This window comes from Lissotriton vulgaris, chromosome 1_1, assembly GCF_964263255.1.
Source record: "Lissotriton vulgaris chromosome 1_1, aLisVul1.2, whole genome shotgun sequence".
Classification (NCBI taxonomy): Eukaryota; Metazoa; Chordata; class Amphibia; order Caudata; family Salamandridae; genus Lissotriton; species Lissotriton vulgaris.
The window spans coordinates 119,151,887-119,296,065 of NC_141685.1; the positions used below are offsets into that span (position 1 = coordinate 119,151,887).

Consider the following 144,179-nt stretch of genomic DNA (forward strand, 5'->3'; position numbering starts at 1 on the left):
ATCTCTGTAGAGTTCCAATTTTTGGACAGAGAGATTACTTATAGGTACCATTACAATGTTTTATATTGTACATTTCACAGGTATATGGTACACAATGGGTCGACGACGTTTCGGACCCCCTTGTTAAATAATGGGGTCCATCATCAGGACAAAGCAATGGTTGCCTTTTTAGTTATTAGCCTCTTTAGCCAGGAAAGCAATAAACAAGCTCAGTTAGGAGCAAGCAGGCAGTGGGTTGAAACAGGAACAGTAGAATACTCTATTCCGTGTTTTTAGAGTTTTTAGATTGATTCGGGAATTCAGTAGGAATTATGGAGGTCCAGGGGCGGGAAAAGATTAGTATCTTGGGTCCGCTTGTCCAGTAATTCAGTCAAGGATTCTCAAGGGTCCAAGACAGGAAAGAATAATTATCTTGAGTCCGTTTGTACCAGAAGATCAGTGAGAAGTTCTCGAGGGTCCAGTGGCGGCAGACGAGCAGTGTCTCTTGTCCGCTTGTACCTTCGGAGCCGAATATTGTCGGTAGCGCCGAGTCGCGCTGGGGTCCTGAAACCAGGGGGCCGGGTCAGTCGGCAGGGATTGAGTTCCTGGTAGTGCGGCGGGCCCCCACAGCAACATTAAAAAAATTAATTTGGGCCCCCGGGGCCCGCCGGGTGCCCCGTGTGCGGCGATCCCCCACAGCAACATAAAAAAATGTATTTGGGCCCCCGGGGCTTGCCGCGTGCCCCGTTTGCGGTGTGCCCCCACAGCAACTTTAAAAAAATGTATTTGGGCCCCCGGGGCATGCTGCGTGCCCCGTGTGTGGCGGCCCCCACAGCAACATTAATTTGGGCCCCAAGGGCCTGCCGCGTGCCCCGTGTGCGGCGGGCCCCCACCGCAACATTAAAAAAATTAATTTGGGCCCCCGGGGCCCGCCGCGTGCCCCGTGTGCGGCAGGCCCACACAGCAACATTAATTTGGGCCCCCGGAGCCCGCCGCGAGCCCCTTGTGAGGCGGGCCCCCACAGCAACTTTAAAAAAAATTATTTGGGCCCCCGGGGCCCGGCGTGTGCCCCGTGTGCGGCGGGCTCCCACAGCAACATTAAAAAGTTATTTTGGGCCCCCGGGGCCCGCTGCGTGCGCCGTGTGCGGCGGGCCCCCACAGCAACATTAAAAAAATTAATTTGGGCCCCCACAGTAGCTGCGTGAGGTACCTGATCGGGTCTCGTCGTCCTTCCCGGTCGTTGGTTCACGTCTCCCTGCCTGCCGCTGCTTCCTCCTGGTTCCTTCTGACTCCTCTGTGTCTGCCGCGAAATCCTGGAATCCTCGACTGGAGCTGGAGTGGTGAGAGTGAGAGAGTGATTGGAGTAAGGAAGTGAGGAGGGCAAAATAGAAAATAGTCGGAAGAAGCCTCCGTGTAAGCCAATACAAAACGGCGGATTTCGCGGGCGGTTTGGCAAAAATCTCGGGATTTTAGCAAAGCTGCCGATTTCGCGATTTTTTTGCAAATCGCGATATCCTGCAGGGTCTGACTATACCTCACTTTGGTGCAGTATAAGGAGCCAGTTTCTTACAATACCTCACTGTATGTCTCTCTCAATTTAAATGTGATGTTGTTGCCCAGTGGAAGGAGCAAGCTGCTCTGGTAACTTCTTCAACACTGGAGTTACACACCCGGATGAGGGAAATATAACTCTGCTGGGGTCTGTACTTCAGCATAGCATCTTGAAAGGTTAGAGTGTTCACCAATTTTTTTTAACAGGGGATTTTAACACTCATGTGTATGGACATCATGCATGGAGGAGTGGAAGCTATGGGCTATGCACGACAAGCAGGCTTACACATGGAACATATTCCCAAGGGTGTTGAGCTTAACTCCATCTTGCTTGAATTTGATCTAACATCTGTAATAAATAAGCTGCCTCATGGGAAAACAGACATTACTCCCACCTTTATTGGGAGAGGGTGAGACCGTTATTGATTTCACCTTTGTATATACACCCTTTTACTCTCTGGTTACCGATTTTTCTGTGCAGGCGAGTGAATGTAGTGTCCACAACCCCATTTGTGTCTCAACTGGCTGGACCCTAACACTCGAACACACCAAGGTGGGCGGGGGGCTGGTGTCCCCCTTAAAGAGGTGGAAGCAGGAAGGAGCATAAAGTGGGGGTGTATTGTCCCAGAGCTACTCCACGAGTCCCTTTTAACTCGGTGTCGTAGCGGGTTTGCCACCTGTCTCGACGATGAGGCAAGTGCTCTGGACATCATGAGTGCATTTGGATCCATGTCTACTGTCATAAGGAACTTTCTACGGGGTCTGTTAGCAACCAGGTCCATGATGGTCTTACTTGGCGTGCTACCTGGCTTCCAGGAACCTGAGACAGGCCTTGGGTGGTAAGCCCCGAGACCGGGTGGCGGTCAACGGACTACGAAGAGCATATAAGGTTGCTCTAGCAACTCGCGAGTCTGTCCTGAGAGAGGATGCCTGGATCAATTTACTGGAGGCTAGTACACTGCGTAATAGCTCAAAGTTCTGGGGCTTTATTAACAGCCCATTTCTATCTGGAAATAATGCTAATTTACTGGATGCCCAATTCACAGAGGACTATTGGGTACATAATTTCGAGGGTATCTTCCAGTCGGATACCCCTCCAATTGAGGGGCAGGAAAGGGTGGAAGGCAAGTCGGAACTTATTTTCACCACGGAGTGCCGGTATTCTGGGTCTATCTAAAAACAAGTACCCGCACCAGATGCGATCCCACCAGATCTCTACATTGCCCACTTAAAAACCTGGGTGCCTGTCCTCACGGCTGTCATCAATACTGCAGTCCAGATTGGCCGCACAAATTCTTGGGCTTTATCGATTATAGTCCCGGCATTTAAAAAGGGATAACGGGACAGTACCTATTGTTATAGGCCCATTTCTCTGCTGGACTCTGTGGTGAAGGTGGTGGGCCGCATGGTACTTGACACACTTGTATCATGGGTTGAGGAAAACAACTTTTTATCCGATATCCAAAACGGCTTTCGACCAGGGAACTGTGGAACAGTGTTTAAACCTGTACATGGTTCTGAACAAATACACTATGGCTCGTTCCAGCCCCATATACCTCGCCTTCATGGACCTGTCCTCAGCATTCAACTGTGTCAATAGGTCCAAGCTGTGGCAGTTGATGTCCTCCATTGGCATTGACAGTAACATAATTTTATTCACTCTGTACAAAGTAGGATGATTATGTCCTGGATAGCTGTGGCGCTTCACGTTATTCAGGTGGTAGTTCTGCCGTAATATATTGGTATTGGGTGCCTAGAGTAGGGTTAATCATCCAAATTACCCCAGATATGATCATGGATCATTAGCAATTTCTACAAATCTATATCACACCAATATAAAATATTGATATACAGTTTGCATGTACAGTTATATCGTAATAATAACAAAATAGATGGTTCCAAAGGTCTTTAATGTGTGGTATCTTGGAATACTTCACGCCAACACTTGTTTCGTCGTACTGGGAATACCCATGACTTCTTCAGGGCTTCCAAATATCGAAGTTTGTCAATAAGCCTTCTGACTGGTTATAATTCCGTCCCAGCCTTATGGTGGCTGGGTATAAGATGTAGTGTATTCGTCAGTACTGAATATCAAACGGAATCCTCCTTATCTGTGTATGTCACTGCTTGTTGACAATAGGTTAAGAGCAGGAAGCATCAGTAAATGCCATCCCAGATCGACAATTATGTCCGAATGAACGATGCTTATGATTTTCGCACTGTAAGAGGTCCACTTGCCATATCCGCCTTTTATTTCATTTTATTCACCGTAATTAAACTGCGGTTGTCTGCTATTCAAAGGACCTGAAAGTGACCAGTCAGCTTGACATCAAGAGAGGGGTGCATCAGGGGTGTATTTTAGCACCCTTTCTTTTTAACCTATCTATTAATTGCTTAGAGAAAGCCCTTTTGGCCACAAATGCGGATTGTCCCCAGGTAGACAAGCATAGCCTGCCAGTCCTCCTATACGCGGACGACGGAATCCTCTTGGCGAGGACAGCTAGGGGCCTACAACTTCTTCTGAATTCTTTTGCCCTTTTTATGGAGGACTTGGATCTGTTGTTTCATCATGCCAAGTCGTTCATTATGCAGGTGGGACCTCGTAAAGCTAAGCAGTTCACTATTAAACTCTGACTTTCATCAATACCGAAGACCAATGTTTTCTCCTATTTGGGAGTTGTGTTTGACGATTCCTTGAGTTGGTGCCCTTTGCTTACTTGGAAGAAAGGGGATCTAGTGAAAGCTTTTGCAGCTGTTTTTAACTTTACCAGCAGAGGGGGAGGGAAGCCAATAGGGGCTCTTTTGAAGACATATGAAGACAAATATATGTCAAAGGTTAGTTATGGGAGTGAGATTTTGGGCCACATTGGGGTAGGAGCAGTGCAAAGTACTGGAAACTTTCCTCCAAATGGCCCTTTCTGTCCCACAAAGCACTTTGTTTTATGTCGTGCACAAAGAGTTGAGAATGCCTTTCCTCTAAAATGTACTGGCTTTCCGTCCCCTGGCTTTGTGGCTTAATATTTGGGCTAAGCAAGAAAATACACTTAGCAAAGACATCCTACGGGAATGCCTTTCACTTGACCGTGTCTCACGCATCCGATGGCTCCAGTATATAAGAGTTGGCCTCTCCAGGTTGGTAGGAACTATTCGCTAACCCTGAGCGCAGATGTAAGAGTGACTTTTCTCTGGTCAAAGAGTGTTTTTTAGGAATAAGCCACTGTGATAGAGAGAGAAATGAGCGGTGTAAGCCTAGTGTGCATATATACATTGTGTTAAAAACCGTACCAACCAGCGAACTTTATCTTCTAGGGCTTAAAAGCATCCATAATCATTTTCAATGACCCGGTTTTGGCTCAACCTCTTCCATTACCACATGGCACACCCTCGCGTCCTCCACAGAGGCCAGTGCCTCATGCCCTGTAGCTGGAACAGTGAGTCTCGTCAGGACATGATGCACTTTATAATGTTTTGTAGTTTTTATGCTGTCCCTATAAAGTTATTTATTATTCCCATTCTCAAAAAAACTGGTTTTAGGAGGGTAAGACCAGCTCTTATCTTTTTACAACTGCTCTCTAATGACACTGTTTTGCATACGCTTTACTTTTTACGGTTCGCTGTTAGACTTAGGTCAAACTGCGAATAACTTCTGTACTGTACTTCATGAATTTTTATCTTGTGTTTTGATTAACTTGTACATATTATATTTGTCAATCTGTAACTTGGAAAATGTTTTATCATTTTATGTATGACTTTTATGGTTTTCTTTCATAAAACCGAATAAAGTTTGTTGATAATAATCACTAGGGGATTCATTTACAGGGTAGCATGGTATCCCTCACAATAACTCAAGGAGTCACAGTCCACACAATGTACATGCGTTGTTCCCCCTACTCCAACCTTACATATACCCCCAATCACCTGCCCAAAACTCTGCCTGCTGATGCCAATGTGGTACTCCGTCAACCCGCAGACAATATTTTTTGGCCCCTTTGAAAGTGCCCATACAATAAAAATGCTGCAGTTGTAAACACATATCAACTACCATTTGTTGTGTTTGAAACATTTTATTGAATAATAAAACCTAATAAACATAAGCTGATTATTAAAGCAAAACAGAACATCAGTTGCCATACACATAAGAGACGAACGTTGTACATAAAAATCAACAAACTGTAACTTAGCAAAGTTAGGAACAGCACAATTCTAAATTTCGGGCAGTCTTTAAAGTTCAACAATAGAAACGTTCATAAAGAACAGGAAAGGAAAGAAAGAAGGTGGGATACAGTGGTTTCATTAATGTAATGCTTGCTACATATAGAAAAACAAATACTAATTATTTTCCTTAAGCAATAAAGTCCTCACATTAAAATACTAAGAGAAATATATTGAACAATGAACATTTCATGTGTAATTAGCATTCAATTTGAATATTTTAACATTCTCAGCATTATTTGACTCATGATTACAACCTGAATGCTTTCTAGAAAGGAACCACCTCATGGGGTTCAAAATTACATCTTTTCTAACAATAGGATTAAAATGATAAACTTGAATTTCAATTCGATTTTTTGATTCAAGCCTTTTTAGAGATCAACAATTTTAAATATATACAAAATCCATACACTTTTGTAAAATTGTCACCTAAACTTGAATTCAATCCACCTTTTGATTAAACACTTCCCATTCCAGCAAGCATCACCGGACCACTTGTTGTTATCTTCCCAAATAGTGATCATGTTTCAGATGGCAACAACAATAAATATGTTTAGAATTTTACCTCCGAAATAAAAAACATGCTATTTCTGAATCATGGTGCACAATGAAATGTAGGAACAGAAGGGCATCTTTAGGTATAGCATTCATTAAGGTTTGACCAGGCTTGAAACTAGAATTCTTTTGAACATTTAAATGTCATATTTTAAAAGAATTCACACAGACACAGCATGAGCTCCGTGAAAAATTGAAGATGAGTGAATTGTACTTAGACAACATGTGCTGATTAGTAATCTATTGATGTAAAATACAGTGGTCAGGCAATGCTTGTGGATCTAATCTATTCAGATTTTAATTCCATAGTTTGTTCAATAAATTGACTTTGAAGGTCCATCTCTCATATCAGTTCTATTACAGTTTTAATTGCGATATCACTAAAAGAGATCAATGATAAATAGGTTTTAAAAGCCATGGGTGGAATAGATCCTTGGTCTAAATCTAGATTATTGTCTGCAATAGAAACCAGTACAAACAGATCAAATAGAAAAGCATTGAAAATGTTTATTATAGTGGTTTAGAGTAAACACAGATAACACACATTGTTCCTGGAACTCAAAAAATGTATCGAAAGATTATTATTACAACCTATTTTATGTCCAGAGACGGGTTTAGATGCTTTCCTGTTTAAGTGACAACATTTGCAAATATATTTAAGAAAACATTAAAGCTGGATGTCACAAATTCTGTCTTTAAGTATTGTGTAAGAGTTGTGTGTGATGGTTTTTATTTGATCTGAAGCAACACCATCACAAAATAGCTATGTGCACAGGTTATCATTCAACTAACATAATTAGCAAACTTAATTTGGAGGGAATTGAGAAAAATTGCCTCATGTACCAAGGGTTTTATTGTTCAAAAATCCACTAGTTCGGTAATTCACAGAGTTTGCAAATGCTAAAACCCCTTTTTGAAATGTACTAAGCCCATTTAACAATTCAGAATTTGGAAGGGGAATCTTAATAGTGTCCCTTCCGACTTTGTAATACATCCTTAAGGTATGTATTAAGCTTTGAAACCGTACGTGGGCTCAAAAACAGTAACAGGAGGTAGTAACCCATGGGGAGATTTGTGAATCTGAAAGTAAAATGGGGTTCATTAAAAAATGCCTTTATTTAAAAGCAATCACAGACACAGTAGTGTGCTGACTCCACAAGCAACCACTTTTACCAAATGGATTATTAATACATGAACCTCAGTATTTCCTATATTGCTGAAATTTAGTCTCTAATGTTTTTGTCATGTGGTGTAAATATTTGTTTCTGTTATTTTATTTCCCATTTCAATATTGTCATGAAATGTACCTATTCTTTTTGTCAAACATATTGAAATATCTTTATCACAATTTTTGGGGCATTCTAAAAAGTGTTTTCACTCTTTAACTTAAAGCTTCCTAAGAACAATACTGACGCCAGTTCCTGGTTTCTCCTAGATCATTTAGCTTTCTCACTAAAACAAGCACAATATTGATTTGAGAGAGGTGGGTATGGAGTCATATGCACTGGGGTTCGTTTTAAAAAGACAAATATTGACCTTCCTTTATCTTTAGAAATAATACTTGCAAACATTTATATTAAATAATTTCAGATAATTTACTGATAAAGATATCAGATAAAGATCCCCTAATTTCTTATACCTTGTGGTATTAAAAATCTGCTTGAAATAACAGACTTCTCTTCTAGATAAATCCAGGTATGAGAAGGTGTTAAATGCAATTATCAACTTTCCGTTATTTTAACACATTTTCTCAGTGCACAGAGTATTTTTCCTACATTGATCACAACATTTCAAGCAATGGTCTGTGCTTAAACGTACAATGAAGGGGTAAACATGTATTTCTACCACAATCAAGAAACCCTTGGGTTTATGAGGATTACTGTTGCAAATTAAGACCCAGCTAAGATGAAATATCCCTTTAAAAAGAGGATTTTCCTCACCATGTTCTCTCTCTAAATGTATGCCAATGCACTTTAGGTGCATTACCAATTGGAACATGGATCACCTTGTAAGCCCCTGTACAGTGTACCCTAGGTACCCAGGGCATAGGTGCATCCAAGGCCTACCAGGGGCTGCAGCACGTATTGTGCCACCCCTGGCCTGGCCTTACTATTTGACACAACTGGCTGATCACTCAGCTGTGGCAAGGTGGTGTAATCACTCTTTGCTTTAGGTATAGTATCTCTATATCTAACATACAAAGGACACACAGTAACCTATAAGTCACTCCTATGGCAGGCCTTAGCAATCCTGGAGGCAGAGTGCTTAGTTATGTGTGAGATGGTGCTCTAGCATGAGCTGAGCCTGTCTGCAGCTTTTGGAAGAATGTCCTTTAGCTGTTTCCTGATAGCGTCATACCATATACTCTTAAGTGCATTATGAACCTTGAGGTTAAATGCTAACTCTGGTTTGACATTATCAAAACATGTCGAGTAAGGTGTCATACGAATTGGAATACTACCCCCTCGCCAATTATGGCGACGGGGGTAGCATTACACCCTTCTAGAGGGACACAACATGTACAGAACCTGAACCCCGGTTAAAGTTAAACAGAGCCTCAGCATCACAAAATGGATGCTGCCACCACAGACACAAGTCTGACCTCCTGCTGCTGGGAGTCCTTCCAGCGAGGGAGGCTTGGACAAAGGGTTTCCTGCCTTGGGAGGTGCTAGCACCACCCCAGACAGGATTTTGTGTAGTGGGTTAGGGAGGGCTGAATAGAATCAGACATGCCCGGGGCACACAAGGTGTCACCGTGCATATGCCAGTTCAAACCGGTGCTGGGGCACTCCAGCCCCAGCTCTGGCGCGAAACTGGACAATGGAAAGGGGGTGTAACCACCCCCCTTCCTGGTCCCACCCATAGGAGGGACCTAGTAGGTAATCCAGCCCCTTGATTTGGTTTAAAGGTAGGAGCTGTGTCCCCAGACTTTAGATTATCCTGAACTACGCTTGAAGAAGAAGAAACTCTGGACCTTCGACATTCTGCTGCTCAGAAGACTGAAGAATCTCCCTTGTGGCCAAGGAGTGACCACCCTGTGAACATAGGCACCATCCAGCGATCAATGACTTGCTTTGCCGCTGCCTCGAGCAAGAGCCCGACAAGAACCAGACTCCCAGACATCTACCAGCCCGATCCACAGTCCCTGCAAAGCTGAGACGAGTGGAGGCGACCTGAGACGTGGGACCGGACCTCTTGGAAAGTCCACGAGAAACTGACTGCGCAGCACTGGAGGCACCCTCACCGCTGTGCTTGGGGTCTTCAGAAGCCCCACCACCGAGCTACATTTGCACCAAGGACCAGCCCCCCAGCTCTAACGAGATCTGCGTGGGGCCCTTTTGCTTTGTTCCACTCGACGCGCCTTCCCGGTTGCTAGCCCGCTGGCTAGTGGCCATTTTGGCAACCAAACGACAACTTTCCACCGCTGGTCTGGTTGCTCCAGACTGGCCCTTGCTGCTCCTAAAAGCAGCAACCCCTCTGACCTTGCTGGTCCGAGAGAGAAGCCTTCTTTGTTTCCTGTGTTGCTTGCATTAGCCAAGGCCTGTTTGCTCCGATCAAGAAGCCGACACCGCCATCAACTAGAGCCTTCGTCGGACAGCTCGTGAGTGACTCCTGGTCGTCGTCATCGTCACCTGGTCCACGTGGCTGAAGAGAAAAGCTTCACAACATCACCTGTTTGCACCCGACAACGCCTGGTTCCTTCCTGGTTCCACGCCGGTCACTGGCTAGTGACTGTGAACATTGTCCCCTCTGCTTTCAGGTCTTCACCTCTTCAGATCCACCCTTGGATCCACCGGAACTCTTCACATTAGGTCGCCTGCAGCATCAACACTCCAAGGCTCCATCTGAACTCCTGCAGAATCCCGACACACTTTGGCACCACTGCACCCGCTTCCTGCGGGTGAGGTAACGCAAGCACTCCGGTGCTCCCGAGTAGTTCCACTCTCCTAGTGTCCAGATTCCAAAGGGTTAAGTTCTAGACTGACCGGAAGACTTCCTACCTTTAACTTTAAAACGTTTACACATCCATTGATTTCAATGTGAACTGCTTTTAACTTTGCGCACTGCAAACCAGATCCTGTGGGCCTCCTAGTTCCTAACCTTAGTTAGATCCTCGTAGCCCCAGCGATTCCCAAGGCCCTAGGCCTTACTTCCTTTCGACTTGTGGTACTTATACCACTTCTTTAGTATAGGTTTTAGGGGCCACCCGGGCCTATCCATATTTTGTGCAACTTTGTATACTTATCAATTGAATTGTTTTAACGTGATTGCTTCTGTGCTCATAAAGAGTTCAGGGGACTATTTGTAGTAAATAAATACATATATATGTTCTATATATATCCTGTGTGGCGTCCTTTCACTTGTTGTTCAAGGGGTTACATATGGTAATACCGCCGGCTTCACATGCCAAAAGAGTTTAGCCTAAGACTGCTTTGTCCATGCTACCAATAGGATAGCTGGTCTATATGGTTGACTTACAACCAATCACCATAAGGGTTGTTTGGACTGATACAAGGTGGTCACTAGAACTAGAGAACATCATATATAGGGCTCCCGGTTTTCCGTTTTTACGGATTTTTACATATAAATACAGACGGAAAACAAGTTTTCCTTTATCTGTATTTATATATAAAAACTGGAAAATACTAGTGGGCTAAGAGGTGTCAGCCCAGGCTGAGACAGCTTCCGGGCACACACAGAGCTGCCAGCCGCACCCGAGTACTTCACAGGTCTATAAAAGACCGTTTACTTGTTGATGAGTCCTTGTTGTTCTTTCACCCCTTCTAAGAGGCCCAGCCAGAGTCAGATTAGGAGCCTCTATTTACACCATTGTTGCGAGACTGAAGAAACGCAGCTCGCTCCAGGGAGTCTCTTGGAGGGAGTGCGTTATACCCTGGGACACCATGAACACCCGCGTGGAAAGCCTGAGACCACTGCGGTGGAGGATAAAGACTGCGTGACATCATGGATTGTAATAATCTGCTAAAAAATATTTTCTATTTACTTACCATTTTCTTACACTCTCCCTGTGTCCCATTAGAGTTTTTTCTGATCTCTCTCCTCTGGGGCTGCACAACGAAGTCTGTTAAAATGCTCTAGTCTGCACTTCACTCCCATGGCTGGCAGCAGAGGTGTGATTAAACGGGAGGGCAGCAGAGGTGTGATTAAACGGGAGGGCAGCAGAGGTGTGATTATTAGCATCCTTCTCTGATCTTAGCAAGTCGAGGGACCACATAGAGAGGGGGCAGGGGGAGAGTGGGGCGGAGGAGGGGGGGGCTCTCTCTGGAATTACCTCACCACGAGGAGTCAGAGACAACACGCTGACACCTGGCACGTGACCTGCTTAGCAACCTGTGGCAGTCTGGAAACATGATCACACCTGGCGTGCCCAATTTAATGCAGTTACGATTGGCAGAAGGCAGGACGATTGCAACGGGGCAAGCCCCCTTCAAGCTGGCCACACATTTTATCCGGGGAACAAGGTAAACCCTGTTGATGTAACCTCCAACCAGGCTACACATGGCAGTCAGACAACACGATCACACATGGCATGTGCCATACTACGCAGCACCTGGTCCTCACGCAATAAGACCAACTTCCAGCTGGGGCAGCAGAAAGCATAACATACAGGCATCTGCACTGTAATAAATGCTTTGTTGTCAAATTCAATGGCTTGAATCGACCTCACTCAGATGAAAGGCTGAGTGGACCAGCCAGGATAGGAACCCGTAATAGCAGTGTGAACATAGATTTCAGCAGCTGGCGCTTAACCGTATGAGCTATTTCAGCAGCAAGGACGTGAGGGAATCAGAGGGTATTTTAATAATGTATTATCCTTGGCTGCAAATATCTGCATGGCAGCCGAAGAATGCAGCCATTTTTCACCACGACGTTCTCAATCCCCAGAACGGGCTGGGCAGGATAAAAAGTGAACAAGATCACACCTGGCTAGGTCCTACTGACTGCATCTGTCATCCACAGTTCAAAACCACACCTGGCCAGACTACGATTATGTCACTTCACTTGCAGTCCAGCTATTTACTGCAACATATAACGTTGAAGGAAAACAAGCACTGGCAAAGTCAATAGGTCTAACTCTGGCAAACTGGTGCAACAGATTTTTTAAATTTTTTAATACAAATATATATGCCACAAAAACTAAAAAAAACTAAAAACTTGCTAACACTGAAGGATGATCATATGCTTGTTACTATATTGGTGTTACTCAATGCTCTCCCTGTGTAGTTAGAGTGCAGTGTCACTTTAAATAAAAGTGGAAAAATACTAGCTGTACCGTTGTATTTTGCTTGTGGCAAAAATAAATGTGGATAAATACAGAAATAATGTCCCAAAAATAAATATGGATAAATACATACGGAAATGGCAAAAAAATAAATACCATAAAACCGGGAGCCCTTATCATATATCAGGCCAACTTCTCAAAGTCTCTGCTTCACCTCTGCAAAATAAAATTTCTCCCCAGACCTGGGAAGATCATTTCTACAATCTTTATTCAGTAACTCCATTTAATGAGCCGAACACTGTGCTGAGGACTGTGTAAACAGACTACTTTATAGCTGTACCTGGCCCTTTCCTTGACCTGGCTGACATCCGCAGCTCTGGATGCAATAACCAGAGGTAGAGCTCCAGGATTAGACAGCATTGCAGCATATATCCTTTGTCTAGAAAGAGATTAATTGTCTTAGTATAACCTTTTCTTAACTAATGCCATTATCAGTGGTGCCCCAGTACCAGACTTTTGGAAGGGAGCGGACGTCGTCCCGTTATATAAGAAGGGGGATAGATTCCATCCAGCCAATTACAGGCTGATCAGCTTGATCAACTGTGCAAAGAAAATTTCTGCCCAATTGGTCTTGAGCAAGATTGAGGAATGGACTGCTGCTATGGCCAACGTATCTTCCTTTCAGACAGGCTTCAGGTAGAAGATATCCACGATTATGCCCAGGTTCGCTGGAGAACCCAGGGCAGGTGACTGAACGATTTCCTATCAATTAAGGTGTTTGCCAAGGCTGTGCCCTGGCACCCACCCAGTTTTCTTTATATCTTAATGTTGTTCATTATCTGCCCTCAATTGATGCACCATACCTGGCAGGCATAAAACAAACAAGTTACTTAACTTCGGTAACGATACATCTGTAAGAGACATATATTAGTTATAGATTCCTTATCTTACAATTACCCCCAGGCGTCAGACTGGATCCGAAGAAATTTTTTCTTAGCAGTACCCCTGCGTGTCGGTAGGTGGCATCGGTCGACTTCGCATCCGTCATCGGCGTTGTGGTTGCCGGGATGACGCCGCGGTGTCTACTTAGACACCGGTCCTGAGTGCTAACCACAGTTTTGACACAACGTTCAATGCCAGAAGCGCAGACCCATGCCAGACACTAGCCATTGGTGCAGAAAACTAGGGACCTGCAAGGGAATCCCTATCCCTATAAGTCAGTGTGCAGAATGGGGAGGGTGGGTGGGGCGGTAAGGCATCTATAACTAATATATGTCTCTTACAGATACATCATTACCGAAGGTAAGTAACTAGTTAATCTGAAAGAGACTATTAGTTATAGATAACTTACCCTAGAATAGATACCCCAGCAATTCCAACCCCGTAGGAGGGTCTGCAAACTAAGATCACACCAAGAAGTCCTGGAGAACAGAATGGCCGAAAAAGCCATCTCTCCGGACTTGGCTGTCCAGGCAGTAATGCACAGTAAATTTGTGCAGGGACGCCCACGTGGCTGTGTGACAGATGTCAACCAGCGGAACTCCACGTCCCAAAGCAGTAGTGGCTGCCGTTGGTCTGGTAGAGTGGGTGCGCAGTCCTACTGGAGGTTCCATTTTAGCCAAAGAATAACAGATCTTAATGCATAGGACGACCCATCGAGAGATGGTATCTTTGTGCACTGCCGACCTTTCTTGGTGCCCACATAATCCGTAAAGAGTTGATCGTCCACCCGGAAGTCATTAGTGCGGTCAAGGTAGATAGACAGCGCACGTTTTGGGTCGAGACAGTGGAATCTTCCCTCCTCTTTGGACGGGTGCAGAGGCGGGAAGAAGGTAGGCAAAGCGATGGTGAGACCTATGTGGAAAGAGGCAATCACTTTGGGCAGAAAAGAGGGCTTATATGGAGGACTACTTTGTCCGGATGGACAGCAAGAAAGGGAGGTCTGGAAGATGAGCCTGAAGATCACTCACCCTGCGAGCAGAGGTGATGGCAAGCAAAAAAGCAGTCTTCCAATGAGGCAAAGTGGACGATTATGTAGGGGCTCAAAGGGAGCACACATAAGATAAGTGAGGAAAAGATTCAAGTCCCACTGGGGAATTACGAAAGGAGAAGGAGGAAAGAGAGGAGTAAGGCACTTCAGAAATCTGATAACAATAGGATCGATGGCCATGCTCAAGAGCTCGGGGTACCAGACTCTTCGTGACCAGTCAGGAGCCACAAGAATGACTTGGGACCTGTTGCGTTTGATCTTCTTCAGCAATCTTGGCAGAAGTGGTACAGGCACAACTCCACTCGCGACGGAAAGGGTAGCCTTGGAAACTCTAACACACAGAACTGCTGACATTGCGTGCTCTCTTCAGTGGCGAATAGATCTAACCAAGGCTCTCCCCACTGCTGAAAGAGACCTTGCACCACCTTCGAGTGAAGATGCCATTTGTGATCCATGAGGCACTGAGTTTGTCCATCCTGGCATTCAGTGAGCCTGCTAGTTGTTGAACCACCAGAGATATGGCCTGATGTTCCAGCCATGTCCAAAGACGAAGAGCCTCTTGACATAGGGTCCACAACCCCACCCTGTCCTGTTTGTTGCAGTACCACATGGCGGTGGTGTTGTACGTGAACACCTGCACAACTCTTCCTTTAACAGAAGGAAGGAATGCCTTCAGTGCAAGATGAATCGCCCAGACCTCCAGAAGGTTGATGTGGTGCCTGGACTCCGCCGGAGACCAGAGGTCTCTGATCTCCGCCTCTCCCATATGGCCGCACCATCCCAGGAGTGAAGCATACGTCACTACTGTGAACTCAGGTTGAGGAAGGGAGAGGGATCTGCGTTGACCCAATCCTGGTTCGTGAGCCATCACTGCAACTGACTTGCAGTCCCCTCCGAAATCTGAACGTCATCGGAAAGATTCCCCTGGTGCTGCGCCCACTGGAACTTCAGGTCCCACTGCAGAGCCCGTATATGCCATCTGGCATGATCCACCAGCAGGCTCCAGGAGGCCATGAGGTCCAGCAGCCTCAGGGTCATTCTCACAGAAAACCGGGATGGATGCTGAAACTTTGGTATCATAGTCTGAATATCCTGGACTCGCTGCTCCGGAGGATAGACCCAAAACTGCGCTGTGCCAGAACCGCTCTGATTCAAAGGACTTATGGGAGGGAATCAGGTGCGACTTCCGCACGTTAACTGTGAACCCCAGCAAATGCAGGAAGTCCGCTGTAGTCTGGAGGTGGGAGACGACAGCCTGGACGAGCCTGCCTTCAACAGCCAGTCATCGAGATAGGGGAAGACTGGAACCCCTGATCTGCGCACATGAGCTGCAACCACCGCCATCACTTTCGTGAACACCCTAGGGGCGCTGGTAAGGCCAAAGGGGAGCGTGGTAAACTGAAAAAGCTTGTGGCCTACCATGAACCGTAGGTAGCCCCAGTGGGCAGGCAAGACACGGATGTGAAAGTAAGCGTCCTGCAAGTCCAACGCTACCATCAAATCTCCAGGGTCGAGGGCAGACAAGACCTGAGCCAAGGTTAACATCTTGAACTTCTCCTTCCGGAGAAACCGGTTGATGTCCCTGAGGTCTAAGATAATACGCAGGCCTTTGTCCTTCTTGGGTACCAAGAAGTAGTGGGAATAGCAACCACGACCTACTTCTGGCACAGTGACGCATGTATCTCTTCTGGAATGGGATGGGAAGGCCCTATGGGAGACAGAGATTAGGGAACCCTCGTCAGCGGCAGATACCCAACTCCAAATCAAGCTGTTGGAGTTGCGAGCATTTCACTTGGCGGTGAAGGTCTTCCGGCCCACCATCACAGGAGGGCTGGAGCAGCTTCTCACAGACAAGACAGTCAATGGCGATGGTCTCATCAGGAGTCACATTAGAACTTGTTTGACAGCGAGCCCAGGATTCATTGGCTGCAGTTGTTTGGTACGACGAACAGGCGCTGGAACTGCTTGGTGGAATTTGACTTTCGTGAGCAGTACCCCTGCGTGTCGGTAGGTGTCATCTGCGGCTCCGCGTCCGTCATCGAGATCACTGAAATGACATCACTGGAGTACTTAGACGCCACCCTCGCTGACGTCAGTTCTGTACATAGCTTTCCGCGCCAGGAACGCAGAGCCATGCAAGAAACAGACACTGGTACCATGAAACTAGGGCCCTGACAGGAAAATTCCTGAACCCTAGATATCGGTTCGCAGAAACGGGGAGGATGGGTGGGGTGGTAAGGAATCTAACACTAACTAATGTTTCTTACAGATATAACGTTACCGATGGTAAGTAAATTGTGCATCTGAAAGAAACACGTTAGTGTTAGATTCCTTACCTTAGAATAGATACCCCAGCAATACCAACCCCGGTGGTGGGTCTGCGAACCAAAATCACACCAGGAAGTCCTGGAGAACAGAACGGCCAAAGAAGAAGTCTCTCCGGCCTTGGCTCTCCAGGCAGTAATGCTTTGCAAACGTGTGCAGCGAGGCCCACGTAGCTGCCTGACAAATGTCCTGCAAGGGACTCCCCGTCTCAAAGCAGTAGTAGCCGCTGTAGCCTGAGTGGAATGGACGTGCAGCCCCACAAGAGGTTCCTTTTTAGCCAAGGAATAACAGATCTTGATGCACAAAACGACCCACGAGAGATGGTCCGCTTGTGCACTGCCTGTCCCTTCTTAGCTCCCACCTAGCCAACAAAGACTTGGTCGTCCACCTGGAACTGTTGTGCGCGGTTCAGGTAAAAGGAGAGTGCACGTTTTAGGTCCAGACAGTGGAGCCTCTCTTCCTCTTTCGAGGGATGTGGAGGCGGAAAGATGGTGGGCATGGTAATGGTCTGTCCGATGTGAAAGGCAGTAACCTTACTAACTACAGGAAGGGAACCGGTCTGTTTGGTGTGATAGAAAGACCACAGATGTGAGAGCAGCTACAGTTCACCAATGATACATAACTCGCACAATCTCAGGCTTGAGCAAAGGCAGTAACCACCTTGGGTAGAAATGAAGGACGAGTCCTCAGAACAACTTTGTGCGGATGGACAGAGAGGAAAGCAGGCTAAGAGCCTGGAGCTCACTTACTCTTCTGGCCGAGGTGATGGCAACCAGGAAAGCAGTTTTTAGGGTCAGAAGACGGAGAGGGCAATTATGAAGTGGCTCAAAGGGAGCGCACATCAAAAGGGTAATAACCAGATTCAAGTCCCACTGAGGCATCACGAAAGGAACAGGAGGAAACATGTGCGTGATGCCTTTCAAGAATCTATTTACAACAAGGAATCTGAAAATAGAAGGCTGACCAGGAAGCCACTAGGAGGCTGAAATGGCAGAAAGATAGCCCTTGATAGTGCCCAGGACAGAGCCCTGCTGGGCGACAGAAAGAAGAAAGAGGAAAACCTCTGAAAGAGGGGCAGAGAGATTATCCACAGCCTTTGCTGTGCATCATGCCACAAATGTGTTCCACCTGCAGGCATATACCGTTTTTGTGGGGGGAAGCCTGTCTGGCAGAACAGCATCACAGACTTCAGGAGGCAAGTCAAATGGCCTCAACTGTCGCTGCTCAATCTCCACGCATGAAGGTGGAGGCTGGACAGGTTCGGGTGGTGGACATTCCCTGCTGCTGCGACAGAAGGTCCTCCTGAAGAGGCAGTCGAATCTGGGAATCGATTCACATTCTGAGTAGCTCGAGATACCAGTATCTTTGTGCCCAATCCGGAGCCACAAGGATGACTTGGGCCCGGTCGCGCCTGATCTTCTTCAGCACTCTGGGCAGAAGTGGGATAGGTAGAAAGGCGTACAACAGACCGAACTCCACTCGCGACGAAAAGCGTCGCCGAGCGAGTGCCACCTTGCAAATTCCTTCGCGCAGAACTGAAGACATTGCGCATTCTCTTCGGTGGCGAATAGATCTAACCAAGGCTCTCTCCACTGCTGAAAGAGACCTTGCGCCACATCCGAGTACAGACGCCATTCGTGATCTATCATGCACCGGCGGCTGAGTTCGTCCGCCCTGGTGTTCGGCGAACCTGCCAGGTGTTGAACCACCAGGGTGATGCCCTGATATTCCAGCCATGTACAGAGGCGCAGAGCCTCCTGACATAGGGTCCACAACCCCACCCCGCCTTGTTTGTTGCAGTACCACATGGCGGTGGTGTTGTCCATGAACACCTGCACTACACTTCTCCGGACAGAGGGAAGGAATGCCTTCAGTGCAAGTCGGATCGCCCGCAGCTCCAAAAGGTTGATATGGAGCCGGAGACCAGAGGCCTCGGATCTCCGCCTGTCCCATGTGGCCACCCCATCCCAGGAGGGATGCACCCGTCACCACTGTGTGCTCCGGTTGGGGAAGGGAGAGGGATCTGCCACTGGCCCAATCGCGGTCCATGAGCCACCACTGCAGCTGTCTCGCAGTGCCCTTCAAGATCAGAACATGGTTAGTCAGGTTGCCCTGATGCTGTGCCCACTGGAACTTCAGGTCCCACTGGAGAGCCCGCATCCGCCACCTGGCGTGATGTACCAGCAGGATGCAGGAGGCCATCAGCCCCAGGAGCCGCAGGGTCATTCTGACCGAAACTCTGGATAAAGGCTGAAAGATTGGAAACAGAGCCTGAATATCCCAAACCCGCTGCTCGGGGGGATACACCCAAAACTGCGCCGAGTGTAGAACCGCTCCGATGAAGAGGATCTTCTGAGAGGGACTCAGGTGTGGCTTCGGCACGTTGATGGAGAACCCCAGCGAGTGCAGGAGGCCGGCCGTACTCTGGAGGTGGAAGATGACTGTCTGGGGCGAGCCCGCCTTCAACAACCAGTGGTCAAGATAGGGGAAGACTGGAACCCCTAATCTGCGCAGATGAGCTGCAACCACTGCCATCACTTTAGTGAATACCCGGGGGGCCCTGGTAAGGCCGAAGGGGAGCACGGTAAACTGAAAGTGCTCGTGGCCTACCATGAACCGCGTGTATCGCCGGTGGGCCAGCAGGACATGAATATGGAAATAGGTGTCCTGCAAGTCCAACGCTACCATCCAGTCTCCAGGGTCTACGGCAGCCAGAACCTGAGCTAAAGTCAGCATCTTGAACTTCTCCTTCAGGAGGGAGCCGTTGACGCTCCTGAGGTCCAAGATAGAGCACAGGCCCCCTTTGCCCTTCTTTGGAACCAGAAAGTAGTGGGAATAACAACCACGTCCTACTTCTGGACCAGGAACGCGCTTGATGGCCCCCTTGGCCATAAGGGCCGTAACTTCCTCTCGCAGAAGTTGCAAGTGATCCCCCGACATGGTACTGTGGTGGCATGGCTGGAGGGGTCGCCTCAAAGGGGAGGGAGTAGCCCCTTCGGATGATTTGCAGCACCCACCTGTCTGAAGTGATGGAACGCCAGTGGAGTACGTGATGGCAAACCCTGCCTCCGACTGGCGTGGAATGAGCCTGAAAGCTCAGACTAGGAAGGCTTTAAGGCAGAAGCTGCGGGAGCTGATGTGGACTGACTGGCTCTCTGACCCCCTGCTCCACCACGGCGGGCAGCACGTCCGCGACCGCGTTGAGGCTGTACAAATGTGTGGGGGTGCCCCTTCCGTGGCCACGAAAGAGACGAAAAGCAGAAGTTTGCTGGCGCTGGCCCGACAGGCCCAAGGACTTGGCCATAGCCCTGAAGTCCTTAAAGCGCTCAAGCTCGCTATCTGCTTTGTCGCCAAAGAGGAGACGGCCATCAAAGGGCATGTCCATGAGTGTGTTCTGGACATCCCCTGAAAAACTGGCGAACCTCAGCCAGGCGTGACGAGTAATCGCCACAGTCGTTGAATTTGCTCTGCCCAGCGAGTCCGTGGTGTCAAGTCCACATCGGATGGAATACAGTGCTGTGTCTCGGCCGTCAGCGACAGCCTGAGCGAGCTGTGTCTGGGCCTCCGCCGGACACTGGGGTAGCACGTCCGCCACCGTATCCCACAGAGAGAGCGTGTAACAGCCCAAAAGGCATGAAGTGTTAATGGACCGCAATCCTAGGCTGACCGAGAAGAACAGTTTCTTGCCAAACTGATCTAGCCTTTTGGATTCCTGATATGGCAGAGCGGTCGGGAATGCGGTCTGGGAAGTGGAGGCCTGGATAACCAGACTCTCGGGGGTGGAGTGGGTGGACAGAAAGCAGGGGTCGCCCGGAGCCGGGCGTTGGCGTCGGTCCACGTACTGATCCACAGGGAGAACTGTGGAGGGCTTGGACCAGGTGCCCATCAGAAGGTCAGTGAGGGCCTCAATAAACGGCAGCAGAGGCTTCGTAGAGCTGACTGGCTCAGAGAAGTGTGGCTCAATGGTTAGAGCGGCAGACCCTGATGCAGAGGTCTAGTCCGGGACCAGGGTTCAATTCCCCGCCTCGGCGGGTCTTGTGCTCAAAAATTCCACGGACCTGATAATTCTCGTCTCGGTGCCTATTCCAATCATGGAGTCCAACTCTGCAACTCTGGGCAATAGCTTGCTTAATCTCCACAACGGCCCCCACAACGCTAAGGATGCCTGGCCTCCACCTTGGGGGTGCCCAGGAGTGGACACCTCACAGGGAAAGCCAGGATGGGTTCCACAGCGGTATTCGTACAAGCGCCTTGAGACCCTTGCGGGTGAGTAGTGCGCTATACAAGTATCAATTTACATTTACATTTACTGGGGGTTGAGTACTGAGAAAAAGGGGTCCCAGTGTGGAAGCAACGATGATTTTACCATTTCAAACAAAAACAACAAATGAATCCACATTGTTTTAATTCACAATGAGGATGGGTATAACGAATATACAAAGTATCGTAGGTTGTACAGTGCCCAAGGGGGGAAGGAGGAAGTGATTGAGTGAGGATGGTGTGGTACTGGAGTTGTGACAGTAAAATCAACCTGAGTAACAAAATTACATTTGTATGTTAATTCAAATACAAAAATAGGACCAATGGTTCAATGCAGCAGTATATACATGTAATACTCAAGAAGTGCAAATAATGTCAAATTAGGTATGGAGTTGACAAATATCGGGACAGTGGTCGACGTTTCGACCCTCAATGTAACGCAGGGATTAGTGCAGCCCTTGCAGCAGGGTCTTCATCAGGACATGGAACTGGGCGGGCAACCTAATGAATATATATAAGTTCTATTAATAGTTCAAAATAATCGTGGGACACAACTTAATTGTGAGTTGTAACAAAAAGCACACATCAACATAGAGCATACCGTTATGATTATTGCTCTTCCTGTGAGGGGCTTTCATCGCCGTGGGTCATATTCATTACTAAGGGTGGGAGACAAATTAAATTAGAATTGTGGGAACCGAAGGTTCTGAGAGCAGCAGAATAAACATACTGTTATTCTTTTCAGAGGCTCAAAATGGATTACCGGTCATCATATACACAAGCGTTGTGTACTCACTTTGTGAAATTGAGAGAGCGGTGGAGGTCGAGACCGGCCCGCGGGCGGTGGATTTGGCCGTATCTGGAACAAGACATTGAGTTAGACTTTACAGAGCAACGTCCTGTTGGAGTGACTCGGCACCAGAGACGAGTGGAGAAACATGCGCTTACCTACATAATGCGGTAGCTCGGCAAAAAGTCCAGAGGTGGTCTTAAGGGGATCACTCCGTAGTATCTGTGAAGCAATAAGTTAAAAAATGATCGTGAATAGAGGATCTCATCGGGGATCACGATCTCAAAGACTGCAGTGGCAGGGCGGATGAGGCTCACCGAGCACCGTCCCGTGGGAGTGACTCGACACCAGAGACGTGTGGAGAAAAGGGCGCTTACCTAATGCGGTAGCTCGGCAATAAGTCCAGAGGTGGTCTGAAGGGGATCACTCCGTGGTATCTGTGAGGCAATAAGTTAAAAAATTATCGTGAATGGAGGATCTCATCGGAGATCACGATCTCAAAAGCTGGAGTGGCAGGGCGGATGGAACTCACCGAACGCCGACTTAATCGGGCATGTACTCCCGCTCATGTCTGCGTCTGCAATCGCAAGACGAGCTTCCTGGTTAGGATAGTAACCTAGGGAACGGTTTCACGTGACTATGGGTCAAGAATAGACATTGAAAAAAGACTGCGCGTTTAGTACGATTATAATACTTTAGCGGCAATTAATGGAGTTCGTTTGAAGTGCTCTATAATAGCCGAAAAGGTCATTGACATGATGAAATGATGATTAATCAGACATAGAAAAACCACAGACAATAGTTGCAAAAAGGATTAGATATAGAATTCCCCAGACACATTGGTGAAGCCATTGCAGTGTGTAACAACCAATCAAAGAGGAGATCTTTAAGGATCTAACTAATTCTAACCGATTTTAGCTATTTTTGGCGTACCTCTCACATGAGGGTATAGGCCAGTTCTGAGTCAGATCAGTTCAGGATTATGCTACCACCCCAGGGTAGTCAGTTACATAGGAACATATTAGGGTAATATTGCTAACTGGGAAAAAGAGCTATCCTGTTCGTTGAGTCCATTATGGATAGAATTAAAAAGAAGCATCCACTTTACTTCGCGTACATTTAGAATACCAGCAATGTTACCACCTCGTGGTCCCAAAACTGCCTTTTCTAGTACCACCCACCGGAGACTATCTGGGGGGTGTGCCGCGAGTTTGAAATGGTCTACAAGTGGGGCGCCTTGGACCATACATCTGATCCTGCTCATATGTTGGAGAATTCTTACCTTAGCCTTTTGTTGGGTTTGGCCAATATAAATCAATTTGCATGGACATACTATTGCATAGATGATGTTAGATGTATTGCAATTGCTGTGGAATTTGAGTTTGATTCTGTGTTGGAGATGTACGAATTCCTTTGTTGGTATGGTGGTGTCACAGGCCTTGCAGTGGCCACACCTGAAGTGGCCAACAACTGGTGGAAGATTCCATAACGAGGTAATGGTGGGGTCATCAGGACTTGGTATAAAGGACCGCACTACATAATCCTTCACACTTTTGGCTTTTTTGAAAGCATGTAATGGTGTAGCCATTTGATTGACATCGTCGGATATCAATTGCCAATGTTGGTTTACAATGCGTTTGATTTGATTGCTTTTAGTCGAAAACGTTGTCACACACACAATCCTGTTATTTTGTTCCTCTGTCCTGTCTTTTGGAGTGAGTAGTTCATCTCTTAGATAAAACCAGGCACGTTTCCTTGACTTCTTGACTAGCCGTCTAGGATAGCCCCGTTCTTGAAGACGGTTCGCAAGGTCCTCAGATTCCTTGAAATAGTGATCTTTGTTGGAACAGTTCCTCCGGATACGGAGGAACTGTCCGAATGGCAAGTTGTCACGGAGTGCGCGAGGATGATGGCTGGTATATTGTAACAGTGAATTCCTCTCAGCAGGTTTGCGATAGAGTGTAGTGAATAAGGTTCCAGACTCCTCGTAGATGGTAATGTCCAGAAAATTGATAGTTTTGTTGTCCAATTGTCTTGTGAATTTGAGATGGGGTGATTGTTGATTCAACCATATGAAGAACGATGATAATACCTCAGTGTCGCCACTCCAGATTAACAGTATGTCGTCAATATATCGCATCCAGAGACTGAGTTGGTCTCTGAATGGATTGGAGTTGTTTAGTACAGTATCATCTTCAAATGCCGCCATGTATAGAATTGCCACGTCTGGGGCGAAGGGAGCCCCCATCGCTACGCCAGAGATCTGAAGATAGAATTGATTTTTAAATATTAAAAGGTTTTTTGTCATTGCAATCGTCAGAAGAGCTACAATGAACTCTGTTGGAACTTGCACTGGAGCAGGTCGTTGGTTTAGACACCTGGTTATCACAGCTAAAGCTTCCTGTTGAGGGATGCAGGTGTAGAGCGATACCACATCGCATGTAGCTAGTACTTGACACTGTAGGTCGAAGGATCGATTCTCGACAATGTTTATAGTGCGCATGGTGTCACGCAGGTATGATTGAGTAGACTCTGCAAGAGGTTTAATGAAGAAATCGATATACTTCCCAAGTGGTTCCAGTATGGACCCACAGCCAGAGACTATGGGGCGTCCCGGGGGGTGGTCCATGCTTTTGTGTATTTTGGGTATAGTATAAATGGTTGCCAGTCGTGGATGTTTTTGATTAAGATATAAAAATTCGTGTTCAGACAGAAAACCCTGGTCCAGGCCAGCTTGCGTCAGCTGCTGAATTTCGATGGCAGTGGCTTTTGATGGATCCGATCTTAGTAGTTGGTAACTGGTCCCATCGTTTAATTGGCGCAAGATCTCGGACTCGTAGTCGGACATGTCTTGGATCACAATTGCGCCGCCTTTATCCGCTGGCTTAATCACCACATCGTTGTTGCGGACGAGTGATTGCAGGGCCAACTTTTCAGTTTTACAGATGTTGTACTTTGTGAATGATTTTGTATCCAGAATTTGTTGCACATCTCTCCAAACAACGGTCTCATAGGCCAGTATTTTGTGTGACATGGCACTGGCGTGCGGTACAAAGGTAGATGGTGTTCGTAATCCTGTCAATGAAGGGTTGGACCGTGCATCAGAATTGCGAAAAAAATATTTCAGCCGTATTTTTCGAAAGAACTTGAAGAGTTCAGTTCGTATTGTAAAGTTATCAGGTCTGTGGGTCGGTACATATGATAACCCTTTGTTTAGAACTTTGATTTCATCCTCGTTCAAGTTGTGTTGAGATATGTTGATAACGGGGCTCAGGATCTCAGGAGTGTCTACCATCGGTAGGTTTTGTTGCGTGTTACCCTCTCCCCATGCTGTTCCGGTTGAAAGTGCACTTGCTTCGGGGCCTGGCCTCGTCCTCCGTCCCAATTGTTCTTATTTTGTTGGTCGCGTTGCTGGCCACCTCGCCAGTTGTTGCCTCTGCCACGGGATGGACGCCATGGTGCTTGGCGTTGTCCTAAAAAAGGGTTATAATGATGTTGCTGGTAGCCGTAGTTTTGATAATTAAAGAAAGGGACTGGGGCCTGAACTATTAATAGAACTTATATATATTCATTAGGTTGCCCGCCCAGTTCAATGTCCTGATGAAGACCCTGCTGCAAGGGCTGCACTAATCCCTGCGTTACATTGAGGGTCGAAACGTCGACAACTGTCCCGATATTTGTCAACTCCATACCTAATTTGACATTAATTGCACTCCTGGAGTATGACATGTATATACTGCTGCATTGAACCATTGGTCCTATTTTTGTATTTGAATTAACATACAAATGTAATTTTGTTACTCAGGTTGATTTTACTGTCACAACTCCCGTACCACGCCATCCTCACTCAATCACTTCCTCCCCCCCCCTTGGGCACTGTACAACCTACGATACTTTGTATATTCGTTATACCCATCCTCATTGTGAATTAAAACAATGTGGATTCATTTGTTGTTTTTGAATTTTTTTGTGTGAAATGGTAAAATCATTGTTGCTTCCACACTGGGACCCCTTTCTCTCAGTACTCATTCAACCCAGGTCCCAGTGACTATTTTTGGGTAAACCCCCCCATATATATACGACTGGCGGTTGAAGCACCTCGGTGAGGAAGTTAGTCCTCACGCTGCTGCAGGTAGCTCAAGGGCTAGGGCCTTGGCCGCCCTGCGCAACACCACAGCATAAGTAGCCCCCTCCTCCGTAGTCACGGAGGGAGGAGAGAGAAAACTAGTGTCAGGCGAAGTGGCTAGACCACTGGCATCCCCCAGCTCATCATCCTAGTCCTGACTTAACTGGCACTGCTGTGCCAGAGGGTCCTCAGACCCCTCCCAGTCCTCCCCTTGATCCGTGTCCTGATTAACAGGCATGTCAAATGTCAAAGGTTCTTATATAGCGCCTTATCACCGATAGGTCTCAAGGCGCTTGCTTTGGGAACCCGTCCTGGCTTTTCCCTGTGAGATTATCCCTACTGGGCATCCCCAAGGTGAAAGCCAGGCCTCCCGCCGCTGGGAGGCCGTAGTGGAGATTAAGTAAGCTATTGCCCAGAGTTGCAGAGTGTGAACCCGTGATTCGAGTAGGCACCGAAGCGAGAATTGTCGAGTCCGTGGACATTTGGGCTCAAGACCCTGCCGCGTCGGGAATTGAACCCTGGTCCCGGGTCTGACCTCTGCTTCAGGGTCTGCCTCCTCTAACCAGTGAGCCACACTTGCATAAATGACAGAGCCGGGTCATAGGTGAAGGGCTCACCCATCGACATCGGGGACGGCACTGCTCCGACGCCGAACCGGGACTGGGGCTAAAACCAGAGACGGTGTTGTCCGAGGATGGCGCCGGGGTCAGCACCAGCGGAGGAGTCATAAGGTCAACTGGCGTCGACCGGGATCCAGGCCTGGATCCCACGGGGTCCTGCACGCCGAGACCGAAGTTGCTGACGGCACCGGGGCCGAAGCCGCAAGCAAGTTAGGACTCCCAGTCGGACCCGCGGGCCCGAAGCCACGCCGGCAGGTGTCGACGGCGAGAAGAGAGTCCTCTTGGCTACGAGGAAGTCTCTAATATCGCCTGGAGTCGCATTCAGTCCAGGGACCAGAGGGTGTGGGACAGGATGCGACTCCTGAGCCGCGTGAGTGGCGAGGGGAGTCCTCACTGCTTCTTTTTGACATGCCTCGGCTTACCCGAGTGCGAGGACTTGGATCCGGATGATCGGTGATGACTGCGGCTCCGCGACCAGTTCCTCGACTTCCTCCCCGACTGGGACCTCAAGCGGCACAGATCGACTGCCGGAGCTCGAGGAGCTTACGGGAACGCTCCCGCCTAGCCTTCGACGTCAAGGCCCGGCAGTCGGAGCACGACTTGTCATCGTGGTCGCCCCCAAACAGTAGGAACACCGGCGGAGGGGGTCGGTAACAGACATCAGTCGGTGATAGGCGTCACACAGCTTGAAACCGGGCATCCCTACTGGCACCAGGAGTCGAGTCGACTCGACAAAGATAGACAAAAATGTCCAAAAAGTTAGTAAAAAATGACTAAAGGTACGTGCTCTTCCCGGATCTGCGCTAGCTGGCGCGGAAAAAAGAAGAACTGACGTCAGCGCACGAGGGCGGCGTCTAAGTACTCCAGCGACATCATTCCGGCGATCACGACACCGACGACGGACACGGAGCCGCAGACGACGCCTACCGACGCGCAGGGGTACTGCTGACGAAAAACTTTCCGTATCCAGTCTGACGCCTGGGGGTAATTCTAAGGTAAGGATTCTAACACTAACGTGTTTCTTTCAGATTCTGTCTTTCAGATACTAGCTTTTTTGGCATAAGGATTTTCTCCAGTGTGGAGTTTCTCATGGTGAGATAGCGTTTTTCTCTACAGCTCTTCTGGCATTCAGAACACTCATAAAGTTTTTCATCAGTATGGAGAATCGCTTATGATTAGTGAGGCTGTGCCTATCAGATAGGAATTTCTGGCATTCACAGCATTGGTAATGTTTTTCCCCTGTGTGCGTCTGCTCATGTAGAGGGAGATTGTGTTTAAAACTGATGCTTTTCTGGCACTAAAATATTTTGATGGTGTGTTTTCTTATGGCGCTTGAAATGATCTCTACCTCTGAATCTTTTCTGACAATTAGAGCACTGATAATTTTCTTCTCCAGTATGGATTCTCATATGTTTAGTGAGATTACATTTAAGGCTGAAACATTTTTGGCATTTGGAGCACTGATAAGGTATTTCCCCAGTGTGGGTTCTTATATGGTAAGTGAGACTGCCTTTTTTACTGAAACATATCTGGCATTCGAGCACCTATATGGTTTTTCCCCAGTGTGGGTTCTTATATGATTAATGAGATTGTTTTTTTGGCAGAAATATTTTTGGCATTCAGAGCACTGATATGGTTTTTCCCCAGTGTGGGTTCTTATATGATTAATGAGATTGTTTTTTTGCCCAAAACATTTTTGGCATTCAGAGCACTGATAAGGTTTTTCCCCAGTGTGGGTTCTTATATGCTGAGTGAGATTGCTTTTTACCCTGAAACATTTGTCACATTCAGTGCACTGATAAGGTTTTTCCCCAGTGTGGAATCTCACATGCCCAGTTAGAAGTGATTTAAGTGTGAAATCTTTTGGGCATTCAGAGCACTGATAAGGTTTTTCGCCCGTGTGGACTCTCACATGTGCAGTTAGAAGTGATTTAAGTTTGAAATCTTTTGGGCATTTAGAGCACTGATAAGGTTTTTCCCCAGTGTGGGTTCTTATATGCTGAGTGAGACTGAGTTTGTCTCTGAAACATTTCTGACATTCAGAGCATGGATAAGGTTTTTCCCCAGTGTGGGTTATTGTATGTTGAGAAAGAGTTCTTTTGTCAGTGAAACGTTTCTGGCATTCAGAGCACTGATAAGGTTTTTCCCCAGTGTGGATCTTTGTATGCTGTGTGAGTCTACTTTTTAAACTGAAACATTTCTGGCATTCAGAGCACTGATAAGGTTTTTCCCCAGTGTGGATTCTTATGTGCCGTGTGAGTCTACTTCGTACACTGAAACATTTCTGGCATTCAGAGCACTGATAAGGTTTTTCCCCAGTGTGGATTCGTATGTGCCGTGTGAGTCTACTTTTTACACTGAAACATTTCTGGCATTCAGAGCATTGATAAGGTTGTTCCACAGAATGGGTTATTGCATGTTGAGAAAGACGTCGTTTGTTACAAAACCTTTCCTGGCATTCAGAGCACTGATAAGGTTTCTCCCCAGTGTGGGTTCTTATATGATGAGTGAGACTGTTTTTGTCATTGAAACATTTCTGGCATTCAGAGCACTGATAAGGTTTTTCCCCAGTGTGGGTTCTTATATGATGAGTGAGACTGTTTTTGTAATTGAAACATTTCTGGCATTCAGAGCACTGATAAGGTTTTTCCCCAGTGTGGGTTCTTGTATGCCGAGTGAGACTCTTTTTTTCACTGAAACATTTGTGGCATTCAGAGCACTGATAACGTTTTGCCCCAGTGTGGATCTTTGTATGCTGTGTGAGAATACGTTTTACACTGAAAACTTTCGGGCATTCAGAGCACTGATAAGGTTGTTCCACAGAATGGGTTATTGCATGTTGAGAAAGGCTTTGTTTGTTACAAAACCTTTCCTGGCATTCAGAGCACTGGTAAGGTTTTTCCCCAGTGTGGGTCCTTGTATGTTCAGTAAGTCTTCTTTTGTCACTGAAACATTTCTGGCATTCAGAGCACTGGTAAGGTTTTTCCCCAGTGTGGGTCCTTGTATGTATAGTAAGTCCTCTTCTGTCACTGAAACATTTCTGGCATTCAGCGCACTGAAAAGGTTTTTCTCCAGAGTGGATTCTCATATGTTCAGCGAGTTTCGATTTACGGGCGAAACTTTTCGGGCATTCAGCGCACTGGTAAGGTTTTTCCCCAGAGTGGGTTAATGCATGTAGATATAGACTCGCTTTGACACTAAACCTTTTCTGGCATTCAGAGCACTGATAAGGTTTTTCTCCAGTGTGGATTCTCATATGCACAGTGAGATAAGATTTACGCCTGAAACTTTTTTGGCATACTTTGCACTGAGAGTGGTTTCCCCCAGTGTGCATTGTGTCAAATTCTGTGAGATAAGATTTATGGCTGTATCTTTTTTGGCACATGTAACTTTTTCCCCCGACTTAGGTTATTTTGCCTTGATTGAGGCGGTTTTGAACACTGAACTTGTTCTCACAGTCCGTGTTTTTATAAGGTGTATTCCTAGAGTTAATATCTCTACGTTTAGTTTTCTCTTGCTTATATGCCACATTAAGAGTGAACCCGATTTTAGAGTTAGGCTTGTTTAGATAATGTTCAGCATTTATCTCTAAAAGAAATTGTGTGTAATCTTTTTAACACTTGAATTGAGCAAACTATGTCTGGAAGCAGCCCTGTAACACCTGTCGAAATATTTCTAGCAGATAATAGTCTTTAGGTTATAGCCTATCCGGCAGCAACTTATTTTGCGACTGAAGATTTTCTCAAATCTATTTGTATAGGTTCTTAGCAATGCAGTGATAAGGTGTTAGTCTGATATTTATTAATAAAACTGATAAGTACCTTTTTGCACTGACGTAATGGCAGTAACTGAGGGCGTTAGAACGTGCACAGTACTATTGTGGATCACGAGTCTCAGAACATCAGTTCCTTTTACCCTTTCTATGTTTGGTGTAAGGTTAAGGTTTGTAGTTCTGAAGACGAGGATTTATTTACATTACCTATAGCGCAACTGTGCTCATTTAATCCATTTTTATATTTAACAGTTTTACATATCACTCATTCACAGCAGATACTGTTGAAGCGATTTACATAGAAATACAGAACAGTACACAATAAAAAATAAACAATCTGAGATGGTTATGAACACAATAAAGTGGTGAATTTTTAAGGTTTTCGCAAGAGTGAGCAGAGTGGGTCGTGGTTTTCTACCCAGAGTCAGATAGTCTCAAACTTGTGTAACTGGTTAAAAACAGTTGTTGAACAAAGGTGATTTTCCAATCTTTCGGTTGTTAACGTGTCAGCTTCAGAGTCTTCTCTCAGCGTCTTTTCTTTGATGGTCTGCAGAAGAAACCTTTTGTTATAACTTTCTTTTTATGCAGTGTGTGCTTCCTCTCTAGAATTACATGATGTTTTAGATGAAGGTTATTCTATACACAGATATGGCTTTGCTCTGGGTTAATGAAATGCTAAATTAGAGACTTCACTTACAGTATAGTACTTTCCTCAGCTCCCACTTCCTCGACACACTTAGATTTTGGAAATTGTTTAAACATAGAATGCTGGATGTCCTTCAGTTTTTCAAAATAATCCTTCTTAAGGCACAGACTTCAGTTGCCTGGTGCTAAATCTTGCTTTCTTCGTCAGTAATTTCAATCACCTATAGTATTAAAATTAAATAGTTAATACATGAAAATTTCCCAAAATATAATTTACAAGCCAAATCAATGCAGAGTTGCAGAATTTTGAAAATGTTGAGCTGGTTTTCATACAGAGCAGAGTGTAGAATTGTAGCCTGAGAGTACTTGGATGTAGGAGTGAGGATTTATAGAATTTTCAACATTTTATTAAGCTCACAAAGGATACATGCACCCTATTTATTTATTTATTTATTTATTTATTTAATATATTTGTAGAGCGCAAGCCTGTCACCCAAAGGGCATCCTGGCGCTTTGATCAGAGAACCGTGCACTTTGACTGAAGTAGTCGCGCAACCATTATTTAGGGAATAAGTGCGTTTTTAAGGCCTTCCTGAACGGAAGATAGTCCTTGTGACTCCTTAGAGAGAGTGGGAGGGAGTTCCATAATTTAGCTGCAGCCACGCTAAAAGAGCGACCACCCATCCTCACTCTTTGAAACCTTGGCACCACCAGGAGGTGAGCCGACGAAGACCGCAAAAGCGGTGGGGCCGAGTACCATGCAAACATATTTTGCAGAGGGATAGGGCCCAAAAGGTGTACAGCTCTAAACACCAAGCATGCCGCTTTAAACTGAACCCGTAGATCTACCGGGAGCCAATGCAGATCTCGTAGCGCAAGAGTGGAAGAGCTAGACCTGGGCCGGGAAAGGGCCAGCTTAGCGGCCATGTTCTGCACCCGCTGAAGCTTCCCTATCAAATTTTTTGGGGCCCCCAAAAGAAGTCCGTTGCAGTAGTCGAGCCGACTTAATATGGTCCCACGGACTACTTCCGGCCTGGCATGAACAGGGAGAAAAGGTAGGACTCTGCGTAACATGCGTAGCAGCATCATACACGCTCCAGTGGTTTTGTTGACGTGTATGTCAAGTTGTAAATTAGGGCCAAACATTACCCCCAGGTTGCCTGCTGACTCCGATGCCAGCACTGGTTTGGAAAAGGTACTGGGCCAGAAGTTCTCGGGCAGTGCCCGCGGAATACGATCAGTAGAACAGTGGAGCACCTCCGTCTTCGAGCTGTTAAATTGCAGAGAGTTAGCTCGTAGCCAGTCCGCTGTGGCTGCCATACAGCGATGGAAGGTGCCCAGCGAGACCGCATTATTCCCTTACAAGGAGAAGACCAGCTGGGTGTCGTCGGCATAATTAAATGCTTAGACACCGAAACATTTTATTAGCTGGACTAAAGGGCGGAGGTACAGGTTGAACAGTATCGGGCTGATGGCCGAGCCCTGTGGAACCCCCTGTCCTATTTTCCTTGGCTCAGAGCTGAAAGGCGGAAGTGAGACCAACTGTTGCCTACCACCAAGATATGAAATCAGCCAGTCTCTAGCCCCCTCGGTGACCCCGCACTCCTCCAGCCTCCGGACCAGGGTCCGAAGGCAGACCGTATCGAACGCGGCCGACATGTCGAGCAGCACCAAAAATGCTGCCCGACCACTGTCGACACGCGAACGCAGATTGTCCAATACGGTCACCAGCGCGGTCTCCGTCCCATGTCCAGGGCGGAAGCCAAACTGGGCCTCGTCGAACCACCCGATGTTCTCCAGGAAGCCAGAGAGAGAGAGAGTTACCCACTTTTCCAGGATCTTGATCGGAAAAGGAAGCAAGGAGATCGGCCTGTAGTTGGAGAAACAGGCCGGATCCAAAGTTGGCTTTTTTAGCAGAGGCGACACCACTGCTAACTTCCAGCTTTCTGGCACCGACGCCGATTCCAAGGATTGGAGGCAGATCGAAAACAGAGGCGGAAGAAGTTCTGCATGAAAGGCCTTCCAAAACTTGGGGGGCAGCGGATCAAGCGGAGACCCCGATGACACCGAATGAGCAATCTTACAAAATTCTTCAAAGGAAGGGGGGGGGGGGGCAAATTCAGCCGGGATAGCCTGGGTAAAATGGTCGAGGCTCCCGGCCCAAGGGCAGCGGTAGCCGTCTGGGGTCGACTGGGCTGCTCCACCGGAGCTCCCACACCGATCGGCTGGGGTCGACTGGGTGAGCTGCCCGGAGCTCCCAGATCAGAGGCAGCAGTGCACGTCTGGGGTCGACTGGGCTGCTCCACCGGAGCTCCCACACCGATCGGCTGGGGTCGACTGGGTGAGGTGCCCGGAGCTCCCAAATCAGAGGCAGCAGTGCACGTCTGGGGTCGACTGGGCTGCTCCACCAGAGCTCCCACACCGATCGGCTGGGATCGACTGGGTGAGCTGCCCGGAGCTCCCAGATCAGAGGCAACAATGCACGTCTGGGGTCGACTGGGCTGCTCCTCCGGAGCTCCCACCCCGATCGGCTGCGGTCGGCTGGGTGAGCTAGCCAGAGCTCCCAGCCCCCGGTCGGCAACACTAATACAAGATCGACTAGACAGGTCAGCGGCCATTCCCAGGCTGGCCTCCGCAGATACGGGATGTGTTAAGCCCTCCAGGATCTTAGAGGTCTTCTCCTCGAAGGCAAGAGCCAACGAGTCGCACAGAGCCTGTGACGCCCGGACCGAATTAGCCGCACAAACCGGATGAGACAAGTCCTTGACAATTTTGAACAGGGCTTGAGATTTATTAGGCGCCTGCAGCAGGGACGTTTGTATAAAAGTCGCCTTGGCCCGCTTGATGTTACAAGTCCACCCTATGGACTTGTAACATTGAATCCCAAAGGCAGAAATTAAAGTCATATGCACTGGCACCAAACAGATATTTAAAAAAGGATACTATTAATTCATTTTTAATGTAGATTTCTGGGACGGGAATTTCCCCTCCATGGACAACAGGCGTTTACCCTGCCCTGAGTTACCACCTACTTGTATCTGGTATCCTGACTTTTGAGTTCTGGTCTCTGCCGCACACAAATCTATTGTGTGCTGCGAGGACTATGCCTACACATATCCCTCAACTATGTCCAGAGTATGAATCAAGGGCAATGAAATTAAGGAGTACTTTCATGTGCTCATTTTATTCCACCTGATTATCAGTTGTTAGGTTTTTCTGCACTTGGATGTACCGGGTGCAAAAAAACAGGACACCATTTTTTTCCAGACAGGAAAATAAGACTGAAAAGACGCACAAGACTCTGGGTGCAGCAGAAGCAGCCAAGACTTATGCTGTTTTTATACAAACTGGGAGAAACACACAATTCTTCCCTTTGTTAGACATTTCTTTACCCTCCCCTCCCCTGCTTCACCCATCGCCCAACCAACCACATGCATTTATCTACCACCTGCTTAAAACAAGTGGTAAATAAAAGCAGAAAAACACTATGAAATAGTGAATGGCATGTGGTTTGACAGGCAGACGAATCTGTTCCTCGTGGCAACTCCCCTGTCCATGGCGTCAAACTTGTGACTGCATGTTGCTGGGGTAAATATACCACAAAGTTTAAAAAAAAACAATAACATGAGATTTTTCTGCCACTCCAGCACTGTGCAACTTCTAACAAGGGACTATGAGCGGTCTTGGACCGGTCCTGTGACCTGGAGGGTCACACCAAGTGTTCCCTTTTTTAAGCCAGAGGACTATCATGGGTTTAACAGCTTGAGCGGTGGTGGCAATGCACCCTGTTGTAAGGATCAATAGCCTGATGAGATCTTTGCATCATGGTCAGTGGAGTGGCGTCCTGCTGATACACCTATGTTTATTTTTTTTGTTTTTTGTTTTTTATTAGCAATACATGAGTATTCAACTCACAAGAGTACAAACAAATTAAAGTATAGTGAGTACATGCGTCTTAACCATCACACCACATTTAAGCATATACATTTAACTCGGACAGTTCCATAGCAGATCGACTTCTTCTGGTATGCCCAACTTTAGTACATAGAATTAAACACAACAAAAAAAAAATTGCCATCCAAATAAGATAAAACAGGACCCCAAATTTGTACGCCCAGCTTTCGCTTACGCCTACCTTTTAATGCATACAAACTATACTCTAAATTAAATTTAGCCTAGAACCTAGCCCTCCAAGCCTCAAACTATAGGGGATCTCTTTGTTATCAGCTTGAAGCTATACATAGCCTTAATACTGCTGTTGCTAAAAAATTCAAATATATAGCATTCCTTGGTACACTATCAGCATTTACCCCCATCTCTACACCCAACAAAAGCTGCGTAGGCGACAAATCAATAGGTGTTTCCAAAATAGCAGTTAGAAATTTATCAACATGCTCTAATAATTATTTTAATAGTGGACACGTACAGAAGATATGCATCACATCTACATCAGGGTTATCACAGCGAAAGCATTTCCCCTCCTGTCCACCACCCCATTTGGCAATCTTATGAGGTGTCATATATAAATAAAAAATAGTTTTATAATGTTGGGCAGACAGGTTAGCAGTCATAAATAATCGACTAGCTAATTCAATGGAGGTCTCCAAACTAATATCAGAACATCCTAACCTGCTTTCCCACTTACGATTATGTTCTTCCAAATCATTAGATCTTGTTTCTAACATACAACTATATAACCCCCCTATTCTTACTGCTTTTCGGCTAGCTTCAATAAGAGATTTAGTCTGAATATTCCACCAGGCAGTGAGGAGATAGTTCCTAATTTGTAAATATTTTAAAAAATCTGCCCGGGTATATGGTATTGTTCCATGATCTGATTAAACGATTTCAGACCCCCTTCCGTATGCAAACCCCCCACTATTTTTATACCCTTACTCTGCCAGTTCTGCACTGTCCTATCCCAAAATACACTCGGAAAGCAAGTAACAACAGTTAATGGGGTATACCAGGAGACTTTCTCTATCATGAACATTTTCTTAATAGCTTTCCAAACCTTCCAAGCTGCTAATACAGTCTTGAATCTTGTGCGCTATTAATAGCTCCAGACTAGGTGAATGAACAAACAGTTTTTTGCATCTGACCCCAGCAACATATGATATATAGCAGGAGATTCAGCAGCCACACTTGGCCCTATTCCAGTAAAGAGTATATTCATATGTTGGAGCATGCATGCATAGTAGTAGAGTGTAAAGTCCGGTACAGACCATCCCCCAACCGCTCTAGGTAACACCATAAACCGTGCAGCTCTGCGGGCCTTCCCTCGTGCCTATATAAAGTTCATACATAATGACTGTAATTGTGTCAAATGAGTGCGTGAGACTTCAAGTGGAACACATCTAAAAAAAATACAGTATTTTTGGCAGAATCATCATTTTCAGCATATTGCGCCTGCCAACTAATGACAGATGCAAGCATTCACACCGATCAAGCTGTCTACACACCCCTTGTACAAGCTTCCAACAATTAGCGCCAACAAATGCTGGTGCCGAGGTTCTTAATAGCACTCCTAGATATGTTACTTCCTGTGAGACCCGTGGGTCATTAAAACCCCTAACATTATGGCACAAGATTTGCGTTTTGGCGGTGTTTAATTTATATCCCGAGACAGACCCATATTCTGCAGCGAGATGTTCTACTGCCTGTATTGCTGCTGCAGGTTTAACAGAAAGCACCGCAACATCGTCTGCGTAAGCCAGAACCCGATATTGTTGCTGCTGAACAATAACAGGCTGTATTTGTGGGCTATGGTCAAGCATTTTCAAAAAAGGCTCTATATACAGGGCAAATAATAATGGGGAGCAGGGGTAGCCCTGTCTAGTACCCCACTTTATTACCACTGCTTTTGACTCGAGGCCCAGGGTACAGATCTTAGCGACAGGTTGGCAGTATAGCGTTTGTATTGCTACTATATATTGCTGCCCAAAACCCCGCTGCCGCATTACTTCCCATAAAAAACACCAAGACACTCGGTCAAACGCCTTCTCGGCATCTAACAAAATAAGGCTCAGCGGGTCCCCAGTAGCGTTGGCGTTATCTAATAATGCAATAACTCTACTAACATGATTTGTAGTGCCACGCTTAGGGATAAAGCCATGTTGTCTAATAGACACAAGTGGCGATATTACGGTGGCAAGCCGAGTGGCCAACATTTTTTAATACATTTTGCCATCCGCGTTTAAAAGAGATATGGGGCGATACGATGCTGGAAGCTACGCTGGTTTACCTTTTTTCTAAACACAATAATACTGGCTTCGCCCCGTGATTTCGGTGCCAATCCACCTTGTGCTCTTTTAAATATTAATAACATATCATCTTTTATAAACTCGAAGAAAGCTTTATATACCTCCAATGGTAATTTATCAGGGCCCGCAGCCTTACCAATTGCAAGTTCCTTAATAGCTTGTTCGCGTTCCAGCATTGTAATAGGAGCTTCTAATCTCGTTACGTCCTCCTCCCCAATATCTTGCTCACACTGTTGAGATACAAATTCCTTGACTTTCCGGACATCATATTGATCATCCGTGTATACTGCTTCATATAAAACTTCTGAACACCTCCAGAATACCATTCTCATTCTCAACACACTGGCCATTACTATCCCAAATGTAATTGATTCTCTCAGCTGCCTCCTTCATCCTTAATTTTTACGCCAAGCACCTACCGCTGGCCTCCCCATATTCATAGTTAAGTCACTGTCTTACTACATATTTTTTAGCAGCCTCTTGGCTCCATTGGAGATTTATTTTCGCCTTGATCTTTGACACTTCTACTACAAATGCCCCAATGTCCCTACCCATATGAATACCCTGAACTAGAGCCTCTTCAGCTCTGACCAGACCCTGATATAGCTCATGTTCCTTTAATGCCTGTTGCGTCTGATTATACAAACCATAACTAAGGGTTTCTCCCCTAAAAGCAGCCTTGAATGCATCCCAAACATACTCAGGATCAGTACTACCCCGATTAATACGAAGGAATTCAGCCATCCAAGCCTGCATATACACAATAAACTGCTCATCCAGGAGAAGCTTCCGGTCAAAAGAAAATGCCCTGGGTTTATTCAGAACTGCTACACCTGGAATAGATGACACACCCATGTAATGCTCCATTTCTATGCCTGTGCCCAGACTTTGCGCTAACATCATGTGCGTGTTTAGGGTGTTGGTGTGCGTAGCATAAAAGCAATGTGAGAGTGCGACAGAGTAAACTGCATCTCCTGCCTGCCAGTTGTTTATACAAGTGGGACCATCTATCCCTCTTTTATACTCTGGTAAGAAAGGGAAATGAGTTTGACTATCCAGCAGGAGGACAAGGCTGTCCTGGAAAAAGCAAGGTCCGACACATCCTCGTTATTTGTAGGGCGGGCCGGAAAGCCATCCAGCAGGACCAGCTAGTCTGAGGGACCCCCTCCTCCCCCGCCAAGACCCTCCCAACAGATCAAGGCAGGAAATAAAACTCTACCACAACGTGATTGTTAAGGCCCAGTTGGACGATTGTGTGCTGGCAACACCCCGTTCAAGGTTGCATTTGCCAAATTCCTAACACAAAAGGGTCTGAATCTACTGGCTTCCTGGAGAGCCTGTGTTGGGCTTTTAGCTGCTGAATTTCTGACTACTCTGTGTCAGAGGCCCATGAGTGACTACAACTACGCCAGTGTCGAACACCCTGTATGAGCTTACGCCTGTGGTCCAGCCGGCCACAGTGTGGGCTTAATTGCTGACAGTCGGGCCTCCAGAGGGGCTCCGACAGGCCAGGTGTGACTTCTACCTTGGGACTGCTGATCTTCAGGCAAAGGCAAAGAAAAGACAGAGTGGATGCCCTACTGTATGCAGCCCTACATCCAGGACAAAAGCGCTCCACAAAAGCCTGCTGGTGGGTCACTGCTCTCTCGAGTGTTCGGGCGTGCCATTCAAGTGCCGGGAAACAGGAAAGAGACCCAGAAAAGACTGACTCATCCTGTGGAAGGATAAAATGCTTATGACAGAGCATATACGCATTGGGGTGACTGGAATGACAGAACTGCACCTATACTATATTCATGATACTCCTAAACGTAAATGTAAATGTGGGTATACTTGTAAAGCGCACTATCACCTGAAAGGTATCATGGTGCTGTATACCGCTGTGGAACCCTTCCTGGCTTTCCCTGTGAGATGCCGCCTTACTGGGCACCTCCACGGTGAGGCCAGGCATCCTAGCGCTTTCGGAGCCGTTGTGGAGATTAAGCAAGCTATTGCCCAGAGTTTCAGAGTGGGACCCATGATTAGAGTAGGCACCTAGGCGAGAATTATCAAGTCCGTGGACATTGAGCCCAAGACCCTGCCGCGTCGGGAACTGAACCCTGGTCGCGGGCCAGACCTCTACCTCAGGGTCTGCCGCTCTAATCGGTGAGCCACACTTCTCCTCTTCCCCTAGAGGGGAAGAGGGTATCAGAACCGGACGCACCTATCTGCAGCACATGGTAGTCTGGCATGCCTGCACCATCCTTTCACCCAGACTATCCATAAAGTTGATTTTAGAGCTGTTACGCACATAGCAGGGGGAATCTCAGACCATTCGCTGGTGGAGGTGCAACTCGATGGTCCGGTTGTGGACTTCATCCTACCCCAAAGGTTGATCCGTGATATTTAAAAGACAAGACGTTCAAAGGTTGTATGAGTGATTGAGCAGAATTCTATTTTAAGGAGAACGGGCGGCCTGTTGAATCAGCTTGCGTGCTATAGGGTGAATTCAAGGCAGTGATTCAAGGCCAGACACAAGCCTTGATTGGGAGAATGTACGTAAGGAACGTAAATTGAAGTGCGAGGCTCAGGACAAGGAATGTGCTTTCCTGGAGGTTCGTGTGGCAAGTGGGGAATCAGTTTCTCTCCCATTGCACCATCAACTGAAGCAGCACACATTAAGAGCAGTAATGGAAAATAGCGTGCACTCATGCGCTGGCTACCCAGCATTGTCTCTATGATGTCGGTGATAAAGCCAATGAGTTGCTTACATGGTTAGAGAGACAAGACAAAGGACGGAACTGGATCCTTGAGGACACTGACAACAAGGGGACGGAAATACTGGGAGAGACTTCCTGAAAGACCTGACCCTGCCAATGCTAACGAATGAGGACTGAGACGCACTAGACCAAGACCTGACAGTAGACTAAATAAATAAGACAATAGGAACCTTGAAAACAGGGCAAGCGATGGGGCCTGATGAGCTACCCTTAGAATTATATAAAAGCATGATGGATAAAATCAGGGAGTACCTCCAGAGTAGGTTTCAGACTGCCTGAAAATAAGGGTGTCTCCCAGAGCACCAAAGAACATCTGAGGTGGTGGTCATCCCAACAAGCATTAGAAATGCAATAGGTCTCGGATTTATTTGAGTTAGAGCTAATGGCATTGTCAATGGCAATGTCTTTTAGCCATGTGCTATGGAGTGTATGCAGGTGGTGTGTAGTGGAATTATGTGGGTTGGATTGGAATTGTAGCAATGGTGGCATGCTGCACTCACTCACACTCTGCCGCACTCACTCACACTCTGCCGCACTCACTCACACTCTGCCGCACTCATTCACATGCTGCACTCAACACGCTGCCCTCAACACGCTGCCCTCAATACGCTGCCCTCAACACGCTGCCCTCAACACGCTGCCCTCAACACGCTGCCCTCTGCATGCCCTCAACACGCTGCCCTCAACACGCTGCCCTCAACACGCTGCCCTCAACACGCTGCCCTCAACACGCTGCCCTCAACACTCTGCCCTCTGCACGCCCTCAACACTGCCCTCAACACTGCCCTCAACACTGCCCTCAACACTCTGCCCTCTGCATGCCCTCAACACTCTGCACTCACACACACTCTGCACGCCCTCAACATGCTGCCCTCAACACTCTGCCCTCAACACGCTGCCCTCAACACGCTGCCCTCAGCACGCTGCCCTCAACACGCTGCCCTCAACACGCTGCCCTCAACACGCTGCCCTCTGCACGCCCTCAACACTCTGCACTCTGCACGCCCTCAACACTGCCCTCAACACTCTGCCCTCTGCACGCCCTCAACACTCTGCTCTCTGCACGCCCTCAACACTGCCCTCAACACTCTGCCCTCTGCACACCCTCAACACTCTGCACTCACACACTCTGTATCCCCTCAACATGCTGCCCTAAACACTCTGCCCTCAACACGCTGCCCTCAACACTCTGCCCTCAACACGCTGCCCTCAACACGCTGCCCTCAACACGCTGCCCTCAACACGCTGCCCTCAACACGCTGCCCTCAACACTCTGCCCTCAACACTCTGCCCTCAACACTCTGCCCTCTGCACGCCCTCAAGACGCTGCCCTCAAGACGCCCTCAACACGCTGCCCTCTGCACGCCCTCAACACGCTGCCCTCAACACGCTGCCCTCAACACTCTGCCCTCCCTCAACACTCTGCCCTCCCTCAACACTCTGCCCTCCCTCAACACTCTGCCCGCCCTCAACACTCTGCCCGCCCTCAACACTCTGCCCGCCCTCAACACGCTGCCCTCAACACTCTGCCCTCAACACTCTGCCCTCAACACTCTGCCCTCAACACTCTGCCCTCAACACTCTGCCCTCAACACTCTGCCCTCTGCCCTCAACACTCTGCCCTCAACACTCTCTGCCCTCAACACTCTCTGCCCTCAACACTCTCTGCCCTCAACACTCTCTGCCCTCAACACTCTCTGCACTCAACACTCTCTGCACTCAACACTCTCTGCACTCAACACTCTCTGCACTCAACACTCTCTGACCCTACCCCAGCCCAGCGCCCCTCTGTGTCTGCAAGAACCATGCCCTAGAAGCTGACTGACCCTGCCCCAGCCCAGCGCCCCTCTGTGTCGCAAGAACCATGCCCTGGGAGCAGACTGAGCCTGTCTAAGCCCAGAGTAGACACAGAGAAGAGGCTGACAGAGAGAGCTCCTTGCTCTAAATACATATTTGGAATGTTTGCAGTTTGCCAACTCCAGCTGGAAAGCAAGCGCCGGCCCCAAATGCTCTTGTTATTCAGTTCATAGACAGCTAAGCGGCCCCATTTGCTGACATAAATCATGGGCATGAAATGTATCCAGTCTCTCAATTAAAAGTTTTAAATATAATTTAAATATAATATACGAGTCTATCTCTCAGCACCCCTGCCTACTCGATCTCATAACAGATATTAGTATGCCCGATACGAGAGCAACTCGCCACAAAAAACAGAAGCCGCAAAAAAAAAGAAAGAAACATAATCGTAAACCGCCGGCGAGTGGTGCACGCGGGCAAGCCACTGCCACCATATGTCTTGACTTATCTCTGCCGTGACGGCTGAGATAATTGAAGATATATGGCCTTCTGGTGCGCGTAACAGACACCAATAGGCCATAGGTGGAGCTACTCGACCGCCTATGGCCTATTGCGTGTTCTATTTCTAAAGCACACGCACACGAAGGCCAATAGCAATGCACGTAGCAAAAAAAAGCACGAAAAACCACGAGCAGCCAGGAATTTGTTAGGTACGTTTTCGGAAGCCCTGAGAAAATGACTCTTAGGCCACGCCCACTGCTGACGCAGTGGGACGGTTGGCCCGAGCCCTAAAAAGGACGAACCAGCAACTGAGTGTGGGTCTTATAGGCCTATCTCCCCGCTTCATATTGAGACTAAGGTCCCTGCGAACGCCCTGGCGATCTGCCTGCGGACAGTAATTGCAACAGTGGTTCATCCTGATCAATTGGGCTTTATACCACACCAGGGAACGCGCTTAAATCTCCGACACCTTAATGGAGTACCATATGCAATAGGGGATTCCTTTGCTGAACCAGTGGCGCTGCTGTTAAGCTCTTGTATGTGGCCCCTCTAGCGAGCATGCGCCTCAATAATACAGTCTACTGAGTCTTTGCCATCCGACAGGGATGTTCCTTGTCTCCTATGCTCTTCACACATGTTTGGGTTCACCAGGACCTCTCATATGGGGTATTCCAGTTGATCAGGAGTGGGATGTGAGAATCTCCGTCTACTCACACGTTTTGGTATATGACACGTAGCCAGCATTCTCGAGTGAATGAATCCTACACCTTTTTCACATACTTGGAGATTATTCAGGATATAATATTAACTGGAAGAAGTCCTTAATATTCCTGCTGGTGGCAGGGATCCTGCGGCTGCACTCTAGGTGCACAGTTAGGGTGGCACTACATGGCTTTAAATATTTGGTTGTGTTCATTACAAGAGAGCACAGGCAGGAACATACTCCCGAAATTAGACCGTCTTCGCTGGGATACCCCACACTTGCAGGCGCTCCCGCTCTCCTTACTGGGCCGGGTGGCCCTATTTAAAGTGATGGCCCTCCAGGGTCTCCTGTACATTGTGCAATAAATGTCCTTTAAGATCCTACCAGACATTTTTTTTCAAAAGATAGTCTGAGAACTTCGGCTCCTGTTGTGGGATGGCGGCACGTCGCGCTGAGTAAGGTGCAGAGGGGAATTTATTAAGGTGGACTGGCGGTCCGGAGTATTCACAAGTATTACTGGGCCTCGCAGCTGGTGGCAGTCAACAACTGGGTTTTTGCAGACTGTGAGTATCCTGCTTACCGGGTAGATAGATTGGCCATGGGCATGAGAGGTTACCCCACCCTGGTGCTGTATCGAAGAAAGTATGAGTGCACCCTACCTACTCATACCCAAACATTGGTAAAGGTGTGGAAAGAGGCTACCAGGTATTTAGGCTGGGAAGGTAAGCTGACTGAAATGACTCCACTGTATGATGGTGATCTCTTAGGTGCAGCTGGAGTATTGCAGGTCTTCACAAAATGGGGATTGATTAGCCTAGAGCAGCCGGGCGATGTGTGGGGGGACAGGCGCTTGTGTCCTTCACGATCCTACAACAAAAGTATAAATTAGGGGAATAAAAACAGTTCTGGCATTTGCAGGTGGCCACGCTCTGCAAAGTCACATCCGGGAAGGGGGACAGTTGCCTGATGCATCCCTACTGGAGGACCAGCTACTAATTGATCTCCTGACCGAAAAAGCAATCTCAACCATCTATAGGAAGTTGATCTACAATTCTCTGGATGCCTTGGGGACGCGGAGAGCTGTGTGGGAGAGGGATCTAGGCCCGCTTGGCGATGGCGATTGGGTTGAGGTCATTCAGGGTGTCAGGGAGTTGGCAATTAGAAGTCAGTTTTGTCTAATTTAACTACAGATAGTGATACTGCCAAATCAATGACCCTGTTTACATTAAAGGGCAGCTTGAACTCAGAGCTCAACAACAGACTCGATTGAATAAATGACCAGCACGCTGCTTATCTTGCCAAGACACAGGTACTTTGTAAATCTCTTTTTATTGAACAAGTGCTCAATCGATGGTGTTGACACCGAAAATACGGTGCACATTAATGAGAGTGATTGGACCAAAAACACAAAGTCTGCAAATATAGAGTGAGTAGCATAGCTTGGCTTGTCCTGACACTCCCTGCCCAAATCCCACTACACAAAACTAGATTGCCCTTTATCGAAGGCAGATAGTCCTCCCAAGGTACTGGAGGTCGCTGGGCTGCAAGACGACTTGCCTTTTGGTTCTGGATCATCCAGGGATGCAGACAGGCCAGTATGACTGGGACCAAGACAATAGTTCTCTACAGATCCTCACCAGCAGAGAAGGCTGCAGTGCCCGGCTCATCTTAGGTCGTCAAGAACTGAAATTCATGGTCTGGGGATGACACCTAAAATCTTGATTTAAGGATGTTACAAGGGAGTGACAGGTAGAGGCTAATGGGCCCCTTTCCTGGGGTGTCTACACCCTCTTATCATGCCCACCTCCTGTGGGGAGGGGACGTAGTCCTAGCCCTGATTGGATAAGTCCCATCATCTTCAAGATGGTGGGCACTACAAAGTGTACTTCACCTCGCCTCTAGCACCTGAGGGATGGAGTTAACAGAGGGGGCGGGGGGCACACCTCCTGTTGTATCTAAGGTTTCCCACCTGTCCTTGCACCTAAAAGGGGGTGAGGACAGGAAGATCGCTTGCTCCCTCTAACAGGAGAGGTTGGGGTCGCATTACAAAGGCGGCAAGGCGTTTGAAAATCCTTACCAAAGAAGGCTCTTCCTGACTAGGGGGAGGTGTGAGCACCTCCACCGAGGAAAGGCATTGTTATTGACCTCGAAGTGCACAGGCACTCTCCCCACGAGGACAGAATACACTCTGGTGGTAGCAGGCTGGCTCAGGCCAGTCGGTGACCACACTAAGGAGTGGTAGATTTTACGGGACCCCTCTAAGGGGTACTCTGTGTGCAATTTTTAATAAATCGGACACTGCAATCAGCGCAGGTATATTTCCTAGGACAGCGAAAACTATACAGCAGGTCTTGCTCACAGTCCTTATACTGTGACTCCCACTACTGAACATTAATCTTGAATTGTTAAACCAGGGCCAGGATCTGGACAGGAGCCAATGAACAGGAGGGCAACTCACCAGATAATAGAAGTCTTCTGTCTTCACACTCACTTAGAGAAAACAATGCCATCCCATGCATTGCATGAGAAAGAGACCACAACCCTCAGTGAAACACTCACCTCTCAGATGTGATTCGTTAATAAGAATAAAATGAACAAAACGGGTTCCTGGGAACCCCACAGATACACCGTTCCTACCAGTACTATAAATGCTTGGGGTCCCGCAGGTAAACCTAACAGTGCTACAAAGGCTTAGGGGCCCTACAGGTAAACCTTTCCTAACCCAGTGCTACAAATGCTATGTACTCACTGCAGCAGGACTGGGCGTTCTAGGTGTGCAATTAGGTTGTTTGGCATTCATCTACCCTTAGCTAAGCCACGTGATAAAGGCAGTAGATCAGAAATAGCTCTCACTATTGAAAAGGCGAAGACCCTGGTATAACACAAACGCAGAAATGCGGTTCGGCTCTACCAGGACATGTAGTAAACTATTCATTTATGTATATGTAGGATTAGATTGCATTGCAGGTTAATTCTTATTTCACTATTTTCCGCACACAACATACAACATAGATTCCTCACGAGCTTATCTCTTTTCTCACCGACTGAACGTTCCAGGTCTTCGCCCCAACGGCCAGTTCTGTTACTCATTCCTCTCCCTGCGGGGAACCCTATGGCTCCATTCTTAGCCCTTTGTTATTTAACGTGAGTGTCAGACCTCTGTCTGACATTGCAGAGGAGGCGGGCTGTCCCTGTTCTCCTATGCTGACGACACCTAGATAGTCTTCTCTCTCTCTGTGGAGAGGGTGTCTGAGACATCTGCTCTCCAGATGGGGTTGAGTAAAATTGCATACTGGATGCAGGCCAGTTTTCTCAAACTCAATGGAGAGAAAACTAAGGTCCTGATTCTGGGGAAGAATAAAGATCTTTGGGGTCCCCAAAACTGGCCTACTTGAATGGGTGTTCTTCCTCAGCTCTACTGCCAAGATCGCAATTTAGATTTTGATGAGAATAGCCCGGGCTGTTTTCAGCCAGAGTAACAAAGCTAGTAAAAGATTTTAATGACCAGGTATTGTCCTGTGTCGATGTCCTATATCTGACGGATGATGACCTCTTGGAACATCTGACAAGAGTAAATCGCATAATTCTGGAGTTTGCTCACATGGGCTACAAATAATTTTAGAAAATCAAAGATTGCCACCTCAATATCCTTTTTCTGAGCTGGGGAGATGGCTATGTCTCTCCTGAGGCACCAGAGCGAGGGATCACTCTAGCTTTATCCACAGCTCACAATGACTCTGGTTAAAGGCAAATACAGAACCGTGACTGGCGCCTAGACTCCGAAAAAACCACAGAACGCTACATGTGGTAGAAATATGCTCTGGCTACTGAAATAACTCAATGAACTGAGAGCGCCTGGGCACGAGAGACCCCCGGCAGTGGCAGGGCTCACCTTTGGAAGGCAGTGAGTAGGGGACAGAATTATCCAAACCCTGACTAACACCGAGGCATGCACCCCTCTATCCATGAAGCTGAGCCGGGTTACAAGTTGCCAAGTGCTCCGATGAGGCGCTGTGTTAGACATAAGTTGTGAAGTCTCACCTTCCCCCACGTCTCAGCCTCCCTTCCCTTGGCGATACAGAGACAGGCTTGCCCTATTTAAACCCCAAATATACTTCTTTTTACATAATTATATTTTCATTTCATATAATGAAAATGTAGCTGAAATAACAGCTGTACTTCACTTGATAACTTATCCCCGATTCTCCTGCACGTAGAAGCATGATCACAGTGCACGCACTCTTCAGCAATCATCATCACTGGGAAGAGATCGGCTCAACCAATCAGCACGTGCTCTTCAGCCATCACTGTGAAGAGATCGGCTCAACCCATCAGCATGCTTAGAATTCTGCCACTAATACTGTCATTTGTCTGCATTATAGACCCTGTGAGAGTGAGAAGCATGGACATCGACCGGAAAGTAAGAGTGTGCCTTTCTGGGTATGGTATGATGATGGAGAAAGGATATAAACTTGTTTTTAACATGCCGTCTGGCATTAACATTTGTTAATTGTCTGTCCCCTCGTTGCATTCCCTCGCCTTTGGCTCTTTCACTTAACAGCAGTTAACATCCTTTGCAGGGCGTTAATCTTGTTTGTTAACGCCCTCAGAAGCAGGCGATAAGGCTTAAGGGATAAACTGTGATAAAAGCAAATCGAAAGTCCTCCCAAGAGGCTTGATACTATAGTCGGTTCTTTTCTGCTGTACGGCACACTCATTCACACATTCAATGTACACTTATGTCAGTCATGCCTTCAGTCATTCCAAGGGGCCCTCGAAGGCAAGCTTTGTATCGCTTCTACATGGTACAGGAATGTATGCCAATAATTTCTTGGGTATTTAAAAGAGACAAAGTATCAGAGGGTTAGGTGATTCTTGTCACACCTACACACCCATATCTAGGTGCTTCCAGGCGCTACAGCAGGGTCCAGTTATTTTATTTAGCCCTTAATACTGGCCTTCAGACAACAGTTCTCTGCATTCTGACAAATAAAGAAGCTAACACACAGGGAATAAACACCAATTTTTGCTAGATACTCCCAATCCTATTTTAACTCACCACTGTCCATCTACACAATTCTGGCCCCACACCTGCACTTCACCATACGGCTTTTGGATAAAAGATCACCAGTAAAGTGCCCCTTTTTAGGGAGCCCGTCTGTGATTTTGCCATTAGAGGACCGGCATAACTCTACTTCTTGGATACTGTGACGGGGCCCCCGTTTATGCTGGACCTCCCACTCCCTCGTGAGTGGAAAAAGCCCGAAAGTCCCTCCTTTTTGTATACAGTTCTTTGCACGGCTAAACCCCGTGGGACTTATTTTCGATAGGTAAGATTTGGTCTGTCCCCCTCAAATTTGGATTACACACCATTATATTTGAGTGGTCACCCTCCAAGTCAGGGTGTATTTTATTCACCCAAACTAGACCCTCCCAACCAGGCAATGGAAGGCCAGGTTTTGAGTTATGGTGAAGACTAAGCAGTAGTGGGCCTCGACAGTGATGGCGCAACTGGAAGCCAATCGGAAGATTGGCAATCACTATCAGACATGAAGAGGGAATGGGTTAAAAATCACCTTACATGATTTTTATATAATGCTGGAGCCTGGGCGACAGCCCATTTTCTGGCATATGCGTATTTTTTATGTATTAGAACATGATTTGAGAAGGCTGGCATAATGATCTCTTCGCCATGTGGGCACTCCCTGACAAATTCAGGTGGCCAGTCTTTTTCAGCTAGAAGAATGTCATAACCCTTAGAGAGCTTCTCCCAAAAGAGTGCTTTTATTTTCCTCGTTATGTCCCCCTCAATCCGGAGCGTTATTTCATATAACTTATGGGGTACACTAACCCAAGTGTCAGCAGTTTCAACTTGAATGTATCCATTCAAGTCCACTGTCTCCAGATGAACCTTCAGGATTTTGCGAGCTATGGTGACTGCTGCTGCGCTGTCTAGCATTGTCTGAGCCCACTCCCCGTTCTTGAGTTGTGTCCTCAAGATCCTCGGCATGTCTGATTTTTAGACCTGCTACCTTCTTTTTGGTGAATTGAGTTTTATTTTTCTGAACGTGTTGATCGTCTTTGGACTTCACGCGTTCTTCCTTGTGTTCTGACCGTCCTCTTCTTTCTTTCCGATTTCTGTGAGGAAGTCTGGAAGGTACGAGAGGAACGTGTATCAGTATCTTGATATCCATCAGGTTTTCTCAAATTATCCCTATTCCTGAGGTTATACCTCTTTTCAGAGGGCTCCTTTTGAGGAGAACTACCTCTAGACTGTGAACGCTTCTCTTTAAGAAGTGTCTGTTTAGTGTTTTCCCACTTCTTTTTAGGAGTAGTGAGATTATTTTTAATAAAGACTTTTTCAGGATTTTCAGTCAGTTCAGGTTTTCCTGGTTTACCACCCAAACTGTCTCTGCCTAACTCTTCATATGAATTTTTAAATGATTCATATGGTTGCTCAGTAATATAACGTTCTTTTAGTTTTTGGCAGATTGCCAAGGATGCTGCTTCACCTTTAAATTTAGCTAATAATATAGCCGAGACCTGTGTGAAATCTTTTAGTAATTTCATACCAAGATTTAAGGCAGGTTCTGGTCCGTATTCATTTTGAATCTGTTTCAGGACGTCTGGTATCACTGCCATAGACGGAACGCCATGTGTTTTTGTGTAGATTGCAGCAAAGACTGTACCCCAAGTGTCCCAGTCCTCCAGGTAGGGTGCGATCCCCGTTGGTAAACAGATTGTTAGAATCCTGTGTTTCTCATGAGGTGTACTATTGGGAAATAATGCCTCAATTTGAGTAATTCTTTGAGCTAATTCTGAAATCAAAGCCTACACTCCCAGTAGAGAGCTTCGCTCTTCCTCCCAGTCTCTTCTTTCTGTACTTCGATTTAGGAAGATCAAATCGGGGGGCATGAAGTTTCTGTCCTCGCCCCTACCTTTTGGAACACCCTTCCTTTCACCATTAGGTCTGCTGTCTCTTGCTCCGAGTTCCACAGGGCGCTCAAGACTTTTCTTTTCTTACAAGCCTTCTCGCCCTAGCATCTGCACTTCTGCCCTCTAGGGTCTGCATCCCCAGCGCCAAGAAACCGCCTGGTAGCCGTGCGCTTAACAAGTATTTTAACTTCAACTTCAACTTTAACCATAATGGAATTTGTTCCCTTTTTGTGGGTATTTTACCAATGACTGATTGTATAGTCTGTGGTGTAATTTTGTTTGTGTTCCCCTGGTGTGGGATGTGCTGTGGAATCCTTATAGCAGGTTGGACTGTTAAAGTCTGCATGACATATTGAACCAATTGTCTATATATTTTGATTAACTGTTTTAGCTGAACTAATAGTTCTGGACCTGTCATTTCTTCAATGTCAGGATGTGGTGTATAGCTGGATGCACAGGGGCAGCGAGGGGAACAGAAGAGAAAACCGGGCAGAGACACGGGGCAGCGAGGGGTACAGAAGGAAAGACCGGGCAGAGAGAGCACGTGGACAGCGAGGGGGGCAGCGAGGGGTACAGAAGGAAAGACCGGGCAGAGAGAGCACGTGGACAGCGAGGGGAACAGAGGGAAGAAAAAGGGGCACAGACCACGTACAGGCAGCAGGGGAAGACAGACAACAGCAGTCACAGACACAACAATGAAAATACAGGCAATACAATAAAAGCAATAAAGCGTTGAAAGGCACATGTGTATAGGTTAATGTTACTTGGCAGGCAGGTAAAAATAGATCCAGCCAGTAGTAGGATTTTCGTGCTGCTGTCTGATTGCTCACTTTCCACTTCTTGGGTTAATTATGTGTGCTGTCAAGCTGTCATATTCAGACATATCAAGCTCTTATTCTGTGTAACCCTTGCAGTTTGTTGTTGGCAAGGGACGGGGCAGTGGGCATCCTAACAGAAGAGGGTCATGTCAGGTGCCACGCGGGGCCTCTCTGAAATATGCCTTAACTGCACTGCTCGTCCCTTGGTGGTAAAATGTTGTTCTGCTGTCTGTGACTAAAGATTATGTCTAACGGGGTTTATGGTAATTGGCATAGCATTGTTCCATGATCTCACTGAAACAATAAGCCTCCAGTGCAGATACCTTCCTGCCATCTCTTGCACCTCCATGATGAACTCCTAATATAGACCTTGAATTTGCTCTGTACACTGGACTTATCACTTTGTGAACTATCTTGTTAGAATTTTCACAATATTCGTTGCTCCTTGGGGCATGTCTTTATTATAAATAGGGCTCCCGGTTTTATGGTATTTATTTTTTTGCCATTTCCGTCTGTATTTATCTGTATTTATTTTTGGGGCATTTTTTCTGTATTTATCCACATTTATTTTTGCCACACGCAAAAAACGACGCTACAACTAGTATTTTTCCACATTTATTTAAATTGAAAACACAGCAGAAATAAAATGCCTTTCTACACTTGAAGTTGAAGGCATTGAGTAAACTTAGTGCTGCACTACTTCTATAATATACAAGAAATGCATTGTGTGTCCCTCTCTTGCTCTGGATTAAAGTAAGTCCAGGGCCCCAAAAATGTGTTTTGGGTGACAACACCTTCACAGACAAGGTTCTGCAAGTACTGCAGGGGTGAGGGGGAACCAGGTCGGGACCTTAGTTCAACAGGTGAAGTGTACTCTTAGGCAGATGTGACACGTTTCCCATGGACTTGAAAGTAATGGGGAGCTGATGAGACGCCATTAGTGCTTGAGCCTTTGAACGTCTATATGAAAATAGGTGGATGGAAGATAAAAGCAGTGCTTTGTGAGGCTCTGTGTTTGCAATGCATTGAGCCCACTTGTTAGGCCCAATGTTTGCTGGCCAGATCAAAAGTGCTGTTGGGTCCTATACCACTGGACGGGGGCTGCTCAGTCGCGAGAGATTAAGCTATTGGCATTGTAACTGACAATGCCTTTCATTTATCTTTTTTAAAAACAACACATAAATAAAAGGCATTGTCACTTACAATGCCATTAGCTCAAACTCTCATAAATGCGGGACCTATTGCATTTCAAATGCTTGTTTCACTTGTATCTCTTCCAGTACCTTTTCTGTCAGTATGTTGACGTACTTCAGACACTTTCTCTTAACTCTCCTTGGGTGAGTATATATACAGACTGGAAGCATACATTTGGCCAACATCCTAACAGGAGTGCATTTCTGGACATGTTATAATTATACATTTTTAATGAACAGGTTCTCTTGCCACAGAAGGAATTGTCAGAGAATTTGCAACAAGGGCCTTTATGTTGAAATAAGTTTAGGAAAGATGATGGAATGTGCTTTGTACTAAAATCTGTACAAACAGCGTGTGACTTCATTTCTCTCAAACCTCCCTTTGATGATCTGTCAGTAGCCTGTAAACATTGTTAACCCTGCAAAAACATGTTTCTTCTGAAAGTATTGGGTTTGTCCAATATGTTTAAAATATTGTCACTATTTTCTTGAGTTGGTTCTGAGAAGTCCACTTCCAAAAGATTTGAAGCAGTCGGGAAGCCTCCATTGCTTGGTATGTCAGAGGACACTGCCCAATACCCCCCCCCCCCTCCTCCAGTTCCGGTCAAGACGCGCCTTTGGTGGGACCCTATGGGCAGTGAAGCGCCATAGGAGAAAGAAAAAACTAATGAAACTTCTGCTGTATCCTACCCACCAGTCGCAGGCTCCCTCGTGACGTGACTGACTCTGCACCAGCCCTACCGCATGGCTATAGTTCTCAGGCCTTTCCGGCCCCGGAGGTGAGCGCCCTGGACAGCAAGGTGTGCCCGTCCTGTGTCCAGCAGCCGGAGGGGCGCTAGGACCAGGGAGGCCTCCCTCCCGCTCTGTTCTGCAGGACTGAGCAGGAGGAGAGGGATGGAGCTTAAACAGGCGGCTCAGCTGTGGCTGTGAGAGCCGGCCGGAGAGAAGCGAGGGCGGGGGCGGAGCAGCCATCAGCTGCCTACAGAGCCCGGTGAACAGACACACATACAGCCAGGACAGTGCATCCATCACCGAGCGGCCCCCTCCCTGCCACACGCCAGGATCGCTCTCCCCATCACAAAGGAGGCTGCCTTCTCTCACACACCAGGACCCCCCCTTCACCATCACCCAGGAGGCTGCCTGCTCTCACACACCAGGACCCCCCTTCACCATCACCCAGGATATGTGTGGTGGTGAGAACCCCCAGAGAATGAATACATTGGTGTCACGTTACAGCTGTGATAGGCCCCAGGAGTTAAAATTTTATTGGTGCCAGCTCGCACTTCACACTTCTCTTTGGAACTCCGCGGGATGCAAACGCCCATCCCCACCCTCGGCACAGGCTGAGGACAGCCCATTGTCAATCTGACTGCAGACGATTATCACATTTAGAATGACAATGCCTTTACTCACTTGGCAATAGTAGATTGTAGCAGAGGAGCTTAACGTGCGCCCAAGGTGTGCTTCCTCACTGCTGATTAGCACATGCCAGAAGGTGACCTTATCCATGAAGTTTTACTCGTATTTTTCCGTTTCTAAATATAAATGCAGACAATGGAAAAATAGTTTTCCGTCTGTATTTATGTGTATAAATCCGTAAAAACGGAAAACCGGGAGCCCTAATTATAAAATGCTTCATAATTGTATAATATTTTAGACCTTCTTAAACTGTGAATAGGTAAAAATGCTAATAATTCACAATCATTCAACCTGTTGCTGTAAGGAAGGGTCAACACTCCAAGGCTCTGGAATCAGAATGTAGAGGTGCTGCTATGGCTGAGAGCAGGAGACTTGTACCACTAAATAATACACTGCTGTATGCATACATGTCCATGCCAATAGACCCAATTCAGGGTGTCTCCCTCTTGAAATTTCCTCTGCTTCAAAAGGCTTTTTTAAAAAGAAATTTTAATTCTACAAATTGTTTGGGTGTCCCCGGCTTCCAGTAGTGATTCAGTGGGGGTCCTCAGGAGTCAAAAGTTTGGGAACCACTGGTGTAGACCATGTTGCTGCCTTGCATATGTCCTCTAGTGGTATATTTCCTAAGAAAGCCATAGAGGCTCCTATTTTGCGAGTGGAGTTCGCTCTAGGAGGAACTGTTAGTGTACGTTTAGCCTTTATATAGCATATTTTTATACACTTTACAATCCACCATGCAATCTCGCCTTTAGAGATGGGGTTGCCTTTGTGCGGAGGAGAGAAAGCGACAAACAATTGTTTCATTTTTTGAAATGATTTAGTCCTCTCGATATAGTAGAGTAGAGCTCTTTTAACATCTAGGCTGTGTAAAGCCCTTTCTGCTACCGAGTCTGGGTTTTGGAAAAACACAGGTAGCTCAACAGACTGATTGAGGTGAAAAGGAGTGACAACTTTTGGGAGAAATTTTGGATTAGACCTAAGAACGACTTTGTTAGGATGTATTTGAAAAAATGGTTCATGTATAGTGAAAGCTTGTATTTCACTTACTCCTCTGAGAGAGGTGATAGCAACAAGGAAAGCAGTTTTCCAAGTTAGGAATTGCAGCTCGCATCTATTTAGGGGCTCAAAAGGGGGTCCCATAAGTCTGGTAAGGACAACATTTAGGTTCCACACAGGAGAAGGAGGCAACCTGGGTGGGATTATCCTTTTAAAGCCTTCCATGAATGCTTTAATCGCGGGAACTCTGAAGAGAGACAGATGTTGCCTGTTCTGTAAATAAGCTGCAATTGCTGCAAGGTGCAGGCGTATGGAAGAATATGTCAAATTAGACCTTTGTAGATGTAGAAGGTAACAAATAATATTCTGGATGGAAGCATCCAGGGTGTCAATTTGATTATTTGTGCAATAAATTGCGAATCTTTTCCATTTAGCAGCGTAACACGCTCTGGTAGTGGGTTTCCTGGCTTCTTTAATAATGTCCATACAGTCTGGTGGTAGATTTAAATAACCAAACTCTAAGACTTCAGGAGCCAGATCGCTAGATTCAGTTAGTGCGGGTATGGGTGTCTGATTTCACCATGGTTCTGTGTTAACAGAGATGGAGTGAGCCGCAACTTTTGGTGTGGAACTAGAGAGTTCCAGCGGCGTGGTGAACAACGGTTGGCGTGCCCACGTGGGAGCTACAAGGATTAGTTTGAGAGACTGTTGTTTGAGCTTGCGCACCACTAATGAAATTAGTGGGAGAGGCGGAAAAGCGTACGCAAATCTGCCTGACCAGTTCATCCATATCGCATTGCCTTCGGACAGTGGGTGTGGAAACCTGGCGGCGAAGGCTGGGCATTTTGCATTTTCTTGGGTGGCAAACAGGTCTATGTTTTTGATTGACCCAACTGTTGGAAGAATGGCTGAAGAACTTGTGGATGCAATTCCCATTCGTGAATCTGTTATGACTGCCAACTCATCAGATCTGCTATCTGATTGTGAACTCCTGGAAGGTGTTCCGCTAACAGATGTATGTTTTGAGGAATAACCCATCTTCAAATGTCTTGTGCAAGCTGGGACAGTTTCAGAGAGTGTGTCCCCCCTGTTTTTGAATATAGTACATGGCTGTCATATTGTTCGTCCGGATAAGGACAGCCTTGCTTTGCACGTGAAGTTGGAAGGACTTGAGTGCTAGGAATATTGCTAGCAGCTCGAGATGGTTGATATGGAGTAGCCGCTGTTGAGCGGTCCATTGACCCTGAGTGGTATGATGTAGGAGATGGGCTCCCCATCCTATGAGGGATGCGTCTGTTGTGAGCACTACTTGTGTAACTGGCTCTAGGAATGGCCGCCCCTTTGTCAGGTTTTTGGTGTTCCACCACTGCAGAGAGCGATGTGTGCGGCTGTCCAACAACACCAGGTCTGCTAGATGACAGTGAACTTGGTTCCACTGTTGTGCTAGACACTCTTGTAACGGACGCATTTGCAATCTTGCGTGTGGAACTATGAAGATGCAAGATGCCATCATGCCTATGAGTTTCATGAACACTCTGGCTGGGAGAGACTGTTGGTGTTGAAAAACAGCAACTAAGTTTTGAATGCTCTGTATCCTGGCTGGACTGGGATAAGCTAGAGCTGTAGGCATGTCTATTGTAGCCCCTAGATTCTGATGTACGTGCGAAGGCTCTAGGTGCGACTTGGTGTAGTTTATTGTAAACCCTAAGTTGTGCAACGTTTGGATCGTCTGATGTGTGTGTGTAACACACTGACTGGCCGATTTGGCTTTTATGAGCCAATCGTCTAGATAAGGGAAGACATGGATCTGTTGTCTTCGCAGAGGTGCTGCTACGACTGCTAGGCACTTCGTGAATACTCTTGGTGCCGTCGTCACCCCAAATGGAAGGACTGTGAACTGATAGTGTTGTCCTTCCAGTACAAACCTTAGATATTTCCTGTGAGCAGTATGTATAGGGATGTGAAAGTAGGCGTCTTTCAGATCTAGTGTAGCAAGGAAGTCTCCCTGTTGCAGCAGTGGAAGCACTTGTTGCAGAGTGATCATATGAAAATGATCTGATTGTATGTAATGGTCGAGGGGCCTGAGGTCTAGAATCGGTCTCAGGGTCCCGTCTTTCTTGGGAATTAGAAAGTGCAGCGAGTAAACCCCCGCCCCTTGTTCCTGTAAAGGAACTAACTGAATCGCACCCTTCTGTAGAAGGGACAGGACCGCTTGCTGAAGCAGAGCTAGATGATCTGTAGACATTGGACGCTGTCTAGGAGGTATGTGTGGAGGGGTTGCTGTAAGTTCTAGGCAGTAGCCATGTTGGATAATCTGTCTTACCCACTTGTCTGTTGTAATGGAGTTCCAGACAGGCAGGAACTGTGTTAGTCTGCCCCCTACAGGAGTGGAATGCTGCGGCGGGAGCGTAGGGAAGTCATTGCTTAGGGGCGGAAGAGGCTCGAGTGTTGTTATTACCTCTACCTCTGCCTTTGGTATTATTGCCTCTGTATCCTCCTCTATAGTAACTCTTGTTGGAAGAGGTTTGTGTCTTGAAAGGCGTGTTAATGTCCGTTCCAATTTGTTTGGAGCCGCCTCTGTAAAAGGAGTGACGAAAGGAACCTCGAGCAGGGGTAGACTGTTAAGCCCCCATAGACTTGGCAGTGTCTGTGTCTTTTTTCATTTTTTCAAGGGTAGTGTCTACCTCTGGGCTGAATATTTGGTTTTGATTAAAAGGCTGGTTCAAAATGGTGGTTTGTACTTCTTGTTTGAACCCTGAGATGCGTAGCCAAGCATGTCTCCTAATAACAACACTGGTATTAATAGCCCTAGATGCTGTATCTGCGGCATCTAGTGCGCATTTGATGGAAGCGTTAGATATTAACTTGCCTTCCTGTATGAGGTCAGTAGCTTGATTTTTGTACTGATCTATGAGGTGCTCAAGCAATTTCTCTAATTGGTCGTAGTGAGCCTGATCATAATGAGAGAGGAGGGCTTGCGTATTAGCTATGCGCCATATATTGGAAGCCTGCGCAGCTATTCTCTTGCCTGACGCATCAATAATTTTGGATTCTTTGGCAGGCAGGGGGGCTTCACCAGAAGTCTGAGAATTGGCCCTTTTACGTGCGTTGGACTAAGGAGTCTAGTGGTAGGTGTCCTTTAATATAGACTGGGTCTGAGGGTGCAGGTCTATATTTCTGTTCAATCCTGGGGTATAAAATTCTGGTACGCACAGGATCTTTAAAGACCTCAGTAGCATGTTTAACCACTCCTTTGATCATGGGAAGAATTTGAGCGGATCTCTGAGACTGCTCAAAAGTAGTTAAGAGAAAATCTTCCTCAATGGTTTCACAATGCATGGAGACGCCATGGTATGTAGCAGCTCTGTTTATCAGCTGTCCAAAACCAATAGTATCCTCAGGAGGAGAAGGTTTAGATGGGTATGAGGGTGTCTCAGGGACATCAGGTTAATTTGCAGGGTATGGAAAGTCCCACCCAGACGCAGGTTTTGTGTATGGAAATTCCACGTGCCCTCGCCTACAGGGTATGCAGTGTCTCCTTCCCCGTCCCCTCCACCCAAATCATATTCATCATCATTCTGTGGAGAATGTGGTGACAATGGAGACTGTATAGGAGAGGTTTGAAGTGAAATATAGGGAGGAGCGGGAGAAGGAGGAGAGACAGGAAAGGAAAAGTGCATTGGAGAGGTTGCACAGTCCTCCTTTTTGGCAGGAACCACAGGTGTAGGTGGTGTAGCTGCAGGTCTCTTCTTAAGGGGTGTGGCACCAACATGACCGGTTTTCGGGTCGATAAAGATCTTTTTCTGTTGAGGATCTGGTTGAAAAAGGTCCTCTTGAGGCACAACCTTCTTGGGCGTTGATTTTTTTGGAGCCGGCGTAGGTTGTCTAGTGTCCTTAGCCTTGGAAGGTATTAGAGCGTTCTGTGGCTTAGGTTTCGGCGCTGAAGGCGTTGTTTTTGGCTTGGAAGGCATGTTCGAGGGCTTGGATGCCTCAGAATCAGGTTGTGTGTCTTTTGGCACCGTGTGCGGCTTCGGAGCAGGTACGTCTTTTGGTTTCGGTATCGGGACCGAAACAGGTTTCGGTTTCGGCACTTCTTTCGGTGTCGGAGCCGAAGGGTGTTTTGGCTTCGGTGCCGACGGAGTCTTGCTCGGTGACGAGGCACCAGAAGGCGGAGGAAATTTTTTCGGAGCCGACGGAAGACTCTTGGTCGGTGTCGAGGGACCGGAAGGCGTGGAAGATTTCTTCGGAGTCGAGTCTGAAGGCGGGACTTTTGAAGTAGATGATTGGTCTCGACTGGGCCCAGCGGGCGGAGTGCTGACCTTTGCCTTCTGTTTGGGCGTATGTGTGGCCGGGGCAGTAGTACTCACGCGCTGACCCGATGGAATGGAGTCGTCAGAGTCATCTGCCTCGGAGACAATCAGGAGATCCGGTGAGTCTTCTTTGGGAACGAGTAGAACCTCGTTGTCGAAGATGTCTTCCGGTGCTGGAGCTGTCCTCCTCATCTCGTGTCGACGGGCACTCCGGTCTAGGGTGGTTTTCTTCGAGCGGAAGGAATCACAGGCTGTGCAAGGCGACTCGTTGTGGTCCGGCGACAGGCAGAGGTTACAAACCTTGTGGTGGTCGCTATGTGGGAACTTTGCTTGACATTTAGGGCATTTTCGGAATGGTCCTTTCCACATGGTGCAGGCCGCACGGCGTCGATAGGCCCAAGGGCCCACTTGGATGACCGGAATGGAAAGTTCGTTGTCAAAAGGTGCCGCAGTCTATGTCGAAGGCAAGTAGTATATGTTTTATGAAGGTCTGCGCGTCGAAGTTGCAGAAAAACAGTTTCTGGCCGGAGCGGAGAAACTTTCATCCAAACCCAGTGGCGGAAAAAAAACAATCTGAGGATGTAGCTGATGCCCATGCGCAGTATTGCCCAAGGGAGGAGTCACCTATCGGGACTAACAAAGACTTCTTCCAAGAAGACAACAACCTGCAATCATCCGAGCCCAACACCAGGTGGCGATCTAATGCACAGTGTACTATCATATACCTCGAACCATGAGTTTCTGGTAAACTATCAAGCACCCTATCCGAATCAGCCGCTCTTCACACCCAGGAATTATTCAGTCTTTGGAGGGTGAATTGCACGTGGTATAAGAGGAACACTACATGACTCAAAGCTCAATTCTCAGGGATGTACTGAAATGCCTGCTTCATGGCACACTTAGACAGCTCTTCACCTCCTCCTCCTCAAATTGTTGACCAGCTATCAGGGCAAATGAGCCTGTAGCAAAGCATTGCTGGCTTGGTTCCACACCGAACCAGGCAAGGTGGTCAACTCCATACTCCTCCAAGTCAGCAAGCACTCTGGTCGAGCCAGTCCTAACCGCATATGAATGTTCCCCATCACAACTATTTTAATGGTACTAAGTTATGTTTCTGCTAAATGTAGGAGTCAAAAAGTGAAAGATTTTACTAGGAAATGCTGAAAGAGAAATCATGACGTTTTTCAATATTTCGGAGTCTGCCACAGTACACAGGAGCATTATTTCTCTACAGCAGCAAATAATATATGTGCCCTGTAGAAAGCACGTTTGAATGAAACATGGAATGCATTGCAGCCAAAGATCTATGCAACATCATAGCAGAGTGCAAGATAACTTGTGTTATTATTCCAGCAGAACAAAATGCCATTCCTAATGTGTACGTCATTTTAAAGACGGTGCCACGAAATGTATGTCAGTGTTGTTCTTCTGCCAGTAGGGGTATCTCTGTTATAGTCATAATCTAGTGAATAGTCCCGCCCATGTGCGTGGACCCCGGAGCAATCAAAAATAATCTCTTAAATCATCAAAAATGCAGACCTGCACCGACACTTAAGAGAGAATTTAAAGACAGATAATGCAGCCTATATCCACAGGCTACACTGTCCAGTACTTCAACTAGAAATTCCACCAAAAACCCACAAACAGCACAGCCTGTCCAGTTTTTTCCACAGAGAAAAACTTTCCTTTACCAGCAAAAGCCTCTGGAATGATAGAGAGGAAGGAGTGGACAGACAAGCCCCATAACATTATGTGGCTCAGAACAGGATACTGTGCCTTTAAGAGAACTTTCCAGAAACCTCTCAGTATCCCAGAATGCACAGCAGGTCACTTTTACTTTCAGTTCTTTTTGAAGGCGTAACACCCCAGACCTGTAGCATTCCTTACATGAATATCTTTCTCCACCGGGGAGGAGGGCGGGCGCTTATGACTATAACAGAGATACCCCTACTACAGAACTGGAGTTACAGGACAGAAACTACTCCTTCTGTAGTAGGGGATCTCTGTGTATAGTCATAATCTAGTGAATAGAATGGCAAGCCCATCCCCACACCAAAGCAGCGGTGGAGAGAAGAGAAATAACACCACTACTGTGCGAACAGCTTTCGCAGCGAAGCCTGCCCAACCTGAGCGTCTGTCCTGGCATCAGTGTCCAGACAGTAATACTTAGCAAAGCTATGAACCGACTTCCAAGTGGCCGCCTTGCAGATTTCTGCAATTGGAACATTACGTAGCAAAGCAGTTGTGGCAGCTTTGCCCCTGGTGGAATGAGCCTTAGGTTTACCCCCTAAGGTCTTATTAGCCTTCTGGTAACACAATTGTATACAGGACACAATCCACCTCAAGATGGACTGTTTTGAGGTAGCAAGACCAGTCCTGATGGATCCATAATTGACAAACAATTGGTCTGACCTACGAATATCTTTGGTCTTATCCAGATAAACTTTCAATACCCTCCTAACATCCAGGGAATGCAGAGACTTTTCCGCTGGAGATGAAGGATTCTGAAAAAACGTAGGTAAAGTTAAGGTCTAGTTAACATGGAAATCAGAGATAACCATTGGAAGAAATTTAGGGTGAGTTCGCAAAACAACCTTAGCAGCATGAAATACAGTATAAGGTTCTTGGCAACAGAACGCCTGAATTTCACCGATGTGATGGCCACGAGGAACGCCGCCTTCCAGGACAGGTGCTGCAACAAAGCCTTATGAATAGGTTCAAAAGGCTCCTTCATCAATCTGGACAGCACCACATTCAGGGGGGAACACTTTCTTCAAGCCTTCCAAAAAATCCTTGATCACAGGGATCTGGAAGAAGGACGTCTGTGAAGGGCATTTCCTGTAGGCAGTCAGCGCAGCGAGATGAACCTTAATGGAATGAAAATTAAGGCCAGACTGCGCCAAATGCAGAAGATACGGAAGGATGTATTCTTCCTTACATGTCGTTAGATCATAGTTTTTGGACTTGCATCAGATGCAGAATCTCTTCCACTTGTAAGCATATGAAGTCCTAGTGGAAGGTCGCTTAGCCTCCTTCAGTATGTCCATACAATCTTCTGGTAGATTCAAATGGCCATATTGCACTATCTTAGGAGCCATGCCGCCAACCTCAAACACGAGAGGTTGGGGTGCACCATCTGCCCCCCAAACTTCGCGATAAGGTCCAGCCGGCACGGCAGCCTAATGTGAGGAAGGAGAGACCGGTGAAGCAGGTCCGTGAACCACCACTGCCTGGGCAATTCCGGGGCAATCAGGATCATCCGCGCCCTGGACTGGGACAGCTTGATGAGCACTGCCGAAATCAGGGGAATGGGTGGAAAAGCGTACAGAAAGCTGTTCGACCAGTTGATCCACAGCGCATTCCCCAGTGTCCCCTGCTGGTAGTACCTGGAGGCGAAGTCACGGCATTTGCTGTTTTCGGCGTTGGCGAACAGATCTACGTCTGCAAAGACTTCTCCTAGTACTTCGTCGTTTACGACCCATTCGTGGTTTTCCTGAATCAGTCTGCTCAGTGCGTCCACCTGAACATTCTGCACACCTGGCAGATGGGTAGCCGTTATCGTCAGTCCTCTGGCTAGAAGCCAGCGTCAGATCGCCTGCGCCTCCTGCGACAGAGTGCGTGATCTCGAGCCCCACTGCTTGTTGAGGTAATACATCGTGGTCGTATTGTCCGTCTGTACAAGCAGAGAGTTGGTCTAGAAGGACGGGTGAAAGGCCTTCAGTGCCAAGTGTACAGATCTGAGTTCCAGGAAATTGACGTGATACGTGGACTCCATCGGGGACCACGTTCCTTGTATCTGTAAATCTCCGGAGTGCGCCCCCCAGCCGTGGAGAGACGCTTCCGTCACGATCGTCTGTGTAGGAATGTCCTTGTGGAAGGGAACCCCTCTGAGGAGTTTCTCCGCTGAACACCACCACTTCAGAGACTGAAGAGCATGCAGAGACAGTCGTATCTTGTCGTCCCAAGACCCTCTCCTCTGATCCCACTGATCCTCCAAGCACTCCTGCAATGGTCTCATGTGCAGCCGTGCGTGTGGCGTGAGGAAGATACAAGAGGCCATCGACCCCAGTAGAGAAGACACCGTCCTCACTGTTGTAGATGGAGCGGTCATAAGAGCCTGAGCCTTCCGAAGGAGTGATAATCGTCTCTCCTCCGAAGGAGACACGCTTACTGATAGCGTATTGATGGAGGCTCCCAAGTACTGTGTGCACTGGACCGGAATCGGGACAGACTTGGACATGTTGATGTGCAACCCCAGCTTGTTCAAGAGAACGCAGCCTTCTGGAAGTGCTCTTGAGCTTCCGAGAAGGAGGAGGCCTTGATCAACCAGTCGTCCAGGTACGGGTAGACCAATACCTGGTTCTTCCTCAGGTGTGCCGCTACCACTGCCATGCACTTCGAGAATGTTCTGGGCGCAGACTTCAGCCCGAATGGAAGTACATCGCCTGGTTCCAATCTGGTTCCACGGTAGTCACTGGCTAGTGACTTTGAACATTGTCCCCTCAGCTTTCAGGTCTTCACCACTTCAGATCCACCCTTGGATCCACCGGAACTCTTCACATCGAGCCGCCTGCAGCATCTTCAGCTCCAAGCACCATCAACCTGCGTGACGAAACCCGACACTACTTCGCACCTGTGCACCCGCTTCCTGTGGGTGAGGTAACTCAACAACGCCGGTGTTCCTACACTGGTACACACCTCTAGTGCTTGTGTCTAAAGTTTCATCCTTATAGGTCACTCAGAAGGTTCCTAAAACACTAACTTTGTAACTTTTACGCACCATAGACAATGCATTGGTGAACGCGTGCACTTTAAGCACTGCACCCGAGTCCCGGGGGCCTATCCCGACTTAGTCACTGCTAGTCCTGATCAGCTCCAGCGATTCCCAAGGCCCTAGGCCTACTTCCTTTTCGATTGGTATCTCTTATACCACTTTCTTAATATATGGTTTGAGTGGCCACCCGCCCTCATCCATATTGTACAACTTTTGTGTATTTAAACTGTGTTTTGTTTTAACGCTTGTGCTTCTGTGCTCATAAAGAGTATTGGGGACATTTGTAGTTAATAAATATATATATATATATTTTCAATATATATCTGTGTGGTGTCCTTTCATTTGGTATTCAAGGGGATTGTGTATGGTAAAATAGCTTGCTTCACATGCCTTTCAGAGTTTAGCCTAAGACTGCTTTGTCCACGTTACCACTAGGATAACTGGTCTATAAGGTTGACTTACAACCGATCATCATAAGGGTTGCTTGGCATGGTACAAGGTGATCACTAGAACTAGTGAGCATCATATACCAGGCCAACTTCTCACAAACTTCAGTACAGATCTCACAGTATGCCACTAATGTTGTTAATCGTACTCCGAAGCACTTTACCATTAGGGTAACCTTTATTATAACAACTCAAGAAAGACGCAGCTTGGCTGTTCTGATTGATTCTGGGGCTACCGGCAATTTTTTTAATTTGGAATTAGCCAGTACATTAGGAATAACTCGAGCTGCAAAATCTGAACCAGAATCAGTCAGAGCTGTAGACGGCTCAGCTTTAGCCTCTGGATCAATTAAGTTTCATATCAAACCTTTGACCATAGTTGGAGAAAATGGGCACACTGAAGAAACTGTTTTGATCAAATTGATACACCCACTTTTGGTGTCATACTGGGAGTACTTGGTTAGAACTACATAATCCGAAAATAGATTGGATTAAAAGAACTGTCACTTTAGACTCCTCCTATTGCAGAAATCATTGTTATTCGGAAACTCAAGATCCCATAACTCCATTATTTTGTTCTGCCTTACAACAAGATTCTCCACAGTTACCCAGCGAATATCAAGACTATGCTGATGTCTTTGATCCTGTCTGAGCAACTATAAGGGTAGACTTGATCCCTGGTGCAGTCTTACCCTGTAGTAAGATATACGCCTTAACTGAGCCTGAAAACCAATATTTGAGAACATACTTGAACAAACTGTTAGAGATTGATTTTATTAGACACTCTACGTCACCAGTCTCTTCGCCACTTTTCTTTGGAGCTAAAAAATCGGGCGATCTGAGGGGGTGCATAGGTTACTGTGCAGGTAACAAGGCAACAATTAAAAATCGTTATCCATTACCTCTTAGCTCAGTCTTGCTAAATCAAATCAAAGGATCAAGTATTTATACTAAATTGGGTTTACGTAGTGCGTATCACCTTGTTCGTATTAAGGAGGGAGACGAATGGAAGACCACCTTTCGCACGAAATATGGTCTATTCGAATATACAGTAATGCCATTCGGACTCTGTAACGCCCCGGCAGCATTTCAGTATTTCACCAATGAAGTCCTAAATGATTTACTTGATATCTGTGTCATCGTATATATTGATGACATACTGGCCTTCTCCAAGACTGACGAAGAGCATACTACACATGTTCGCTCAGTTCTACAAAGATTAAGAGACAATTCTTTGTATGTAGAACTTGAAAAGTGTGTATTTAACACAAATAAGGTCAAATTTTTAGGTTATTGGCTTTCTCTCGAAGGAATAATCATGGACCCAAAAAAGGTTGAACCAATTTTAAACTGGCCCACTCCCTCTTCTGTAAAAGACACGCAGCGAGTACTAGGTTTTGCCAATTCTGATAGGAGCTTCATATCTAAATTTTCTGAGATAGTGACACCTATCACTCAATTACTATTATTCGAAAGGGTGAGAAATTTCAATGGAACCCAGACGCTGAAAAAGCTTTTTTTAAATTGAAGCAAGCTTTTACATCAGTACCTTTTTTGATTCACCCAGACCCTGATAAATTTTCTGAGATAGTGACACCTATCCCTCAATTACTATTATTCGAAAGGGTGAGAAATTTCAATGGAACCCAGACGTTGAAAAAGCTTTTTTAAATTGAAGCAAGCTTTTACATCAGTACCTTTTTTGATTCACCCAGACCCTGATAAATCATTCTTTGTTGAGGCTGACGCTTCCCAAACTGCATTGGGAGGCGTGTTAATGCAAAACGATGCTGCAACTGGACATTTACACCCAATTGCCTTCTACTTGCGCAAACTGTTACCAGCTGAACAGAATTATACCATTGCAGAACGCAAGTTGTTGCCAATTAAAGCAGTCTTTCTTGAATAGACACCATTTATTGGGTGCAAAGCATACAATTACCATATTTTCAGACCATAAAAATCTCCAGTTTTTCACCACAGTTAAGGCACTCACTCCCAGACAGATGCGCTGGTTACTTTTTTTTGGGAATTCGCTTTTATCATAACATACTGCCCTGGACAAAAGCAACTCCTGTCTGACACTTTGTCTAGATTAGTTTGTGAAAAGGATGTTAGCGAAACAAAGAATTCATAAAGTATAATTCCTTCTGAAAAAATAGTGGCAGTCACACAAGCGGACACCTTTTTAGACCAAGTTAAATTGAGTGTTCAGACGTTAAATGAACAGCAATGACTAGCTCAGAAACAAAACTCCATATTTGAGGGTTACTTCTTCCACAAGGATAAACTGTTTATCCCTCAAGAAAACTTGCGACAACAGATATTATAATGGACTCATGATGTTAGTACAGCAGGACATCCAGGGGTCGACAAAACTTTAGAGTTATGTCAGCGGCATTTCTGGTGGAAAAACACCAGACAGGACGTCCAACAATATATAAAAGCCTGCCCAGTGTGCGCACGACAAAAGTCCTCCCATTCACCCACTAAAGGTCTTCTACAACCATTGCCCATACCTCTGCTTCCCTGGCATACTATCAGTTTGGACTTCATCACAGATTTGCCTAAATCCCATAACTTCACTGCAATTTTAGTAGTTGTGGATCTTTTGTCTAAAATGGGGCACTTTATTCCATTACAAAAACTACCAACAGCTACAGAATTTAGTGAAGTGTTCTGAAACCATATCGTAAAACTACATGGCCTTCCCAGTAAAATAATTTCTGACAGGGGCCCTCAATTCGTTTCAAAATTCTGGAGTCAGTTGGGCAAACATTTAGGAATTGAAATAGCATTATCCTCCGCTTTTCACCCAGAGACTGACGGCCAGACAGAAAAAGTTAATCAATACCTTGAACAAAGTCTACGGTGCCTAACCTCCATTATATCGGCTCATTGGGATGAGGTCCTACCATTGGCAGAGTTTTCATACAACAATAGCTATCATGCAGCTTTAGGCTGTTCCCCTTTTTTTTTTATAACTGGCTTACATCCACGATCTATTCCTGCCATCCTTCCAGATTTATGCCTGCTGTGACCGAAACATTAACAGAATTGCGGGAATTTCAAGAACAGGCCAAGCGTAGTTTAGCCAAAAATAAACTAAAAGGTCAAATTATCAGTCGATAAACACAAAACACCAGCACCACCCTATAAAGTAGGGGATCTCGTCCGGTTATCAACCAGAAATATCCAGATTGAAAGCCCCAAGAAACTAAAACCCTTGTTCATTGGCCCCTTTCCCATAAATAACATTTTGAATCCAGTTTCAATGAGATTAACTTTGCCCTCGGAATATGCCATCCACCCAGTTTTTCATGTATCTTTGCTCAAACCACATGATCCGTTGAAGTGACTGAGGTATTGGTGCTTTTTTGGCTCGGTTATGACCGTTGACCACCACCATCTCAGTATATGCTGCTGTCAATCGAACATGTATGGTGTTTTGTCCATTCCCGACCTTTATTTCACCTAGTTGGCAGGGCTTGCCTATAGACTTTGACAGCTTTATGTCCCCTTATATGCTGTTTTTTGCTCTTTTTCGGGCCTAAAGGCCTATGCTCGAGCGATGCCATGTTCTTTTCTGACACCATCCTGCTAAGCCTCTTTAGGTGAAGGGCAATGTTTTAGTTTATCGGAGAAATGTGCTCTCTTCGCGCTGGAGCCATAACAAACGCTTGGCCAGCTGCTGTTGTGTGCTAGGTACAGGAATTTCATGAGAACAGTAGGCGGGTTCTTCTAGAAGCTTCGAGAGAGAGCTACATTCTATATTAGTGAAAGCGGGTCCAAGTGAGGGTGAGATGATTGTCTGGTGGTTTTGGCGGTCTGGTGAAGCATCACGGTGCAGACGTGCAGTCGTGTTTGTGGAACAGAGAGTCCTGACCCAACCGAAGAGGGAAAGAGAGACAGACCAGTCTTCAGATTGCAGATGTCTAATAATATGGTGAGGTCTTCCATGTATGACTAATTTTATCTAATTATTCCTTTATTTTCAGGTTCTATATGTGTGTATGTATATTAATAAGTCATTTCTTTCTATGTCCTTTCATCATTGTGTAATAAAAGACCCCAATTTGCATTAATTCCATTTGTTTGTTGTCACTAAGAGGGAGTGTGGGTTCTTCTTAACCAGGTGCTGTTGCATAGAAGGATGTGTGATTCCCTTCTTACAGGTAACTGATGATGGGAAGGTGCGCTGCTCATGATTAGGGATGACTACATGGGAGAATATATAATTTGTCCTTATTCTCTGTGGAGGAAGGTCGGGCCCCTTTTTTACGAAGTGCTTACAGAGGGATGTGCTAGTTCCCCTCTAATGAGTAATTGTAGATTCGGAAGGGAAATCGGCTCCTAAGCAGGAATACCTAAATTGCTGGTAGACCAACCCAACGTAGCGTAAGAGGTACGTACGGATTTTCACCGGGAGGTGTTGGTGATTCGCACCAGGGTGCGTTGCTCGCGTAAGTGCGCGTTGAACGTCGGAAGAAGTTGCTGACTTGATTTGATATTTCATTCATCGGAAGACGTTGCTGATATGATATTGATTCGTCGGAAGACGTTGCTGATTTGATATTGATTCAGACCAGGGTGCGTTGCTCGCGTAAGTGCGCGTTGATTGTCGAAGACGTTGCTCACCTGATTTGATATTTGATTCTGATTCGTCGGAGGACGTTGCTATACATACCCTCTGAGCTATGATCTATAGTATCTTTAGTTATTTATGTTATTCCTTTCTCAGATAGGTAGTCTGAATGTGGTGTTTTCTTGTTAGGCATTCTGGGAAGGGACTGTGATGAGTAATTACTTTATAGCTAACTAGCTGAAACACCAGAAAAGTAGGAAAATATCAGTCATTACATCATTCCTCACGAAAAGACAACCCTCCTCCACCTGTTGTAGTTGGAGACAATATTGCATATGAAGAAAATCGCATTATAGATGCAAAACGTATACATGGTAGATTACAGTATTTAATTGACTGGAAGGGTTATGACGCGTCAGAAAGATCCTGGAAACAGAAACACATGTACATACTCCAAGATTGGTCAGATCTTTCCATGCCTTGCGTCGGGAAAAACCCTGTCACATACGAAGACCTTTGGGGGGGGCAGGAGGCATTTCCTGCATGTGTAAACGGTCTTGGCATGTACACGTGAAATACTTTTTTTTTTTTTTTGGAAGACCTTTATTGAAGTCAAGTAATCAGTACACAGCTTCGACGCCTACAACCTGAGGAAGCAGGCCGGCAGCTGTAGTATGTAGTTTCATCATACCTCATAACCATATGATAGAAGTAATAAGTTAACACAGCATGCTGCCTACAACCCATCTGGGCCGGCCGCGATATAAAGCTTATAAAGCTGTAAAAGGAGGTGTAATTCCACAGGCAACTAACCAGGTAATGTCAATTCTTAAACACTTGAGGTCTCATTTTCTCTTTTTTGTTGAACTCCAAACTTTACTATAACGAACTACGAGAACCAAGGCTGTCAGTCCCCTTTCCCTGTATGATCTCCAGTCGAGGGATGTGGTGAATAGGATCTTTTAGCGCAGAGTAAGGTGTGATGCTTCCTCCAGCACGGGTCTAGGTGTGCTGTGTGTGTGTGTGTGTAACCTGTGCCCGTTTCTGTGTACTGGTGAGATAGTCCATTGTGAAATGCCATGTTGTGCGCAAAGCTCCGGGGGGGGGGGGGAGAGAGGGGCGTAGAGCGCTGATGCAGAGAGGGTCAGATGCCCGTCTTACGGTCAGTCAGGGAGAAGGTGGAGTGCGCTATTATAAATTTGCATGAAGGCGCCTGGGACCGCAGGTGGAGTTGTATTGGTATCAATATCTCCTACCCCGTAGTGCACCTAGAGGGTGGGGAGGGGAGGAACAGCAGCATCAGTCGGCAGTGTAGAGGACGCACCTAGAAGCTCGGAGGGTTGCACAGCTTGTCCTGCATCTTCCTGATCATCAAGTCCAGCTTCAGCATTAGTTTGGGCCCGAAGCAGATAGGCGGAGAGTGGGCCCCATAGGTCTTTGGGGCGCAATTTATGGGGCAGTACGTCAGCGTAATTATGGAGTTGATCCTGCCAAGTTGACATAGTAGTCAGCCACAATTTGAATTTGGGGGCACGACAACGGCCCCATCTACATGCCACATGGCGTTTCGCAAGCAGGAAACCCAGTGCGAAGAATTTCCGGTGATTTTTATTCGCCGGGATGGAGTGGCCTAGTAGGGCAATTTTGGGACACATTTCGACCTCCGTCCCTATCATTGCAGACATGGCCTCGAACACCCGCGCCCAGTATAGGGCCACAGCTGGGCACGACCATGCCAAGTGAATAAAGTCTGCCCCTGTCCGTTTGCATCTGAGGCATCGATCATTGTCACTCAGTCCGAAGCGGCACAGCTTGGCGGGGGTGTAATAGAGGCGGTGCAAAAACTTATAGTGGACCAGTCGGAGGCGGGCATTTCCTGTCACTGAAGTCGTGTGTGAGCAGCTGTCTTCCCATTGTTCGTCTGAGAGAGGGGAATCTAGGTCTGCATCCCAATCACGTCTCGCTCGTAGATCTGGGGGTGTGGAGGTCGCATACACGTGTTTGTAGAGCAAGGAGACTACGTGTTTCGGGGTGTCATTTTGAAGCAGTGCATGCAAGGGCGCTAAGACTTCCGGCTCGTCCGGAAACCCGGGTGTAACGGTTTTGATATTCTGTCGTAATCGCGTGTAAAGAAACGTGTCCATAACAGAGGGTGCGTGCTCCCCAAAAAATTGGTCCGCTGTACGAAACTGTCCCTGTACGTACAAATCTCCCCATGTATGAAGGGCTAGTTTGGAGAGCAGTTTGCGTCCTATTTCTTTGCGTGTGATACTTAATCTAGGGTCATACGCTAGGGTCATGCGTGGGGAATACAAAAGGGCCACACCCATACGCTCCGCAATCCTAAGCCAGGCACGTACTATGCAATCCACCGTGGAGGGGTCTCGGTCAGTCATACTGGCTTCCGTGTAAAGATAGCCCGAGTTCCTCTATATATCTCAAAGGGGGCCGAACGGGACCCGTTCAGTAGGACCGAAGCGTGTGGTTTAGTGTACAATAGCTTGATCCAATCTAGAAAGCTAAATGGAGTTCCCATCCGTTCTAGCAACGACAGTAGGTATGTACACGTGAAATACTTGGGAAAGATCTAAGGCCCAAATCACCTTCACATGCACATGTGAGAAAACCGGAGACCCTAAACACTCACCTGACTCCGGACCTTGGTGGCAGATCATCCGAAGCTCTTTAGCGCTCCACCCTGCTTCCTTCCCTGTCTTCACTCAGTGTCTTCGGCTGTGTTCTTGCTCCCCGGAGCACATTTCAGACGTTCCTTCCTGTTTCTGAATTTCCGGCTCCAAATCCTCTCCCGGCACGGTTTCCGATTTCCTGCAAAAGAGAAAAGAAAAGAGAATCAACAAAGGGTTGCCAAGCAACACCTCGCTCAGAATGGTAAAGCGTTAGCATGCTTGAACACATACCAGTAAGAATTTAAACTTTATGAAAACTGTGGCAGACCTCTTGACCTTATATAAATCAAGAGAACGTTTTGAAACTCTTCCTGAAACAATCCAAGGACTTTAAGGACATTGAGTAAGTGAAGAATGTTAAAGTAAAACGGACATTTGTGTAAATACCTTGAGTCTGATTAGAAGACTGAAAGGAAACAGAGAGCTCGATTGTTGTTATTTATATATATTTAATGTGAAATTACGGAGCAAATATTGTAAAGGAAATCAGTAACTCTTGAGATAATTTGAGCAATCACAGATTATTAGTGCACCTGTAGTGTTTTTTTAGGGAAACATCACTTACAACGCAACTTTTACCACGCAGTGCCTTTACGACGCAACTTTTACAACGCAAACCGTTACAACGCATTGCGCTGGGGGCGCTCTAGGATAGGGAATAGGTTTAATTTACTGTCCAACACCTACCCTACTATCCACGGGGACTGGAGTTGCAATAGTAAATTAAACTATTCACTATCCAGCGTCCCAAAGCACTATGCGTTGTAATGGTATGCGTTGTAAAAACCGTGTTGTAAAAGCATGCGATGTAAAAGCATGCGTTGTAATGTCATACATCCTTTTTTTTGTTTATTCTTTCTTTTAGTTTCAAGAATCCTTTTGACAAAAGGTCAAGGGTAATTCAGGTATACCCAATTAAGAGTTCCAAAGCCGATGTTTGACCTAAAGAAGTGATTTAGGGTGTTCAGATTAATCGGGTACATTTATCAGATTATACACAAGCTGAAAACTGAAGCCCAGTAACACTTTGCCTTTCTCGAGAGACATTCTACATGACTGAATTGTCAAGTCGGTCTACAAGAATCCAGTGTGTCTTCTCTTTTCTCTTGTCCCTATTCCCCCCTCCCCCGGGGTTCGATCAGGGCGGCAAGTGAATCCTATCCTTGCCTCTCTGGTGGAGTTCAGAGGGAGTTGGGTAACAGCAGCATCAAGGAAGTAACAAACTGGAGTACAGGTGGGTGAATTGAATGAATGAATGAAAGCAGTCTTATATCGCGCGTACTTAGCCCGTGGGCATCAAGGCGCCTAACAGAAACAATTCCCAAGATATATGTGCCAGGAGCCAGCTTATGGATATGCCTCTGAGAAAAGCCATGTTTTAATACCCTCCTAAAGGGTGTTCCACAACCTAGGGGCAACAACCGAAAAGGCCCTTCTACCCCACCTGACCTTTCGAACCCGAGGAACAATCAGGAGGTTCTTACTGGTGGAGCGTAGGTTTCTACAGGGAGTGTAGGAGGCTAAGAGAGATCGAATATCTTCAGAGCCTTCTCCAAATAGAGCCCCATGGACCAGGCATAGGATCATAAAGGAGATCCTGGCTTGAATCGGAAGCCAGTGCAGACTCTTCCTGGCTAGAGCAGCAGATGAACGGCTGGGGACATCAAGAATAAATCTAGCTGCCGCGTTTTGAACAGACTGCAGTCGTTGTATCAGGCCTAGGTTAATACCCGAGTAGAGTGCATTACAGTAGTGTAGCCAGGAGGTAACCAAGGCCACTACAGTCTGTTTACGGGCTTTCGGGGAAAGGTAATGTGTGATTTTCTTCAAAGTCCTAATGACACCCCAGCAGGTCGATATCGTTCGGTTTACCTGCTGGTCCATGGCAAGAGATGAATCAATCATTACACCCAGATTCCGGGCGGATTTGGTGGGCCGTGGGCACTCTCCAAGGGATGGGGGCCACCAGTCATTAGACCAGGCATCCTGGTCTCCCCCGAAGATCAAAACCTCGGTTTTCTCCCCGTGCAACTTCAGTGAGTTACAGATCATCCACCGTGCAACTGCCTCCATGCAGTTCCTGAAGCTAAGGACGGAGGTACTCACCGAGTGAGAGAGAGAGACCAGGATTTGGGTGTCATCGGCGTATGACACCACCTCCATTCCAAAAGATCGTACCAACCTGGCGAATGGGGTCACATATATGTTGAAAAGGGTAGGGCTTAAAGCCGACCCTTGAGGTACCCCACAACACACAGGTTTGGGAGGGGACACAAACTCTCCTAGCTTGACCATCTGCTCTGGCTGATTGAGAAAGGAAGACAGCAGACTGAGTGCAGAGGCCTCTACCCCTATCTCCCTAAGAAGCGATGTTAGAATTGAGGGAGATAGGGTATCGAAAGCTGCTGTCAGATCTAATAGGACCAATAAAGTCGTCTGACCTTGATCAACCTTTGTGCGAATATTGTTTACGACCACAGTAAGGGCCGACTCAGTACTGTGGTGCTTCCGAAACCCATGCTGCGATGGATCCAGGAGGATGGCAGAATCAAGGAAGGCAGTTAGATGTAAGTTGAGATGAGTTTCCAACATTTTTGCTGGAGCCGGCAGCAGTGATATTGGACGGAAATTCTTTAAAATCTCCGGATCCAATGATGGCTTTTTCAGCAGAGGCTTCACCACTGCCCTTTTCCAGGATACTAAAAAAATGCCCTCCTTTAAGGCAAGGTTCATCACTCAAGATGGAGAGGTAAAAGAACATCCCTTCAATCCTTCAGAGTTCTAAGGGGGCAGGGGTCCAGTGGAGAGCCAGATTTGGTTCTGTTAAGGAGCAAGTCCAATTGCTGGAGAGTAAGGAGAGGGAAGTTGGACAGAGTACTAGAAGAGTTCATTGTCCGACAGTCCGAAGGAGATGGATTCGGTCTGGGGAAAGGGATCCTGTAGGTCCCTTTGGGATTCCAAAGCGGCGTAGATATCCGCTACTTTAGTGTGAAAAAACAGCATGATCTTGTCGCACAGTTCTTGAGACCCAGTAACAGGGTCGGGAGTATGTAGAGTACACAGGGAATCCACGATGTTAAACAATTCTCTTGATGAAGTGAGGGAGGTTGTGAGGCTGGAAAAATAGGCCTGCTTTTCCTCAATTATCGTCCTCTTATACTTTCCCAACAAGATGTTGTGCTTTTCCCTTTCTCTGGAGTCCCAACCAGTTCGCCAGAGCCTCTCCTGCTTTCTACAGTCCTGTCTGAGAAGCCTACGGGTCTCAGAGAACCAAGGGGCCGAGGGTCGTTTCCTAGCAGAATAGCCATAGGAGACAGGGGCTAGGAGGTCTACGGCTCTAGTGATGGCATTAGAAAGGTCTAATGCGGCATCATAGACCTCCGCTAAAGGGGTTACCCTGATGTTGGATATAAGGGGGGGCAGGGTGTCTTTAGTGATGTTCCTGTAGTTCCGCTTAGGTTCCCTTCTCCTGGGTGGACATGTCCTTGTGGAAACAGAGGAAGATTTTAATTCAAAAGGGACAGCCAGATGATCTGACCATACCAGAGGGATGGGGGGACCTGTTTTTAATCGCCGATCATTAGAAAAGACCCCATCCAGTGTATGCCCTGCTTGATGAGTGGGTCTGTCCACTAATTGCAAAAAACCATATGCTGCTAAGGAGTCCACGAGGCATCCGGTATCACCGGGACCTGCATCCTCCAAATGGAAATTAAAATCACCTAAGATCGTCAAGTTAGACCTACCAAAGTAAGGCTCTAGAATACTAAGTAACTTGAGACAAAAACCCGATCTAGGGCCCGGAGGCCTATAAATCAGGAGGCCTGAAAAGGAGGCCGATGAAGAGGAATTTAGGGAATAGAATAAAGCCTGGAAGGGATCCGAGAGGGAGGAAAGGGTTTCAGTACGGCAGGAGGCCGAGATTTTATACAAGATACCCAGGCCTCCACCTCTACGACCAACTCTATCCATTCTGGCTAGAGCATAGCCTTCTGGAACAGCGTTAGCCAATTCAGGACCAGAAGAGGCGGTGGCCCATGTTTCTGTAATAAAAACCCATGAGGGCTTCCTGGCTGCAACAAAATCATTAAAGGCTATGTTGTTTTTTATCAATGATCTAGCATTGATAAGAAAGCCCACTTCCGTAGTAGTATTGATAGTCCCCAAAACCTTAGGTGATCGTGTATCAGACTTAACAAAGGGTAAAGGCTCCATGAAGCCAGTATGACAGCCACAATGAGCTGACCCTCGAAGGGCCTCAGGAGTAAACTTATAGTGGCAGGGGAGGTTAGGGGGTTTCAAAGCAATCAGATCCTGCCAGGAGTAGATACCACTTACTTGAGAACATCCCGGCAACGCCACCATTTCATGACACCATGGGCCCCAGGGACCACCACCTCGAAGGGGCTTTGTACTCGTTGGGAGGGGGGGCCGCGCAGCCCCCATTCTAGAGCCCTTGATGGCCTGGGGACTATCACCCCCTAGGGCCAGCTGCAATGTCTCCCGCCATGCCATAGCAAACTCTGCTTTGCTTCTTGGAAGCGAGAGCAGGAAACCTGCTCTCGCTTCCAAGAAGCTAAGCAGAATTGCTTTTGGGCAAGGGGAGCTGCATGTTAGCAGCTTCCCTTGCCCAAAAGCAATTATGGCTCCCGCAGGAGGCGAGGAGCCGGCAGGGACCGTGAGGGCATTGGGGCTCCCCCCAAATTGAGGGTCGGCTGCCTGGGATGGGGTCCCTGGGGCCAGAAATGGCACGGGAATGGGGGCCACAAAGCCTACTCCCCTTTAGTTTATTGCTTTTTTTTAATGGAAGGGCAGCCCTGGGGGATGTGGTCCCCGGGGGCTAGAGGTGGCCCAGGGGAGTGAGGCCACGCTGCCTCCCTACCGGCAACATTTCTTACCACAGGCCCAGGTCCTGGGGGATTGGATCCCGAGGGGTCAGAAATGACCCAAGGTCCTGGGGACCCCCTCCCTGCAAAAAAATAAATAAAACAAGGCCAGGCCCCGGAGGATGTGGTCCCCGGGGCCCAAAAAATGTTAATGAGAAGGCGGGCCACACAACCCCCTCCTAAAAAACAAAAAAGAAAACCAAAGCTGGATCTCGCCGGAGGCCCGCCCCCCCCCGTGTGTATCACTTGAAAACACGCCTTCAGGCGCGTTTTGGGTTGGGGGATGAAGTCCCCTCGCATCTTATGGGTCCTTACTGGCCAACTAGCCCACTAGGTACCTCCAGCAAGCACCACACAGTGGGATTGCTGAGAGGTGGTCCGAGGCCACTCCCTTGTTTACACCACTTTGCAAACGCGCCTTGTGGCGCATTGCTGATGGGGCAATGAGGTCCTGTTGTGCCCTGAGGCCCTCAGGACTAAAGTGAACTTCATCCCCTGAGCAGCAGTGCGCCAGGAGTCACGTTTGCAGAATGGTGTAAAAAGGTGCTGTGGCCTTTGAACACTCTCAGCAATCCAGCTGTATGGGGCTTACTGGAGGTAACAGGAGGGCTAGTTGGCCCTGAGGGACAGGGCACTGTCGCAATTAAAACTCACATGTGATCAATGGCAGTCGTCTGCATTTTCTGAGACTCTGGCTTTACTGCCTCACTGATGAATGATCCTATCCACTTTCGGGTACTCACTGACACCCAATGTGCTCCTCTGCCCTTACCTCTACGCTCAAAGATATCAATTTATAATAGGATCTTCCAGTTAAGCCATAGGCTAGTTAGTAAATTCTCTCTCTCTCAATCTATGCAGCCTCCATTTGTAACTGCTTGACTGCCTACTCTTTGGAGTGCAGCACGTTGGCAATCAAAGTCTTGTATCGATCATGATTACTGGACTATTTATACTTCACAGATGTGCCTGCGATTACTCTGTTCAGAAAAGGGGGTGGTGATGAACAGAGTGTCTGAATTAAGCAGACCACTCTTGCCCAGTCCAAAGATCAGGGCTTGATCCATCACCGTTATTTATCTCACTGCCCCATCCCAGCTCAGAACCTGGCTATATGCAAATCAGTCTGTCCCTGGCCCAGTGCATCATGGGAACAGGGCAGACTAAACTACCAAGCCAATTCTTCACCAGAAAGGAGACAAGCTACCGGGGACCGGTTTCTGGCATTTCAGCCGTCTTCGGCCCGGCTTGCTTGAATCCTGATGGAGCAGTGAGAAAGGGACTCATGTCTGAGTATACCCTGCCACACCTATAGTGGCCAAAAACGATTCAGAAAAGGGGGTGGTGATGAACAGAGTGTCTAAATTAAGCAGACCACTCTTACCCAGTCCAAAGATCAGGGCTTGATCCATCACCGTTATTTATCTCACTGCCCCATCCCAGCTCAGAACCTGGCTATATGCAAATCAGTTTGTCCCTGGCCCAGTGCATCATGGGAACAGGGCAGACTAAACTACCAAGCCAATTCTTCACCAGAAAGGAGACAAGCTACCGGGCACCGGTTTCTGGCATTTCAGCCGTCTTCGGCCCGGCTTGCTTGAATCCTGATGGAGCAGTGAGAAAGGGACTCATGTCTGAGTATACCCTGCCACACCTAGAGTGGCCAAAAACGATTCAGAAAAGGGGGTGGTGATGAACAGAGTATCTGAATTAAGCAGACCACTCTTACCCAGTCCAAAGATCAGGGCTTGATCCATCACCGTTATTTATCTCACTGCCCCATCCCAGCTCAGAACCTGGCTATATGCAAATCAGTCTGTCCCTGGCCCAGTGCATCATGGGAACAGGGCAGACTAAACTACCAAGCCAATTCTTCACCAGAAAGGAGACAAGCTACCGGGGACCGGTTTCTGGCATTTCAGCCGTCTTTGGCCCGGCTTGCTTGAATCCTGATGGAGCAGTGAGAAAGGGACTCATGTCTGAGTATACCCTGCCACACCTATAGTGGCCAAAAACGATTCAGAAAAGGGGGTGGTGATGAACAGAGTGTCTGAATTAAGCAGACCACTCTTACCCAGTCCAAAGATCAGGGCTTGATCCATCACCGTTGTTGGACAGGCCACGTGAAGGGCTTGCTCCCTCCCCGCATGATAGGGCCCGAGCCCCGGCCCTCCAGGTGTTACCCACAGAAGCAACCTGCTTCCCGTCTCATACGGGACTCCTGCCCCCGGACATCTCTGCATCATGGGGTCAAATCACTACCGGCCCCCTCGCCCGGCCTGGCCGCAATCTTGGACACTGCACCACGAGGCCGCGTGGCCTCAGATCGACCCTAACCCTGGGCCTGGCCAGGCCCCGACATCCCGGCACCACCATGCACCCAGGAGGTGAACGGACCACTTGGCAGGTCAATGGGAGAAAGAAGTGTCGATGGCTCTCCCCCGCCAGGTGCCGATCGCCCCCAGCTCCCGCGGGCGCTGGCTCCACCCCCCTGCTGGGTGTCTGGACTCCCTCCTCCCGGACCTCCCGGACCTCCCGACCTCCAAGTGCGAGGGTCCGGACATCAAAGGGCGCCAGACCTATAACTGGGGCAGCTCCAGAGCAGGAAGGCAGTTGTATCCTGGAGTCGAGAGACGCAGTGAAGAACTCATCCTTGACGGACTACTGGCGCTGCCGTAGCCCTGCCTTGCGAACTATCGTCTTGCCTGCTGGCGCTGCCGCAACCTTCTGAAACCTTCATCCTCGTCGGAACCTGCTGGCGCTGCCGCGGACCGTTGTAATCACCACCTTCACCGGGACTTGCTGGCGCCGCCGCGGACCGTCGCTACCTTCGATCATCTCGGGACCTGCTGGCTCCGCCGCGGCCCGACCATCTAGAACGCCGAGCTCGAGGATTGTGAGCTATCCATCTTATCATCGCTCCTACCAGATTGGTAACAAGACTGTCCCGCTACCCCCTTTTCCCATCCAAGAGACTAGAACCGAGGGGACCCCTGAGTCCAGACCTCCTTGTACCATTCCACCGTACTTAAAGATTGCTTATAAAGAACGTTAAACCTTATCTTTGTGTGGTGTACATCTGTGGGGGGGAAGTTACTCGTCTGTACGATCGCTGGAGACGGCTCTCCCCGGAGACCTCTCCCCTTGTCCTCGGCCGACCCTCCCGGTCCGTCTAACATTGGTGGCCAGCGGCGCGATCCGAATCAACGCGTAATCGTACAGAGAGTAGCTCACCCCACGACGAAACCACAATGACAACCAAAGAAAGCGGATCCACTGAGAAATTCCAGATGGAGAAATTGGAAGAATACAGCCATCGTGAGTTGAAACAATTCTGCATTGAACTAGGCATCGCTACCACCGGTCTGAGTACTAAAGACGATTTTAAGCATGCCATTGAGTCATGGGCAGAAACCGGGGCCGTCAGACCCCCGGACCAAAATGTTGCAGCATCAGAGAGGAACACCACGGCTCCCGAGGAGCGAAGAACGGGTCTCTCGCAGGAAGAGATCCAAGAGAGAGAAAGAAGCAGACTACATGAATTAGAAATGGCCCGGCTCAAAATGGACGGTGAACTCAAATTAGCCGAACAAAAACTGAACCTAGAACATCTGCGGCTCCGAGAAGAACGGGAAGAAAAACAGAGACAAAGAGAACTCGAAGAAAAGAGACTAGCGTATGAACACGAGCGCAAGCTAGCAGAAATAGACTTACGTAAGCAGAACAAAGAATTAGGGGTGCCCGAGCAACCGCGCACCCCGGGAGCGACAGAAAAGAAAGTACACATCCCCAAGGATGTCGTTCGAGAGTATTTCCGAGATGACAACATACAACAGTGGTTCAAGGCCTATGAGATTGCCATGACCTCCCACCGGATCGATCGAAGTGACTGGGGAGCCGGTCTATGGGGAAGGTTCGTCAATGAGAGCCGCGATGCCCTGTTACAGCTCCCAGACCACCTGATGACCTCCTATGACCACATGAAGGCTACCCTCCTCACCCGCTATGGGCTCACACCCGAAATGTACCGCCAGAGGTTCCGAGACTGCACCCGGATCCCGGGCACAACTTGGGTGGAGTATGTAAACTATTTCAGCCGAGCCTTTGAGGGTTGGATCAATGGAAGCAATGTAACGACCTACGAACAACTCTTTAATCTCATGGTGTGGGAGCACCTCTCTAACAACTGCTTCGTCGAGCTCAGGCAGCACCTCCTCGACAGTAAATTGACTGATCCACGGCAGCTCGCCGCCGAGGCTGACCGGTGGGAGATTACCCGAGTAGGCCGGAATGGGCCGCATGAACAGAACCGGAACAACCAAGGTCAGCACCGTCCCCGAGGAGGAGGAGGCCAGGGACGGGGAAGAGACACCGCCCCGGCCGCTCCCGCTGCCAGCACACCACCCCCGGCCAACTGGGGCAACCCCCCGGCGCGCCCGGGGTACAGAGCCAATGTCACGTGTCACCGATGCCAGCGAGTCGGCCACTACGCAAATGACCCGAACTGTCCACAGAACCAGACTCCGAGACCCCGCCAGATGGCTGCCGCCGCCCTGGGGGAAGAACAAATCTCCGAAGAACAAGAGGAGTGCGAGCAAGAACACCAGGAGTGGGAACCAGCCGCCATGGTTCTAGCGTGCCTAGGGGGAAGAGACATGGTCCCGCGGGCCCCCCTACCCGCCAACACCAGGAAATATAGTCAGTGGGTGAACATTAATGGGCGCAGGGCCGAAGCCCTACGTGACACAGGGGCCAGTGTGACAGCCGTCCGCTGTCACCTGGTGACCCCAGAACAGATCCTGCCGAACATTCTCTGCCCTGTCCGTTCAGCCGACAATTCGGAGAGTCTATGCCGGATGGCCTGCGTCCCCTTCGAGTGGGGAGGAGTCTCCGGCATGTTGAAGGTGACGGTCCGAGATGATGCCCCCGTGGACTGTCTCCTGGGGAATGATCTTGAGAGTTCCCCGTGGGCCGCCGTAGAGAGAAGAGAGCACCTGGGGATGTTAGGCCTCCCGGACTGGGCGTGCGTAACCACCCGGTCCATGGCTGCCCGTACCATCCCCCGACCCGAAGAACCTGAATGGCCAGCACCTCCTCCCCCGGTCGCTCCAGTAGAAGACACCGACCGTGCCGACCCCCCAGAGCAAACCCCCGAAGGGCTCGCTCAGCCCCAGGACCTTCCCGACCTGGCTCAGTGGCGTCAGGAAGGGGGGCCCACTCAGGAACAGTTCCGTCAAGAGCAGAAGACCTGTCCCTCCCTCGAGGGACTCCGCCAGCAAGCCCTCGCCCAGAGCGCAGGGGATACCTCCGGAGCCCATTGGATCTATTGGGACAACGACCTGTTGTACAGTGAACAGAGAATCGCGGAGTTAGGGGCCAGTCGAGTGCTAGTGGTGCCCCTCCGCTTTAGAGACTTCTTGCTAAACCTGGCCCACGATGTCCCCCTGGCTGGTCACCTGGGTCAGGACAAAACCTACAGTCGCCTGGTGACCCACTTTTTCTGGCCCAAGATGAGAAACGACGTACTCAATCACTGCCGGTCTTGCCCCACGTGCCAGGCCAGCGGGAAGAGCGGCCGCAAACTTAAAGCACCTCTGCAACCTTTCCCAGTTGTCACCACCCCGTTCGAGAGGGTGGGAATAGACATTGTGGGGCCCCTGGACCCCAGTACAGCACAAGGACATCGGTTCATCCTGGTACTGGTGGACCATGCCACCCGCTACCCCGAGGCTGTTCCCCTGCAAACTGTGACAGCCCCGGTGGTCGGCCGGGCCTTGATGGGGATCTTCTCCCGGGTTGGCTTTCCCCGAGAAGTCGTCAGCGACCGAGGCACAAACTTTATTTCAAAATACATGAAGTCCCTCTGGCAACAGTGCGGGGTCACCTACCGATTCACGACCCCCTATCACCCTCAAGGAAACGGACTAGTCGAGCGGTTCAACCGCACGCTCAAAGGGATGATTGGGGGGTTGGAAGAGCCCCTCCGTCGCCAGTGGGATGGGCTACTGCCGTGCCTCCTCTTTGCATATCGAGAAGTCCCCCAGAAGTCCCTCGGCTTCAGCCCGTTCGAACTCTTATACGGGCACCCTGTGCGAGGGCCCCTCAGCCTAGTCAAAGAAGGTTGGGAGATGCCCCCCTTAAAGAACCCTCCAGATGTCTTCAAGTACCTCCTGACCCTACGCAATCAGACCAGGCGGTTCAGGGAAATGGCAAAAGCGAACCTTGAGGCCAGTCAGGAGGACATGAAAAAGTGGTACGATCAAAATGCCTCCTCCATCGAATTCGAACCCGGCCAACAAGTGTGGGTGATGTCCCCCACCGAACCATGCGCCTTGCAGGACAAGTGGACAGGGCCCTTCAAAGTGGTCGAGCGCAAGAGCCCTGTCACCTATCTCATCGATATGGAATCTTCACGGAACCCCCTCCGGGTCCTCCACGCCAATAGACTCAAACCCCACTTTGTGCGTTCGGAGCTCAGCCTCCTGATGGCTTCAGACAGCGGAGCCGAAGAAGACTCCGAACCCCTCCCTGATCTCCTAAGGACTCGGGAGAAGGATGGTTCCGTGGACGGGGTCTGACTCTCAGAGGCCCTCACCCCGGAACAGCGCCAAGGCTGCCGAGACCTCCTGCTGCAGTTCGCAACTCTGCTTTCCCTCACCCCAGGGGTCACCCCCGGTGCTTGCACGACGTGGACACTGGGGACAGTCCCCCTATCCGACATCGGGCCTACCGCGTACCAGATCGGGTACGGGCCTGCATCCAAGAGGAGGTGTCCAAGATGCTCACGCTCGGGGTCATCGAGCCCTCAGACAGCCCCTGGGCCAGCCCAGTGGTACTGGTCCCCAAAGCTGCCGCCCCCGGCACCACCCCCGAGCTCCGATTCTGCGTCGACTACCGGGGCTTGAACGCTGTCACCAGAACCGACGCACATCCCATCCCCCGAGCGGATGAACTAATCGACCGCATGGGAGCTGCCCGCTACCTCAGCATCTTCGACCTGACAGCGGGCTACTGGCAGATCGGTCTCACACCCCGGGCCCAAGAACGATCCGCCTTTTCCACCCCTGATGGCCACTACCACTTCAAGGTCATGCCATTTGGCATGAAGAATGCCCCAGCTACTTTTCAGCGACTAGTGAACAAGGTCCTGGCGGGACTCGAGGAGTTCAGCGCCGCCTACCTGGACGATATCGCTGTGTACAGCCGCCACTGGTCCGACCACCTCCACCACCTCCGAGAGGTCCTGCAGGCCCTCCAACGAGCCGGCCTCACGATCAAGGCCAGCAAATGCCAAATTGGTCAGGGGTCCGTGACCTATCTCGGACACCAGGTGGGAAGCGGTCTGGTGGCCCCTCTTCAACTCAAGATCACTGCCATCCAGTCCTGGCAGCCCCCCATCACCCAGACCGAGGTCCGCGCCTTCTTGGGGCTCACAGGCTACTACCGGCGGTTCGTGAGGGACTATGGCAGCATTGTGGGGCCCCTCACGGAACTCACGTCCAAAAACCACCCAAAGAAGGTCAACTGGACCCCAGACTGTCAAGCGGCCTTCGAGAAGCTGAAGGCCGCCATGTGCTCCGCCCCTGTGCTCCAGGCCCCCGACTACAGTCGGGAATTCATCATCCAAACGGATGCCTCCGACCATGGCATTGGGGCAGTCCTTTCCCAGTTGAACCCCGAAGGACTTGACCAACCAGTGGCTTTCATCAGCAGACGTCTCCTGGCCCGAGAGCAACGCTGGAGCACCATCGAGAGGGAGGCCTTCGCAGTGGTGTGGGCCCTCAAAAAGCTCCGGCCTTATCTCTTCGGTACCCACTTCCGGGTGCAGACAGATCATCGGCCCCTGCAGTGGCTAATGCAGATGCGGGGGGAAAACCCGAAACTATTGCGTTGGTCCATCTCCCTGCAGGGGATGGACTTCACTGTGGAACATCGACCTGGGCAAGACCACGCCAACGCAGATGGCCTGTCACGCTTTTTCCGCCTCGACGAGGAGAGTCCCCAAGAGGATGGGTGACTCTCCCCGCCTTCAGCTGGGGGGGACGCATGTTGGACAGGCCACGTGTAGGGCTTGCTCCCTCCCCGCATGACAGGGCCCGAGCCCCGGCCCTCCAGGTGTTACCCACAGAAGCAACCCGCTTCCCGTCTCATACGGGACTCCTGCCCCCGGACATCTCTGCATCATGGGGTCAAATCACTACCGGCCCCCTCGCCCGGCCTGGCCGCCATCTTGGACACTGCACCACGAGGCCGCGTGGCCTCAGATCGACCCTAACCCTGGGCCTGGCCAGGCCCGACATCCCGGCACCACCATCCACCCAGGAGGTGAACGGACCACTTGGCAGGTCAATGGGAGAAAGAAGTGTCGATGGCTTTCCCCCGCCAGGTGCCGATCGCCCCCAGCTCCCCCCGGCGCTGGCTCCACCCCCCTGCTGGGTGTCTGGACTCCCTCCTCCCGGACCTCCCGACCTCCAAGTGCGAGGGTCCGGACATCAAAGGGCGCCAGACCTATAACTGGGGCAGCTCCAGAGCAGGAAGGCAGTTGTATCCTGGAGTCGAGAGACGCAGTGAAGAACTCATCCTTGACGGACTACTGGAGCTGCCGTAGCCCTGCCTTGCGAACTATCGTCTTGCGTGCTGGCGCTGCCGCAACCTTCTGAAACCTTCATCCTCGTCGGAACCTGCTGGCGCTGCCGCGGACCGTTGTAATCACCACCTTCACCAGGACCTGCTGGCGCCGCCGCGGACCGTCGCTACCTTCGATCATCTCGGGACCTGCTGGCTCCGCCGCGGCCCGACCATCTAGAACGCCGAGCTCGAGGATTGTGAGCTATCCATCTTATCATCGCTCCTACCAGATTGGTAACAAGACTGTCCCGCTACCCCCTTTTCCCATCCAAGAGACTAGAACCGAGGGGACCCCTGAGTCCAGACCTCCTTGTACCATTCCACCGTACTTAAAGATTGCTTATAAAGAACGTTAAACCTTATCTTTGTGTGGTGTACATCTGTGGGGGGGAAGTTACTCGTCTGTACGATCGCTGGAGACGGCTCTCCCCGGAGACCTCTCCCCTTGTCCTCGGCCGACCCTCCCGGTCCGTCTAACAACCGTTATTTATCTCACTGCCCCATCCCAGCTCAGAACCTGGCTATATGCAAATCAGTCTGTCCCTGGCCCAGTGCATCATGGGAACAGGGCAGACTAAACTACCAAGCCAATTCTTCACCAGAAAGGAGACAAGCTACCGGGGACCGGTTTCTGGCATTTCACCCGTCTTCGGCCCGGCTTGCTTCAATCCTGATGGAGCAGTGAGAAAGGGACTCCTGTCTGAGTATACCCTGCCACACCTATAGTGGCCAAAAACGATTCAGACTCTGTGGCATACTTTTTCCCTAAAACAGCAGTGTACAGACAGTATTTCCTTGTGAGAACTAGTTGGCACTGAAAGTCGATGTACCATTCTATTGTGAGTTAACTTCAAAACTGTTTATCCTGAATTTTTTTAATGGATCAATATTGCTGATTTTTCTTTATTCCCACCACCTACAAGTGGTGTCATTGTTTTGATTTTCATTAGTAAATCCCCGTACAAAAGACATTGCTACCTGCACCTGGTTATAGTTTTTATGAAAAGTACGTCAATTTATGAGAAAAAAACCTTTAACATCACAAATTCCTTCAATGCAGCCTTTCTTCTCAGTCCACTTTACTTTCTCTCCTAACATGTCTCTCATGAATGTGGTCCCTCTTCTATCCTTTTCAGCCTCTCATTCCCTCACTTTAGTGGTCCTTCATGCTCTTACTTTATCTCTTACTTTCTCTTTCTAGCTTCTCACTTTCTTTTTCCCGTATTATCTCACTGTTTTCTTTTAACTCTCTTCCTATTTTTCAACAGCCTTTTTTTCTTTCAATCTTGTTTTTTTCTCACTCTTTTTTTTATGTCTCACTGTCTGTTGTATTTTCGCTCTCTTGATCTTTTTCTCTTCTGCTAGCTATGCTGTTCTTTTTATCCCTCTGTTCTTCCCTCATCCTCATCTTTGTCTCCTTTTATCTCTCTCGTTATTTTTGCCTTATTTGCTCTTCTTCTTAACCATTGTCTGCATCACCCTCTTTCTTTCCTCTTTTTCAATCTGTTATCTGATACCTTTGGGTTTCCTCTTGCTCTCCATTCTCATCTTTCTCACTCTCCACCCTACTTGCAGAGTGTGGACCTTTAAGCACTCTGAATAAGGGGGACATCATATTTGATAATCTCTGGCTGATATCCATCATCTCACAAATTCTAAATGCTAACCTTTGACTTTTTCACTCTATTCTATAATTCCCTTGATCTTGCAGTCCCTTTCATGTTAATGTGTTTCTCTTTTGCTCTGGTTCTTACCCTATTTCATTCTCTCATGCTATTTCTCACTTAGTTTTCAGATTCTCTTAGTCTATCTTTCTATCTCTTTTGCTATTTTGGTCACACATAAGACTACCAGATTTTGAAAACAACAAAAAACTGTATATTTAAAAAAATCTAAAAGAAGGACGACTATTTTACATCAACTGAGGGGTATGGGATGACAGTGCTTATCAACATCGAAATGCCAAGGAAATAAATAAAGTGCCATTTTAAACACCATTTCATACCGGCTAATTAACGTGCTTTCTGATAACAGAAACTAGCCAGTCCTCCAATGGAATACATAAAAATGTGCCTCTTTCAGCTAGCCCTCTATGAAAACAGGGACACAGGACAAATTTCTTGAAATGTGAAAAACTGGGGTTGTCCTGGTAAATCCGGGGCACCTGGTCACCCTAATCACACATGCACTTCATAACCTTTGTTTCTCCTTTGCTGTTTCTCGTTCTGTTTTTCTACAACATTCACTCTTTTTTATATCCCCATTTTCTCTCTTTCTTTGTTTTCTTATATATATTCTCTGCATATCAGGTTTCAGAGAGGTCCTTCCGGATCGCAGAGTTGAAAGGGTCTTCTCTAATGTATGGTTCATATAAGGGCAGATGGAGTCACATGAGGGCACATAAATGTAAACAGCCCAGTGCAACCAACTCTCAGGGCACCGAAGGTTAGGGGTCAAGTACAAAATGCTCCTAGGACAGAGAACATAGGCACATCTATTATTAGTGCAGCAGGCACAGTGGCACCAGGGCTGAAGAATAAGTAAGAGCCGGGGGCGTGGCCAAGCCAGAGACCAAGATGGTCGCTCGACTTTGAAGCTCCGCCAGCAGTCGTTGCAACAACGTGATGTCCCGCTATCCAGCGGGGCTACCGGGCAGGGAAAAGACGCCATAATGCAGCAGAAGGGATCCTGATTAAAAGTCTCCCTGCAGTGCTGCGAGAAAACCACCGGAACAGCAGATAATCGGTGACTCCAGGCGGACGGGCGACTTTCAAGATGGCGGCATCGACGATATGAGGAGACTCCGGGTGCGGTGGCGGAGGGGCTGAGCCATCAGCTGGGGTGCTGCGAGTCACCTGGCCACGGGCCGGATCGTTGAGCGGCCACAATCTGGGCAAAGCGGTGCTCGGTACTGGTGGGAGGTCCTCCGGCGGTCTGAGCGCAGCACTTTTATGTCTGCGCTGATCGCAGGGGCGCACAGGGACGGTGCCTGTGATCGCTCCCCCGTCGACACCTGGTACAGCATTTCCAAAGCGCCCTTGGGGATCTCCTCTCCGCATATGCACTCGCTCCGCCACAGCCTGCGCTGTTCTCCCTCTATTCTCCCGCAGGGCTCCATTGTTATAACGCTTCCTGGCGTGTCTGCGCTGCTCCCGGAGCGAAAAACTGAATCCAAACCTCAGCAGTGTCTCCGCCCCAGCCACCAATTTATGCTGCAGCAAACCTTAAACATTAACTGCCCACTGCACATTGCCTTGTCTTCAAACAACCTGCTTCGTGGAAGTACTGTGCCTCGACCACTGCTGTGCCACAAGCTCCATTATGGGAGACAATAGTGAAATACCCAAAACCTCCCCTGTTGCCAGGAAAATACAAACACGGGTTGGATGCCCATTCCTTGCTGATCAGTTCTGCTACCTAATCTCTCTTCGCCAGCTACTTACACCTGCTCTGCGGCAATAACCAGAAGACTCTGGCATTGGGCTTAATTAATACTTGGCGGGTGGAACTGCGGTACGGGCCGCAAACACCCCAAACAGTGCCTTTTTCCCTTTCGAAAAGGTCACCGAAGTAGCCCAAGAAGCCCCTGACCACATGGCAGAAGGTGGCCAGAAAGACACAACACCAGAGGGTGATACCAACCAATTAGGTTCCCTGCTACAAGAGATGAGAGCGGGGTTCAGAGCCCTAGATGTGCACTTTAATGCCCTAGATAAGCACATGGCGGATCTGGGATCGAAGATCCAAGTTCACGACAGAAAACTCGACGTGGTGGAATCGCATACATCAGATCTAGGAGATGGAACGGCGCAATCCTTGAAAAGGCTCGGCCGAATGGAACATTACCTCAAAGACGTCGCGATCAAGAAAGAGGACTTGGAGGTGCGCAGTCGGCAAAATAACGTGCACATTTTGGGTGTTCCGGAATCGACAGCCACTGGTCGCATGGACACCTTGGTAGAAACAATCCTGATAGACTTGTTTTGTAGAGAAGTCTTCACTATAGGCTTTGTGATAGGACGCGCTCATAGATCACTAGGTCCAAGGCCCAATCCTGGATGCCCGCCCAGACCCATCACTGCCCGTGTCATGAACTTTAGGGATCGAGACACGGCCCTGCGCCTGGCACGTGACCGGGGCGAAACGGTATGGCAGGGCTTCAAGCTGTCCCTATACCTAGACTTTACAAGTCAGGCCAGGCGGAAATACACTGGAGTTAAGGCAACACTCAGAAATCTAGGACTGCTCTATCCAGCTCGGTTACGTGTTGAGATCAATGGGAGAGCCCATGTCTTTGACAATCCTACAGAGGTGCAGGAGTTCTGTCACACTTACAAACTTAACAACAAACGCCCAGCTGATGACAAAAGACTTCCCTTTACGCAGAGTGGTTCAGACGCCAGCATGGAACTATTCTCGGGATCTGGGCACGGCTAAACTGTTAATATGGCCTTCCTTTACATGGAGAATTAAATAAGTTAGTACTTCATTCAATCACTTTATAGTATCATTTTTTATTGCCACGTAGCTGTGGGGCCGCTGCCACCACCCCTAATGGTGTTCACCTTATAATTGTTGTGTGAATTTAGTAAGTACTATTTATGGTTGTTTTTCAGCGATGCAGAGGAACTATTAGTACTGCACTGTTTTTGGATAGTAATGGTTTTGCCTCTCTGGTAGGGTGGGGAGGCTGGGTGCGGGGTGAGGCTGGGACATTGTTTAGCTACACTGAGACGTTCTTAGGTACACACTTGGATGTAACTAGCAAGTACGCACGGTTGATCTTCATTAAGCACTCATTTTTACCACCACCATGGCTCAGTTAGGGCGTAATTCTGTACCCTCAGAGGTGGTTTTGGTGACATGGAACGTCCGCGGCCTGAACAACACTCGCAAGAAAAGGAAGATAACAGTATTTACTACGTCACAGGGTAGATGTAGCTTTCTTACAACAAACTCATCTGCCTCCTAGTGATCAGGCCCACTTTGCCGCAAATTGGGGAACACATCGATATTTTGCCAACTTCAGCAACTTCGCATGGGGCACTGCCATTCTTATACATAAATGACTCCCCTTCCATTTGCATTCTGTAATACGTGACAGTGAAGGCAGGTATATCAAAGTCCTGGGCACGTTAATGGGTCACAGGGTGGCATTGGTCTGTGTGTATGGCCCCAATAGCGACTCCCTGGACTTTATTATACCCTACTCTCTAAACTGGCGCAGCTAGGCCCAGTTCCCCTTTTACTGGGGGGTGATTTTAATATAGTCCAGTACCAGTCACTTGACACCACTTCGAGAGCACTAGATCCCAAACCGTGGGTACGAAAGGCATTGAGCTCGCTTTGCGATCAATTCTCCTTAATTGACATAGGTCGTACGCAAAACCCGCATAGCACTGACTATACTCACTACACTGACAGTCATACCACATGGACGAGGCTCGACTATTGGCTGGCATCCCCAGAATTTATCAGCTGGTGTCATGTGATCCGGACGCTTCCTTGCACATATTCGGATCACTCCCCGGTATTATTAATATTGAAGGTCCCGCGATTCCCCAGCCGCGCATTAGATGATGAAGTTTTTAAACAGGAATAACGAGAAGCGATAGAGGACTACTTCGTCATTAACACTGGTTCAGTAGACACTGTGGCAATGTTATGGGAGGGTTTTAAAGCATACATGAGGGGCGTGTGTATAACCAAAAATGCCGGTGTAGTGCAGGATTTTTGCAGTGAGTTAGCCTGCCTAGAAAAGGACCTAGGGCCGTTAGACTCTGAACAACGCCAGGCGACAGGTCCCAAAATAGACAAGCAACGTTTGTCCCTGCTCACAGAATTCAAAGATACCGCTGAGAGGGAGATCCTTTTTATGCGGAAATACTACAATGCCAGGAAATACGGCGAAGGCGAGTGGCCGGGACGAGTCCTAGGACAGATGATTAGACCTCCCTATTGTAAGGCATACATTCCCGAGTTGAGAACTTTGTCGGGACAGCTGGATATCCAGGGGGAATTTATGTCCTATTTTAAAACATTACACCACTAGATTGGGTCAAGACAGGGCGCAGCAGAAGAGTTATTTGTCTGAGGTCGCTTTAGTTTATCTCGAGAATTTTATGCAGGACTTTCTCGCTTAGCCTATCTCTGAGGACAGCATTGATGAGGCATCTCTGCCCTGAAGAGTTCCTCGGTCCCGGGGCTCGACGGTTTCACGGCGGATTTTTATAAGGCCTATAAAGATGTACTGATTCCCCATCTCCTTAAAGAATATGCAGAAGCCCTGGAGAGGCAGATATTACGTCATTCTTCTCCCCAAACCTGGCAAGGACCCCCTGCTATGTGGTTCTTATCAACCATTATAACTCTTAAACCTAGACTACAAAATAATGGCAAAGGGTCTGGCATGTCGCCTGTCTCTCCTAATAGAATGTATCATTTCCCCGGCCCAGTCTGGTTTCATAACCCATCGCTCGACAGCCTTCAATCTACGCACATTATTGAACACTCTGCATAGAATTAACCCGGAAATCCCTCCTGCGGCAATCCTATTTGATACAGAAAAGGCATTTGACTCCCTTGAATGGCCTTTTATTTTATCCATCATGGAGCGCATGGGGATGCCGTTTGGTTTCATTGTCACGACTGCCCTGCTATACAGTCAACCGCTGGCCTGACTCCAACTAAATGGTACATTGACGGCTCCCTTCTCGCTTTCACGTGGCACGAGACAGGGCTGCCCGTTGTCGCCTATGTTGTTCATTTTAGCCACGGACCCACTAATACGGCACTTCCAAGAGAAACACCTTCATAGGTGTTTACACTTAACCACCGGCCCATTGTTAGTATCATTGTATGCAGATGACACAATTTTATATGTACGCAACCCCCAGACTAATTTGGATCCCATTATCCGGGAAATTCTGCGCTTTGGCAGACATTCATGACTGAGAATCAATTGGAACAAATCTGTAATTTTTCCGTTCACTGCCAGCACAGACAAGTGGGACTTGAAATTCTCCCTGGAATGGAATACTGACTCGGTTAAATACCTGGCCATACTTATACACTTAGAAACAGAGCAGATCATCCGCCGCAATTACGGACAGCTGTTTCCAAATTAGAGACTCAAACAGAGAAATGGCTAAAGCTCCCACTATCCATGGCTGGATGAGTTTCCCTCATTAAGATGGTTGTGCTTCCTAAATTTTTATATCTATTTCAAAATATCCCGATCCCTCTCATGAATAAATTCTTTTCGACCCTTCGATCACACTTAATAAGATTAGTATGGGGTGGCGGAAACGCCATGGTAAACTGGCGGGTTTTGACACTCCCCTGCGATAAAGGTGGCTTTGGGGTCCCTGATTTACAACTGTACTATTTAGCTGCACAGTGCAGTTTTGCACAGACATGGTACCACCCTGATGCCAGAATTCCATACCTCCGACCAGAGTCTGACTTAGTCCTCCCGGACATTTTAGCGGCGATATTACCGAAGGGTTTCCCCAAAGATATCCAACGCGCATCGACCACTAGTTGGGCATGGGAGAAATTACGTTGCATAACACACACACCATTGCTTTATTCTTCTGATCTCCCACTCCCGAACCCTAAATGGATACCTATAACTAGCAAAAAGCTCATGCAGAAGACATGCACTAAATTTGACATTGCTAAGATAGGCGATCTATTTCCAGATGGACATATTTTTGATCCCGATGAGGAGTCCTTGTTCCCTGGTGCCACATTCATGAACAGATAAGTCCTTCTACGAATCTGTCCTGCCCTGCGAGCTATTTTACCGGACTACCCTCTGGAACCTCCTTCCTTCCCCCCATTCACGACAGTGATAAGCAGCGAGAGAGGGGTACATCTAATATCCCAGCTCTATAAGGCATGCGCTGCAATCGTAGACAGAGTACGCACTGCCTGGGAGACCGACTTGGGTAATCCGATCACAGGCCAACAGTGGGCTCCCTGCTGTGCAGTTACGAAAAATGTCTCCCTTAATAGCCGACACAAACTAATACACTTTAAGTTTCTTCGTAGGATATACATTACCCCCTCCAGACTCCACAGGATAGACCCTGCCAGACTGCACCATTGTGCAAGATGCAACGCTCCAAATGCAGACTTCGCCCACCTCGCCTGGACCTGTCCACGCAAACACTCATACTGGGTAGGAATACATAAGATAGTGAGTGGCTTGGTTAAGGTACCAATGACCCCCTTGCCCGAGATTGCCAAGTTGAGATACCTAAAGGATTTCCCACCGGCAATTCGCAGGTTCGTTGCCATCAGCTTACTACTGGCCAAAAGGGAGGTATCCATTTATTGGGGTGACAGAACAGCACCCTCGGTGAAGGGATAGCTGAAGAGCATGGCGTCCTGTTCCACAAACAGCGACCTATACACAATAACGGTCCCCCCCACCTCCAGGCCCAGAGATATCTGGGGAACTTTCAGAACATACCTAGAGGCGCAGCGACAAGACCCCCTACCCAGAAAGAACAGGGCATAGTCCCAACAGGGGTGGTTTAGACTGTCCCGAGATACATGTCAATAATCAACTACACCGGATGCTAAACTCCTTTTTTGATGTCGGTACAGAGGACGTATTCCCATGCCATGATTGTAAACACTGTTTATGTGAATCAGAGTCAAGAACGATTGTAACAGAAAATATGTTAGCAGCCGAGGGACTTGCTTTATGTAACATGTGATCACTCTGCGGCATTGATTGAGCCCTTGGCAGCGTGTACTATGTCTACCTGTACTTGCCAAAGGATTTTACTTGTCCTAGTGTACTTCTTTACTCATACCTAAACGCAAAATAAAGTTTAAAAAAAAATAAGGGGTAAGAGCTCACTGAAGCCTACCCTACGGCCACACAGGAGCAGCAATCATTAGTGAAGCAGGTGCAAGGAAGCTCACCAAGGTGCAATTTCTGTAATAAGATGTAGGATAGATATATAGCCAATCACCGCTGCATGCAAGACCGTCTGTCTATCAGATCGGATAGATGGCTTTGCATACCCAACGAGACTACATGCCAGGACTTATCAAAGGCAATAATCCTATCATGATTTTATCTGACTGGATGCGATGGTGATTACCAGCTTATTGATATTGCATCTCTTAATAAGAATAAGCGACTTGGTGTTCTCCAATAAAACTATTTCAATATGGATCGAAGGAATTAAATCAATCATGATTGATACGGTGATTGCCTATATATCTATACTACATCTGATTACAGAAATAGCACCTTGGTGAGCTTCTATAAAAGACTATTTCAACCCTGATGAAGTCCATGTTGGACGAAACGCGTTGGCTGGGCTGATGCATTTGAGTACAAATAAAGAATATATTGAAAAAAAGAAATCTCAAGACTCTGCGCTGTATTTTCTGATTTGGTGGATCTTATAATATTTTGTATAGTTTGCAAAGGAAATGAGGTTTAATTACATGCTTGAGCATAATTGATGAAAGAATCTAGTAATAACTGTATGCTCCTTTTCAGAATTTGACAATCCTAGTCAGGATAAGGCACACGCAAACCCCAAATTAAACTGTGGTCAACCCCCTGGTAGCTTGGCACAGAGCAGTCAGGCTTAATTTAGAGGCAATGTATAAATATTTGTGCAACACTTCAAACAGTAAAACAGCGTAAACAGCACACAAAATCAACACCAGGTTAGAAAAATAGAGCTCAGTTTAATCAACAAATCGAAACCCAAAAGACAAAAATCCAATCAGTATAACCGGAGATATGAATTTTTAAAGTATAAACTTCTATATAGCACCTAAAAACATAATGCGTCAACCGAGGCAATCTGGTCATGCTGGACCAGGTTAAAGTCAAAAATTCACGCTGATCACGATGGAGCGCGAATTAGATAGAGCCCCAGCTTAGTTCAGCTGAAGGTTTACCTTCTCAAGTTTTGAGCCAAGAGCCCCGTTTCCATTGGAGAGGGTTGCAGGGAGTAAGGAGAGAGTTGATGGCGGTGGTGGATATGGCACAAAGAGCAGACCAGGTGTCGCAGAAGGTCAGGCTGGAGCTTTACGTTGTTGGTCTTCCAGATCGATTGATGCTTTCCGTGCAAGGAGATAGGCGGCAGGGGCTTGTGCTGAAGTTCCGTGCGAGCAGTGGGATTCCGGTGCGAATGGGCTCATTTCCACTCATGAAGAGTTCAAAAGCTTGATATAGGAGCCCACCGAACCACAGCAAGGGTCTAGGGCCTGAGAAGCACCTTTTGGGAGCAAGGAACGCGCTGAAGACTGGTCCAGGCACTTCCACAAAATGAATGGGAGGTCAGGAACAGCACCAGCCCTCACTGCACAAGCTTCTGTTGATTGTAAATACAAGAGCATGGCTTTAACCCGTTTATTGCAGCGGCAATTCCGCTGCGGTGTGGGAGTTCGAATGCGCAGGCGGGGCAGTGTCGGCTAACGGACGTGCGCAGCACTACTGAGGTAGTGCTTGCGACGGCTGTTGGCCAACGCACGCATCCAAGGGTTAAAAAAAATATTTGCTGCAAACCCCAGATCAGCCAAATTAAAAGATGCTCATGTGGACACACTTGTGTCATAAACTTATTTTATAGATGCGGTTAGCAAGTGGGTAAAGTCTGTGGTTGCGGTGGCTCAGGAGAAAGGTAAGAATGTGCAGCTTGAGATTCGCGGACTACGGAGGCATTCAGAATCATGCCTGAAGCCTCCAAAAGCAGCCCGCCGGAGCCTGAGGAATTGCCAGTTCTGAGTTGCAAGCTGCAACAGTCTTTAGTCTACAGACCTGAGGACGTGTGACTGGGAGCCCAAATGCCGCGACGAGCCTCCAACAGCCTGGTCGCAGGGCATTGGATTTATTTAGGCATTTTTTATAGCGCATACCTTACCCAGCGGAGTCAGAGCGCTTTACAATAGAGCAAAGTTTATAGGATTAGATATTATGGTAACATCTTTACAGAGTATAAATCCACCAAAAATTACACGATACAAACTAAAGTTGGAGCGATTAGGGTTCCAAAAAAACACATTCCAGAGTTGAAGCGTAAGGACAAACTAGTCTCCAGTGAGGAACACGAAACAGTCGATGCCTCCAGGCTGTGTAGGTGTATTGTTTTGACCCCGCCCCCACAGCCACTGACCACGCCCATGTGCCCTGCCCCCAACTCACAGACCCCACTGCCACAGGCCCGCCCCCACAGACACCACACCCACAAGCCCCGCCCCCACATTCACTGCCCCCGCCCGAGTAGGAGCATTCACACCCAAAGGCCCTGCCCCACACAGGCCCCGCCCCCACATTCACTGACCCTGCCCTGGGCAGAGGAGGAGCATCAACACCCACAGGCCCCGCCCCCACTGCCACAGGCCCCGCCTTGACACCCACAGGCCCCGCCCCCTCTCAGGAATCATAAGTTAATGCTCTTCCACCACTGCCTCGAGTCCTTGTCTCCCCTTACCTCTCTTGTGGTTTCGAGGGGGCAGTGTCGGCCTGGTGGAGGGGACACACCGAGGGCCCCACATGACAACAAAGCGCGCGCTGGACAAGGGCCGCCATGATGATCTGTAGCTGCGCATGCGCAGGACACTCAGTTTGTCACAAGTGCGCATGCACAGGATGTCTGCTTGTTGTGGCCGCGCATGCGCTGAGAATAGCGGAGCCCATGAAACATAAAGAGTGTGTAATTGAGCAGCCCACGGGGAAGCACGGCCTGGAGAGTCCAACCGAGAGGGGACGCAACTGGGAACGTCCACACTGTCTTCCATTCAGAAAAACTGAAAACCCAGGACTTAACTAAGAGCGCGGGTTAAAGAGGTCTTGATGGGTTAACAACTGCGCATGCGCTGGGGATAGGCACTGCGTCCCACAGCGGAGCGCGAGCTAAGAAGGGCCTTGGATTAACAACTGCGCATGCGCTGAGGACAGACACCTTCAAGAGGGCCTTGTATTAACAGCTGCGCATGCGCTGAGGACAGACACTGCTCCCGGGCCTTGGATTACCATGATCTCCTCACTGCCATGCCAGGGACACTGCAGCAGCAGCTCCAAGCAGCAGGTAGAGGGAGCACAGAGGTGTGAGACTCTGAGACACACATGCAAACAATCAATCAATAAAATCTGTATTCGATCTCTTAAATACAGATCATAAAAGCACAATTTAAATCAGTGATCAACAACCAGCCCCAGTTCATAGCAAGTTAAAACCCTAGAGCAAGTAGAATTATCTAAAAAGAACATCAAATACTTTTTACAGGACATTTTATCCCATAAAGTGCATCATGTGCCTCATAGACCGAATCCAGTTAGTTTACATTAAATTACTCATTTCTGCATATAATTGTTAGTTAAAACCAACCTCGCGCCTTTCTCCTTTTCATATAGGCCCACCAAAAGGTGGCTACCACAGACAAAGGGATCAGGCAGAGATTTAAAGAAGTAACGTGCCACCTGGCATTGTTTAAAATTGTGGCGCCTTAAAATCGGAAGGATAAAGTCTTCTCTTCCTGTATTATAAAACACACAGAGCAAGACTAGGTGCAGGTCAGATTGGGGGGAATGGTTGTGGGTGGGCACCGGCCTCCAGCAACAAAGCGCTCCCAGCGCTAGAGGTAAAATAAAGTGCTCCCAGCGCTATAACCAGAAAATAAAGTGCGTCCAGGCGCAAATAAAGTGCTCCCAAGCGCTAGGAGGCAATTCCAGCACTCCAAGCGCTAGAGGACAGCACAAGTCCAGAGAAAGTCCTTGGAATGCAGCAAGATGGGGGGCCAAGGCTGGGCCAGCTCACTGGGCCCTCCAGGCAGGAAGGCAGTCCCAAGTGGTGGTTCCTTCTGGCGCCAGCAGCAGCAGCAGCCCCCCTCAGTAAGATCAGGAAAGAACAACATGCAAGGGGACACAGCCCCTTTTTATACTAATAAATCCTTTGTCTGTGTGCAGGGTGGGGGAAGAACAAGTCCCAGCTGGTCTGGGAGCACCCTTGATGTGCTCAGCCCCTCACTCTATTCACTAGGCAGGCTAGGGTCATTAGACGCAACACAGGGGGCGGAGCCAGCATTGTGTGGGGAAAGCCCAGCCCTATTCTGGACCCATGCGTACTCCTCCCCAGCCATCAGCATGCTAATCTCCACACTCACCCCCGGGCAGACCCATCATGACTCATGGAGCCTGGCATCCCAGCCAGCTCCAGCCAATCAAACTCCAGCACCTTTACAGCACACACACAGCCATGTCTAGAAGTGGCACTTCCACACTAGACACATACACGCCGCTTACATCATTTCGCAGCATTCAATCACACGAGTCCACACATACCAGACTCGAGCCTGTACACCCCACGCATCAGGAACTACCAGGGACACATACATTCCCCATGCATTCCTATGGGAGGGCAGGCCAACCTTACTCCACGCACTCAGAGTGCGCACACACTTTCCACTGGGACACAGTGAAAGTGCGCAGAACCCCAAAATCACCATCACTAGGTCACCATTAAAAGCAAAAAGTTTAGGGGTGAACCTGCCAAAAGGGCCAAGTCCAACACTAACCATGAAGAAAATGCTAACCACCGAAGGTAAAGAATGGGACATGTTGTTGCCACTCGCCGTCTTTGTTATCTGAAGCCAGGTTCAGAGAAGCTTGGGTTGTTCTCCCTTTGAACTTCTTTACGGGAGACAGCGACAAACCTTGCTAGAAATGACAAGAGAAGCGTGGGAACAAGAGAAACAAGAAGAGACACAACACCATCTAGAATACACCCAAAGCCTAAGAAACTGCATACAGAAATTGCGAGATTTTGCTCACAAAAACCTAGAAAAAGCTCAAAGAAGCCAGCAGATGTCTTACAATAAAGGAAAGAGGTGACAACAGTTACAGGTCCATGACTGGGTGCTCCTATTCCTACCTTCCTCTATACGCCAAAAACGGGCAGAATGGAAGGGACCATATGAAGGTGCTGAAAGGATAGGCCTCACTACTTACCGGTTACGCCTTTCCTCAACCAAAACCCAGATATACCACATAAATCTACTAAAGAAATGGTTGGGACCCCTCCCCAAAGACACCCATTACGTTTTGTCTAACTCAAAACCCATTCCTTCAACATTGAATAAATTGCCCATAAACAAACATCTAACAGAGGAACAAAAAGTGTCTCTGCAGACCCTCTTAGAGTCATTCTCCTCTATCTTTTCCGACCTCCTGGGAAAATCAACAATACTCGAGCATGCCATTGTTACCCCACAAAATAACGTAATAAAACAACGCCCATACAGAATACCAGGTGTTAGGCGGGACGCAGTTCCTGCCGAAATAGAGAGCATGTTACAACTAGGAGTCATAAAACCTTCCAGCAGTAACTGGTCTCCCGCATTGTCATAGTTCTGAAACCTGATGGTTCCATCCGTTTTTGTATAAACGTCCGAGCAGTCAATGCCATCTCGAAATTTCACTTATACCCATTACCAAGAGTCGATGAATCGAGAAATTAGCCTTAGCCCAATATATAACCACATTCGATCTTACAAAAGACTATTAGCAGGTACCACTTAAACAGGAAGACCAAGAAAAAAACGCCTTTAGCACCTCTAATGGGCTATATGAGTTTACTGCACTGCCTTTGGGGTTACACAGAGCACCAACGACGTTCCAAAGACTTATGAACAAAGTTTGCTCCCAACATCAAGAGAACTCCGTAGCCTTCATAGACGATATCATAATATTTAGCCCTAACTGGGAACTACATGTCGTTCATTGTGGGAAGATATTCAAAGCACTTAGGACTGCAGGGCTCCACGTGAACTCCAAAAAGACCAGGATAAACTTTACCAAAGTCAAATATTTGGGCTATTTATGGCTCTGCAACAAGAGAAATTGAGAGCAGTCTTAGACACCCCCTTCCCTACCACCAAAAAAGGCATTCGATCCTTTTCGGGCTTACAAGGCTACTACTGCCGGTTTAAACCCAATTATTCTGAAATAGCAGCACCACTAACCGACCTACTGAAGAAAGAGAAAAGGAACTAAAACTTGGTAAATCCTCCCCAAGCCGCCAGAAAGGCATTCCACGAGCTCAAGTGAGCCATAACCTAAGGCGGAGAAACCAGCAGGGAACGGAAAACACTGAACAGTCTTCCGAGAGAGAGAACTGGAGCCTTGGGGAGGTCACAGCTTGTTGGCGAGGGAAAGTCGAAACAGAACGAGACCAGACCTCACTGAAGGACGTGGAGTCACCACGCCACGGCCCCGGAGTGACGTGACTCTTCAAGGTGCGTGGGCGTCTATGGGGCTTTTGGAAAGGGGCTGAGTCAGAGAGGGATGGGAGGGGAGGCGGAGGGGTGAAAGGGACCCAGGGAAAAGGAAATAAGTGAGACGGAAAAGAAAGACAAGAGCAGAAATCATCGGCTACTCTTTTTCTTTTGGTTGCTCCAACCTCTACCCCTCCCTTCACATTTATTCATAGTTATTATTTATCCCTCACATCCTCCCTTGACTAAACCATAAAGCAAAAACACTTACCTGAGTCTTTTCCTTCTGTCCGAGGGACGACGGAGGCCGAGGCTCACCTAAGGGACTGAAGAGGAAGACCCTGTGGGAAAGAAGAATATAACAGAGACAATCAATCATTGTGATTTCCTGTAATACTAATCAAAAGTGCATACCAAGAAATTATTCAATTCAGTGTGCTCCTTCTTGACCAACTCTTCTACAATGGGGAGCTACATACTTTCCCTACAGGAAATGGGAGACAGAAACACAGAGACCAACAGACACACAGACACACACACAGGAAATCATAGTAGGAAAATGCTATATAAAGTTTGTATATGCTTGTGTAATGATGACAGGATACCGGTAAGTAGTAAAGTCTTTAATGTGTAAAGAAACACCTGACACCAAAGGTACGTCTGACAGCAAGTGCCATAGGCGAGCAACTGTCATCCTAACTGTCAGCCTGCCGGTGGTCAGGTAGAACACCCTGACGTCATAATGCACCGGCAGGCAGCGCGTGCAGAGAACATGCTGCGCGTGCAATAAGGACCAAGCAATAGTTTATGTTAAACACAACAGCTTGCATATGTACATTGTTTTAGAAAGATGGTGGAACTATTGATTTGAATGCACTTTCTTTTCTCAAGTCACACATGTATGAAACAGTTCAGAGTCTGGAAACCACTGCACAGCCCCTGCCCTGAATGTTGCCTCTCAGTGTCCTGAAGATGCCCCCGTGCTCGTGAGTCACCCTGGGGTCAGAGGCCTCCCTCACCTCTGCTGGAGCCCCGCTCAGTGGGGGCTGCAGGGTCTGGGGGGAGGGAGGCACCGGGGGCCCGGCTGCCTGTGAGGAGTGAGGTCCGGTGTGTTATTCCCCCTCCGAGTGACGCGCGAGCTCAACGAAACAAAACAAATCAAAACAACGCGTCTCACTGCTGGGCACGCGCAGGACCGCGCGTCACAGCGGCGCACGTGCGGAGCGAAGATACTACGTCCTATCGCTGAGTTAGGACCTTGCATGGGGTACGGACTATGAACTGCCTTGGACTGAGGACGCTCAGCCTCACTGCGCATGCGCAGAGGAAAGACACCTCCCTCAGAGGAGCGGACCGAGGAGCTTTGCATATAAATACTTCTCACCCTGTGCTGTGGCGCGAGGCGCCTCGCGCTCCGCGGCGGCAGGCGGTTGTATCTCATTCATTGTGTCCCCACGCGGACACTGTTATTCTTGTGCTTCTTTGTGTCTCTGCTCGGACCCCGTCCCACCTGTGCTGGCTCTGAGCTGTAGTCCTTTACTGCGCTCCGTGCTGTCGGGGCCTGTGCTGTGAACTACATGATAAAAATCTTTCTTGCACCGACTTCTGCAATTGGATTGTAGTATCGTCGATGTCTGTCCTCAGCGCATGCGCAGTTGGTCATCCATCAGGCCCACGCTCCGCAGAAGGAGTCAGTGTCTGTTCTCAGCGCATGCGTACTTAATCCAATGCCTCTTCAGCCCGCGCTGTGGGAAGCGGTGTCTGTCCCCAGCACATGCGCAGTTTTTCATCCACAGGTCCTCTTTTAACCCGACCCACAACAGAGAGCACAGCACCCTCATTAAACCCCAGGTGAAGTCATTTATTTAATGCATCCTTATAAAGCGCGGACTTTACCCGAAGGTGTCAGAGCACCGTACAATAGATAGAACCAGTTACGTTACATGAGAGAACTGTTACAGGATGGAACAAATAAAAATAGCAGGCCATAGAATCAAAAGAACGCAGGCAAAAGGAACACAATCTCAATCACAGCAAGCACAGACTTTATTTATTTATTTATTTGTGCGTTTTTATATAGCGCGGACTTTACCCGAAGGCGTCAGAGCGCTTCACAATAAGAACAGAACTGATACATGAGAACATTACAAGTGAACAAAATACAAAAGCAAACGTTACATTAAATGAAGCAAAAATGACAATCGTGAGCCAACAAAATACAAGAGGAAGCAAGTGGTGCATTACATGAGGAAAAAGTGACGTGTGCAGGGTACAAAAGCGTAGGAAGTACAAGTAGAGGTATAATACTGCGATATACGGAGGACACTCAAGCACAAGAACAAACGTTATGTAGGCAATGGTGGCACTTGTGCAGGTATCGAAAATAAACAAATGTAATAGGTAGAAGACAGTGTGTTACAAGAGAAAGTGACGGGTGCATGTTACACACGAGTACAAAACACAGAAAGAAAATACTGCAATAAATGGCAGACTCTCAAACCACAAGAACACACTGGGAAGACACTTCCATATATATAATTACATTTATTAAGCGCGCAGCTACCCGGAGATTTCCCGGCGCTAGGGCAAACTAAACGATGAGAGGGAGGGAGGAGCATCAGATCATAATGTTAGTTGTTGAAGAGCCAAGTTTTTATTCCCTTACGGAATTTCAGAAAGCACAACTCCGTGCGCAGAGATTGAGGAAGGGAATTCCATAAGGATGGAGCCAGCAGGGAAAACGAGCGTCCTCCCATCTTGGCTCTGTTGGTGCGCGGAATCTTAAATTTATTCTGCGTCGAGGACCTGAGTGTACGGGGGGGAATATATTGCTGCACCAGAGCAGAGAGATAGCGAGGGGCTCTACCAGTCATGATTTTGTGCATGTAGCAGAGAGCTTTGAAGTTGACTCTGCTTTCAATCCGCAACCAGTGCAGATTCCGCATATGGTGAGCGACCGAGGATCTGGCAGGAAGGTGACAGATCAGGCGGACAGCCATATTCTGTACCACCTGGTACTTCTTAATTACCTCTTTAGCGGCACCTAGGAGCAGGATGTTTCCATAGTCCAGGCGTGAGATGACAAGAGCCTGGACTACAGTCCTCAAGGTGTCCGCAGGCAGCATCCAGGTGATCTTTCTCAGCCATCTGATGATGGTGGTACAGGTGGCTGAGACTTTCACAGCATGTTGTTTGAAAGTAAGTTGGTTGTCGAAGATCACACCAAGATTGTGGGCAGACACAGATGGAATGGGTAGAGGACCCATCTCCGGAGGCCAATGGTGTGGGCCCCAGAGAGAGGTGTCTGGGCCAAACAGGAGCAGCTCTGTTTTGTCCCCGTTTAGTTTCAGTTTGTGCTTCAGCATCCAGTCCGAGATATGTTTCAGCCCAACTTGGAGAGAGGAAGATGGGAGGTTTTTATTGGTGGAAAGAGAGTAGATGACTTGGGTGTCATCAGCATAGGAATAAATTGTGAGGCCAGCCTGTTCCGCCAGGAAAGCAAGAGGCCTCACATACAGGTTAAAGAAAAGGGGACTAAGGATAGACCCCTGGGGGACACCGTGAGAGGAAGGGAGAGTAGATGAAACAGATGTGGAAGAAAAGACTTGAAACGTGCGATCAGACAGAAAATTAGCGATCCAGGCCAGAGCGGTACCGCCGACACCGAGTGCCTCCAGGGTGGACAATAAGATGGAATGGGAGACGGTGTCAAAAGCGGCACTCAAGTCAAGCAGAATGAGTGCCACCGTCTCACCATTATCCACTTGGCGTCTGATGGTTTCTGACACGCCAAGGAGAGTTGTTTCCGTGGAGAGGCCAGCCCTGAACCCGGATTGAGAACCATGAAGAAAATTGGTGGATTCAACAAAGGAGTTAAGCAAAGAATTAACATGTTTCTCCAGAATCTTGGAAAAACAAGAGAGCAAAGAGATAGGGCGGAAATTGGAAGGATTATTGGGGTCTGCGTTGGCCTTTTTTAATAATGGTACCACCATTGCGTGCTTCCATTCATTAGGGACAATCGCTTCTGTTAGGGAAGCGTCCATAGTCATGTAAAGTAGATTTTTCTATAATGGAAGGGCTTCCTTCAGATAATAGAGAGGGCATGGATTACATTTGAAAGTGTCTTTGAAGGAGGATAACTTTGAGGTTAGTTTTGAAGGCCTGGGAGGAGGTGGTGGTCCGGAGCTGCGGCGGAAGGGAGTTCCAGATTCTCACCTTGTTGTTTTTGCAATTGCCGCCCTAAGTGCGCTGGGGATGCCCAGACGTGGGTCCCAGGCACTCCACACCACTTGGAGTCAAGCTAGCCGGGCTGATGAGAGGTGTTACCTCGAAACCGGTCCGGTCCTCGGATGCTTGATTCCGTTCTGGGAAGGACATGGCTTTTGTAGTTCGGACTGGACTGTTCCCATGGGGCAACAGGGTCAGAGCTGATTTGCATATCGCCATTGTCTAACCCAGGGTGGTGTGGAGTGCAAAAAAACGATGGATTTAGGCCCAGATCTTTTGACTGGGGGAATGTGTGACATTGATCCACATTCGGTCCATCACTTGTTGTTTTTGCAATTGCCGCCCTAAGTGCGGTGGGGATGCCCAGACGTGGGTCCCAGGCACTCCACACCACTTGGAGTCAAGCTAGCCGGGCTGATGAGAGGTGTTACCTCGAAACCGGTCCGGTCCTCGGATGCTTGATTCCGTTCTGGGAAGGACATGGCTTTTGTAGTTCGGACTGGACTGTTCCCATGGGGCAACAGGGTCAGAGCTGATTTGCATATCGCCATTGTCTAACCCAGGGTGGTGTGGAGTGCAAAAAAACGATGGATTTAGGCCCAGATCTTTTGACTGGGGGAATGTGTGACATTGATCCACATTCGGTCCATCACTTGTTGTTTTTGCAATTGCCGCCCTAAGTGCGCTGGGGATGCCCAGACGTGGGTCCCAGGCACTCCACACCACTTGGAGTCAAGCTAGCCGGGCTGATGAGAGGTGTTACCTCGAAACCGGTCCGGTCCTCGGATGCTTGATTCCGTTCTGGGAAGGACATGGCTTTTGTAGTTCGGACTGGACTGTTCCCATGGGGCAACAGGGTCAGAGCTGATTTGCATATCGCCATTGTCTAACCCAGGGTGGTGTGGAGTGCAAAAAAACGATGGATTTAGGCCCAGATCTTTTGACTGGGGGAATGTGTGACATTGATCCACATTCGGTCCATCACTTGTTGTTTTTGCAATTGCCGCCCTAAGTGCGGTGGGGATGCCCAGACGTGGGTCCCAGGCACTCCACACCACTTGGAGTCAAGCTAGCCGGGCTGATGAGAGGTGTTACCTCGAAACCGGTCCGGTCCTCGGATGCTTGATTCCGTTCTGGGAAGGACATGGCTTTTGTAGTTCGGACTGGACTGTTCCCATGGGGCAACAGGGTCAGAGCTGATTTGCATATCGCCATTGTCTAACCCAGGGTGGTGTGGAGTGCAAAAAAACGATGGATTTAGGCCCAGATCTTTTGACTGGGGGAATGTGTGACATTGATCCACATTCGGTCCATCACTTGTTGTTTTTGCAATTGCCGCCCTAAGTGCGCTGGGGATGCCCAGACGTGGGTCCCAGGCACTCCACACCACTTGGAGTCAAGCTAGCCGGGCTGATGAGAGGTGTTACCTCGAAACCGGTCCGGTCCTCGGATGCTTGATTCCGTTCTGGGAAGGACATGGCTTTTGTAGTTCGGACTGGACTGTTCCCATGGGGCAACAGGGTCAGAGCTGATTTGCATATCGCCATTGTCTAACCCAGGGTGGTGTGGAGTGCAAAAAAACGATGGATTTAGGCCCAGATCTTTTGACTGGGGGAATGTGTGACATTGATCCACATTCGGTCCATCACTTGTTGTTTTTGCAATTGCCGCCCTAAGTGCGCTGGGGATGCCCAGACGTGGGTCCCAGGCACTCCACACCACTTGGAGTCAAGCTAGCCGGGCTGATGAGAGGTGTTACCTCGAAACCGGTCCGGTCCTCGGATGCTTGATTCCGTTCTGGGAAGGACATGGCTTTTGTAGTTCGGACTGGACTGTTCCCATGGGGCAACAGGGTCAGAGCTGATTTGCATATCGCCATTGTCTAACCCAGGGTGGTGTGGAGTGCAAAAAAACGATGGATTTAGGCCCAGATCTTTTGACTGGGGGAATGTGTGACATTGATCCACATTCGGTCCATCACTTGTTGTTTTTGCAATTGCCGCCCTAAGTGCGCTGGGGATGCCCAGACGTGGGTCCCAGGCACTCCACACCACTTGGAGTCAAGCTAGCCGGGCTGATGAGAGGTGTTACCTCGAAACCGGTCCGGTCCTCGGATGCTTGATTCCGTTCTGGGAAGGACATGGCTTTTGTAGTTCGGACTGGACTGTTCCCATGGGGCAACAGGGTCAGAGCTGATTTGCATATCGCCATTGTCTAACCCAGGGTGGTGTGGAGTGCAAAAAAACGATGGATTTAGGCCCAGATCTTTTGACTGGGGGAATGTGTGACATTGATCCACATTCGGTCCATCACTTGTTGTTTTTGCAATTGCCGCCCTAAGTGCGCTGGGGATGCCCAGACGTGGGTCCCAGGCACTCCACACCACTTGGAGTCAAGCTAGCCGGGCTGATGAGAGGTGTTACCTCGAAACCGGTCCGGTCCTCGGATGCTTGATTCCGTTCTGGGAAGGACATGGCTTTTGTAGTTCGGACTGGACTGTTCCCATGGGGCAACAGGGTCAGAGCTGATTTGCATATCGCCATTGTCTAACCCAGGGTGGTGTGGAGTGCAAAAAAACGATGGATTTAGGCCCAGATCTTTTGACTGGGGGAATGTGTGACATTGATCCACATTCGGTCCATCACTTGTTGTTTTTGCAAGCTGAAAAGGATTGTGCCATCGTTCTTTCCTTCTTGAAAGTGGTAGGTTCAAGCAGAAGATTTTCCGCATTACGTGATGGTCTAGAGCCTCCAGAGAGTTTCAGTTTATTCATCAGGTAGCGAGGAGAGGAGAAGTGCAAGGCTTTGTGGGTGATACCCCTTCGGTGATACGCGCGGAGATACCCCACCGGGGCTGATTCTCGCGCGATACAAGACTATAAATAAATAAATACAAGCAGTCTTGTAGATAGCTCTAGCCTCGATTGGAAGCCAGCGGAGGGTGGATAACATCGGTGTGATGTGGTCGCTTCTTTTGGCCCCATAAATGAAACGAGCTGCTGAATGGAAAACAGATTTAAGGGAGGACAAGTGGGATTTGGGGAGGCCAGTAAGAAGAGAATTGCAGTAGTCAAGTCTGGAGAGGACCAGCGTTTGCACCAGGGTTATAAGGTCCTGCTCCGGAAAGAAGCGACGGATTCCCCAAAGAAGGCGCAGATGGTATCGAGCAGACTTTGCAACGGAATTGATGTTCGGGGTTAGATTGAGTTTTTTGGCAAGAATGACACCCAGGGATTTTGCGCTGTCGGCAATGATGGGTTTAGTGTTAAGTAGATTCAACTGATCCATCCATGATTGTACCGGGGGAGGAGAGATTGAAGAGGAGAAGAGGAGGAATTCGGTTTTGGAGGGATTCAGAATCAGTTGATGAGTAAACATCCAGTTATGAATGGAGTCGAGAGTAGAGCTTAGGATAGAGAGATTGTGAGTGGAGGCAACCTTGAGGTAGATTTGAGTGTCATCAGCATAGAGATGATAGTGGATCCCGGTTTTACTTAGGAGATTTCCTAGTGGTTCTAAATAGAGGTTGAACAATGTGGGTGCAAGTATAGAGCCTTGAGGAACACCTTGACCTACCGCCACAGGAGATGAAAGACTGTTTGCTATTTTGATCATTTGGGATCTATCAGAGAGGAAGGAGGCAAACCATTTAAGCACAGTGCCCTCCATGCCCATTCTCTGTTTAAGAATGTTGAGGAGGGTGTTGTGATTGACAGTGTCAAAGGCTGCAGAAAGGTCGAGGAGAATTAGAAGACAGGACCCCCCGAGTCGAGGATCCTCATCGCGTCATCAACCACTTGCAGTAGGGCTGTTTCAGTGCTGCAGTTTTGAATGAAGCCAGACTGGAAATTGTCAAGAAGATCATTGTCCTTGATATGACGAGAGAGTTGTTTCGCTACACATCTTTCTGTAATCTTCGCAAGAAAGGGTAAGTTAGTGATGGGGCGGAAGTTGTTGTGGTCAGACCCATCAGCAGTTGGTTTTTTAAGAAGCAGGGTGACCTGACCAGTTTTGAAGGAGACAGGAAGGGAGCCTTGATAGAGGGAGAGGTTGACCAGAGTGGTCCAGTAGGAGAGGGAAAGGGTATAAAAGTCAATGGCAATGGCACTGGGGATGGGGTCCAGATGCTGTTTGGAGGGCTTTGTTTCACGGATGCACTTGAGAAGGGCATCTTCAGATAGGGGGTCAAAGTTTTGCTGAATGGCTAAGGATTTGCACTCCTCTGGAGGGGTAGGATGAGCGACCTGATCCACAAGTGATTTCACTTTTTCATTGAAGAATATAGCAAAATCCGCTGCTCTCTTTGCAGAATCCTCCTACTTGGAGGATGGGGGAGAGCAGTCAGGAATCTTGATGAGATCGAATAGTTTTTTGGGTCTATTTTTGGCTGAGTCAAGGAGGGTTTTGAAGTGCGCCGCTTTCCCAAGGAAGATGTGTTTGTGGTATTTGGATCTTGCGGAGCGAAGCGTGGACAAGTTATCGGTGGAGGGCACTTGCCTCCATTGTTTCTCCAGGAATCTTAGCTGCTTCCTTTCTTCATAGAGGGATTTGTTGAACCAAGGTGCTGAGGGGGTGGGCCTTAACCTTTTGCTTTTGAGTGGAGCAACGTTATTGATTTCATCTGCAAGAACTGTGAGGCATTGGGAGGTGAGATCGTCAACATCTAGGTTCGGGTCTAGCATTGGAAGTGATAACAAAGCTGATTCACAGAGGGGACCAACATCGATATTTTTAACATCACAGAACCAGGAGCTAGCCCTCTTGGGTTGGCCAACTGTTATAGAGTGTGATAGTTGAATAGAGAATGGGATGAGGAGGTGGCCAGACCAGTCTACATGAATAGGGGTAGTGATGGGAAGCATGCCTGCTTTAGAAATAACTAGGTCCAAGATTTAGCCCTTGGAGTCCGTTGGGCAGGAATATGGGTGTCAGGAGATATAATGATATGTTACGCATTTTAAAAACAGATAACACCCAGCTTACTGTATTTGGAGTTTCTAGATTTTTATTGGATATCAACTATATAAGAATGAAGAAGGGTTTGAAATTTTAACTAGGATTCTGCAATAGAGGATAAAAGAACATTAATTGAGTATTGCAGGACTGAATCGCCGAAACGTTTTATTGTATATAGTATTTAATATTTTATAATGTATTTTGTTTGTAGTAGTTCTTATTATTTCCTTTTTTAATTGTTACTGTGATAAACATATAAGGGGCACAAGTACCTTTGGGAATACAACTATGATACATATGATCTGTACTTTACTATTTTAATTGTCTTTTGCACCAAGTTCAAGTTCAAGTTCAGGGATTTGTATAGCGCACTACTCACCCAGAGGGTCTCAAGGCGCTTGGGGGAGGGGGTGCATTATTTATCGAAAAGCCAGGTTTTAAGTTCCTTTCTGAAGGAAATGTGGTTTTGCGTAAGGCGGAGGTGAGTGGGGAGAGAATTCCAGGTCTTGGCCGCCAAGTAGGAGAAGGATCTTCCTCCCATGGTGGATCTGTGGATGCGCGGAACTGCGGCGAGGGCTTGATTGGAGGATCTTAGTTGGCGGGTGGGTGTGTAGAAGGACAGTCGTGTGTTGAGGCATTCGGGTCCTAGTTTGTAAAGGGCCTTGTGTGCGTGGGTGAGGAGACGGAACGTTATTCTCTTGTTGACGGGAAGCCAGTGGAGGTCTTTCAGGTGACCGGTAATGTGAGCTTGGCGAGGGATGTCCAATATGAGTCTGGCTGAAGCGTTTTGGATGCGTTGGAGTTTTTTCTGTAATTTGGCTGTGGTTCCGGCGTAGAGGGTGTTTCATAGTCCAGTTGGCTAGTGACCAGTGCGTGAGTGACAGTCTTTCTTGTTTCGGTGGGGATCCAACTGAAGATTTTCTTGAGCATACGAAGTGCGTTGAAGCAAGAGGATGAGACTGCGTTGACTTGTCTGGTAATCGAGAGGGAGGAGTCTAGGATGAAGCCTAGGTTACGTGCGTGGTCTGTGGGTATGGGTGCCGTGCCCAGGGCCGATGGCGACCATGAGTCGTCCCAGGCAGAGGGGGATGATCCTAGAATGAGGACTTCCGTTTTGTCTGAGTTAAGTTTTAGGTGGCTGTTTTTCATCCATTCGGCTACTTCTTTCATGCCTTCGTGAAGATTGGTTTTGGCGGTGTTAGGGTCTTTGGTGAGGGAAAGGATCAGCTGGGTGTCGTCAGCGTAAGAGATGATGTTAAGGTTGTGTTGTCGTGCGATGGATGCGAGGGGACTCATGTAAACGTTGAAGAGGGTGGGACTGAGTGATGATCGGTGGCCTCTGATTTGAATGGGGGGAGTCGGACTCTCTGGGTTCTCCCGGCGAGGAACGAGATGATCCAGTCCAAGGCTTTTCCTTGTATGCCGATGTTGCTGAGGCGTTGTATGAGGGTGCTATGGCAGACTGTGTTGAAGGCGGCGGAGAGGTCGAGTAGGATGAGGGCAGCTGTTTCTCCGTTGTCCAGAAGCGTTCTGATGTCGTCTGTCGCTGCAATGAGGGCGGTTTCGGTGATGTGTTTGGCTCGGAAGCCGGACTGTGAGGTGTCGAGTGAGTTGTTGGATTCAAGGAAGGCGGCGAGCTGGCTGTTGACGGCTTTCTCAATGACTTTGGCAGGGAATGGGAGGAGGGAGATGGGGCGGTAGTTCTTAAGTGCAGAGGGGTCTGCTGTGGGTTTCTTCAGGAGGGCGCTGAGTTCGGCGTGTTTCCAGCTTTCTGGGAAGATAGCGGTGTTGAAGGAGCAGTTGATGACATCACGGAGATGGGGTGCGATGATGGAGTCTGCTTTGTTGAAGATGTGGTGGGGACAGGGGCCGGTTGGCGAACCTGAATGGATGGAGTTCATTAGGCGGATGGTGTCTTCAGTGTTGATTGGGTTCCAGGCGCTAAGGTTATTAGAGGGCGGTTTGGGTTCGGAGGTGGGTGGAGTGGATTGTTCATTGGAAATGTTCTCAAAGCTGTTATGTATGTTGGCTATTTTGTTGTAGAAGAAAGAGGATAAGGAATCGCAGAGGTCTTGGGAGGGAGTAATGTCGTTTGAGGCTGCGGTGGGGTTGCTAAATTCTTTGACGATGTTGAATAGTTCCTTGCTGTTATGGGCGTTGTTGTCGAGTTGATCCTTGAATGCTGATTTCTTGGTGGATCGGATCAATTGGTGGTGTTTGCGGGTGGCTGTCTTGAAGGTGGTCAGGTTGTCAGTGGTTGAGTTTTTTTCTCCATGTTTTCTCGAGAGTACGGCATAGTTTCTTGGATTTCTTAAGGTCATCGTTTGCTACCCTGTTTGGTTCGGTGGTTTTTCAAGGGTGCTAATTCGTCAACGCTGTGAGTGATCCATTGTTTGAATTTGGTGGCAGCTTGGTTTGGGTCCGATGAGAGGGCGGGAGGGTTTTGTTTGAGCGATGTGAGGAGTTGGTCGGTGGAGATTCTGTTCCAGTTTCTTCGCGGAATAGGTTGTGGGGGGTTGTGGGTCGAGGTAGTTTTGTAGCTGAAGCGAACACAGCTGTGGTCCGTCCAATGGAGAGCTGTGGTGTGATCGAAGGAGATGTGCTTGCTGGAGGTGAAGATTGGGTCGAGCGTATGTCCGGCTACATTTTTTTCCTGACACATTAATGGAGATTGTCTTTTAACAGGCAGAAGAACAACACTGACCATACATTTTTCTGGGTTTGTCTTTAAAATGACGTACACATTAGGAATGGCACTTTGTTCTGCTGGAAGAATAACAGTTATCTTGCACTCTGCTATGATGTTGCATAGATTGTTGGCTGCAATGCATTCCATGTTTCATTCAAACATGTTTTCTACAGGGCACATACATGATTTGCTGCTGTAGAGAAATAATGCTCCTGTGTACTTTGGCAGACTCAGAAATATTGATAAACTACATGATTTTTCTTTCAGCACTTCAAAGTAAACCCTTTCACTTTTTGAGTCATACATTTGGCAGAAACATAACTTAGTACCATTAAAATTGTTGTGATGGGGAACATTCATGTGGGGATAGGACTGGCTCGACCAGAGTGCTTGCTGACTTGGAGGAGTATTGAGTTGACCACTTTGTCTGGTCCGGTGTGGAACCAAGCCAGCGATGCTTTGCTGCAGGCTCATTTGCCCTGATAGCTGGTCAACAGTTTGAGGAGGAGGTGAAGAGCTGGCTAAGTGTGCCCTGCGGCTGGCATTTCAGTACATCCCTGAGAAGTGAGCTTTGAGTCATGTAGTGTTCCTCTTATACCACGTGCAATTCACCCTCTCCAAAGCCTCAAGAATTCCTGGGTGTGAAGGGCGGCTGATTCTGATTGGGTGCTTGATAGTTTTCCAGAAACTCATGTTCTTATTTGTTCATGTTTGTCAGTAGTTAACCGCATGCGCGCTAGCGGTTTTCCCGCTGTGCGCTGAGTTTTTCAAAAACCCGCGTTACATGACGAGCTCAGCTTGTCATGAACGTACGACAGGCGTAACTCATGACGAGCTGAGCTCCTCATGAGCGTCGAAGGGGTTAATGAAACACGCCCAGGGGTTTTATCTCTTCAGTTGACTCAAGCTGCAATAAAGGTTTCTTTGTCATTGCAAAAAAATAAGAACGGCCGACGAGCCTCTGTAGGTCAAAGAATGGAAGGGCTGGGGAACTGTCATTCATCTCACTGCTAAGCAGAGCAGTGTCATGCTTCACCTTCACTCAGGCCTCTAATTATAACCAACATTGCTTAGAACACTGGGACTTTAGAGCCCATCCTTTTAACGAGAAAAACAAAACTACAAGTCCTATAAGTAATAGTGGTGGAAGGTGTCACGCATGACCTGGGACAACATCCGATTCAGCACATCCAGTTCAATTTTTTAAGTATTTGACACAATATTGAATTTATAACCTTTGTTTTTTATGGTCATGAGTCACCAGAATACTAAAAATGTGTCTTTTATTTTCCAGGTCAATTAAGTAATGGTCACCAGCTTGGAAGCTCTGTTAATTCTTCAGTATTTGTCATTGATCTCCATGTGTAGCTGGTTTGGGTCAGCCCCCTGCATCGTTCGCGATAACTCGCACAGGTAAGGAGCTTGTAGCAGCAACATGATAACCCCATACTCGTCTGTAAGAAGTGCGCTCTGAGGCAGGTATCCGATCATTTTTGTGAAACAAGGAAGGGCCAATATCTGCTATGTACATTTGTTAAAATATAACAGTCAAATTACAGTATACTGTTCCGGATGTTCAGTCCCATTGACATTATCTGTAACTGAACGCAGACACCCTAGGAAGCATGTGCTTTTAAGACAAGTTGCGTTCACTCACCTAAAGGTGACATGCTTCATCATTGGGCTATACTCCTCACCAGGCCGGCGCTACAATGCCTGGCGGGCACCACAAGAGGACACTTTGGTGCAGATCTTTTATTAAGTACGCCGGATGAGCATAGTAGGACAGAGGATGTTGTGTCATAGGATGTGAGATTGGTGAAGGCTGAATATAAGATCAACTATCGACCAGTTGCCGCAATATAGTTAATGTGATCTTCCTGGTCCATGTTGAGATTAAAAACAGTGGCAGAGAAATTGAGGAACTAATGGCGCCTATCACTGTGTGAAAGTGTCGATTACCTATGGACCTGCTGGTAAGCTGGGGTCTGTACTTCAGGTCAACTTTTTTTATGCCTTGTGTAGTCATGGAGCAATCTGTTGGCATTTCATCAGGAATGGGTAAATGTGACCTAATCTTCTCCACAGCGTGAGGAGCTCTGTAACTCAAAGCCCTGCACCGTGCATAGGTGATAAGGTGCCTATTAACATCTTACTGCCACAGGTGCGTGCTGTCTAACAGGGTGCACTAGATACGGTAACCCTCATAAAATTCAGGACAAACTGACTTATCCAATAGCGAGGACGCCGCATCAGAGGGCAACTGGTTTGAAAAGCACATGCTTCCTAGGGTGTTCAGTTAGAGATAATGTCTGTGGGCTGAACCTCCAGAACAGTATTCTGTGAGTTGATTTATATGAAGAATGTGTATACCGGACTGACATTTTCCTCTTCATCTCTTGTGATATGTAAAATAAAACACAATACACCTGGAGGCCAACACATGTATCACACATTTAATGCAAAAATAGCAAAAGCCCAAGCAAACTAACAAGTGACAATTGTCTTTGCAATGGACGAGAGCATCCACCCTAAAGTAAGTTGGAGTATATAATGCTAATGCTACACAATGTATTTTTATACACTTTTCTCCTAATACAAGTCAATGAAACATGAACACATGATAGAAACAGTTACTGAAACGACACTAATGAGTAGGAGGCAGGATCGTCTCTCGAGAGGAATGTGAGGAGTCCGTGAGGGGCAGATAAAAGATACACAGACAAGCTGCAGAATTCACTGTTTCTGGAAATAACACTTCTGTTTGTCAATGTTCAATTTACTACAAGGTGCAGGGCTTAACCACATCACTTACCGGTGCAGCAGAGGCTCCCTGTTGTTGTTTTCTCGTGCTTGCTGGTCCCTTGACGCCGCGCCACACTCGCCAGTCTCCCCCCGCCTCCGTTGCCTTTGTGATCTCGGCACAGCCGCAGAGAGGGGGGGACTACACCGCCCAGCATTCCTAGCGTTAGGAAGAAGCCTACGCCAGTTCCGCACCCGGAGGCGCATAAGAACCACCGAGAGCCTCAGTGGAGCGGGGCTTAACCACATCACTTACTGGTGCAGCAGGGGAGGCACTGGAGGCTCCCTGTTTTTGTTTTCTCGTGCTTGCTGGTCCCTTGACGCTGCGCCATACTCGCCAGTCTCCCCCCGCCGCCATTGCCTTTGTGATCGCGGCACGGCCGCAGAGAGGGGGGGACTACACCGCCCAGCCTTCCTAGCATCAGGAAGAAGCCTACGCCAGTTCCGCGTCCGGAAGCGCATAAGAACCACCGAGAGCCCCCGCATCGCGGGACATGCGCGGGCGGGCGCCGGGCTAAGCCCGGGCAAAGGGCAGGCCGTCTGTGGCCGTCCAGGGCTGGCCAAGGCTGGGCTGGGCTACCCCTCTTGGTTCTGCTGCTCTGATCATCCTGGACTTGTACTGTGAGGTGAAGTTAAGGTACATTACACTATTGACATTGTGAATACGTTCGCTATTTCTGAACTATGGGTAAGAATACTCCTGTGACCACTCGATCTAGCACCATACAGAAAAAGGTACTACTACCCCCCTGCCAAGTTTGACTGCAATAGACAGGATGTTGCAGAAAATAATAAGGGTTGTTGTAACTGCAATCGGGAGTACTGAGAGACGCCTCTCGCTTCCCCCTAATATGTGTTTACCTTTACTACAATCTAACACAACTGTAACACAAGCCAACTCTTTTGATTCCATGCTCATGGATTCTTATGCAGAGTTCCCAAGGAAAGAGGGCAACCACACTTTTCCGCCATTGCAAAATCCACCCATTGTACCTTCCCCCTCGATAAGCCGACTCTCACTAACACCTACTCTGCTACAATCACACTCAATCGCGGAGTTTTCCATTTCGAAAAATTATTTAATTAATATAGAGGGCTAGGATGCCTCCTCTGTGATTGATCTTAACCTATCAGGCAGTCCAAATAACGAGAGCCTCCCTCATAGAACAAGAGGGCAAAAAGCTAAACGTAAAGAAACCCATGGTAGGAAAGAACAGCATAACAATAATCATAGGGGGAAAGGTAAAAGTAGTCGCATACAGCGAAAAAACGTACCCACTGCACAGGGACAAGGTAGAGAAAAATCCGAGGGTCAGCCAACCACTCCTGAGGTACATCATAGTATAGAGAGGGTTGATCAGGAAATTTTACCACCAAATCCTGTGGGTTTCATGGTACATTTAGAGCAGATGCTGAGATTCCTAATTCTACCTTTGTTGGAAAGAATAAAAGTTCTAACAGACAAAATAGGGAATCTGGAAAAGTCGGTCTCAAGCAATTCGGATTTACTGAAACATCTTAAAATAAATGGTTTAAATGGGGATAAACCTAGCCCGGGTGTAATCATAACCACAGATAGTAGTGCTCATAAGCCATCACAAAAGACACCTATGCTAGTGAGATAGGGTAACAATCGCACTGGTCATCATTCTCTACCTTCAGGGAATAGAGTGCAGGCTACGAAAAACACTTCAAGAAAGAGGGTGGAAAGGGCGACTATAACAGACAAACCAGGGGAAGAACGAAACGTGGATAATACTGATAGAGGATCAGGAAAGAACAGTATTGATACACAGAAGGTCAGATGTTCACGCATAGATTTGCCACCAGAGTCTATGCCTTATACTGTGGTATTGACAGGGGTCCTGGAACAGAAAAACGACAGAGGGGAATCTTACTTAGATTTGAGAAATAAGGTTGTCTTCTGGTTGAACACTCACAGGCCTCTTCCAGGACATGTTCAAGCAGAAATTATACATGTTCGTAGAGTGGGCTGGGTTGGACACACACAAAAACACCTGGGGAATACATAATAGTTAACTTTAGAGATAGACGCGCTGTTAGATACAGTATGACTAGTGGGATTCAAACCCTGGACTTGTCTAATTTTTACCCATTGAAGCTCTCTAATGTGTTCACAGCAAATCCCTATCAACAAGGGGAGCTGTGGAATAGGAATGGGGTCAGGTACAATATACCAACATTCAACCACTTTGCCACATTGCAGGGAATGGAGGACATCGATTGACTTCCCACAGACGCATCTTTTGTAAGTCCCAGAATATCTACGACTTCATGTAAATGTGACAAAGGAATTGGATGGGGAAGGGCCTACAGATCCCATGAAAAAGGAGCAGGTCCTATGGAACAACAGCATCCCAGTTGAAGATCCATCCCTAGGGGTAAATTTGGACCCTAAGTGTACTGTGGACACTTTGGCTAGTATTAAGAATAAGGACACATGGTCATTCGTGAGTTGGAATATCGCTGGTCTGAGGTCAAAATTGGGAAATGAGAATTGGATAAAACTTGTGAATAATCAAGATGTTGTTAGTCTCCAAGAAACCTGGACCACGGCCCCAGACCATGTCAATGGTTTTAGGACTTACTTTTCCCCAGCAATCAGTTCGGCCCATGGAAGGGCAAAAGGGGTTTTAAGCACATACGTGTCTAACATGATGTTATGTACTAAAATTGAACTTGTATAAAGACACTAGTCTGTCCCACTTTGAACATACTAAGTGTGGGGACCATTTAAACGAGGTCATTTTCGGGTGTGATATGGGCTTTGCAAATAGATTGGTTAGCCCAGCATGTCCATTTCTCCCCACTTATTGTGGCAGAGGGGCAACCTCAACGATTGATTTTATAATTGTGACTGTAAGGCATGGGGGCTTGATTAAGGCATTTAATACTCTTGAGAATTCACTGCGTGATCATTTTCCCCTTAGTTTAGTACTTCCAAGTAGATTTAGTGCATTACGCGATAGAGGTACGCCTAATGTACTAGTAGATAACATTTCTCTGGCCAGGAAAAATGGTTACCCATTAAAATGGACTAAAATAGTCCCTGAAGATTTTCTCAAAGAATTAGTAAGGAGTACCTTGCCCCAGTTTCAGGCCTTTTAAATCACGTAAATCAATTGTATCCTGAATTATGATGAACTGACCGCGGTGTTTATGATGTTTTTGTTAATGACTGTGATTTTATTTGATCTTTTATGGTTATTGTGTTTTAATAACCGAATAAAGAATTTTGACTTGACTACAAGGTGCCGGAAAGTGTGTAGACGGACATCACTAAATAAAATGGTTCTGGGCCCTAATAGAATCATGTAACTTTGCAGGCACATTAAGGCGAACAGAGACATCAAACTAATATAAGAATATTGTAATTTGGTAATGTAATATAGCAATGCACGTTGTGGCATTCATGTGTAACCAATTATCGGTATTAAAGAAACCAGTATATCCAGTTACGCTTTCTCAATTCCTTCTTCCTAGAGGCCACCACTGCTGCTATCCAGCTGTATTCAGCAGTACCTCCTGTGACCTGGAATCCTGTATGTAATCAATACCAAAGGTCGTCAATGCTTCTAACCAACTCTGGTCACTGGTGCCACTCGCACCCCACCACCCTTGGGCCTGTTATTCTTTTAGCTGGCTCCAGTCAGTAGTGGCCCCTTGGGCCTGTATGTTAGCCTACTAGCCAGCTCCTGTTAGTACTGGCCCCTCGGACCTGTTATCATTCTAGCCAACTTGAGTCATTAGTAGCACCTTGGGACTAGTGATCATACTAACCAGCTTCAGTCAGTATTGGCTCCCTGAGACCCATTATCCTGCTAAGTAACTCCAGTCAGTAGTGACCCCTGTACCTTTGAATCCTGCAAATAATCAAAACCAGAGGTCAACTCTACTGCCAACCAGTTCCAGTCAATATTGACATGTATTGTTACCCTGCTTTTAATGAATACCAGAGGCCAGCGTTGTTGCTAGCCAGCTCCAGTCACCAGTGGCCCGTCACATATTATCCTCAATAGGATCAATGCCCAAGGCCTGTGCAGCTGCTAACCTGCTCTAGTCAGTAGTGACCTCCCAGACCTGTTATTCTGCATATAATCAGCAAGGCTTCGGCCCTAATAACACTCACCCCACATCCTTATGGTATATTAGCAATGTAATTAATTTATTTACATCATACGGTAGGTACCGCACTATATCACACGATCCCAAAAACAACGAAAATCAAAATTTGCCTAACTGTTCAGCACTCCACCTTGTCAAAAATGACCAATTCACACCAAGCACTATAGCCTGCCACATCACATGGCACACTCAACCACAACATGACAAGATACCACAGCAGGGATTTGGGGCCATTAATCCTCTGTTCGAGGCTTGTGTGCTGTAGATGCACATGCTTTCCATACTCCTGTCATCTTGTGTTGGGTCCGGATGTTTGCAAGTTGTTTTTCTTTGAAGAAGTCTTTCCAGTCACGAGGTAAGGTGACTCCACCTTTCGGTGATAGTGCGCATGGGCATCAACTCCATTGTTAGATTTTTACCCCAAACGGGTTTGGATGTGTATTGCTGCGCTCTGAAACCGCTCTTTGGGTTCCCCGCAGTCCACTCTACCCTCAACGGTATTGTTTCAATACCCGTTTCACTGTTCACCGCGTTCAAATAGATCGACAAACTCTCCATTTTCGATAGAAAACCTCGTGGGCAACCATCGGGCCTTGCTGCGTAGGGCCAGCCATCTGCAAATGGAACGGACTCCATTCCATTTCTGTCCTGGGTGCCATGCCAAGTACCCTTGCACCGACCTACATCAAGTTTGTAACTTGTGCCTCTCTCCAGCGCACTAGGAGGAAGACTACGTGCTTGTAAGTTGTTTCGGTCCAAGAGGAATCTAGCCGATCATCAGGCTCGATGACGAGAGAGGCAGCATCAAAGCATTCAACACACTCTGGATATCTTCTGGGAAGAATCTGACCAACACGAGATAGAAGCGTTCGCCGAAGAAGAAAAGGCCCATCTCTATGCCAGAGCCCAATTGTTGGGCCATGCTGGGGCAGCCATGTGATTGCAATTCTACGTCATGCCAGTTCCATAGGCGACTGACCAAATGTATAGGTTATCTAGCGCCCTTCTGGCATCTAAAGAGGCCTAATAAACAGCATTTGGGTGTCAGCTCAATACTTAGTTGTGTGGCATGAACCATTTCTTCGGCAGCTAGTTGCCAGAAGGATTGTATTTCATCGCAGGACCATGGTTAATGTAAGAAAGCAGACCCCACAGTGTTGCAGCGCAAGCATATATCTGGGCAAGACCTGACCATTCGATGAAGGTGTTGTGGCGTTAAGTAGGTTCTTTTCAGAAAATTATAATGTATCAGTCGAAAATGGGCATTAGTAGAAACCATGCATATTAGTTCACAGGCCCGCTGCCAGTCTTGATCTTCCATTGGAATGTCAAAGTCTAAATTCCAGGCCTCCCGGGCCCGTGTGTAGTGTCTACTGTATCTGATCGCATTGTTCTGTAAAGATGCGTAATTAGGTTTCTCCACGCTCCATAGGTTAGCAGTATCTCAAGGGTTTGAGTATGTGGCGGAGCTGTTGGATAGCATGGCCAGGTGTGCTCAGTTAGGTCTGCCAAGCCCGCATGTTGTAAAAATTGCCCCTGGCTTAGACCAAACTCTTTGCGGGCATGTTTAAAGGCGATAAGTCTCATCTGGGTATAATTCACCCTCTTGCTCGCATCCCCCTCCCTCCATGCCTGGAAGGACATACTGAGTGCCATCTGCCTGATTGGTTTTAATATCCAGATTGGGAGCTCCCTATGGAATGGTGCGCGCTTAAGTACTCTCACTACAAACCATTGCCATACTCTGGCCGTCTGTCGCACAATATATGGAGTATCTCTCGGTGTACCTGATTCCTCCATTAACAGCTCTAGAAGACAACCAGCGTCCACCATTCCCTCCGCAATCCCCAACTCGGGACTGTGTTGAGCTATCGAGCTGCGTGTTGCAATTGAACGGCATATTATTAGGGGTCCAAATGTGGGACTTCCAATCCCCCGCTGCATAAGTCCTGGTCAGTGTGGCCAAAGCCACTCTGCTATGTGTAATGGCCTTGGTGAAAGATTTAACAAGACCATAAAGGGCATGACTCGTGGACTCCATGAACAATTTCAAAGAAGATGGGATGTCTTACTTCCATGCCCGCTTTTTGCCTATTGGGAAGGATCATAGAAGGGAGTGGGGTCCTCCTTATTTTAGCTTCTGTTTGGGTTTCCTGTCGGGACCACTGTGCCTTGTGAAGGAGGGATTGGAGAAACCTCTCGTTGAACCTTAGCAGATATAGTGGACTATGTGCTTGGCTTTTGCCCCAGTGTGTATGAGTACGTGGAAAAAGCAAGCAAAAACGTTGCGGCCAGCCTAGAGCTCCAGAAGCTCTGGTAATGCTAAAAGGCTGCTATGGTTGAGTTCCAGCCAGGGCAGATGGTGTGGTTTTTGGGGCCTGTGGCTCTTAGGGCCCTGCAAGGTAAGTGGAGTGGACCCTACCCTAACCTAGAAAGAAAAGGGGCGGACACCTACCTGGTAGACCCTGGCTCTGACAGGAATCATTAGAGGGTCATCCACGTCAACCGCCTTACACCCAATGACATGGCAGATGTGACCATGCTCATGGTTACAGATGAGGATCAGGAAGCAAAGAGTGAACCTGTCCCTGACCTGTCCAACAATCCAAAAGATGGGTCGGTGGAAGGTGCGGTCTTGTCAGACGCCCTACCTGCCCATCAGGAGGCTGATTGCAGACAAGTCCTAAATCACTTTGCTGAGCTCTTCTTTGACCTCTCGCCAGACTAGATGGTGTATCCAGGATGTAGACGCTGATGAAAGACTACCTTTCGAGAATAAAACATACAGGCAGACTGAACATGTGAAAGAGAGCATCAAAACTGAAGTGAGCATGATGCTGGAATTGGGAGTTCTAAAGCCTTCTGAGAGCCCCTGGTCCCTCCCAGTTGTCTTAATCCCTAAGCCTCATAACTAGGATGGTAAGAAAGAAATGAGGTTTTGTGTGGACTATTGGGGCATGAATGCTGTGACCAAAAGCGATGCATACCAAACTCCATGGGCAGATGAACTTATTGACAGGTTGGGAGCAGCCAAGTATCTGAGTATGTTTGATCTCACATCAGTGTACTGGCTGATAGGTCTGACGACTGCAGGAGCAAAATAAATATCTGCATTTTCAACCCCAGATGGGTATTATCAGTTCACTGTAATGCACTTTGGTTTGAAAAATGCACCTGCCACTTTTCAAAGTTTGGTGAACTAAGCCCTTGCTGGATTGGAATCCTTGAGTGCAGCATATCTACACAACATTGATGTCTTTAGCTCAACCTGACAGGATCACCTGATCCACCCTAGGAAAATACTGGAGGCTCTGAGAAGTGCAGGCCTCTTATCAAGACATGCAAGTGCCAGATAGGGCAGGGAAAGGTTGCATACTTGGGTCACCTTGTTAGTGGAGGCCAGGTTCAACCCTTACAACCCAAGATCTGGCCCATTCTGGACTGGGCGGCTCCAACTACCCAGACTCAAGTGAGGGCCTTCCTTGGCTTCCCTGGTACTATGGGAGGTTTGTGAGGGATTATGGCACCATTGTGGCACCCCTCACAGAACTGACTTTCAGAAGAATGCCCACAAATAGTGAACTGGACTGTGAGCTGTCTAAAGGCTTTTGACAAGCTGAAGGAAGCGATGTGCTCTGCAGCAGTTCTGAAAGCTGCAGATTATGTCAAGCAATTCATTGTGCAGACTGATGCCTGGGAACATGGTATAGGAGCAGTGCTATCCCAAAAACATGCCCAAGGTCAAGATCAGCCACTGGCTTTCATCAGTAGAAGGCTAATCCCCAGGGAACAGCGTTGAAGTGCCATTTAGATGGACGCCTTTGCTGTGGTTTGGTCCCTTGAGACCTCTTTGGCTCTCACTTCCTAGTTCAAACCGACCACAGGCCTCTCCGAGGGTTAATACAAATGAAAGGTGAAAATCCCAAACGGCTAAAGTAGTCCATCTCCCTACAGGGAATAGACTTGGAGGTGAAACAGAGACCTGGGACTGCCAATGCAGATGGACTTTCCAGCTTGTCCCATTTAGACAATGTTAAAGGTTATGTTATGTTAAAAATACTTATAAAGCGCGCGCACACCACAAGGTTTCATGGTGCTGCGGACAAGGGAGTCCTGCCACTAAGTGATTCATTCATAAGCCTGGTGAAATAGCCATGTCTTTGAGAATTTCCAAAATTGAGCATATGATATCATCGATCTAATGTCCTGAGGAAGAGAATTCCAAAATTAAGGAGCTAGGACCGCAGATCTTAGTCCCCCCAATTTCTAGCATTTAAAGGACGGAGTAACTAGGGGATTCAAATGGGAAGACCTAAGATCCCGAGTGTGTATATATCTCTGGGCTCGAGTAGATACAGACACTGGGCAGTTGCCATGGAGCGCTTTAAAGAGAAGGCATCCCAACTTGAATGCACTGCGTTCGACTACCAGAAACCAATGTAACTTTTTCATAAGAGGGGTGACATACTGCATTCTTGGCTGCCGATAGATTAATCTAACAGCCTGGTTTGGCACTAGTTACAGTCTTTTACATTGATATGCCGGAATGCCAAAGTAAAGAGTTAGTGTAGTCAATGTGAGAGATGACTAAGTCTAAAGCAACTTGGGTAAGAGCTTTTCTCAAGTAATGGGGTATCTTTCATAGATTCACATGCTGAATCATTCCCCGTCGTCGAAGTGGGAGTCCCATAGTACATAGAATCGCAATAGCATAGCGAAAGCATAGCTAAAAGAGCAATAGGAAGTATTGTAACATAGACGTTTACAGGAAAACACTTGTCACTTTAATAACTTGTCCAAGTCATTAGATATGGTCCAAACTCCAGCCAATCAGGCGACAGCGCCCTCTGGAACCTTCTCCTCAGAGGCTCAGGCTCTCAGATTTTCTACCGCATGTCGTGTGAAGGGAGTCACCCTGAGCTCTGCTCAGTACCTCTACCTTTTCCCTTCAGAAACTCTTCAGAATATCTTCACTGCTTTGTCTACTACAAAGAGGTCACTCATCAGACACTGTGAGTTTTGTGGGAAACTCTGGCTTCATTCCGAAGACCCCCACAAAAAGTGTATCTACTGCCTCCACCTTGAACATCAGGTGAGAGATTGTAAAATCTGCAGGACTTTACCTCAGAAGACTTTAAGAGACAGAGAGGGACGTCTACTTCTGTGGTTACAGAAACTCAAGACCAAGGATAATCCCTTATCAGATGTTGAGAGTGATTCCTCTCTCAGGACTGTGTTCTCTAAGAAGAGGGCTAGTGAGGCGGAGATGGTATCTGCTAAGGCAACAGTGCTCAAGAAAGACCACACCTCTACTCATGAAGGCCAGACTTCTTCCCCAAAAAAGGCTCCTGCTCCTTCTAAGGGACTACTCATGCCCTCTACGCCTCTGAGATCTGCCTCTAAGTCTCAGGCGTCTAAGTCTCTTCCTGAGACAAATTTGCCTAAAAAAATGGGTTCCTCGTCGACGAAGACTTCCGTCGCAACTGCTACAATGACGACTTCCACCTCCACCTTCTCTTCTCCTCAACCTACAATGATTATGTCATTGGCGTCCTCTCCGTCGATGTTTGTCATGGTGTCGGTGAAGCCTCGCTTGTCTGCTACCTCCCTCACTTCGGCCTCGATGAAAAAGAGGACTGTCTCCGGTCGTTCATCGACGGATGCCTCCTCGCCGACGAGACGGTTGATGGCTCTCAAGGCTCTACCTTCTTCGTCAACAGATGCCTCGTCGTTGATGGGTGCCTCGTCGACGGTTGCCTCATCGGCAACACAGAAGCCTTTCCTTACAGAACTTCAACCATGCTCTTCGTCGTTGACCTCTGAGTCGTCAGTGGCATCCTTGGTTCCACCTTCAGCTTTGATGTCTCTAGACCCCTTGAAATCTTCAGCAACACTTTTGCCGCCTTCAGGAACGACTTATGTTTCCCTACTTCAACGTAGGATCTCTTCTTTGGATCTATTGCTAATTCAACCATCTCCAAATCTTTCTGTGGAGCTTTTTGACTATGGGGCTAATGAGGAGGATTCGGAAGAGGATGACCGGTTCCATGCTGCTCGTAATCCTTCCGAGCTTCTCATCAAATGACAAGATATTGATGATGACCAAGGATATGATTATCACCCTGAGCCTAATGCTCAACCAACACTTGAGAATCCAACTGTGCAGATGCTCATGTCTCTCATTTCTAATTTGTAACCTGTGCTTGATGACTACTACCGCCGATTTCCTCCATTGGAGTCGGCCTTATCTGTCCCACAGACGCCTCTTCCTCTGCCTTCATCAATCATCGGGCCGCCCCCTCCGGTGGCATCGATGTCTCATCACCCGGAGGACGCACACACAACTGACAACGACAGAGAAGAAGGGGAGTGGGTGATAGATCCCTCCTTACAGAGTAGAAGGGGAGTGGGACAATTATTAAGTTCAGACTCCATCGCCTACTAACAAAACTGAAAAGACGACCTGAACACTGCTATAGGGATGTCTTACACATATCTCAGGCAGTGAGTTAAAGTTTGCAGATTGATATATTGCAGCTCATCACCAGCGAGGGTTTACAGACGCTGTCTATGGGCACCGGGAGATACAGTGATTTGCCCAGAATCACAGGATGTTGCACTGAAGCAGAGACTTGAACCCAGATCCCCAGTTCCAGAGTCGGCAGCTCTGGGTGCTGCACCACATCCTCACACCCCTGTGAGGGCATATCTGCATGAAATGCCCCTGATACCCCTGCAATATCCTAGTTGATTCCTGGATATTGTAGGTGACAATGGGAAGTCATAGTACATACATAGGCTGGACACTCGTCATTATGAGTTCGCAGCTCCATGATGGCTTCACTGAAATATGTGATGTTTGGCACCAAGCATCTCAACATAATAAACTTGCACTGATTCCAGTGTAGATTGTATTAAAAATTTCACACAGAGGTGTCCCCTGAAAACTACCAATCCTTAGTGCAGTCATTGACTGGCCTGAGCCAGCCTGCTACCACCAGAGTGTGCTCTGACCTCAGGGGAGAGTGCCTGCGCACTCTGAGGCTGAGAACAATGCCTTTCTTGGGTCGAAGTTTTCGCATCTCCCCCTGGACAGGAAGAGCCATCCGTGGTGGGGAGCTTCAGAAGGTCTTGCCTCCTTTGTAATGCAACCCCAGCCTCTCCTGTTCGAAGGAGCTGGCCTCCATCCTGTCCTCACCCCCTTTTTGTCTGCAGGACATGTGGGAAACCTTTGATAGAAGAGGAGATGTGCCTCCCTCTGCCAACTCCAGCCTTCGGGGGCTGGAGGCTAGGCCAGGTACACTTTTCAGTGCCCACCATCATGCAGATGATGGGACTTATCCAGTTAGGGCTAGGACTGTGTCCTCCTCTCACAGAAGGTTGGCATGTTAGACGGCCTAGACACCCCAGGCAAAGGGCCCATTGGACACTACCTGTCACTCCCTTTTAACGCCCTTAAATCTAGTTTTTAGGTGGCATCCCCAGTGTCTGAACTTCAGTTCCTGATGACCTAAGAAGAGCCGGGCACTACCGATCTGCACCAGCAGAGAAGATTGCAGAGAACTACTGTACACAGGTGTTCCAGGACCTTTTGTCTAAAGTAAAATCTGGATCCCCTACGGACTGCTGCCCACCACACGTCTTAAAAGAAGCCTTCACCGTCTCCCGGGTCTAACCCTCTCTCTTGTGAATGAGTCCCTATTCTAGGGTTGTGTCCCTAAGGCCTTTAAAGAGGCAATTGTGGTTCCCCTTCTGAAGAAATCAGGGGCAGACCCCCAGATCCTGGTGAATTACCGCCCAATCTTTTTGCTCCTGTACCTGGCAAAGTTACTGGAGGCTCATGTGGTGAAGTGCCTGTCCAATTTTATTGAACAATACAACTATCTCGACTCACACCAAGCTGGTTTTCGGCCTGCCCACTCAATGGAGACCGTAATACTGGTGGTATTGGACTCCCTGCGAGAGAAGGCTGACAGGGGTACTCCTCAGGCCCTGGTGCTGTTGGATCTCTCGGTCACCTTTGACACGTTCAACCATTGGATCTTGGTGGACCATGTCAAGAAGGCTGGCATTCAGCGCTCAGCCCTTAATTAGATTAGCTCCTCTCTAGAGGATCGCTCCCAGTCAGTCTAGAGCGAGAGTCCACCATGAGCGGACCTCGTCTGGACTCAACGTTACCTGCAGCCTCTGCAAGGAGACCCCCTCAACCCTGACCTGCTCTGGTATGCCTTTTCTGACACCAAAAGGCACCCTTGTAACCATCCGTTCTGGCCTTTGGTGAAGAGGACAAATGGTGTTTCTACGTCCCAGAGAATCGAAACTTACCATGACAGCTTTTGGTTTCCTTCGACCGGCCTCCTGGCCTAAGCCGGTAGATATTTTCCAATTTGGCCTGTCTTTGATGCTGTGTTGGCATCTTGCACCCGGGAGTCCCTGTGCCGCTGGTGGTGTGGTGTAGTCATGGTGCTGCCTTGGGCCATGTCCAGTGTTGGCCTCAACCTCCAGAGACTCGTTCACCCAAGCCGCTGTTACTTACCTGTAAGCAGCCTCTGTCCGATTGCCCCAGTCCCCCTTAGTTTGTATTGGGTTTCCAACCTTGAACTTGCACTTGCACCCGGGCGCCCCATTGCCGCTGGTGGTGCACTGTTGGTTCTGAACTGAACCTTGTCCAATACTAACCTTAACTTCCGAAGAATGGTCTTGTAAGGAGATGTTGCCTATACGTATGTTGAATGTTTTTTCACCCCATAGGTTAACATTGCAAGGTCTGGAAATTGCACTAATTGTCCACTTTTTATATTGAACAGAATTTCTATTGCAAAACGTATTTACTCCAGAATAAATTCTGTGGTTCCGCAAAATAAATCTAACCAAGTGTCATTCTATAAATTGGTCTCAGATTTATTCATTGAGTGTGTGTCATGTATTGCCACTGTGTGTACAACAAATGCTTAACACTACCCTCGAATACGTCTAACTGCTCCCCCACACTACCACAAAAGAGCATTAGTATTATCTACTTTAGCCTCCGTCGTAAAACCTCTGAGGATCCACTGGACTCTCTGCACACTATGGTATAGTGTATTGAGAGCCGGCTCCCCACGCTCAAGTACTCAAACACACTCAGACATAGACAGACAGATACAGACACACACACACTCTCTCTCTGTCTCTCACACACATTCTCACACATACCCACCCTACCTCACATCAGAAACCTATATTTAACTTCTAAATGACACCTTCAACTAGGACCATTAGTAAAAAGGTTCATGCAGATTTCAAAAGATCCAACTTGTAAGGATATCTGTGCAGTCATCCCCATGACCGGAAAAAAGAAATGCAAATAAATGAATAAAATGCTTAGGAGGCTGAGCACTCTTAAACTAAGAAATGAAAGAAAGATAAACCAGGAATAGAGAGAAACAGACAAAGCAATAAGAAACAGAAAAAAAAGAGTAAGATAAAGATAGTCGGCATGCCTGGCTTCGGGACGGTGTGTTCCCTGAAAATGTTCGGGATCGGCTGGTTGATCTTCCATTCAATAGCACTCTGTTATTCCATGCCCCGGCAGACTCTGCCATCCAGAGGTTCTTGGCAGGGCTCAGTCCTCCTCCTCCTCCTTCTCCTCCTCCTCCTCCTCCTTCTCGTCCTCAGTGACTGCTGAGTTGATCTGGTTCTTGGACCTTCTTTTGGGCAGATTGCCCTGGCTGTGAGGTGTGTTTTATGGCCACTCGAGTCCTCCTTGCTGAGACTGAGGCACTGTTGGCTGCTGGACGGCCCTTTGACAAGCCTTCTGCAGCTTTTTTTCCCCGTGGCTCTTTTGTTTTTTCCTCTTCTGCGGAAGTGTCTTCCAAAGAGAGTTCCCATGTCTTCAGACTTAACGTACCCTATGTGGGGTAGTAGTAGCTGTTATATAGCTTGCGCTCTGCTAGGGAGTTCTGGTCGTCTTCGGGTCTCTGCTCTCAATGGCGTTTATGTATGTTGCTGATGCTTCTTTGGGTCGTGTGCGCGGACCCTTCGTAGTAGTGTGTCCGGGCATTTCCTCACCTTCATGCTCCTGTCCTGGAGGCTGGGTTGGTTCTGTGTTTCTCCCTTTGTGAGGCATAGCCTGCCCGGTCTTCCTGGCGACCCGGGCTGTTCTTCCTGCTTCCGGTGGCTCATTACTGCCGGCGCCACTCTGTCCGGTCTGTTGCCTTCCGTCTATGGTGGGTTTGCCTTCTTTTTCCTCATTTCATTGGGACCTCTAGGCTTTTCTTCTTCCTCTTCCTTGCCCTGGCATTGGATGGAAGCTCTGTTGCCTTGTAGGGGCATGGGGTGCTTCGGCCTCCCTGACCTTTCCCTTGGTTCCTCTATTGAGAGTGAACATGCTTTCTAATTCTTCTTCTTCCCACACCCCTCTTGGGGTCGGTGGTTTTCTGCTTGTGGGGGTCCCCCCCCTTTGCCTGGGAGGACGGGGCTCTGCACCCGGTCCATTGGACTAGTCCCCTGTGGGACCCTCTGTTATGTCCAGGCTGGTGGGGTCCTTCCGCAGACCCTCCCTCCCCATGGGTATGGCTAGGGTATCTATTCTACGTTAAGGAATCTGCGGCTAGTAGTCTCTATCAGATGTACTAGTTACTTACCTTCGGTAACTATGTATCAGGTAGAGACGATTCTAGCCGCAGATTCCTTCAAGGCCCGCCCATTCCTCCCCGTTCTGCAAGGACCCTTTGGCTTGTCCTTCTGCACTCGCCTCCCGGTGGATGGCTATGATGAGTGAGTGCATTCTTTCGCTCTCTCGCCAAGACGTTGTCTTGCTTTGTTCCTTCCTCTTCCTTGGCAATGTAGAGGCTGGATCTATAGGTACTCCTGTGCCCCTCTGCTCTGGTTGCTCCAGGATTGAGGCTGGCGTTCCTTCATCCCTCTTGTTCCTGAGGGTCCTGGCCCCTCTGCTACCCTCTGGGTTTGGATCATTTGGCCGTGCCCTGACTCCCTTGGGGGGTAGGGGGGATTGTCGCACTCTGTGCTACGGTTGTCTTGGAGGTCTGTCGTTCCCTGTTTGTCTTGGAACCGGCTCCCCTTGATGGGTCTTGGTCGGGGGTTGTAGTCCTGCTGCATGTTGTCATTAACATTTTGCATATGTTCCTTGTCTTAAGGGGGTACAGTTTTCATACTGGCAGGGTGGCTGCTCAGGGCTGTGCTCTGTTCTTTCTTCTTTCCCTGTTTTGGGTACTGCAGTGTTGGCACTGGTCCTTATGGTGTTCTTCGACACCATTCCTTCTTTTCCATTTTTCTGCTGTTTCGCACACTGTTCCCATGCTCCCACAGCTTCTCTGCTGGCTCCGCGTTGTGGCGCTGAAAAGTTCTCCGAACAAAACTGACGTAGGCGCGCCTTGGTGGGACTTATGAAACCTCGCTGACGTCATGTACGCAAACGACGCCTGGGCGGAGTCGGGTAATGCTGTCCCCCCGGCGCACAGGGATGCTGTGGCAAAAAGTTTTCTGGATCCAGTCTCACACCTGGGGATAATTCTACATTAAGGAATCTCCGGCTAGAATCGTCACTACCAGATACATCGTTACCGAAGGAAAGTAACTCGTACAACAGGTACATCATAGAAAGACTGATGAACATAATGAAGCAGACCTAGAGATATATCCATAACAAAGAAAATATAAAGGTCTTGATTTGGGTGAAAGTTCCTAGGGTGCGAGGGTGATTAGTTATTGGTTTTTAAAAACAAACTACTGCTTTGGAAGCTTGTTTTTGAAAAACACACAAGTTGGTGAATGGCCGCCTGAAACATGGCAGCCGCTCACCACCCCTGCAGTGCCTTCAGAGGAGCCACCATGGCTGCTGCTCCTCTGAAGGAACAGAGAGCGCAACAGGGCCAGCAGAGATCTCTAACAAGTCAGGTGACGCTTTGGACTTTAAATCAAACCCATAGTCTTGATAATTGACAAATAGAGGAGTGGAGAAAAGAAAGAGTTAATTAGAATGTTGCCGATATGTGATTTCTTGTATGTGAATAAGTAAATGACAAGACGCTGCTGTGTTCCTTACCTTAACGCAGCCTTTTTTTAAAACCTGCCATATATGTCACATTGGTTTATCTCTGCAATGTCAGCTGAGCAAGTTACTGGTTATGTTAAATTATGTCATGCTGGATTGCTGTCTAGAAAACATACAAGGACCAAACGCTTCAGCTTGACAAAGCAAGGGAGTTTCAGTCCCGCCTCTATGTTCAGTCCAGTTCCGGGGCCGCGGGATAGGCAACGGCTACTGGGTTTAGGTCACTTTCCTTTGATGTCATGTGACTCGCAAGGTAGCGAGGGCGAGCAGTCACAATATTCTCAGCTTTGTCATGTCGACCAGCTTGAACTCAGAGCTCAACAATAGATCAACAGACTTGATTTAATAAATGTCCAGCACACTGCTTATCTTGCCAAGACACGGGTACTTTTAAAAACTCTTTTTATTGAACTAGTGCTCAATCGATGGTGTTGACAACGAAAGTACGGTGCACATTAGTGAGAGTGATTAGACCAAAAGGGCAAAGTCTGCAAATATGGAGTGAGTAACACAGCTTGGCTTGTCCTGACACTCCCTGGCCAAATCCCATTACATAAAACTAGGTCGCAAGGATGGTACATATTTAACTTTCATTACTTCATGGCCAGTCACATGGCCCAGTAGCTCTACCATCCCTCCCATATCTTTCCCATTTACAAGGGCAGCCCCTGCTGAGATACACCCTGTGTCCACCCGTTGACACCAATCAAGATCTGCTTCCCAATCCTCCACCCTAGGGGGGGAGAGCTGGCTCCCCAACCCCGTGCAATATTACGCTGCCAACCGCCGAAGCCAGGGCCAGTCATATTCTGCAAAAACTATGCCATGCCACCTCACTCGTGATATTCAGGAGGCGCCATTTGGCCCCCATGGGGATCGCTAGTCCCATGAACTGGGACATTATTCTCATGATCTCTACCCAGTAGCATTGAAATACCGGACAACTCCACACCACATTAAACCCCCCCCCCCCCCCCCCTCACATTCCTTTACGGAGAGAGGTGGCCGCCCACCCTATTCGGTGCAACAAAGTTCTGGAGTAGTAGGTCCTATGTAGGATCTGTAGTTCAATTAGACCAAAACGAGTTCTAATTGCCACCTCCCTGGCACCCGGAAAGGCCTCAACCCAATCACCATCGCCAAGCGTGCCTAGATCCCTCTCCCACATAGCTCTCTGCGACCCCAAGGGATCCAGGGAATTGTAGATCAACTTCCTATAGATGGCTGAGATTGCTTTTTTGGTCAGGTGATTAGATTAGTTAGATTAGATTAGTTAGCAGCTGGTCCTCCAGTGGGGTTGCATCAGGCAACAGCTCCCCTTCCCAGATGTGACCTTGCAGAGCGTGATCCACCTGCGAATATCAGAACCATTTTTAGTCACCTAATTTATACTTTTATTGTCGGATCGTGAAGGACACAAGCGCCTGTCTCCTCCACACATCTCCTGGCCGTTCTAAGCTCATCAATCCCCATTTTGTGAAGCCCTGCAATCCTCTCACTGCACTTAAGAGATCACCTTCATACAGTGGAGTAATTTCAGTCAGCTTACCTTCTCAGCCTAAATACTTGGTAGCCTCTCTCCACATCCTTACCAATGTTTGGTTATGAGTAGATATGGTGCACTCATACTTTCTTCAATACAGCACCGGGGTGGGGTAACCTCTCTTGCCATGGTCAATCTATCTACCCGGTAAGCAGGATCCTCACGGTCCGCAAAAACCCAGTTGTTGACTGCCACCAGCTGCGAGGCCCAGTAATACTTGTGAATACTCCGGACCGCCGGTCCACCTTAATAAACTCCCCTCTGCAACTTACTCAGCGTGAAGTGCCACCATCCCACAACAGGAGCCGAAGTTCTCAGTCTACCCTTTGAAAGAAAATGTCCGGTGGGATCTTAAAGGACGTTTTTTGCACGATGTACAGGAGACCCTGGAGGGTTATCACTTTAAATAGGGCCACCCGGCCCAGTAAGGAGAGCCAGAGCGCCTGCCAGTTTGGGGTATCCCTGCGACACCGGTCTAATTCCGGGAGTGTGTTCCTGCCTGTGGCTCTCTTGTAATGAACACGCCCAAATATTTTGTTTGAAATCTATTTTTATTTTGTAGGTAAAGAATAGAACACAGGTCCTGATGTACACAGCGTTAAGCCCACAACCCTATTTAGGGTCGGCAGCGTACTGTAAGAGAGTCTCCAAGAGTATGGAGAAGCAGTAGCAAAGTAGCTTGAACACAGCATGTCGCCTACAACCCTTGCTGCACCGGACGCATGACACATTATGTATAGCAATATTGGTCTATTGTGGGAAGTCGCAGGACCCTTTAAAAACAACCACACTAAGAACACGGGCAAGAGGCCCATAGGAAGTGAACAGTGATGAGTAGACAGAAAAGTGTCGGAAAGAGAAGAGGTAGTAGGAAAGACAGATTACGCCCAAATATTTAAAGCCATGTAGTGCCACCGGAGCTGTGCACCTAGAGTGCAGCCGCAGGGTCCCTGCCTCCAGCAGGAATATTAAGGACTTCTTCCAATTGATCTTATATAATGAATGATCTCCAAATATGTGAAGAATTTGTAGGATTCGTTGACTCGAGAAGACTTGTTACGTTTCATATAGCAAAACGTCAGCGTAGAGGGAGATTCTCTCATCCCACTCCTGATCAACTGGAATACCCCATATGAGAGGTCCTGGGGAACCCACGCACGTGAGAAGAACATAGGAGACAAGGAGCATCCCTGTTGGAGGGCAAACACTCCGGAGACTGTATTATTGACGCGCATGCGCGATAGAGGGGCTACACACAAGAGCTCCATTAAGGTGTCGGAGATTTAAGCGCGTTCCCTGGTGTGGCATAAAGCCTGATTGATCAGGATGATCCACTGTTGCAATTACTGTCCGCAGGCAGATCGCCAGGGCCTACGCAAGGACCTTAGTCTCAAAATTAAGCAGGGAGGTAGGTCTATAAGACCCACACTCAGTTTCTGGTTCGTCCATTTTTGGGATGACCACCACCTCAGACGTTCTTTGGTCCTCTGGGAGACACCCTTATTTTCACGCAGTCTTAAACCACCTCTGGAGGCATTGCCTGATTTTATCCATCATGCTTTTATATAATTCTAAGGGAAGCTCATCAGGCCTGTCGCTTGCCCTGTTTACAAGGTTCCTACTGTCTTATTTATTTAGTCTACTGTCAGGTCTTGGTCTAGTGCGTCTCGGCCCTCATTCGTTAGCATTGGCAGGGTCAGGTCTTTCAGGAAGTCTCTCCCAGTATTTCCGCCCCCTTGTAGTCAGTGTCCTCAAGGATCACTGGCTTGAATTCATCCTATAGCACGCAAGTTGATTCAACAGGCCACCCGTTCTCCTTAAAATAGAAGTCTGCTTCATCTCTCATACGAGCTTTGAACATCTTGTCTTATAAATATCCCAGATCAAACCTTGGGGGTAGCATGAAGTCCCCAACCGGACCATCGAATTTCACCTCCACCAGCGAATGGTCTGAGATTCCCCCTGCTATGTGTGTAGCGGCTCTAAAATCAACTTTATGGACAGTCTGGGTCAAAAGATGGTGCAGGCATGCCAGACTACGCTTGTGCTGCAGACAGGTGCCGTTCTGATACCCCCTTCCCTTCTAGGGGCATTTAGGAGTATCATGAATATAGTATAGGTGCAGTTCTGTCACTCCTGTCACCCCATTGCGTGTATGCTCTGTCGTAAGCATCGTACCCTTTCACAGGATGAGTCAGTCTTGTCTGGGTCTCTTTCCTCTTTCCCGGCACTTGAATGGCGCGCCCGAAGACTCGAGAGAGCAGTGACCCACCAGCAGGCTTTTGTGGAGTGCTTTTGTCCTGGGTGTAGGGCTGCATTTAATAGGGCACCCGCTCTGTCTTTTCTTTGCAGTTGCCTGGAGATCAGCAGTCCCAAGGTAGCAGTCACACCTGGCCTGTCGGTAAGTGCAGCTCCTCTGGAGGCCCGACCGTCAGCAATTGAGCCCACACTGTGGCCGGGTGGACCACAGGGGCAAGCTCAGACAGGGTGTTCGACACTGGAGTAGTTGTAGTCCCTCATGGGCATCTGACACAGAGTAGTCAGGAATTAAGCCACTAAAAGCCCAACTCAGGCTTTCCAGGGAGCCAGTAGATTCAGACCCTGTTGTGTTAGGAGTTTGGCAAATGCAACCTTGAACGGGCCGGTTGGCAGCACACAACCGTCCAACTGGTCCTCAACAATCATGTTGTCGTAGAGTATTATTTTCTGCCTTGAACTGTTGGGAGAGTCTTGAGGGTGGAGGAGGGGGTGTCCCTTGGACTAGGGGTTTACTCTGTCGCACTCTCACATTGCATTTATCCTCCGCACACCAACACCCTAAACACGTACTTGATGTTAGCGCAAAGTCTGGGCACAGGCATAGAAATGGAGCATTACATGGGTGTGTCAGTAGGACGCCACTACACTGGCCATGATGCAAAGATCACATTAGGCTATGGATCCTTACAATAGGCTCCATTGCCACAACCGCTCTAGCTGTTAAACCCATGACAGTCCTCTGCCTTAAATAAAGGCATACTTGGTGTGACCCTCCAGGTCACAGGAACGGTCCAAGACCTCTCATAGTCCCTTGTTAGAAGTTGCACAGTACTGGGGTGGCAGAACGATCTCATGTAATTGTTTTGTGGTAGATTTATCCCAGTAACATGCAGTTACAAGTTTGACGCCATGGACTGGGCAGTTGCCACGAGGAACAGATTCTTCTGCCTGTCAAACCACATGCCATTCACTATTTCATAGTGTTTTTCTGCTTTTATTTACCACTTGTTTTAAGCAGGTGGTAGATATATGCATGTGGTTGGTTGGGGGGAGAAAGGTGAAGCAGGGGAGGGACGGGGAAAGCATTTTCTAACAGAGGGAGTAAGGTAAATTGTATTTGCATGATTAACAAAAATCTTACGGTTACTGCATTTTTAAAGGAAACACACCAATTTAAATACAGACCAACAATTTTAAAATTTAATAAAATCCAAATTAGTTTTCTTAAATAACATAAACACAATTTATAGACATTACATCAGACCGTCATCTTTCCAGGACTTAATATCAATTGTGTCAATTAATATTTCTGTAATTATGTGTGATGTCATAAAAATTGTCCTAAATGTTGTCCCTAATTATCTTAGACTTCCAAATTTCCTGTGGGCACCTCACAAGTATCCCACTTCTTTTTAACAAGTATTAAAAATGTAGTAAAATTGGCGTTCATTTTAATATCCGTTGGTCTAAAAAAAATACCATGGCATGTCTGCAGGTACGAACAATGTCTCTGTCAATGAAGCAGTTTTTGAAATATCGTTTTCTTTCCACCATCATTACTGCACATATACAAACAAAATGCAAACTACTTTCGTCCCATAGGTTTTATAGTCTGCACATATTCGGCTTAGATGGTCTCAACCAGGGCACTACATGTTTTAAGCCGGGTAAGTTGCCGAATCGTGCTTTCATAAAGGTGTTTTTGGTTTGTAGAGACCATGGTATTTCTAAATATGGTTGGACCTTAAGACTTGTATATTCCTGGACCAACATCCATGCGTGGGATCTCGTAATAAACAGTTCTTTGTCTTTTAAAAGTGACATTTTTTTATTTATTTTTTATTTTCAAAAACCTTTATTAAGGAATATCAACATGGCAGACACAATACACCGTGCAGAACCGCCGCGCGCGGTAGCAACATAAATTACAATACAGACATTGAGTTGCAATTGGGTTACGTTTACAGCAATTCAGTAAAACCAGGAATGTCAAAGTCACAAAACTACAGTCCAGGGCTACAGCCTCCCAAGGGGAAGCACGAATAGAAGCACAATGACAGATGAAAGTCTAAAGCAGCAGGGGTGCAGATGGGGAGGTGGGAGCATTCACTAACCAACACCGGCAGCCGCTGCGGACCCAGGCCCGGCGAGGAGCGCGGGTGAGGTAGTGCCGCTGGGGTGGGAGCGGGAAAGGAGATAGACGATCAGGGGGGCCCAAATGTCGACAGGGCGGGACCTGGCAGGCATTAAATCCCAAAACTCAGAGAGGAGTCTGGCATCGAGAGACATCCTCCAACCAACTCTCGACCCTAGGAGCAGACCACCGACCCCAAGACATGGCCACCCTACGTCTGGCGAGGACCAAAAGCATCGAAATCAGGCGGCGGGAAGCATCAGGGCAAAACTTAACAAAGCCAAGAATGCACAGGGGAGGGTCTGGGCGCACTGCAGTACCGGTGATGTCAGAGACGGTGGAGCACACCGCCTGCCAGAACTCAGAGACCTTGGGGCAGAGCCAAGCTAAATGGAGCAGCGCAACGCATACAAGTATCTCCAGGGGTGAGCCCGAACCGGTGGAGCAGCACTGGGGTGCGGTACAGTCTGTGCAAGTACTTGAAGTGGATCAGGCGGAGCCTGTAATTAGGGGAAAACTTTTTGGTTTGATTACAGCAATACAACCAGTCGGCCTCCGAAATGTCAATTCCAAAGTCTGCGCAATCCGATGAGATAGGGGCAGACCCCAAGGACAAAGCGTACAGTTTGGTGACTAACTTGTGCGACGACGTGGAAGTATGAATGAAGTCTAGAGCCGGGAGAGTGGGCGGGGGCTAAGGCAATGTGGAGTGCAGTTTGCGGCAAGTGGCACGTAACTGATAAAATAGTAGCGTGTCCTGCAACCCCGGAGACTCTGGAATAGTGTAAAAGGAATTCTCCAGGTACAGATCCGCCACCGTTCTCAGGCCCAAGCGCGCCGCGTGTCGGGACATGCTGGAAGACTGGAGTGAAGGGAAATCTGGGTGATCCGAAAGTCAGGCACATCCATCCCACCGGCAGACATAGGGAGAGTGAGGATATTGTAGGCCACCCTGGGTTGTTCACCTGCCCAAATAAGCGAAATGACTAGAGAGCGAAGTTTGCGAAACAAATGAGAGGTGAGGGGGATAGGTATGTTCAAGAAAAGATAGAGGAATTTAGGCAGGACCACCATTTTTGGTATGGCGATACAGCCAGCCAAGGATAGCGGCAGTCGGCTCCACAAAGGGCTTCTGGATTCAAGCCAATCAACAGCCCGCCCTAAGTTTGACCTCCACAATTCATCCAAATCCCTAATTAACCAGATGCCCAAATAGTATGTGGGGCCAGATGCCCACACGAATGGAAAGTCCGGTGTGAAGGGGACAGTAGCATCAGTCAGGGGAAATAGGACCGACTTACTCCAGTTCATCTGGATGCCCGAATGCCCGCCAAAACGTATGATTTCCCGAACCAGGGGGCTAAGGTTTTCCTGGGGGTGGCTGACACATAGGGTGACGTCATCTACATACATTTAGACCAGGAGAGAGCGGGAAGAGAAACCAATGCCCCTGTGTGTATGGTGCTGCCGTAGCCTGGCAACCAGGGGCTCCATGGCGATGGCAAAAAGCATGGGCGATAACGGACACCCCAGGCGAGTGCCAAGGGCAATGTTGATTGGGTCGGATACCTGACCATTAATGCGGAAATGTGCGGAGGAACTGGTGTAAAGGAGTTTGATATTACGCAGAAAGTGAGCCCTGAAACACATACGCGGTAGAATGCTGAACGGCCACTCCAACGTATCGAATGCCTTGGTGGCGTCGAGCAGTGTGGCCACGGGTGGCAAGTTAGGGTTAATTTGATGCCGGACAGAGAAAATGGTGCGAAGATTATATGAGGTTGCCCTGCCAGGTATGAAGCCAGATTGATCCGGGAGATTTGGCAAAGGTTTTATTATCTATGTTTATTAGAGAAAGGACGGGAGGAGTCATGACGGTCGGCAGGAATGTCAGGTTTAAGGAGCAAATTTATCAATGCTTCGCGCTGGGACTGCAGGAATAGCCCGTGTCGAAAGACTCATTATACATGGCCTCCAGATGCGGTTCCCGGATGTCAGCGAACGATTTGTAGAACGAGGCAGGCAGGCCATCCAGGCCAGAGGCCTTGTTACTAGGTAAGCTGTTGATGGCTGCCAATATTTCTTCCCTGGAGAATGGCTCAACAAGAAATTTTCGATGGTAGTCTTCGAGCCAGACGAGGGCGAAGGACTCAAAATATTGGTCGAACTCCTCCCGTGGCAAGGGAGTGCCGACACAATAGAGGTGAGAGTAAAAGTCGAGAAAACAGGATTTATTATCTTCCAGAGAGGTGGTCCTGTCCAGGCTCTATCACTGAGAGCAGTTATATAGGAGGCAGCGAGCGGTGGATGTAGGAGGTTAGCAAGGGTACACCCCGGGCGGTCTCCATCCCCAAAGCGGCGCGCTCGACCCTCTCTACCAAGGAAGGACAGTTCACGGCCGGCTTCATCCGAAGATTCGGTGTGCTTTTGGCAAAGCAGCGCCAGCGTCTCAGGGCTGGGGCACGACGCCTGGGCGGCATCAAGCCACGAGTATTTCACTTCCATATACGGCTCAGGTGCAATTTTGCTTTTATTACTTGTATTAATGGGGTATAAGTTGGGCCTCCCAAGAAGCTATAAAGTAGGCGAAAAGACCCTTGTAGACTTTTGGCTCTTTCCTTCATCTCCATTTTATGGTATGAAAAAGATCCTTTCTCGTCATACAGTATCCCAAGATATTTATAACATTGAACTTTTTCTAGCTCTCGCTTTTTGTGTGACCATTTGTATTGACTGCCCTTCCGATTCTTGGTACTGACTTCCATTACTTTTGTTTTTGTTTTGTTTATTGTCATTTTGTTCTCAATTGAATACATTGATGTTTTGTTTATTAATTGCTGCAGTCCTACCCTTGTTTGGCTTAGCAGGACGACGTCATCAGCGTATAATAAGTTCATTGCAAGGGTAAAGTCTGATAAAAATAGATTAAATAAATATGGAGCTAAAACACACCCTTGCTTTAGGCCTTGAGTTTTTTTTATTTTCCTCGAAAGCTTTGAACCATTCCCTAGCCGGACTCTTGTCCAGGTATCAGTATATAACAATTGTATTGCATGTAAAAGGCTGGAGCTAATGCCATAACTATCCAGTTTCCTCCATAAAATCTGCCTATTTACGCAGTCAAAGGCAGCTTTAAAATCAACGAAACATAAATATAATGGCTGTTTTCTTGTTTTATATTTTTCCATTAAAATTCCCAGTGTTAACACGTTTGTTGTTGTACCTTGACCGTGTACAAAACCTGATTGGTTCGGTGGAATTGAATAGTTTTCATTAGCCCAATCAATTAACTCCTTAAGTAGAACCGATGCAACTAATTTAGCTTCGATATCTTGGAGCGTAATTAATCTGTAATTGGATGGGAGGGACCAGTCCCCACTTTTTTATATAGGAGAAATTATAGATCCGTTCCATGCCTCTGGGACTGTTCTTTATTGGAGAGCATGATTAAATACTAGTGTTCGATAGCTCAACCAATATGATGCTTTCTCCTTATACAACACAGCGGGAATCCCATGTGGGCCGGGGGCACCATTGGATCTCCGATTCTTTATTAATTTACATACTTGGTTTTCTGTTATCTTTCTTTTCTCCTCCTATTCCATTTATAGCCCAATCAGTAGAATTCATAGCCAAGTTAGGAGTAGGATTCAAATGCATATCTATGAACGATACCCATTCAGATTCAGTTACTGTTGATGAAGTAGATGTCCTACTAGATCTACTCAGTTTGTTTACTAGAATCCAGAAGCCTCTTGACTTACTCCTTTTGCAAGCATATAGAGCTTTTGCCCACAACTATTGCTTTTCTTGCATTTTGTCCTTCCAGACCATTTTCCTTACTCCTGTATTTATATTTTTAAGTTTTACTCTGTAAATTAAATTAACAGGGAACTTTTTTACCAATCTCAGGATTCTGTTACGTCCTTTTTTTAATTGACGGCTTTCAAACGAAATTTTCACCAATGAACATGCTGGTTTTTTCCTCCACTGACCTTTATTAGCATATTATTGAGATTGACTGGTAATTAATTGCTTTGTGAAGAGAGACCATTTTTCGACAGCATTCGAATAATCTCCTTCGAAGTGAAAATCCACAATTGCCTGCACAGTGTTTGTAATAGAATCTTTGGTGTTATCTGACCAATAAAGTTTCTTATAATTTACTGTTGTTATTTTTCCCGGAAGTGACCTATAGTTTTCAAATCTTAGGCCATTAAGGTTTAACTCAATTATTTGTTGATCGTGGTCTTTTATATATATTCCCTCTATCCGATAAGACAACATTTTATGAAATAGATTCAACAATGCTATTGTATAATCCTATTCTAGCACTATGATCCCCTGCTTGAACAGTCCATGCTTTTGGCGAATCTTGAGGAAATCGCCCATTTTGCCATCTTAGACCTATGGTTTCTAATTCTTATACAAGAGTCTTGCCGATGTTTTCATTCTTATGTTCCCTCATACCCATTGTTGATGAAAAACCTGGAATTGACCATAAGTAATTTTGCCATTGTATTTCAACATCTCTATCGTAAGACCATAGGATATTCATGTTATAATCACCGGTAATAATAATCTCAGGTTGGGTGTCATTGTCCAGTTGCTGCAATATCATAATTATCAAAATGGTCGCCATTGTTCTTCGTAATTTTGTACGTTGATTACTACAAGAGATGTAATTATATTTTGTTTCTTGTATCGTATTTTGACAATTAGATAATCCTTTTGACTTGGGACGTCCATTTCACTTTCCATTTTTAGCTCAGTTGATATAAAAATAGCCAAAACCCCACAAGGTCTGCCATAGTTACTTGTTCTCTTAGCTAATGAGTAATAACCCTATACCCTTCCAATCTAAAAAGAACTAAAGCCCAAGTCTCTTGTAAACAAATGTTTTGAAATCAGCACAAAGTAGCGAGTTGGTTATTCTGAATCTTTGCTTGAACCCCATTTATATTCCACGAACATAATCTGACCCTTTTATTCATAATTGTTGGCCCCCTTAAAGAAACTTCAGATTGTAGATGTCAATCCTGCCTGACATTATGGAGGGCTGCTGTTAGCCAACCTAATTTGACAGTGTCAATTAATAGGTCTACTTTTTTTACCTCTAATAATTTTAACCCCTTCGCTGCGGCGGCTATTCCGCCGCAGCGCTAAAGGGGCGGGGCGGCCGCGCGGCCGCCGCATGCTGGTGACAGAACCGCTCCGTCACCAGCTACAGTTGAGCTGTGCTGGTGACGGAGCGGTTCCGTCATGACCCGCCCCGCTCTTTAGAACGCCCGCGCAGGCGCGAAATCAGCGCCGCGCAGGCGCGGCGGCCGGGCCATGACGGAACCGCTCCGTCATCAGCACAGCTCAACTGTAGCTGATGACGGAGCGATTCCGTCATCAGCATGGAAGGGGTTAAAAGATGCCCGTTGGTCATACCTGTGGGTTTCTTAATATTGAGTATTTCTTATTATTATCGGTTCTCATTGGTTATGATTTTGTAATTTTGTTAAAACAAAAGGGCTAGGATAGGAAGGTTGCAGGGGAGTTGTTATTTTTATTCCCCAGTCCTGAAAGAGAATATGTTCTTGCATAATAAGGCTGGCGGCAGTAGAAGATGTCCAAATTACTAATGTTGATTCGCGATTATTATTCTTGATGTGTGGAATTCACTTGATTCTATATCGGTACATTTAATTTTCTTTAATGAGGGTACTGCATTTTAATATGTTCCCACGAGTCATGATATCATTATTACCCCTAGATTTATATTCCGGCGTAGAAATTACCTGCACCACTCCTTCTTTTTGATCTGGGTTATTTAATTTAATTTGTTGCAGGCTATTTTCAACTTGAGCATGCTCAATTAACCTTCCATTATGATTATTAACAGTTTGAGACCATGATTGTCGATGTTTATGTAACTGCTTCGTTTTGGTTCCCAGATCTTGTGGTAATTTAATATCCTTCCAGGTTTTTAACAAATCTCTATTCGTTTTATCCCCTCTGATACTCTCACTCTTTGCTCTATTTGTTTCCAATTGTGATGGCTTATTCTCCACCTGTTTATTAAATTCCTCCACTTGCAGCATTTCTAAGGACTGAATTTTCCCATACTCTTATCATTTTTATACTATACAACCACCTAGGAAGTCCTAGGTGGCTGTATTGTATGACCTCAGGAGCCATGCTGCCAAGCTCAGTGACGGAAGGTTGGGATGATGAATCCTCCCGTTCATCTTGGATAGCAGGTCCGGCCTGCATGGCAGCTTCCTGTGCGGGGTCACTGACAGATGGAGAAGGTCTGTGTACCACCATTGTCTCGGCCAATCGGGGGCGATGAGGATCATCGTTGTGTACGAGTTCGTCAGCTTGCTCACCACCTTCGGGATCAGCGGAAGGGGTGGAAAGACGTACACAAATTCCCCTGACCAGTTTATCAAAAGGGCATTCCCTTTCAACCCTGGGCGGTAGAATCTTGAGGTGAAGTCTCGGCATTTGGTGTTTTCGTCGTCCGCGAAGAGATCTATGGTGGGACGACCCCAAGACTGGAAGATGTCTTCGACTACCTTGTCGTTGAGAACCCAGTCTTCTCTGTCTTCGAAATTCCAGCTTAGAGCGTCCGCCCTCACATTCTGTTCTCCTTGGAGGCGGACTGCTGTGATTGACAGATTGCGCATCAGGAGCCAATGCCAAATGTTTTGGGCCTCCAGCAAAAGAGTCAGTGAGCGTGTACCTCCCTGCTTGTTCAGGTAGTACATTGTGGTGGTGTTGTCCGTCTGTACTAACACTGACGGGTCCTTAATCGAGGGAAGGAACGCTTTGAGGGCTAAGTGGACTGCCCTCAACTCCAGCATGTTGATGTGATAAGTACGCTCTTTGGGGAACCACAGACCTTGCATTTGGAGATGACCCATGTGTGCTCTCCATCCTTGCAGATGCATCTGTGATTAACGTTTGGGCAGGAGGAGGTTGAAGGAACAGAATTCCGACCTGCATATTTTTCTTCTTTGTCCACCAAGGAATGGATGCTCGCGCTGCGTCTGACAGTGTGAATTTGTCGTCCCAGCGTGCTGACTGTTGGTCCCACTTGTCCTCCAGATCCTGCTGAAGAGGATGCTTTCGTAGTCTGGAATTTGGGACTAGGAAAATGCAGGATGCCATCGACCCTAGCAGGGAGGCAATCCTTTGCGCCTTTAGGTCTTTGCTGCGAAGCACCAGTTGACCCTTCTGAGCTATGGAACACGGTCTCTCCTCCGAAGGAAACACTTTTCCTACCTCGGAGTCTAGCAAAGCTCCTAGGAAATGTATCTTCTGCTGGGGCTGTGAGATTGATTTGTTGAA

At 47.7% G+C, this 144,179-nt stretch overlaps 1 protein-coding gene and 1 long non-coding RNA gene across 4 annotated transcripts; both read right to left on the reverse strand.

Annotated features, from left to right (window-relative positions):
• Positions 1-28,050: 28,050 nt before the first annotated feature.
• LOC147737702 (uncharacterized) lies at positions 28,051-30,037 on the reverse strand. 3 transcript variants are annotated; one of them, XM_086942427.1, is made up of 3 exons: positions 29,773-29,986; positions 28,785-29,436; positions 28,058-28,112 (listed from the first exon to the last, which is right to left on the reverse strand). In XM_086942427.1, exons 1-3 carry the CDS (start codon positions 29,984-29,986, stop codon positions 28,058-28,060), a joined length of 921 nt encoding a protein of 306 aa, XP_086798553.1. The 3 variants fall into 3 exon arrangements, with proteins under 3 accessions (XP_086798552.1, XP_086798551.1, XP_086798553.1); XM_086942426.1 differs by having other exon boundaries at positions 28,051-29,272; positions 29,438-30,037; XM_086942425.1 differs by having other exon boundaries at positions 28,051-29,046; positions 29,131-30,037.
• Positions 30,038-30,772: 735 nt separating this feature from the next.
• Positions 30,773-101,139, reverse strand: LOC147737703 (uncharacterized). The gene is made up of 5 exons (XR_015300847.1): positions 101,045-101,139; positions 100,297-100,366; positions 71,217-71,395; positions 31,122-31,290; positions 30,773-30,971 (listed from the first exon to the last, which is right to left on the reverse strand). It is a non-coding gene; the product is annotated as an uncharacterized LOC147737703 (long non-coding RNA).
• Between the last annotated feature and the right edge of the window lie 43,040 nt (positions 101,140-144,179).

Coding starts and splice junctions, on each gene's coding strand:
- LOC147737702 (XM_086942425.1), bottom strand. CDS start 30,037: ATGTGCCAAAAAAGATACAGCCATAAATCTTATCTCACAGAATTTGAC. Junction 29,047..29,130: donor AAGAACCCACACTGGGGAGA/AACCTTATCAGT, acceptor ATTCTGTGGAAC/AACCTTATCAATGCTCTGAA.